General features: G+C 36.7%; 4 protein-coding genes and 2 long non-coding RNA genes across 16 annotated transcripts; 4 read left to right on the forward strand and 2 right to left on the reverse strand.

Moving 5' to 3' along the window:
• Nucleotides 1–425: 425 nt before the first annotated feature.
• LOC122576489 (Golgi integral membrane protein 4-like) lies at nt 426–14,481 on the forward strand. Of its 3 annotated transcripts, none has more exons than XM_043746873.1 (7): nt 426–676; nt 7,654–7,836; nt 7,953–8,428; nt 8,607–8,726; nt 12,211–12,635; nt 12,849–12,970; nt 13,053–14,481. In XM_043746873.1, exons 2-7 carry the CDS (start codon nt 7,656–7,658, stop codon nt 13,106–13,108), a joined length of 1,380 nt encoding a protein of 459 aa, XP_043602808.1. In that variant the 5' UTR covers nt 426–676; nt 7,654–7,655; the 3' UTR covers nt 13,109–14,481. The 3 variants fall into 3 exon arrangements, with proteins under 3 accessions (XP_043602808.1, XP_043602806.1, XP_043602807.1); XM_043746871.1 differs by having other exon boundaries at nt 427–676; nt 12,849–12,976; XM_043746872.1 differs by lacking the exon at nt 426–676 and adding an exon at nt 1,878–1,994 and having other exon boundaries at nt 12,849–12,976.
• A 4,331-nt stretch (nt 14,482–18,812) lies between these two features.
• Nucleotides 18,813–23,204, forward strand: LOC122576699 (chitinase-like protein Idgf4). Of its 5 annotated transcripts, none has more exons than XM_043747368.1 (6): nt 18,813–18,920; nt 19,678–19,813; nt 20,365–20,618; nt 20,957–21,260; nt 21,944–22,106; nt 22,414–23,204. In XM_043747368.1, exons 2-6 carry the CDS (start codon nt 19,693–19,695, stop codon nt 22,892–22,894), a joined length of 1,323 nt encoding a protein of 440 aa, XP_043603303.1. In that variant the 5' UTR covers nt 18,813–18,920; nt 19,678–19,692; the 3' UTR covers nt 22,895–23,204. The 5 variants fall into 5 exon arrangements, with proteins under 5 accessions (XP_043603303.1, XP_043603302.1, XP_043603301.1 ...); XM_043747367.1 differs by having other exon boundaries at nt 18,917–19,056; XM_043747366.1 differs by lacking the exon at nt 18,813–18,920 and adding an exon at nt 19,280–19,321.
• LOC122576686 lies at nt 22,965–27,976 on the reverse strand (the record flags this gene model as incomplete). The annotated part of the gene is made up of 2 exons (XM_043747346.1): nt 22,965–23,905; nt 27,261–27,976. Coding segments are annotated over 2 exons (864 nt in total), but the record flags the coding sequence as incomplete, so codon positions are not given.
• Nucleotides 27,835–103,633, reverse strand: LOC122576697. 4 transcript variants are annotated; one of them, XM_043747360.1, is made up of 15 exons: nt 103,510–103,587; nt 103,279–103,350; nt 81,991–82,782; nt 50,215–50,471; nt 49,117–49,509; nt 48,218–48,474; nt 47,436–47,547; nt 37,538–37,692; nt 37,296–37,346; nt 36,622–36,893; nt 34,158–34,307; nt 29,442–29,618; nt 29,040–29,289; nt 28,515–28,698; nt 27,835–28,132 (listed from the first exon to the last, which is right to left on the reverse strand). In XM_043747360.1, the coding sequence occupies exons 3-15, from the start codon at nt 82,403–82,405 to the stop codon at nt 27,986–27,988; spliced, it is 2,820 nt and encodes a 939-aa protein (XP_043603295.1). In that variant the 5' UTR covers nt 82,406–82,782; nt 103,279–103,350; nt 103,510–103,587; the 3' UTR covers nt 27,835–27,985. The 4 variants fall into 4 exon arrangements, with proteins under 4 accessions (XP_043603295.1, XP_043603297.1, XP_043603296.1 ...); XM_043747362.1 differs by lacking the exon at nt 34,158–34,307 and having other exon boundaries at nt 103,279–103,633; XM_043747361.1 differs by lacking the exon at nt 37,296–37,346 and having other exon boundaries at nt 103,279–103,628.
• On the forward strand, nt 47,573–50,329 carry LOC122576701. The gene is made up of 3 exons (XR_006319861.1): nt 47,573–47,716; nt 49,860–50,056; nt 50,191–50,329. It is a non-coding gene; the product is annotated as an uncharacterized LOC122576701 (long non-coding RNA).
• Nucleotides 51,520–57,800, forward strand: LOC122576700. 2 transcript variants are annotated; one of them, XR_006319860.1, is made up of 4 exons: nt 51,520–51,561; nt 52,996–53,527; nt 53,605–54,009; nt 54,093–57,800. It is a non-coding gene; the product is annotated as an uncharacterized LOC122576700 (long non-coding RNA). The 2 variants fall into 2 exon arrangements; XR_006319859.1 differs by lacking the exon at nt 51,520–51,561 and having other exon boundaries at nt 51,908–53,527.
• Nucleotides 103,634–112,740: the final 9,107 nt, after the last annotated feature.

Raw genomic sequence — 112,740 nt, forward strand, 5'->3', positions numbered from 1 at the left:
AAACTTCGTTCTATGCAAATATTTTAATATTGTTATCTCCTCATAATACCATTATAATATTTAACAAAATACTGAATTATATTCCCGATTTTCTTTATCAACTTTAAAATAAAGAAAAATATACAGTATTATTCAATCATGATTTTGAAGGTTCGAAATTACTAACCTAGTCTCCATATTTCTAATTGTCTAATCCATAATTCTATATGTCAATTGAAAAATATTTAATTCTTCCCTCCAATAACAAAGCGAGCACTGTTGACGAGCTTCTGAATTTTTTTACCTGATTAGAGCATTTTTTAATCATAGGTTGGCAATGGCGAATCCATGCATTGGTCATCTGCCGAAGTGGCGAGGTCTGATTGGTTGGCGAACCTTTCGTTTTAATGGCGTGGCAGCCACGAACTAGTGGTGGGGGAAACCGGCTTCAGAACGTTCAACTGTATTGTCTAGAGTCTGGTTTTTCGCAAGAGTCCTAACCTGTCGGTTGTGCTTCATCTGGATCGCGGCATTTCAGCTGGAGGATAGCTCCATCGACGAGTACGTCGTGTTCGCGTCCGTGTAATCGCGTTGCGAAGTTTCTTCTTCGCGGTTGGGGCTATTAATCGCAAGATAACAGTTTGAGGACGCGGCGATGACGGAGAGCTGAGAGTACAGTTCTCTACTCGTGTATGAGGTAGGCGCAGCTTTCCATGTGTAATCTAACCAGTGTATATGGTGTTATTTCATTGCATAATAATTTGATTGATAATTTGAGATCGGTGCTGTGAGACGGATTAATCATTAAGTGCGATCGTGCCTTGTGAAGTGTTCACCTGTGAAATTAAGCGCGAATGGATGATACAGAGTTATAATGATAATACACAATTAAACGTCGGATGATTATGATTGGGTCATTTCAGATCTCAGTATATTTTAGTATATTTTATATTATATTATTTCAGTATATTTTAGTTCAGTATATTTTAAATTTCAAGGATTCCAGCAATTTTACGTATATTCTATTATTTCAAGGACTCCAACAGTTTTACGTATATTTTATTATTTCAAGGACACTGGCAGTTTTACGTATATTTTAATATTTCAAGGAAAAGGACGCGTTAACACGTTTTATGTTGCATCAATTTCATGTAATGGGTCTTAAGTGACTGGTACAGCATGTTTATTGCATTTGGTAAATAAATTGCCTTATTATAGTTACAAAATCAAAAACATTGTTACTGTAGTAAATTTACAGTAATAGTACTGACAACAAAATAGATAATCTGGACTTGCTATTCTCATTTAACAATGGAAGAAGAACAAAATAATGATACAAACGTAGTTTAGAAGGCATCCGAATCAGAAATGACCTAATTATTCCGAGTTTAAAGTTTGTGAAAAAGAGAAAATATTGTAAATACAGACATCCATAACGATTCGATATACGTATCCTGTGAATTGCAAACATTTGATGAGAGAAAACTCAACACAAATTGTGGGAATCATTTTTCGTAGATGTAAATTTGCATTAGGAAAACTTTGTAAAAAAAGAAATTATTTATGTAATAATTTACCTTTTAAATATACATAAATTTATTTGCGTACCCTGATAAGTGTATTTTTTCAACGTGATGGATATGATTAATGTACATAAAGAGAACTACTGATAAAATAGTGTGAAATTAATCGTACGTATTATTTGATAAAAATTATTATTTAACGAGCAAATATTTATTCATCTTTTATCTCTTTTTTCTCTGTATAATGATCAATCATACCATGAACTTTTGCATAGTGTTAAAATCTACAATCAAATCTTGTAGTAATCTCCCGTATAAATTACATTACATAACTGATAATTCAAAATTTGTGGTGGGTGAAGTTGACATGCTTTTGTTTAGTGCTGTTATGGTGAAGATTCAACGAGGATAAATACTATCGTTTAATGTGTGGCAATCTGCAGCTGGTGAATAAGGTTAACGATGCATTTACATGTGAGGTTATAAATATATGTATGTATATGTCGTATACATGTGAAACACTTAAATTTCGAGGTGCGACCTCGAAAATTAGGCGGTATATGTACTTTTTATAACTACATAATTCTAAGCTCTTAAATAAAAGCTACATGAAAGCGCAAATGCAGTTAAAAGAAAACTTTCAGTCGCAGTAAAGTTCTTCGTTACGCTTTTCGATTTTTTATAGCTTACGGCTTATTCTCTCTTATTTTAATGAGTAAAAATATATGTAATATTTTAAGAAAAATTTTAGTGTAAAATTGATATAAGAAATTAAAAATAATATTAAAAATAATTTTTCCATATTTTTAATTTTTAATTTTAACTTATTCTTTAGTCTTTATTCTTGAAAATCTTATTCTTTCTCAAGTATTCAATTACGTATTCTTAAATAATTTTCACAGACTTAACAAATTTTTTAATAATAGAAAGACATCAGACAGTGGATGGAAAATGACCCGTAAGGCACAAAGTTAAGTCGGTATAGCACTATTCTTTATAAATTTTCTTCCGCGTTAGAAAGCGTATAAAAATTGTGAAAGCCGCTCTTTATATAGAGCTCGATAAAATATTAGCTTCGCCTTGAATGTTTAAACGTTTGAATGTAACTCTATCTAAGTTTGAAAGTTTGAATTTAGAGTTTGATTGTTGGATTTCTCCTATCAGAAATACAATTAGCCTTTTTCTAGTTCTATTTTGGGTATGTCTTTAATTCATTGTTTGTAAACAAGTATGATTTATCATACATATAGTAAACTAAAAATTATTCGACTTCTTTTTAAAGAAATTTCACATGACTTGTATTAAAACTGTTTTCATTTCAAATTAAACTGGTCATTGCGATACAGTTTTTAATTGCTCGTTGAATTTCCAACGCGGCAAATAGAATCTTCGAAAAGCCGCATTTATATTCTCACACCACGTCGCGCCATTAACTAGAAACCGGTTTCTCAGCGGTCTTCCGAGAATTCTATTAAATCGACCGTAAACCTTATAATCTTTTTTTAATATTTTATGAACGCGATTGAAAATGCAGCTAGATCGCGAATGGAAACTACGTCACCGGGTAAATAAACAGCCGTCTTAAAAACGTATCAAATCAATAATTGAGTTATAATTATTCAAAATTATTTACATCCTATCGCACCAATCGCTGAAGAATCTCTCCGATAATTAAATAAAATTTGAGTACGCTAACCTTAACGCTGTTAAAATAATTCCAGACACATGGACGTGCGTTACACATATGTAAACGCGTGAAAGCAGGATCTATCGCGCGTGCTCGAAAGTGTCAGTGAACTCGGAATTCAGCCGCTAGGTAGCCTGCACTCCACCCTTCGTGCATTTTTCCCACCACATTTATATATACATGCACAATTGCACACGTATACGAGGTATCGTCTCTTTGGACGGTATCGCAAATATCCTCGATAATTCGCGCGGCCAGCAAGGACGAGCAAACCGTGGATGAGCCATGCGAGACGGATGTAATTTCCGTTCTCGCAGAGCCGGTCGAAGTGCAACGATAAAAGCAGACTATCGTAATTACCGGTGTCCAATTTCAGACGTTTGCCTCTGCTCACGTTACGTTACATTGTACGTACGCCGATCAAAAGTTGCCGTGGCGGACCCTCCCCGTTTGTTTTGTATAGGTTATGGTGGTTGAGGATGCAACGATAAACCATCGATAAACCGCTTTCGAATTTTAAGTTACACGTAGCAGGTGAATAATTTATTCGAAAAGCTATACGATTATATCAGTTTTGGTTTAATTTTATTAGTCGACATATTGCATTCAAAATATATAGTTGGGAAATTGATATATGGTCATATGACAATTAATATTTGGAGAATAATTGAAAGACGATGAATGGTCTGACGATTTTTATGCATTTTTGAGGAAATTTAAAGATGCAAAGTGTACATAATAAGCAAAAATATATAAAATATTAAAAGTGCACGTCTTGCTTTGGTATTGTACTCATAAAAATATAAATTTACACAAATACTTGCAGTCTATTCATAAAAGAAATTAGATAAATATTGTTAGGAGTTAATGTATATGAATTCTTTATGTTAGGTTATATGTTCTTAAGACTTCTTTCATTTTTTGTAATTGAATAATCGATTTAGTCGTTTTTATAGCTGTGCGTCTACCATGACATATAGCATGACAGAATACTATGGACATATACTATATACAACAATATTAATGCACAATGTTTCAAGAATTGATATGACTTCTTCCGCAATAAATTGTACATTAATTGTTACGAACAACTTCAGTTTTCTGGTGAAAGCTGAATGTTGCCACGATCATAAATATGTACATGTCCATGGCATTCTGTACATATTCAAATTCATTAGGCACTGTACGATTGATTACTACTAAATGGCATCAGTTCTGCTTAATGAATAGCTTTGTATCAATAATTATCTTGTTTTGGCATGCAATATTTCAATAAAGAGACCATTACTCATTTCAGGGAATTTAGAATATATCTACGTCATCATTTTATTTGCATTAGCATTCTAAATATTTTTACAATCAGTTTCTTGAATGCAGCTTCCCATAGGAATAATCGAAGACTGACTCGAAGCAGAAAGAACATGAAATTTAATCCATTTGCAGGTTAAACTCGCTTCTAAGCCCGCGTGCACATTAACTTCTACGGTTTTGTCGTCCAATTCATATTTAAATACTAAGATTATTCTTCTTTGACCTAATTTCAAACAATATTCCTTCTAACTGACACATGAAGAAGTTCTTTCCTTAAAAAAGAACTAAATATATCCATTTTAGTATCGCGCAAGTTTTTATAACCTAACTTTAAATTCGTATTGTTGGAGAACAAACCGGTGCTCGCTATTTCGTTAATTGGATCAATTTTTTAGCGAAACAAAGCGCAGCTTCGTGATAAACGATTTTATTTCATTTGACAGAACTAAATAACTTGACGCATTTTATTATTTCGCGCCGGGACGGTATTAAATTATCTATGTTTTTTGCTTTCGTATAAAAGCAGCAATTTTTGCCTCGTCGAAATGTATGAAAGCCGGACTGTATATATGCACTACATTAAAAGACACGCGTGGAAATCTCATTCTTTGAATCATTAAACGAGATTAAATTTGGTTTTATACCGCCGAATAATAATCAATCGATTTAACGCCTTATTATTACGTACATATATTGGAAGACAGAAATACGCGATTTATTTAATAATTGAAATGGCTGTATTATATTTTTAAGCTTAAGTTTTTACTATATTCTCATTGGATTATTTAATACACTGTATTAATCGTAATTGCATTTAACTTACAAAGTTAGTTTGAAATGTAAACATGATATTATTAGATACATAATATACTGGAATATAACATACATAATATAACTTATTGTATTACCTATTTTATGGAAAAATACCAAACAATTTTTTTACGTGAATCGATCTTAATCTGTATTTGTTTGTCCTTGTAATCCATCCACGGTGTATTCATTTAACCACAAGTAATGCGGTGTATTTAGTTTCCAAGAATAAAAAAGCTAAGACCTACTTAGGGATGCGAGACGTATCGGGGAATATTTTTCAGACTGGTTAAACTCGAGATAAAATTGTATTTGTATCGAATCTCTTCTCATTGTCGTTGAGAAACAACAGAAATCGCGATTCATGGAAACGCGGTCACTTTGTAATAGTTAATACAGGAGAATAAGAATTTGTCATAGTCATTAGGGAAATTTTATTTAAATGATAAGAATTTATCATAGTTACTACATGAAGAACTTTGCAATATAAAAGAATAGATACTAGGAAAATTTTTCTTAAAAAAATAAGTCTTGTATCTATCAATGTTAGGTTAAGTTTCAACGAGGTTAGTTCAGTCGTTGCACTGTTTCTCTTTCCAATGAATGAAAACATAAATAAAGGTTTTAATAGCTGATCTTAATACGGCATTCTAATTCATGGTATAAAATAGCAGTAGAACGAGCAAACGTGCAATTACGATTTTCCACGAACCGGTAGTTGTGTATCTTGCAGCTTTATAAGGGGATGAGAGATATAATTAAGAGGGATTAAAAGGAGGGGAAGATAAACGGTCTATGTGTATTCTCCAGCTCTATGGCGTCCCGCTTTATATAGTTTCTTCGAGATATAGGAAATGAAAGCGTGTCACGCGACCATCCACCCTTCCTTTTGCAAACATGTATGCGCTTAACGTTTAGATTAATACCTACCCGTCAACATGTGTTTACTGGAAATTACGTTATCGTTTTTCGATCGATAAAGCAGATCACGATAATCTATTCTGATTTGTAATTGCACAATTCGTAATGAATATTATTCAATTATTGCTGTACTTCTATTATTTGTTATTAATATACGTAAAAATGATAAGTTAAAAATGGTAAGTCCATTACAAAACGGATTGTCCTCCTTTTTTACTGTTAGTGCCGGATCAGATACTGTCGCCAGATACTTCATTTCGACAAAACTCTCCAGGTACTAAATCTCGTGTTTCATAATATTATTCTTTCTCTAATCTTTCATAATATTTAGATTATAGTAATTATGAGTTTCAATATTTAATATTCTTAAATTATTGAGTCACGTGGTACTGTATGAAAATGGCGCCAAAAATAAAATGAAAGAAAAATTAAAAAACCTGTCTTTCAATATATTAAACATATATTGTTTAATTTCTCATATTGAATTTATGTAATAAAATTATTTAACAAAAATCCTATAAGTTACTTTTAACTCTTTCTGTAAAGATAAATTTAAAGTGACGATCGAGGAAAAGTCTCGAGCAGAAAATATAATACATGACAGTTCTAATTAGGACGAGATGTAGTTCACTGTCTTGTTCAGTTACAAATTTCACTATCTTATTTCTCACTCGTTAAAAGTGTCTGTCAATTGCATCTATCATGCACAATCTCAGATTTGAACGTTCGTAGAAATTTCTCGATTTTTTAGTACGTCTTCCAAGATGAGCCATTATGCAAGAGGATATCGCCGGATAAAAGTTATTACAGTCGCAATCATCGACTTTCACTTGCATTGAACGTCGCACTGGGGCCAACGCTGGCGTAAATTATGCTCTCATGCTTGAGCTTCTCTCACCCCTTGACCTTATTTCTCGTTTTCACTTCTGCGGGATAAAAGAAGTTTCGAGTTGATCAAATTGATGTCACATGCGCCGTAAAAATTAAGATTCATTTGTCAGCAATTTATTTAATAATAAACAGAATATTGAAGTAGTGGAATAATTAAAAAGTTGCAAAGTAGGAAGTGAAAATAGTGAGAATGTAGCTTGTAACTCAGATTGCATTAATAGATCTTGTATTTATGATAATAACGCTGTTTGTTTTATTTTTTTGGGAGGATGGTTACAAGATAATTTTTTTTAATTTTTTTTCTTTTGTTTGGACGTTTAAAATAATAAATAAATAATAAACAATAACACAAAAATTTAATTAGTGCATTATACTTCAAATAGAAGAAAATTGGTATTATTTTGAAAAACATTAAAAAAAAAAGAAATTTGACCGCATTTTGATCAACTGTATGTATGCATACCCCAAGAATATGCAACTCACTTTCATGATTACTATATTATAATCTTGTGATATGTATTTTGTTTGCAGAGATGAGTGGTTCTAGACTTGGCAGAGGCCGAGTCGGCCGCCTGGCCGTGTACGGGGGTTGCGGGGTGGTGGGTCTTCTTCTAGTGTTCCTCTACCGCGCCGCCACCTCAGAGATGGCCAGGCTTCGGGAACTTCACATTCAATGTGCTCATCAACAGGAGGCTCTGGCTGCTCAGCTTCAAGGTATGGATTACTAGATATGCACCATAAGGAATCTGATTCAATTTGAGAAAATTGCATTTATTCCCAGATAAATTTGTAAGCAGCTGTATTGAAAAATTATTTCTGTTCATTTCTAGTGATATTCGAGTACAAAGTGAGGCTGGAAAGATCCTTGGCTGAGGAAAAGAGTTCAAATGCAGCAGTGAAACAAGAACTGCAACAGCGTGCATCTAGAGAAAAGTCCCTAAGAGACAAGGATAGCATAGAGGCAATGCAGAGATTCAACTCTTTGCAACAAACTTACAAGCTGCTGCAGACAGAGCACCAGGATTTGCAAGAAGAATGTAAGAAGCGTGATCAACAAGCTCTAGAAGACACTAGTAAACTGGAGACAACGCTCAGAGAACTTCGTAGTCGTATCAGACAAGCAAGAGAGGACAAAGAGAAAGCCTTGGAACATTTAAAGAATAAGTTTCTGGAACTGGACACCCAGAAGAATGAACTGGAACAAAAGTACAATGATATGTTAAAGAGCAATGGGGATACTGATAGCACTATTGAACATCTCAGGAAGGAAGTGTTTCAGTTGAAGCATGAACTGGAAGAAGCCAGGGTATGATTCCTTTTTTATACTAATAGTCTTATTTAATTGAAGATTTTTCAAATTTCTAATCTATCCATTTCAAAATATTGATCCGTGATTCTTAATTTTTCTTTGAAGACTCTTCACATTGATAGATTATTTATTTAAGAGAATTGGTCTGTAACCTTCTGTTTTTTATCTCCAATAGAAAACATCACGCAAAACTACTTCTCCAGAGCCAAACGTAGCCAATCCGCACCCTTCACAAGCGAAATCCGCAGACGCAGAAAACGCAGGACAGCTTGTTAATCGGATACAGCAGCAACAGGTAAGTCCACCGACAAATGACAATAAAAATCCGCAGCCCCTGTATGCACCAGTCGCTCAGCAAACGATTGAGGATCCTCTGCAATCGAATGAACAACGGGTGAACGAGATGAACAACGTTAGATTCGCTCAGAAGAATGGCAACATCGTCCCAGTGGGTCCAAACGAGTTAAAGGAAGCAGAAGTTTTACCATTGCCCTACGATTTTCAAGAGAAACATCAGAAAAAGGAGGGTGGTCAATCTGTGAATGATGAAATTCAGATTGAGATCAATAAAGAGCCAAAACAAGTTATCCCACCGCCCAACCAGATTAATGACAAGTTCAATGACAAACACTCTTCTACCAATTTACCAGGTATAGCTCAGACAATTAACATGAATTTTGCTGTGAAGAAGCATACCACAGTCTCAGTGGTAAGGGAAAAAGAACATTCTGCTGTCATTGATGAAAAAAATTCTCCAGTCCAACAGACTTCTGAGAAGGTAGAGAAGAAGTTGGAAAAAGCTCAAAACAATGTAGATGGAATCATAAATCAAATTTTGAGAATGATCTGACGAATAAGATTGATCAAAACTTGTAATGCCTTGTCAGATATATTTTTGTTACAAATATTATGGATAATTGTATTTAGTATGCCATAATGGCTGTTCTTGGAGAAACATGTTTGTTTATTTTTTGTATAAAGATTTTATGATTTGATTTAAGATTTTATGATATTGCAGCTAATTTCTTGACGATTAAGTGTAGCTCCTGACTTTAGTTCAGGCTTCGGTTGTGATTCTCTTTACTATAAAAGTCCTTAAAGCGTTTTAGATATATTATTAATCAAAGTAATTGTGAGTATAGTTGGAAAGATTAAAGTTAATATATGAGTAGTGACACTCTGACTGTGCTCACCTTAGTTACTACTTAACACATTCGCTACCAGAACTTAATTTAGATGTAATTTTAATATCATGCTTGGTGTTTGGTAAAAAAAGGGAAATCAAAACTCAAACGGTTCATGTCTATAATAAAAGTATATTGTATTATTAAATATATTGTACAGAAATACAGAAAGATGTTGTAGAGAATGTGTTAACATTTCTTGCAAGAACAAATTATTGCCATTCAAAATACAAAATGAATTGGAAGAGAATAGCTAAACTATAGAAGTAGTCATGATAAGCTAGAAAGCTGACTTTCCTAGCTTATGGAAGTTCAAAGAAGTGCCTTTAAATGGTTGATTGTTGGGGAACTGAATTCTTCTTAGCATAATCTATCTGGTAATGTTTACACATGCACGTAATTTGCATGGTTTGTACTTGGTGCTGTAGATAGACAATTTCTTTAGTTGACTCAAAGGACTCGAGATCAGTCCACAGAATTATTCTTTCCTGTATCATCGGCAAATCAAGTGTAGATTAAACAGTATGATGATGGTTTGAGAGGAAACATGATAGAAAATATGAAAAATCTGTTGCATGATGGGATGACCTATTAATTAATATTATCTCGAAGATTATTTAGTAGTTTTATCTATCTTCTTTTACAATTAATTTATATTATCAGTATCAGTATTAACTGGTATTAAATACTTATTATAACTATATCATAATAGAGTATTGTAATTCTAAAAAAGAAATCAATATCGCTTCTAAGCTATCATAAATATTTGAGAAATAAAGTTCTCTATGTACTATCTAGGGCAAACTGTGATTTTCCAGAAGAGTAATTTTTTTTCTCGAATCTTGAACAAATATAAATAACTTGGAAAAATATAAATAACCAAATAAGCAGTTTAAAAAATCCACTAACTCAATCCTACTTACTATTTCCATGTAGATTTTTTAATATAAATTTTTCAAGTGCAATATCACAAGAATAATGTTTGAATTCTGCAGAAGACAAAATGTTTTAACAATTGTGTAAGTGTTGAGTACCCTTTTTTTTTAATTTGTATTGTTATATTTAGCAATCTTTACATGTAAATTAGAACACATTAGGCTGTCAACACATTATACATTCAGTTTCAATTGCGTACAATTATAATTGGTATCTCATAATTCAATTATAAAAGTTCTTCTTACTCAAGGTATAATTTTTTTATCGATTGACAGCCTAATGCAAAGGAAAGATGAACGATTCTTTTGAATAGTTAAAAAAGAAACCAGTCATATACATGTAGCTTGCAAGCTGTATTGAATGTGCCTGTATGTCCGTGTTAATCAATGCATTAATAAATTGTTATTATTTTGATCTGCTTGCATTTTTTATGGCACCCTCGCAGAAACCTAACTAAACTGATCTGCTTCCTTGTTATTACTAGTTTGCTGCAAATTTAAAAAGAAAGATAGAGAAAGATCTAATTAAATATCAGAAATAAGAATCTTTGGCGAGATGGTTTAAATTTCTTTTTTAATAGATCCCTTTATTTCTTTCTTTTAAATAAAACAATAGTCTCATTAGAAGGTGAAAGCATTTAATATTTTCTTCTCAAAATTATTTCTCTTGTTCATGCGAAAGATATTTTTAATTAATTTTCTCGAAAGTTTTATTAATTGATTTTCACGTTCTTTGCAATAATATTTCTGATTTCACCAAATAATATCTTGGTGTAGAACTTTTATAATTGGATGATAAATATTTTTAATTAATTGATTTTTCACGCTTGAGCTTCTTCTTTGGTTAAGTTTTTAATATTGCTTCATTGGAACTTGCTCTATGATATTTTGCTGTTGCCTTCAATTTCTTTTTAGTGTGATTAAAACTGTCTTTTCAATAAAATTCAAGTTACAAAACAAAGTTGACATATCAATCCATTTAATTTAAAAATGGAGAAGAAGCTTCTAATTTTCAAAATTAAAGAAAAATTTTTAGTGACATTTTCTCTTTTTATCAGGTGATTTTTCTTTAAAAAAGAGCATGCTTTATGCAATATTTGTTTATTCACATGCTTTCGTAGCTTTGAAGAAAAAGAAACAACTATTCCTCTTTGCCAATAGAAACTGAAGCAGGTAAGTTAATTTTTACAAAATGTATCTGAAAATGTTTCTTCATCCACATCTGTAGTCTACTATTTTCCAAAACACTCGCTTGCTTATCTATATTTTAAGGGCATAGAATTATTGCAACTAGAATCCTTCTTTTTATACAAAAAAGAAATATAAATTTATAAAGTGAAGAATGAATATTTTGTGAATAATTAATTTGTTTCCTTAGAGTGCATGTGTATGTGAGAGAACAGAATACTTAGTCCTAGTAAAAATAAATTGCACTTTGCATTATGATAGTAATGAAGAAATGAAAGTTAGATTTAGTTCTCAGTATGTAAGTAAATAAATAAATAAATTATTGAAATTTACGTTCCACGAATAGCAATACTCCAAGTATAAAATAAGAATAAATGTATCAAAAATAAAATAAAAATAATGTTTCGAAATGCTTTAAAATTTAATATAATAAATGAAGCAAACAGAGAAGATTGCAAAATTATTTTTCCAGAGCACAGTGGCCACGAGTTCGATGAAGTCGATCCCAGCCGTGAAGCTGGAGACTTCAACGCCAGCAACTAGCGGCAATCCAGTGTCCATATCCGTGGATAAGGCGCTTCCGGTTCCGAAACCGGTCCCGAAGTCCAAGCTTCCTGTTGGCGTGCCACCCATTCCGATTATGATCGATCAAAAATTGGAAAATCGCGAGGAGAAACAAGACGAAGTAGCCAGGAAGAAGGAAGAGCCCAAACAGAAGATTAATGTCAACAGTAAAGAGCAAGAAGGTGAAAATGGAAATCTAGATCCTCCATTTCCAGCTGTTCCAGCTAGAAGAGCCGATGACCAAGTTCCAGATAGAAGAGGAAATGGTTGGTTCAATGTTGGGCCTGGCATACAGGAGATTGGAGATGAATTGAATCACATTCGTCTTGCTGGGTATGTTTCATTGAAGGATAATTTAATATTTCTTGTATTCAGCCAATTTTATACCAAATTCAGTTCTCAATTTTGTACGGATATTTTAGAAATCTTAGATAATTACAAAAATTTAGTTGGTTTTAACAGTCTACGTTGACATTAATTCATACAATATTATAGGTTTTTTGTTTGTAATCCAATAATAAGATTTATTTTTTAATGGAACTTCAGCCTTGATGCTGGTGCTGAACGAATAGCTGATATTGGAGATGATCAGTACGAAGGAGTTGAATATGATAAAGAACCCCAGCAGAAGGACAGTGATTTAAGATTAGTTGAAGGTGAAGATGAAGGTGAAGGTAACTAAATCAATAAGATATATTCATTATGTAACTCAGTTTTATATATTGTTCAATCTTTTGTTCATCATTTTAGATGAGGATGATCAAATAGACTATCCTCACAATTTAAAGCAAGAGAAAAGGGAGTGAAGGATCTTTTTTTAGTAAAGATGCCGTAAAGTGGACTGGTTTGGCAGATTTGAACAAACAGTTCTTATTCAAGAGTCTTATTTAAGAGAAAATCAATTATTGTCTACTAATTAACATCTACTATCAGTCTACTCTTCATCTTGCCATTACTTAATGAACTGACTTAGCTGCTAACCATCATTTATCATAAAGAAGAGAGAAAGAAGATGGAGCAAGGATTCTCAATGATAGATGCACCATTTTACTTTTTTATCTACACGTTTTTTTGGGGGAAACCTCTTATGGGGATCTAGCCAAAAAGATTTAGATAGTCTATACTCTATACAGATGCTATTTAATAGCCACTGCCCAACCAACATGAGTAGATTGTATTTTTATTCATAAGCTCGTTGTTTGGTTCGAGCAGTGTGTGAATAGAAAAAAAAACAGACTGTATTTTTCTAGAGCTAATTCTAAGGTAAAAAAGACGCGAGTTATATAAAGTTTCCATGGAAAGAAAAGCCTCTTTCAGAGATTCACTCTTTCATTGGCAGGGGAAGAAATACTTTGTTCATTTAATTATACAGTGTTTATGTATTTAACAAACAGTACAATTTTGTGATAAATGTCACAGTAGTATTAGAATGATTACTGTATTGATTTATAAGTATTTGTTGAGGCATTTCTTTAGGAAAATTCCTTGTCTATTAAATCTAATCTATTCAACAGACTCCATAAAGTTAGAGTCTTCTAATATAGTGAATTCATTTATTTTGCAATTAATCTGTGTTAACAAAAACTTAATTCAGAAGAAAATGTTCTGTCCTGTATCATGTGTTTAAGTATGTAGGATGTAGGTAACTAATTAACAACTTAGAGTGTTAAATGTTCTTACACACTTATGGAATTCTAAGAGAATACTTCCTACTTGTTCCTTTCTAAAGTGGTATATCAATCACTCGATTATCAGATTTTCGTGGAGCATGAGCGATTGGTAAGAAGCTTAAAAGATGAAATATTCTGCCAGTGAAAGAGTCCATGATTTCTTTCAACAATCCGCCAAGGTGGAGTTGTGACTTAAATGCACTTATTACTTAAGCCGTCTTGTTGGATATTTTTTAAATAGAATTCAGCAATTCAATCAGCCGACTGTTCTTATTGAAACCGTGCAATACGATCGGTACAAGGGTACACGTGATTTATTTATTGCCTATCAGTCGTCATTCTGGCGCTAACAATCAAGACTTAACAGAGTGAAAGGAACTACTTTAAGGAATTTATTAAAGATATAGATTAATATTTGTTATGATCGTAGATATCTACTTATACACTGACACAGAGAAAAGTGATCCATATGTACATAAGAGTTTTTTCATAATAAAAGATTGAAAAACTTTTTGCATTTTCCTTTTAACACTTGATGCTTCATGACCTAATATTTGAATAATGTGAAAGCAATTCTTTTTCGTTTTCAATGTCTTTAAAACATATAAAGCTTTTTCTTTAAAAAATAATACATATTATCATGTTGAGCTCTTCGGGTTACATAAAAATAAATTACTGAATATTTTACATTTAGAATGTATAGTATTTATGATAATGCAGAAGTGTCTGCAGAAAATAAAATATTGCAGAATAATCTGTACTGTCCCAATGACCTTTAACTGATACTTGCATCTGCAAGACAAAGAAGAAAAATCTTCTTTTTTAACAGCCTCTATTTATCAATGATTTATAGGTCGTTATTAATTTAAACTCTTTGTTCATATGCTATATCAAATATATGGAAAGTAAATTAACTATCATCTACAAGAATATTCAATCAGTATTCCTTTTAAATCTCATAACTTAATCTTATATCTTTGATTTTAAACAGAATAGCTTCTTTTTTCTTTCTGGATATGTAGATTATAAATCAAATACCAAGGTTAACATAATACTTGCAGTTATAAAAAACTACAGTTTCTATGTTCTATAATGCAAGTAGAGTTTCTAAGATGATAATATTACTTGTTTGCTTCAATGTTTCCATAAACTCACTGTGAAAGTTCCATGATGAATCAGACTTTAACTAAATGCTATTTAATTAAATATATTGGTCGATCAGATAACAAGTTCCTTATACACGCGTTATCCATGTTTTTACAGCAAACCGTTTCAGATATTTCAGATTACCATTTTATCATATTTTCTTTTCTTAGGCGTCCAAATAACATAGATTAACTGTTGTTATCATTCATTTTCAATTTGTAGGTTCGTTATGAATTTCAATTGTATTTTCAATTAATGCAAATTTATGTTATCAGTCGTATTTTGCATATCGAGCATCAGATATTATGCAGAACAGTCGATTTTATTAAACCGTGTGGAACATGCTCGTGATTTTATTTGCCAATGAGTCAGATGCACATGTATACACTATATTCGTCTTACGCAAGCCTGGAATACGATATACAGAACGATCGCGGTTCCCAGAACCGATTTGCATTGCGTCTAATCGCCTTTAAACATCCAGTCACGAATCTGTGACTGCGTTCGGGTTTCTTGTCACTGTTTCCTGCAATATGTAGATTAATTTTTTTTTAGTATCTTACAGGAAAACAGTTAAGTGTTTTTGTATCCTCTTTTCTTTTATGGAAGACTTGTAAGAATGATTACTTTTACATGTAAGAATCATAGCTATAGAAATTATAATTTTTAAAGAATTATAAATGGATGAAGATGTATTAAACTACAAACATTATTAAATAAGAGTTTATATAATCTGCCTGTACAATACACAGCTGTGTCAAGAAAGAAGGATATATAAGTGATCTATTGTTATTAGTGAAGACTGTACGTAATGCCAGTTGTTCCGCTAAACTCATCTAAATTATGAGACACTAATGAAATTTAAATTTTCTGTACATACATAGCTCTGATAATCAAAAAATTTGCTTCAAATTATTTAAACACAAAGAATATAACCTAACAAACACGAAGATGGTACCCCGCTGGGGGTAGCCACCCACACGATAATCAAACAGCTAAAAAATTTCACCAAATGTCCAAATTGTACAAATTGTGAATGTAAATTATTAAATAAAAAAAAATTATTTAAGAATACATTTATATACATTTAATACATTTATATACATAAAAATTATTTATATAAATTTATATATATTATATATTTATATTTTATTATGTTATATTCTATTATTTGTATTTTATAATTACATGTATATCTATATTGCATGTGTTTTAACTCAGAATTAATAATACAAAGAGATCTGTTAAAAAAAATGTTTCTTCTTTTTAAATTCCCTTAAAACATTTGCTCTCGTTTGCACGATAACGCAAATGTCATAAAACTATCATAAAACGTATCGATTCGTAATTATCAAACGTCTCAAGGTTTGTTGTGAAGCCGTCAAACGCCTGTAATTCGACTTCCTTCGCATTAATCGAATACGACCTACACGAGAAGCGTCATGATGCATGATCTCATCTCGAAAACGTATCACACAATCATCTTCAATTACTTCGTCAGGAGTCGACTCGCGTATTCGACAATTCACGTGCGAATAACCTTCGAGAACCAGCGAGTGACACGACAGAAGTTGTTTTCCTTGTTTTTTCTTTTCGCCTTTTGAATTTTTCACGTCTGAATTATCCTTCACGAATCTTCGCAAGAATACTTCGTCAATTTATGGAGGTTAGACATTCCTTGGGAGAGGATAGCCTTTCGTCTTTTTGTGAAAAGGGAACTACGGATTGTTATCGAGTGTCTCCATATGTTTTTTTTTTTTTTACAGAAATGAATTTTTTTATCGAGCAGTTCTACATATTTTTAATTTCCTGTCTTTGTATCTTCTTGTTATAACATCCCATAAGAGATCTTTTTCGTTATTATTATCACATTAACCAGATCAAGATGAGAATGATTATTGAAAATATTTAATTAAATAATAAATAACGATACTTCATCTTCGCTATGAGTAATCATCGTTATTTGTTAAATTACTCCTTTTTATTTTTTCTCTTCTTGCCTTCCTTTTAAATCATGTTTCCTATTATTTGCAGTATCCTGTGTTACCAGGAAGGAATTATTTTCAAAATAGTAGTTTTTAATTAACTAGTCTACGACTGGCACTGTTAGTAGACACTGCTAGAACATAGAAACGCAAGTATTTAGAGTAAACGAGATACACGTTAACACGATAACCCCGGTGAAAGGTTGCGACACCGCTACATGTGAGATTCAGTAAATTAACGGGCTGTTACTCATTTCAACAGATAGTTCGTGCTTGGTAAAATAACACATTAGATAATACGATAAACAACGAAGAAGGGAAATTATAATTTACTTCTTATAATCTGTTTACTTATTTGAGAATATCCATGCCCCATTAAAAATATCTCATCGTGATTTTCCATCGTATAAATTGTTCCAATTTGTTTTCATTTTGCTCCTCGTTTTTAACTATTATATTTTTATTTGTTAGGTAGCAACTAGTTATAATCGGAAATAAATGAAAAATAAGAAGTTTGCAACATTGGTTCTTTTAATTTTATTTTTGAAATTAGCTCATTTCTTCTTGTATTTTTACAACTGAATTTTCAGAAACGATTAAATGCTTGTATAGAAGCTATTTAGTATAGAAGAAACATTAAATGTTCGTTTTCTCTCAACATGTCAAATTTAATGTGTGAAAATTTCTTCAGTTTATATCCCTCTTTTTTTCTTTCCTTTTCTTTCTTCCCCTTTTCACTAAACAAATTTCTATACATCCTAAATTTCTATACATAGTCCATAAAATAATTGAAAACGCTAAAAACAAGATTTGTTATCAAAATATTTTTAATATCAACATTCTTCCTGAATCAGTCAATGTTGCAACAAAATGTTATTAATGTAAACTGTCAATTTATGTAACATCACTTCCTTCTTTTATCGCTTCTCTCTTCCTTTTTCTTTTTAAACGAGACTAGTAAATAAGAACAACTCAAAACTCACAAACAAACTTAAAGAAAATTAAAGATGAACACTTAAAGACGGTAAATTTGGCATCCAAAAATCTCTAAAATTCCAACTCCCTCTCTAAGTCAATCAAAACCAAAACAAAATTTGTTCACTTATATCTAAACCAACAATTTACAGCAAATAATATGTGTAAAATATTTTCATAATAAAAATCCTCTGTCTTACAGAAATATAGCAAAGAAAATATCGAGAAATATATAAAAAATTCAGATTTCTCCTAAAACCAATTTAAATTAAAATTTCGTCTTTTATCTATTAATGCCCTACTCTATCAATTCCTAATCTATTAACCTCCAAATACATCAAATTACCGAACGAAAATCTTCTCCTCTTTAATCACATTTTTCATTTTTATTTCACTATTGTAGAAGTGAAAATAAAAAAGAATTTTCTTATTGCTAACGATTGAAAAACAAAGTCACTGAATAACAATCTATATACCGAGTGATCAAAAAGACCCTATAAAAGTTCCCTAATTCCTCAAAATTAAAATAAATAAAAAATTGCTTCTGATCTAACAACAAACCCGCGAGATCATGCCACCAATTCTTCGAATCCTCGAATCGATCCGATTATCTGGTGCGCATTCACTACCGAAGTTCCAAGAAACATTTTGGTCCCCTCCATGGCCTTGATTTCTCGACTGAACGAATATGTCAACACTCATGAAGAAACGGTTTCTGAAAGATCGTTTCGCTGACGTAAGAGATCCAATATCCCCACTACCTCAGTCAATGGAACTATCCAAGGTATCAAAGTCCGTGACGAAGAAATCGCCACGGCAGTTCGTTTCTTCCTTTCGAAAAGGTAAGACGTCTTTCATTTAGCCTTTTAAGTTTCTACAGACAGTTTTTGTTTTATCTTTTTGTTGGAGAAAAGTACGTCCGTCCTTGGAGTCTTTATTGGGGTCACCTTTAATTTTATACGCTGGCAATTTCTTCAGGTTTCGTCCTTAAAAGTGAAACTTTAGATTGTGCGATTGAAAATTATGTGACTTTTATTCGTGTATTTTCGGTATTAGTTGAGAATATATCGATTGTCAATGTGTAATATGTGTATATTCTTTATATTTGTAACCTAAAGTTTTAAACTACTGTCAGATAGTTTTCAATCGTCTCTTTGGAAGGATAATAAGCGTATTTGATTTTATGGTTGCTGACGCGTAGTATGGCATATAGGAAATGCAATGGCTAAGAAAAGGAGAATCTGTTAATAGAAATTATAATAGACATTTTTCTTTTCGTAATTTCACTGCTTTGTTTAAGTAGATTTTTCCTTTCAATTTGTGTAAATGTTTGATATACGTAGTTGCTGTTTCGTTTTTCAATTTTCATGGAGAGCTGTAATTTAATATTTTTTAATAATTTCTTCTTCAACTTTTTATCTGCTTTATTGCAAACATAATGTTATCATTCATTTATATTAAACCTTTATGGGATACTTCTTAAACATAGAAATATAGAAATATAATACTAAACTATAAATATAGAAATATAATGCAATATTTCTTGGGAGCAGATCTTATTTTCAATATGCTAATTTTACTCTGTGTTAATTTCCATAGAACCAGTCTGTGAAAATGAAAGTGCTAATCTTCGCCGCTATTGCGGTATTCTGCGCCCAGCCGGCGCTCAGTGTTGACACACACGAGCACAACAAAGTTGTGTGCTATTGGAACAGCACGGCTTTCAACCGACAGGGTAAAATTTGTTTCGTTATTCCATTAAACAACCTATTAATTTGCTCGATTAATTAAAATCTGAAATTATAATCTGAGAAATATGAAGTTTGCCTATTGAAATGTTGAAATTGATTAGTAGTTTTCTTGTTGAATATTTCAACGTTTTAACGTTATATCTGAACAAGGAAAAAACTAAAAATATCAACAATTATTATAATCCAATTAAACGTTCTATGATGCTAGAGCAATCATTATTGTTCTATTTAATATAACTGATTTATTTTTAATGATGATTAATATCATTACTGTTAATCGTTTATTGATTTTAGTAATCATTCAATTAGTAATTATAGATTAGAAATTAATGATTATTAATCCGTAGATTAGATAATGTAATAGAAAGATTATCAATTATTATTCATTCACCTAATGCTTATTAAATGAATAACGATTTATATATTATATTAATTATTTTGATCATTGTCAATTAATTCAAAATAATCCTAATCTTTCATACCATCAATAGTTGTGTTTTTGATACTTATTGTAATTTATTGGGATATATTTCAGGACCAGGAAAGTTCCAGTTGGATGATGTTCGATCAGCCCTATCCCTTTGCACACATTTGATCTATGGGTTTGCAGGAATTAATACAGAGACATTAGAAGTTGTTCCTTTGAATCCATCTTTGGACACTGGAGTTGGATATTCTTACTACAAACTTGCCACACAATTGAAGAAAGGCTTCCCAGATCTGAAGATCTACCTTAGCATTGGTGGTAATGCTGATCCTGAAGATGACACTCACAAGTATCTTGTTGTTGTAAGTATTATTTTGTTGGTCACTCAATTCTATACATAGATTCCAATTCAGGATTGATTGACTTCAAGGAGCTGTACCATCCTTTATTGTAATTTTTTCCTATAAATATCTTAGATCTAGACTATGTTGACAAACAATGTAAGTTTCTTTATAGTATTAAATACAATTTCATTTGGAAATTGAAAATTAAATAATATTGAAATTATTATTAAACATTGCATATTTTTCTTTTCTGCTATAAGATGGCACAAAGTTCTAAATACTCCAGATTTGATTTTCATTACAACTCAAACTGAATCTAAGTTAAAAAGATAACTTAACATCCTCAATTGCTGTAGACTGAGACGGCAGAATCAAGGTCCAAGTTCATTAACTCAATCAACCGTCTTCTCAATGATTATGACTTTGATGGAATTGACCTGGCTTGGCAATTCCCACCTGTGAAAGTCAAGAAAGAACGTGGTACATTTGGATCAATCTGGCATGGCTTGAAGAAGACCTTTGGTTATGGTAAATTCAAAGATGACAAGGAGCAGGAGCATCGTGATGGCTTTACCATCTTGGTCCGTGACCTGAAAGCTCAACTTAGACCAAGAATGAAGGCCCTAACTATTGCTGTAATTCCTCATGTTAACAGTAGTAGTAAGTTCATTTTCACTTCTTTACTCTGTTACTTCTTTAACTTCTTAAAATCTCTCATAACATGGGATTGTTATGGACGAATTTTCTTAATCAAAAGTGGCGATATAGCGAGTTTGCAATCAGATGAGATTAAAGATTTGGATGATAGGTATATTGGATATGATATTAGTATCCAGATGTGACGAGGAAATAGGGACGAAAAATTAATAGAAATCATGTAGTCTGTTTGCTTCGAAATTAAGAACGTGCTGCCGCGACCAATCTTGCCTTATCTGTGGCTGTGCGTGTAACTGGCGAGCGTCACGTTCTCTAAATATTGAACCTAGGGAATCTGGTAACTTGTAGGACCTGTAACGTGTTTACATACACTTCTGTGTTGGTAAAATTGATTGCAAATAACATACACTGCTGGTCATAATTATTGGACACCTACTCGTTACATTTATCAGAAAATTTCAACTAATTTTAATTCTTATGTAGGCAATCAAATTGCTGCAGTTATCAAACACGTGTTTGAATAAGTTCGAAGTTTTAATATTTTATAATTTTGTGCATAAATTTTCACGTAAAAATAAGCACTAAATTTGGATCTTTCAAAATAAGGAAATATTTTTTAGTTCTGTAATATTCTTGTGAATTTTTGTTCTTGTGGATTCTATCTTATTATATTTAATATCTTGCAGTTTACTATGACGCGAGATTGCTGGCACCCAATATCGATGCCGTGCATCTGTTCACTTTCGACCAAAAAACGCCAGAACGTAATCCGCAAGAAGGGGATTATCCAGCACCCATTTATGAGAGTTATGGACGTGTCCCTCAGGACAACGTTGATGCCACAACCAGGTGAGGAACTTCTGTAAGCTATGCTTATCCTCTGCCGTCAACTATTAAAAATCCCAAATCGTCAGAAATTTATGGTACCATTAATTTAATCAAAAATCAATCTTCCTTTAGTTCAAAAGGACTTCCTGGTTGCTGGTCTCATTAGTTTCTGAAAATCCTAAATTACTAAGAATTTGTTTATTGTACTATTGATTTAATTACCCCTATTCCTTCAATTCAAGGGGACTCCCTGGTTTTCAAGCATTCCAATCCCCAAAATGCTCTAGAATCTCCATTTACGTAACACAATTTAAAAATATCCGTAAAGTATTGATTCTGTTGCAAGGTACTGGCTCGAGAACGGTACTCCAGGCTCGAAAATAGTCGTGGGAATCCCAACATACGCTAGGACATGGAAGCTCACGTCTGACAGTCAAATATCAGGGGTACCACCTATAGTCACCGATGGTCCGGGAGCCGAAGGACCTCACACAAACACGCCAGGACTTCTTTCGTACGCTGAGGTGTGCTCCAGGCTGACAGAATCCGCTGTGGGTCGTTTGAGACGTGTTGGTGATCCATCTAAGAAATATGGCAGCTATGCCTTCCAATCTTACAATGAGAACACTGGAAATGACGGAATCTGGGTCGGTTATGAGGATCCTGACACGGCTGGCAATAAGGCTGCCTACGCCAAGGCGAAAGGTTTGGGTGGTGTTCTTATCTATGATTTGTCCCTGGACGACTTCCGTGGTGTCTGCACTGGAGACAAGTACCCTATTATCAGGGGCGCCAAATACAAGCTGTAAGAAGTTATTAAAGACTATTCGATGGACACTAAGAGTCGGAGGTGACCAATTTTGGCACAGCTGAAGTATAAGTTGTGTTAGATCTATTTTTTAATTAAGGCCGCGCCTAAAAAATGTATTTCTCAATCTTTTTGAAATTTCGATCCTAAATGACTACTTGGTTTTCACGCATTTGCTTCGTGTTTTTTATATTTTTCACGTAGCTCTAGTTTTTCGTATGTGCTATCTTTCGTGATATGTTAAGTATTTGAAAAAAGTGCTGTATCAGAAGTGTTGTATCGAGAATAAAGATGAAATAGTTTGGTGATTAGTTCTTCCTTTCGTCAAATTCTTTGCTGCCACATTAACACCATGAGAACTGACTAGTTTTGAGCTAATCTTTATTAGTGATCGGCTATTTTCGCTAGGAATGAACCAAATGTAGTTTATGTTTATAGAAAAGTTCGGTAACTTCAAACTTCTTAGCTTCACACAGTAGGTTGCAAGGAATTTCCATAAATCTATAGGAGGACTGATTTATATTAACATTCACATGGCGCCATTCATAGTTACTGATTACCGTAGTGCTAGAAACCAACACAACATCTTGATCGGTCGACAAGGTAGAGATTTATGAAACACGCATGTATATATAGATATAATATATATATTTCGTGCAGTCTATGAATTCGGATAAACACATTTGCTCGGGTGTGTACGAAAGGTTTCATTGTAAATGGACTAGACTCGATAAATATATCAAATGTTAGGAGTTATGGCACACGAGACACAGCTAATTCGTAGCCACTCTCATACGTAGAAACGAAACGTTCCTGAAATCTCTTGTACATTCGTAGTTTTGCATCCTCCATATTAGCTCGACGTTATTGTCGAACGGAAATCATATTCGTGCTTCGTTCGAACCCACAGCGCTTCACCAAAAACATTCGTGCAGAAACGGTTGGTACAGTGAACGCGGTGTCGTAGACATCTTTGTTCCATTTGGTTCCTGCGATCCAGTTTGTCGTTCCGCTAAATCGAGATAATTTCATTAATACCAAGGTTGACAAGGGAACAATTTACTTCATAATAATTTTTGTGACTTCTTTAACAACACACAAGGCAAAGTATATATTTTTGTTAATATAAAATGTGTAATTATCATTTTTGTAAAATTATATCTTTCTTTTTGGGGTTATGGAAAATCGCTTTAAAGGAACGACAAATCAGAAGCAGTTGTTGCAACAACACGAACACATCCTGCAGCATAATCGTAATACTTAGAAAATACTGGGCGTGGTAGTTGGAATAGCTTACACTCTATGGTACAGTTAATAATTCGATATACGGTTTAACAGGGTTAGGGCACTCGTTACATTACGGCATATAATATAATGAAATATAATATACGTAGCGTTACAACGTACAATAACACAACGGTTATCCCTGATACTTAATCCTAATCTACTCTGACTTCGGTCCCCGTGAAGTGTTAATTCGAGCCCGTACGTAAGATTAGAAAATCCTTTTTCAAAATTGGAATTTGAAATTAATATGGAATTATTAAATTAATATGAAAATAACATAATTGATATAGGTAAAGTGGACAAAAACGAAGTTAGTATGTAAAGATCTTGGTAGTGCAATGGGTAGTGTATTAGACTACAACCCCTTGAGCTCTCAGATCGAATCCTAGAAATTTCCAGATTTCAGTATCTCGCAGATTTTCCCTGGATTTTGATCATCTGAAAATTTCGGGGAGGAAAATTGTTATTTAAAATGAAATGAAAAAAGTAAAAGATTCCTAACTTCATGAAAATCTAAGATATATCTGGGGAAAAGATAGAAAAAACTGAAAATTTCTGGAACTCACGAATTTTTCAGATCAAATAAAATTTGTAGCCATCAATAATTCACTTTAAAGTGATTTTCGTTGTCTTCTCAACGAGCTCGACGTGATCGAGGACAGTCGAGAAGGATTCTCTAAGCAGGAACCAGGGCACACTCGACGAGATTACGTTGCTGAAAGCATATCTGTGACTAGATCCAGCAGCTCACCATGAGGTCGGATAGTGAAAAAATAAGTACGCGGAACTCTCTGACATAACTTTCTTCTATGCGTGAATACTGTGTGAAACGTTTGTTATCCAAAATGCTCTTTGGTGCTTCGATATTCTTCGAAAAAATTATTTCTTGGAAATGCAACTTTTGTGTTTGTGTCATTAAGAAACTAAGAAGCAGCAACAAGAAGACTCGTCACATTCTATTCCTTACGTTTTATTATACCGGGGATGATGTATCTGTTGATTTCTTTTTTCAACTGATCGATGATAACCTCACAAATTTCGCGAAATTTTTTCTTCTTTTTATCAGAAATTAATTTTCATTTATTTGTTAAATATCCTTTTCAGTGTTTCATTTATGAATAGTGGAATGAAAATCTTTAACGTTCATATATTTCTTAGACTCAACGATATTGTTCTACAGATAACGATATTGCCTCTGAAGATACATTATTAGTTAACGAAATGGCGCCATGCTGTCTCTCGAAAGTTTCCAAATTTGTTCAGTATTCTACTTTGAAACCTTTAACTATGATCTGTGTCATTTTACTTAAATTTTGTTAATGTCAGATAAAATTAAATTTTTTAATTTAAATTTTATTCAAATTCTGCTTCTATTATTTATTCACATTCAAGGCGCGTTACGTATCTTCTGAAACAACCTGTAATAATAAATGCATATCAAGTAAATGCAGATCACGCAATTGGTCAACTCTTTGGATAAAATATCGCATTATTAAATACAGTGACGAATGTCGATAACATTTCCCTGCATAATAATCTCTCTCAAACGTTCCATAAATTTAATCAGTTAGTATTCTACTGTTTTTACAATTTCAACAAAATAATTATCAACGATTTTTATCGATCGATATCGTTGCCATAGAAAGAAAAGGGGGAGGTGTGAATTATTTTTTAGAATTTCACGCAAGTATAGAATAAATAAAATCCAGAATTTTTATCAGTTTGAATGTTTCTTGGGGACGGAATTAGTCGTAAAGTACAAGCGTGTAGATGTTAGAATTTTCGATTGCGATTTTTAATTCGGCTCAATGGTGTAGTGAGATTGTTCCATAAATCATAAAATATAAAAATTAATAAAACTTCATTCATCTATAAAATACTTCTCTAAACTGGATTCTTTTTAAATGGCATAAACAATCTACATTAAGCAAAGAAAATTTTCTTTGTCTATAGATTAGATAAAAAAAATATTTTCTCTTCACGTATTCTGTTTAATGACCATGATAAAGAATTTAACAAAGAATTTTTATTATGATGCAGAAGATGAAATTTGGGAATTTTTGCGACCAGCTACCGAAAAGGGGCCCCTATTGGTTCTAGAAGTTTCACACTCTGCGAGTTACTTGATTTCCAATGATATTCGATTTTTCTTGAATTTTTTCAAATATTAATTAATCAAGCGTTTCTGTTACGATTCCACTTATCAACAATATATTTCTTCAGCAGCTAATTTCTTACTTAAATATATTTCTTGATTATCATAACTATTGCACGATATGCGAAGCTCTCTAAAAATATCCATCACGTTAGAAATATTTAACCGAACAGAAATCTCACCAAGATAAAAAAGACAACGAACAATTTAAACACGTTAGTGCAAAATTAGTAAAAAAGAAAAAAAAAACAAAACAATAACAACGATAATGAAAGAAAACGACACGTGATATAAATGCATAAATAAATGATTACAATCATCTTTGTAGGGAGAAGACCGATCATAGTTCTCGAATATCATTTTTTTTTTTTTCATTATGCTTATGCGAACTGTCTACATTAAAAACGATATAAATACCGATCTCCCCGATTTTCGGTTATTTTATCAAACTCAACAAGCGATTAATAGTACTAAGACACGAGTCACACTGAACGAAGAACTTTCTTATTATTAGCGAAATACATATCACGTGACTGGTCACGCATCTGCGTGGCCATCATCTTGGAAATCGAACCGAGCTTCGATATTAAACCCGTGCTCGGGAGGAGAGCCTATCTCTTTCAAATAAATGTCAATTGTCTATTCATTATACGACGATTGTTTATTCATCGAAAACCAACCAAACGCTCCGAATGTTTTAAAATTATCAATTAATTTTGCCCTACCTAGCGGAGCCTTCCTATATCGAAAAAAAAAAAAAAAAAAGAAAGAACGGTCCAGATCGTGTTGCAGGACCTTTTCTCCTCATAACTGTGGGGCTCCATCTTCTAGAAACCTCCTCCAACAAGCACCAATCTCTTCAACTTCATTCCAACAATCCTTTAACGCGTGTCTCTACATGACAGAACACCGTGTGACATTGTACCTAGTATCTTGGTCCACATTGTTCACGCTGAGTACGCGCAGCAGCCTCTCCGTGTCTTTGCACGCATGTCTACTGGTCTGCTGCTGCTTCATCAGCATCATCGGCGTCTTCTTCTTCGGCCTCTTCTTGGTCTGCGGCAAAGTCAGCTCGAGCATCTGCTCGAGTCTCAGCCGGATAGGCCAGCCGGTCTCCTTGTAGTCGTCCTCTTCGTACGTGGACTCGCTGGCCTTCTGTAAGGTCTGGAAGGCATAGTTCATAGGCAACAGCTTTCTGGGTTGAGCGAATGAGTCGTGAACTCGGACTGGACGAGCCAGGGAAGATCTCTTCTTGGCTGGGGTCAGAGGCAACGGCTGGGTCTTCGTCGACCTGGCTAAATTGCTGGTTTTGGTGTTTTTGAGAACTCTGGTCTCGTCCAAACAAGCCAATATCTTAGCGTTCTCCTTCAGTGATGAAGAGTTTATGGAATTGGTCACTCGATAGTTGCCCATAGTGCTTTTTGCGACCAGGCTGTTGTTCTTCGTGCTTTTCACTAGTTTTAGGTTATTGTTGTTGATCGCAGTGATGCTGGGATTGTTGTTGTTGGCAACAGTGGTCACGTGGCGACACTGTTCGGCACACTGTAGGCAATCGTAGTATTTCTCGACCGCGTTACGTCGTGCTGAAGCGGAGAATCGCTCGCGAAGGTTCGCGCGATTCTGGCGCTCGCCTGGTTGGCGAGGCTGTTGTCACACCTCCTGAAGATACTTTAAGGGGCATAAAGTTTCCCTGTACAGCACCTCGCCCTCTTTGCCCGTGTGGTCCGCCGATCTCACGTCCGCGGCGCAACGAACCATCGCGACGCCATCTACCTCCTCGCCAACCTGAATCACGATCTAGGGAAAAGTCGCATAAATAGATTGCGTTGATGATACAGTATTGCGGTGGATTATCAAGTGCATGTGTTTAACATAGGATACACCATTATGATAAAGGTAAGATTCTTCTCAATTAATGAACGAATAAAATTCTAGGATTTGACTTGAAAAGCATGACGTGTATATGCATAATAGGAGGAGGACCCTAGACTTCGAAATACCTAGGGCTATCGTAGTACATGTAGTATTGCAGTTGCTAAAAGGGATCTTGACCCGGATTTGGTTCGTTCTCATTGAAGCAGGAGTATTCAAAGGATTGACAATTAAATAATAAGGATTACAAAAATGTGAAGATCATTTTGTGCATGACTGTGTGCCTTATGATATATAAAAGGAATACCTGGTCACGTAGTAGGGTAATCTGGTCAGTTAATTGTAAGTTACGAGTGACCTGAAGTGTCTTCTGTCCAGACTCCACTCGCATAACGTATGCACTGGGGAAGTAACCCACTCGGCCGCCCAAACACTTCCCTTTCCACCAGTCCTTCTCTGATTTATCAATTACCGTCACTTTGTAGCCAGCTCTGCGAAACGATTAGATTTCAAATATTAGTAGAGACGTCAAAGAGGCCTATTCCTCTCCCAGTTCAATTTGCTATCCTCCCATCTTATGGGACGAATAGACAACAGATTGAACAATCCTAGTTACTTTTATGTATCCTAACTCAGGTCTCGCCCAAACTATTTTAATTTTTTTAATTCTCATTCTATGTAATTCTTATTTAACTTTTAAACAATCTTCAATTATATAAGGTATACAAAGTATAGTACTCGTGATGATATTTAGTAGGCGAAATTCTCCAATGCATAGAAACGTATAAATAGTTGCGGTCTATTAACTGAGTGATTATCATTGAATGATTACTTCAAGTCCAACTCGTCCCGATGTCGCGCCTCGAAGTTGTACAGCACCACGTATAAATTATTAGGGGGCAGAACACGTTTTCCAGGTGGATTCACGTGATTCTGATTGTTAGTGTGCGGCGAGGGGCAAGGAGAGGTGCTCGCCGATGAGTACGATTTTTCATTTTCATCTGGGAGCTCCATGCTGGACATCCTGATGGCCCCCCTAATGTGCTTGTGGACGCTGTGGCTCTGGCCTGGACTACATGGCGCTGCAATCGAGTCGTTCAAACCATGAATGGTATTTTTAATCTTTTCGAGACTAATTATCTCCAGCTCTGCGCTACACTTTCAAGTCTGACTAATTTCATGATCTCGCTATGTCTCTTTTATCGAGGAAATCCAGTAATTGATTAATACTCACATAATCTGTTGATGCTTCCACTGTCAGAATGTCTGGGTGGCGTGGACTCTCTTTGGCCGCCGGTATAGTAATCACGTGGACGATGTCGAACATGAGCGGTGCCCTCCGGAGAATCCAAGCTGAGACTCTTCATCCTTAGGTTCAATCTCTCGCGTCTACGTTGTGGACTATGCGGCGCTTCATGTTCCATAATGAGCGATCATAGCAAGTTAGCCTTTGAGGTTAGCTCGTAGCTCGACATTGACGCCATTTTACAAAGCAGTGTTACTTTTTCATTCTGTTTCTCGGTTCTTTTTTCTAGTTTATAAGCGGATAGTTAGAATAGAGAGAAGTTAGAGAGAGTTTGCTTGCAGGAAGAAACACGAACATCTTGTCAGCAAGATGTACCTACCTACCCTTCTCGTTTTTTGAGGTTATATCTGTCATTGAAGCTTGCTGTAATGATGTACCGTTACAGCGAAAAGCTCCCGGCTTTTTCTCTTAAATTAAACGGAGTTTAGGTAGAGATAGAGCAAGCTTGACAAGTTTCTACGATTCAGAGACAATCTCTTTTTCTCACGAAAGTATAATTTCGGAAAAATAATAAAAGGCAAAGTAAAGTAAACCAAGGCGAAAGAAAATGATAAAAAAAGAAGAAAGAAATTTCAAAATCTCAGATTTTTTAAGGAAATTCAGTTAGCAGTATAGAACGAAAAAGTGGAGAGTACACGATTTTTAACAAAATTCGAATCCACACGTCGATATATGCGTGCAAGAAAATTGCAATATGCACACGTACACATAGATATGCAAGTGGAGGCTCGTAATTTTTAATCAATTCCCAATAGAGACAACAGGTTTCCATTCATTTTCATTCTGACAAAAGTACTCATTTGGCGTCAACGTCGAGACCGGAAATCAACACATACAACGAGACAGGAACACCATATAGATATACGGTAACATTACGAATGCACACAAAGAAAGTATTTCTCTCACCAGGCGATAAACTTAAGTAGTATACGAAACTTTTTAACACAGAAAATAATTTTATATAAAAAATAAAACAAAAATGGTAAAAAAAGGAAAAAAAAGTCAAAAAAAATGGGACACGACTCGCGCATCAAGAAGTGAAAGCATAGGAAATCGCAGGAGAGAACATTTTTATTTACAATATTTACATGATTTCTCCCTTGTACTAATTTTTCTTCCTTTTCATTGACCTCGAGTTCGTTTTTCGCGCAATACTTTCTACTTCATGTCCGTTCTTCCCCTACTTTTGTGTACATTTTCACCATAATTTTAAGATTCGTACTTTTCGATTCTTTCTTTGGAGAGGTAATTTCTTAGCGAAAGAAAGCTGGGAAATTAAAATGCGAGATAATGTTTAATAACTTAGATTCGAATAATTATACATTTTTTTTCGTTGAATTTTTTTTTTTTCTTTGAATTTCCTGACAAAACAATCCCAGATTCGACAATCGTGTTAATCATTTTGATCTTCAAAGGAAACTAGGCTAACTGAGATAATAGTTACTTAAGTGATTGGAAATTGCTCTGAAGTAATCTTATAGTGAGTCCTTACCTTTACGGCGCGGTCTTTTTTGACACAACCTGTACGTAAACGATAAAAATTCTGCGAATAATTGGTGCCAATATAGGGATTTTTCTGCTATTTAATCATGCTGAATTTAGAAACAAATATCTTACATACTTAAACTGGATGAAAATAAAAAGTTTGTAAGTTTCTATAACGAAAAAATTAAACAATACCATTAAGCAATTCAAAATATTTCTCATTTACAACTACTTTTTCAACAATACTCAAATAAAAAATTGTTCACTATTGAATTGGGAAAATTTGCATTAGCAATTCCACCTTTCCAATCTCGCAATTCCACGGAAAAGAGCAACAGGGTGGGTTCGCAGAAATAAATGATCAAATCCTCTGTCAAATGCTGGTTGAATGGATGAACAATAAATTTACAATTTTATACTCTACATATTGTCAATTCCAAGCGTCGTTCCAGTCCTTACATGAAGAAAATTTAGGCGCAAACAAGTTGTACAAGTTAAATGAAGAGAACTTTGTATGCAATTCCAATGTTCGTTCACTTTAGCGCAATTCCAGCGAACTTCTTGGATTCGTGCGTAAACAAGGGTATTCGGAAAAACAGAATTGTGTACATAAAAGTTGATCGATATTCGCTTTCCTTGAAGCAGGATCGAGCAATTTCACTTTCGATTCCTCGACAATTTCAAGTTGTCTCTCTAATTTCACATAAAACTGTCACCGACCGATTTATACTTCGAAGTTGTATATTACAATGTCGCGCAACTTCAGCAATTCCAGCGAGTAACACGTACACGTATCACCTCACAATATATAAACGAAGACCGTACACATCAATTTTCCCCATTGGATTTTCACAATCGCAATTCCATCGCTATGCCCTAGCAATTCCACGTTTTCAGCCCACTCACGAGCGTTTCACCATCTAAAACCTATCCCACAGTCCACAACTAGTAATTATAGATCACGAGTCGCTAGATTTCAGTTCCTAGAAGCTTTAAATCCATTTTTTTTTCGAAACGCAGATCGCTTAAGCGACGCGCGTCCAGTTCAAAGGTCATCGTTTTCTGTTGGAGCCATGGTAAGAACGTTCGGGCGTCTTTTGCGAAGAGGTCGAAGGTTTCTCTTGGGTCATCAACACCAGTGGCTGCCCGAATGGTCTGGTTCCCGACATTGATCCACCGCTGCCCCGTCCTGGTCAATGCAATTGCAACGATTCCGAGATGATTTCGTCTTGATATGTTTTTTCACGCGCTTTCCACTCCAACAGTAGCTCTTTCTCTCTTAGTACAAGCACTGTTTAATTTAGTCTCACTTTTGAGGCTGGTTTTAGTCGTTAGTAGGTGCAATTCCGTGGGATTTCCCCGTCCAGCGCTAGTGGCGCCGTTATCGGTGCTCTCCCTATCTGTTACCGCGATATTTGAAGATTTCACCTCTTTCTCCCTTAGATAATTTGTTTGTTTCGCCATGGAATCGATTGGAATTGCGCGTTTAGGCTCCATGATGAAATTGGTTAGTCTTTTTTAACATTGACGCTAAAGTCGATTATTACGTTACGTTTGCGATTTCGGAGACTAGGGAATTGGCGATAAATGACTGCTGTTTCTTTGGGAACATTTCAAGCGATTTGGGACTTTTGATCGGATTAGTTATGTTTTGTTTTTATTTTTTAATGGAACTGTCAAAGTTACTCGTTCAAGAATCGAAAATTGTCTGTTTGTGATTTCTTCGTTACTTGAAGTTGGGGGGACAGAAAGCGGGCAAACGTTTCTCTCTTCGTCCGTGGGAGGCCTCGTGGTGAAACTTATATTTCCCGCCTTATCGAGAACTCTTAAAGCGATGATCCTTCTTTCCCCAAACTTTTTCCAAGATAAACAATCGACGAAAATTCACGTAGGACACATTGCACGATGATAAAATAACAAAAATATTTGCGAAAAATTCTTTCACGTTTATAGAAAATGATAAATTTTTAAAAAATATTCACACTATAATTATCATTGAGGTAACACCAACAGCAATTTGTCCATTTTAAAAGTTTTCACGATTTTTACAAAATTCCAGAAATATTTCAGTTAAAAAATCTAGAGATTGAAAAATCCGTAACGCAAAGTCGATGATCTCGGGAAAGTGATGACGATGGGCTAGATCCATCAGTGCATGCGGGAAATCCCGTATAGTACGATAAAAACAGTACAGATGGCGCGCGTGTTAAGAGGAAGAATGAAGATGAAGTAGGGGAAGAAGTAGAAAGAGAGACAGAGAAAATACTGGATAGATAAAAAGAAAAAAGAGGCAAAAGTTACGAGTCATGTCCCTAAAGAAGAGTATATTTCTGTTGATTAAAAGAATAAAAAGAGAGAACAGGGTAAAGTGCCACCTTGAAGCAGAGATTGCTCTAGCAGATGCATAAACTTGATGAAGTCGCTTCAGGTTGCATCTTACTCTTCTTAATCATCTAATGCTTTCATATAAAATATATTTGCTGAACTTTAACTGAAATCAATAGCTTTCCTCATGTTCGAAGTACTTTTAATACATTTTTCTCTTGGCTCAGGTGCCAAGTTTTACTTCAGATCTTCTCTCAGAGGAAGCAGCATGTATTTGACATTTAACAAATACCTCAAGAAGGAAGAAACCTTTATAAGACTCTCTTAAGTGAAATGGATTGAACTGAAGGGTATAATTCTTAGCAGAATATTGTACTGAACTGAAAGGAATTTTGTTTCTTTTCTATTTTTAAACATCTTTTCCATTTCAGTTTGAAATAAATTAAGCATGATATGAAATAGAATAACTTTAGTCTAACATACAATGATTTCTCTAATATACTTTATAGCACAAAACTACATCAACTACTCTAACAAGTAAAATAAATGTTCTAAATGGGAGTATTTACTTCTTTCAGCAATCTGACTCATTTCTAACTCCTACGCTCTCACACATCCATAAATTTCCTCTACGTTACCAGAAACTTTCAGAATCTACAATTCAGTGGGTCCACCAAGCTTCAACAACTTGAGTAATTTGTCAGCAATTATCTTTGTACAATAGAATGCACCTGAAGAGCACTCCAGTCACAGATTTCAAGAAACAGAGGAATTATACTTTTCCTATAGGGAGGCTCTGCTTCAAGGTCAAGAGGAATTGGTGCTGTGCCTTACCAGAGGTGGACGAGGAACAAGGGTGGGAGGAAGCCCTCGCTGACGAAGGTGCTGGAGGATGATCTGCTGTGGGAGGCGTAGGTGGTGAGTTTGTCGAGTTTCCACGGATCTCGCCTGCCTGCTTCAGCACCTGGTATATGGCGTCCACGTCTGCTCACACGAGATAGACAGGTAGCAATGCAAAAGCAGAGAGACATCACACGAGGTGCTTTCTTTTCTTTCTTTTCAGTACTTTTATTTTTTTTTGCTTGGTTCACTTTTCTTTCCTTTCCTTTCCTTTGCCTTCAACTTTATGACTCGAAGCAGACGCCCATTGGGCAACAAGTGTCTTTAGTTGGTCCTTCATAACTTATTAATTAGTTGTAATTTAATCTATTATATTTATTTACCTGCTGTATGAATAGTTTCGCTTATTAATATATAATGAAGTTTGTTGTATTTGTTTGGATATTTAGTAAAATCCAAAGAGTATCTTTTTGACATTGGTCAATTTTAAAGACACCTGTTCATGGTAGCCATACTTCTCATCAATAGTTGAACTTTATTATTGTACACTGATAGTGTGTCTTAGTGCCATTTGTTCAGAGCCACCGACCAGATTCGTCTGGTTTCATGTACCGAACAATAAAAAGCCCATTATCGAAGAAGAAATTTACACTTAGAAATTCCAAAAGTATTCAATGGAGATCGTAGGAAATTCGAGATTTAAAGGGGAGCCAGAATCTATCTCCATCGGTGGCATAATTCAGGTTGAAATCATTCAAAGTCAATTTGCAACATTACTGGCTGCACAGCGGATAACAAAATTGGCATCGATCGTTCGGAGGATGGGTTGACAGTGACGTCAATTGAAGTAAATCAGGTTGAAAGGATTAAGAGCACGTAACAAGCGATCGCTTAACAGGAGATTAAGCCAGGGAATCTCCCAATAATTTTTGACACCTTTCGAACAAATCCATCGTTTCAACGCTACTCGCAGTGTTCTTCATATCAAGAATTAAAAAATACGGTTTTTCTTATATTTATAGGAAGCTTCAGTGACTCTGAATATTTGATAAACAAAACGAGTAATAAATATACATATGATAATAAATAATAAATAATTGAACAGACTAATGTTATGTACACCAATAGTTGACATATATGGCGCTAGTGTCGCATCATCATTTGTCATATTGTTTAAGATAAAACAACGTAACTAAAGATATTATTCCTATCTAAAATTATATGCGAGCCCTTGAGAAGCAATTCCTACCAAATTTAAATAATAAATAACAACTACCTAACTAACTGACTGCATTAACAAATAAATATGTATATTGTGTGTACTAGTAATTGACACTAACATGGCGCTAGTGTCGCCTCTCCAGTTGTCACAGTGTTAAGAAGGAAATTAATTTAAACAAATATATCATTTACATCTGAAAAACCTACCAGAACCTTCCCTAATTCTTTTTTAAGACTACTACTCTAACCTGAAAGCTTTCATCTTAGCTGGGAGCTAATGGAACTTAAAGAGTCTCCGAGCGATCGACTTTTCAGCTTCAGTGACTCTGAACGACACCGAGCCACACGAAACACCGAGTTACACCATAGAGAAAGAGTTTTTCCTTTTTCTTGTAGCCTGTTCAGGCGATCGAGGGACGCGAAGAGGAAAAAAGAAGGTTGAAGGGTGAATGATCCGATTAATTTGTTAATCGCGATGGGCTGTGATGCATACCATGATCTCTGACCCTTTCCGTGCCTTGCATGTCGATGAATCGCGTTCAGGGAATTCGATCAAGGTGAGAAGATGAGGAGCAGAGCTTCGTGAAAAATTTGATCCTTCGTTTCCTTTCGCATCTTTTTCTTTGTTTCAGTTTATGGATCGATCGATACTCTTATCTAATGAAACTGTCCATGCACAAACTATTCTGACCCTGGTACTTTGGATCCAGTAATTTATTTTAGCAATTAGAATCCCAAAGTGAGAAACTAAACTTTCGAACAAGCTGGAATGTTGAACTGCAGCACCGAGATTGATCCAGAATTAAATTCCAGGCCATCAGGCTTAAATTTCAGTATAGTGATTCATCAATTTCACGCAATCTGTTTCATCCGGCTGGCTCCAATCCCGGATCGATCATCTCCCTCATCCCTGCAGTGCAATTTTCTTTCCCCCTGCAAACCTTTCGCCATAATACAAAGGAATCTGCCTCAAATTTTCAGTATGAAAATGACGAACCACAGTGAATAGACTTGGTATCATAGCGAGATTGTCATCAAATCGGTCGAAGATAAACTTGGTACTTTTGAGGGTGTCAAAGATTCGGTTAAGAATAGATTCGTCTCATTTCTTAGAGCATCGATCATCCGCGACAACGAGAGAGAAAGAAAGAAAGAGAGAGAGAGAGAGAGAGAGAGAGAAAGGGGATAAGAAAATCAATTTTGACACAATCACATTCCCAAACTGGCGAGTACTTACTGTACTCTGCGGCCGCGGTGTCGTCCACTTGAGTCTGAGTCTTCTGTCGACGAAGAAGGGGAATCCCTCCGCTCTTTTTAGGCGCCAGGCTGGGACACATGACGGGCTGCACCATATTGATGCAGTCGGTGTGAGCGTTTGCTTTGCAGCCACGACACCTGACACCCTGGCGACTATGGCCACGTAACACCTGGCCACACGCATCGCAGGGAGTGATTTTTCGATAAGTGTACTCGCGCCAAGAGTGGCCTCCCTCGGACTCCAAACTTTTCCTGGAACAAGTTGTACTTTGTAATTGCTTCTTCAACCTTCTTCTTCTGTTTTGCATATTTAATGTGTCATATATTTAATATAGCGTGTTTATTTTGTTAATGGTATCTTCAGGGAAAATTTGTCAGACGCGTAGAAATATAAGAAGGTTTTAGCAGATTTCTGGAATTTTGTAGAGTACCATGGTTTAAAAGAATGGACAAAATGGTGTATTTCATTATCACTAAATAAAGGAATATATCTTCGATACAATTTCTTCGTAAAATTGTAAAAAATTGTATTGCTAATACATTATAAGATATACATATATTAACGAAAGAGCAGGAAACAAATTTACCTCGTTGTCAAATTAATCATTAACCAAGTTGAACGAATATCTAGTGACTTTCTAGTGACAAACTCACCTAGACATGGCGACAACTGTAGAAACAGCATGGTACATCGCCTGTTTCCCTCTGTGTTAGTGAAGCATTGACAAAACAACAATTTTGGTTATTCAAACACAACCAACACACTTTAACAAAACATCTTATCTAAAAAAAAAAAAAAAGAAACCAATGGAGACAAAAAATAAAATAGGAGAGAAGGAAGAAGATATTTGAAGCATTCATCGCTTAAAGTCCATTTTCATCGAATAGTTACTGACTTGTCGGTTGATGGCGGAGTCGTCGGGGAGCTGGTTTTCAAACTCTTGAACGCTTTCAACCATTTGTGCTTGGTACTTCCGGTCGAGCCATTCGACATCTTCCGGCTGCTCACCCCATCCGGTTGGCCGGCTTCTCCAGCCCCGAACAGCTCCTTCTGCAAATTGAAATGAACGTCACATATAATATTTGCTCTGGCAGACTTGGACAATTTTTTAATAGAATCCAATTTTCTCCTAGTACTTGAAAATTCCCTAACGATCTCCCTTTACCTCTTTTGCAATTATTTTTGAAATGATCATCGACGCCATTATGGAATTAGTAGTAATTACACTAATTAACTTCCATTAACGAATTAGGTACCTTTTCAGAATGGGAAATGATATAATCAAACGAAGAAAGAAAATGGTCACAGTATATGCTTTGATACTTGAATGGAAAAATTGATCCCTGCGTTTCTCAGTTGTATTTCTTGAGACTTTCTAGCTTCTTTTTAAATTATAGTAATGAAAAGTATGCGTTTCTAAGTATTCTTGAAAAATATCTTAAAATTAAAAATATGTGGACAGAGATAATTTTTGCATCTTTTATACCTTGAGGAATATTTTTTAGAACCTGAAAATAGATAAATTTTTGTAAAATTCATCTTTCCAATCTTTCATTTTTAAATAACAAAATAAGTAAAAAATTATATTTCTTTAATCTGATTTATGACTTTCAGAATCTTTTTTAAATTCTTGCAATGGCTCGTTGGATAACATACAAAATGTTTTCCAATAAATCAAACTAATATTTTCTAAATTCCAAATATAATACATTCAGTCAATTTTGTTCTTCAAATTTTTCCCATTAATTCAGTGGACAGTTATTTTCTATACTAACAAACATAGTAACGAAATAATAGAAAATTGTGTTTCTTTAAACCAACTTTTTCCAATTTACCTCTACCGCTATTCGTTTCAAACCTGTGGCAATAATGAAAGATATAAACTGAACGATAGAAGTCTTGTTATTGTGCCATTGAACACAGGGATATCGGAAAACTTTTCAGAAAGTTCTGTTTCCTATGGTATGACAGTGCGATGACAATGGAAATAGTCGAGTTTCTGCACGAGTCGGCAAACAACTCGTGCACGACCGTCTGGTAAATAGATATCCAACGAAAGAGGAAGCCAGAACCGTTTTAATGCAACGGCTCGGCCAGCTATTAATTGGATTCTATCGAGGACACCTGATTGCTTATCGTAACACACATGTAGCAACTTATTTTCCAATTATTATCACCATTTCACAAAACTATTTCAATTGTATCATTCGATTTTAATGTTCTATTATTTTAATGATATTTCATTATTAATTAAATAAATTGGAAATTTTTATGGATTTATGTGAAAATTGAAAGATACAAAAATGCACAGGATGTATGAATATAGAAAACAACATGCATATTCAGGGTATGTTCATTAATATGCAAAATGTAAAATATCTAAATATTCAGAAATATATAAGAGATCAAAAGCATGGCAAACTAATGTTTATTCTAGCTGGAGGGTAGCTTCTGCTTCCAATTATAAAAATTGCAATTTTTAATGAACAGTTTCTTAATAAATATAAACTAATATTATTGCTCTTCCATTAATCAATTGACGTATCCTTTAAAAGTGAAATAGCGTTGGTTATAATTATTGGACATTTAATTTCCAACAACAGTGTCCAACAGTGGTTAATATTTCATAATTAACAGATTTGCTAATTTGAGGCAAGGTCTGCCGGAAATGATTGTTAATTAAAATTAGGCCATCGATAGTACAATATTACGGCAACCGAGATTCCTATCGACCCCAACAGACCATTGTACCTATCGCTATATCGTGCACCGAGTATACTGTAGGGGCTTCATTCATAAAGACACTGAAGGAGCATCGACCATCAAGTCAAACTGTACTCTGCATTATTCCGCGATACGTTACTCAATAGTCCGCAATCTACGACTGGACAGCACGAAAATAATACAAAAAGTAAATAATGAAAGAAGCAAAATCAGGGACATTTACAAAAGTCAAGGCACTAGATATTTAACACGTTCGCTATTAACAAGTACAGATATTTCTATCTATGGAATTATAACATTTGGCAAGAAACGAAGGCAAGATTGACACATGAAATATCCAAGTGGCAGAGTTAAATAATATCTCAACGCATTTCCTATAGTCGCCTCTCTTTTCTTCTTCTAAAAATATTTTATTCAAACGTGTACAGATATAGACGCAACAGTTGCGTCTATGCTACTGTGCATTTATCAGAGAACAAACGTTACGCAACGTCAGCAGCACTACATCTCATCAGGCAATACAATTTCAACGTGCAACGACGCATGATTTTTCCAGCAACTTTTTAATACACGCGAAAGTGTTAAATACTGGGCAATCTAATTTGACAAAACAACAGTAAAAGCCATCGCATAAACAATTTTTCCTAATCAATTCCCGATTACTCTGTACACACTTGCGAATACCCGCAAAGCCCCGGTATCGACATCAAAATACGCCACGAAGAGTCCATTCTGTCAAGCAAGGAACGACACTCCCCTAACGAAAATCATTCGACCACGTTTAATCCCGAGCACGTGCGGCGAAAAGTGTCCCCCACGTGTGTGTCCTGATCACAGACACGCGTCTCGACGCCTGCAAATATCGTGTGTCACGTGTCAAAACACCATGCACCAGCTGCTCCTACCAGCAGCTGACCTAACTCTCTCATAGACCTCCGTTTGTCGCTAATGTTCGTAGAACCATCATTCAGACACACATTCACGTCAAATACCACTAGACACAATGTGTACAGACTTTGTGAGGTAAGAAGAACCGGAAGCGACCGCAGTGGAGCCGCATAGCAACGGATGCGAGCTATCTGGAGTCAGGAACGCGAGGATTCACCAGCGCGAAAGCACACTGCGGCACGAATAATGGCTTGATCACTGTCTGGCTGCACGGATCTGATGTCTGTGACCTGGATTCGCGATAGAAAGCGAAAGGGGCCAGGTGTCTCGTCCAGGTGTTTCAAGGGGGATACTAACGACTTGTGTGCGCAGCGTTGTCCAGCCCATTTTCGCGAGGACTAGTCAGGCTCCTCCTGCCACCCTGACCTAGGAGAGCGAACTCGAGGCCAGGAATGGATTTTCAGACGGCGGCTGTCGGATGGTGACCCAGTTGTGAGGGCGCATGTCGCGCGATTGCGCGCCCCTATTTATTCGGGCGACGCGTTAGGCAACGCAGCGCGTGTCTGTTTACGCGTATCCGGTTTTCCTTCCCTATCTGCCAACTGTTCTTTGGAACCTGTTTCGTCTGCAGCCCATCGCCACGTGTAATTTGCAATCTGTCTACCTTTGTACCTACAATATTTTATTTTACATTATATTCTACTCAGTTCATTGTATTCAGTTATCGGTATTTTGTGCCGGTTTATGGCAATTTGGAGCGCGTCAGTTTACGCGTGTCCAGATTTCATTTTCCATTTGAGAATTTTTCTTTGCTATCTGTTATCAGCTTCTCTTTATGCCGGTTTATTACAGTTTGACACGCGTTTGTTTACGCATGTCAGGTTTTCCTATCTGACAATTGTTCTTTCGAGTTTGTTTGCTTTTCCATTACGAGTTGTATGTCGGGTGTATGATTGTATGAGAGTTGCAAGTTATCTACGTTTTATATCTGTACGTTTCTATCGATAGCCTTTCTTTCTATGATTTATATTTTTCGGATTTTATTTCATTTAGTCATCAGCGTTTCGCCATGGTTTATTGCAGTTTGACATGCGTATATTCGGTTTTTATTTTCTATACGTGAACTGTTCTATGAAATTTGCTTCTCAGCTGGATCTTTTAAATTTTATTTTATTTAGTCGCTGATAGACCGCGGACGTTAGTGCAAATTCATACTTTTGCGAATGTAATTTAAGAAACGAAATCCCAGCACAGTTGATTTATCCAATAAACGTTACAACAAGCATTTTGCTTTCGATATTTCGTATGTTCCACTTACAGAGAATTCGTCGGTTTGTAGGAAGCATTTTAGACGAATTGGATAAATTCTGATAATTAGGGAGATCAATTTCGATTCCTTCTAACTTCTCGAATACTTTGGACTCGTTAAAACAGTTTTTAAAAATTCCGTACAAGTCCCAAGTTGTTATGGTTCTTAATTACTCAGGTAAAATCTTTAGTTCAAGTGTTTGGAAGGTCTTGGCTTGACTCCATTAACTGAGGTACCACTTTCTCATCTTTCACACAACTTTTTGATTTTTTAATTGAGGCAATTTCTCAACATTTCAGGGGAATGTTGATAATTATACAAGCTTGAATAAGTCGATGGAATTGAATGGAATAGGATTTTTGAATATCTGCAAGCACTCACAGTAATCCTCTTAATAGTAAAATATCATTAAATTAATCTAAAAAGAAAATAAATTAATTAATTAATCTGTTAAATTAATCTAAAAATTAATTCTCTTAAAATATTATTATTTTGATTCTTTCATTGATAACAATTTGGAATCTTTTAATTGGAACAGTTTCTGCACATTTCAAAAGGACTCCGCCTATTATAGAACTTTTAACTAATCTGCAGAACTGGATAAGATAGGAGTTTCGAGTGTCCAAAGCCACTTGGAATGATGTTGCCAGTTGAAGAAGCATTTTTTGATCTCATTGTTGACAAAGGTTTCTCAACTTTGGATCAGCACAATTTCTCAATTTCTAGAAGAATTTTGAGTGTTTGAGAGTTAGAGAAAGTTAGTCGGTTCAGAGCAATGAACAATTCTCATGATTTGCCCTTCCAGATAAAAAATATTTAAAAAATATTTTAGCTTCCACTTTAACTAATCAAGATAATTGGCAGGTCTTTCTTTGATTGCTACGATTGAAGCGATCTTCTTTGATTCTTCTTCTTTGATACCAAGTAATTTTCTCACTCCATTGGGATTTCGATATAACTACTCGTTACATATTCGAGAAATTGTTAGGAATCGAAATATCTTTGAATATTTTAACCTACAGAAGTGCAGGCTAAATTGAATCGTTTTCAAAGAACTGCAGCAACTTCTATCGTTTAATCGCAGCTCCATATCAATCGGCCATACTTTTTGGATATTTGAAGGACCATTTCTGATTCAACGTTGCACTAGAAAACAAAGAAAAGAGAAACATGAAGAAGAAAATGGAAAAGGAAAATATACCATCCCGCTAGATGTATTAATCTAAAAATTTATTTTAAAATCATTTTGTACAGAGCACAATTTCCTGTAAAATTCACTCTACGTGGCTAGTAAAGTTCAAATTCTGTCGCTCAGATAAGAAATCTAAATTTAAGTACCTTTTCTTCTTCTTTATCGCTCTCTTTCATGCAACATCTTCTTTAAATTAGCCTCTAAATCTCTGATAGATAAAAAAACACAAGCTTCCTTCATCGTCTTGACAAAATGATCGAGGCTAGGGTGGAAGCCTAATGCAAAGGAAATTGCTAGGATGGATCGAAGAGGGCAATTATCGATATCTAGCCTGTTCCATAGACACTGGTATCTGGTGGCCGCTGACAGGTCCATTAGGACGTGTCTTGCTGAAAATTTCAGCAAGACTCGGCCACGATATCGATCCCCTGGTGGTGAAAGCACCGGTTAAACGACCTTCCTTCAATCTATAATCTTCCTGACTACGTGGCCAATTCTCGTGTTCTACGAGCATGACTATAGTACCATCTTTGTTACCGAAGACGTTTACCAGCAGCTCTCATCAGCTAACAGGTCGGTAGCCTAAGTTTTACAAATTTTCTGGAATATCTTTACAAAGAATATTAATATCAGGATATTAGCAATTATCAACTACTATATCATTGATCGTCCTTTGCTATCAATATTCAGGTTGGCAGACAATTATTCAGATTCACGTGAAGCCTAAATGTTCATTGCGGCAAAAAGTTGGCAACGTCACAGAGGCTGCTATTTTAGGAGGTAATGGAGTGCGGATCATCCTACATTTAGGTATTCAGTCATCCTTGGCGTGCCAGTTGAAGGATCAGGACACGTCGTATTGTGGAATTTAGCGAATGCTCATGTGGAACGCTTGAATCAGGCCAATCTTCTCGCCGAGGACGACGAATTCGATGGAAAGATAGATGCAAAAGGGTTTCAAAGGCGTATGCAGATCAATATTATTGAATGGACTGAATGAATGAATATACTTCACGCCTCTGCCTCCCACTTATCAAGATAAAAAAAGAACAGATTTTCTCCTCCATTATGTTTCCTCTGTCTCTGTTTTCCCATTCACAAATCCTGTTTACTGTCGATCTTGAAGTTTCATAGGGACATTTAGTTGGGTCTAAAATTAGATCGAGGATTAGATACAAATACGTAAATGCAGATTATGTAGATTAACATGAGTGGGAGTTTTACTTGGATTTTTATTAGTCACGTTAGACGTAGGATGATCGTGACTTAGAGTTTAATCCGAGTTAAGACCCTACCAGACAAATTTGCATCTCGCGCCTCAACTTCCGCCATGTTTCCACGTCTGAAATAAATTTCCTCATAATTTCGTATATGGAGATAAATACAGAGATACGGAGAGAAAATAAAGGAAAGCTTCAAGTTTTTGAAACACTTAGATTTGTAGGTTAGAAACTTCTCATGTTACTGTGTTAAGTAGTTACTGTATTCCGAAAGTTACTGTCTCAGTTACGTGAGGCAACCTGTACGATTTCTATTACCTTTTACAGTAAATTTGTTTTCCTCCACCATTCTTACCTTCCATATCATTTTCGTAGCTTTTGTCATTCTTTAGCATTTTCATCATTTTTTGTCAATTTATCATTCGCCTTATTTTTCTCGATTTTGACTACTCCTCGTTCTTATCCTTCCTCCACTTCACAGTCGTATTTGTCATCGTTTGCCATACAGACGTACGTTAAAAGAGCTCCGGTTGTAATCTGATCGCAGCTCAAATATCGACAGATAGCTACACGTGTCAAAGACACCGTATATAATTTCTACTATTCACTGACGAAAATTTGTCCTTCTAAATCTGCCCCATTTTTCCCATATTTCTCATCATTTCTGACGTATCTACATTTGAAAAGTTCCGATCGTACTTCCTCGCGAATTCGAGTATTGACAGATGCGCGTCGAGGCATTCGAACTCGCTGAAGCGAGCGTTTCTAGAAGCGCGTGTGTGTTGAAGTTATTTTCACGGGAGAAGGCGATCGCAAATTTACGTCTCTTTGACTACCTCGCTCGTTTCACGACCGTTCGTTGCCTATCCCTCCATAATTCATCCCTTTTCCGGAAAATGAGTGACCGGAGAAAAGCTCGGCTCTTATGTGTAGCTACCTTCAAGATACGAGTCAGAGCGAAAATCTGTCTCACGTGTCTTCCGAGTCTCGCTCGACGACAAAGGATTCCGTGTTCCTTATCTTCTGGCACGGCTGATTTTTTAAATTTTCCTCTTGCCTCTTTTACCCTCGTATAACCTCGTTGCTATCTTCTAATTCAAACTTCGAGTCGAATGTTAGTGTTCGACGATGATGATAGTTGAGTTGATTTTGGTTAGGTTACTTAGGATAGGTTACTTTCTGTAAAAATGTGAAAATAATCGTGCTAGTTTTCTAATGGAATTATCAACGTTATGATACTTTATGAGAGAGTATTAGTAGAAGAGTAATTGGCTTGATAATTTGGCACCATCGTTAATTTAAATTTTGCAAACTGCTACAACAATATACAAATTTCGCATTTAATATCCTCTGCCTGAATATTTTAACCTCAAAATACCCGTTTAATAGCCATTAATAGTCAATAATATTGGTATTGACTAATACTCATTTCATCACAATACACATGTAGTTCCGATCACCAAATCAAACCCATTAAGAGACATCAAAACCATTTTAAAGCCGATCGATATGTATTAACTGCTGAGAAGAACACTTTTTTCTTTTATTTACTCACATCGAAGGATCAATTACCAGTTTCCAATATGGCGTCTTATTAGCGACAACCGATCTGGCGCGGATCGTACGAGAGGAGGCACGGAACTGCGGGACAGCACGTGTAGGTGAACAAACAGGGTGCATTGTACTTATTCGAGGCCCGTGGAAGGGAACAATGGGAGGCTCGTGCTAATTTTAATCGGCTCAGCCACTCGACTCGAGAACCACGAATGCTCCGCGAGAGCAGTTCTTTTTCTCGCGGTCGAGATCGACACGTTCCTTTGTCCCGGCAAGACTTCTCCGATCGACTGTGTCTGAAGACCCACTGAACAAAGTGTCACGGATTACCCCTCTTTGTCGTTCTCGTCCACTCGACCGGCTGTTTAGGTGGTTGGATTCCTGATGAGGATAATGCTTTTGCTGACAGCTGATCTGTGATACCGTCGTGCTCGCGCTCTTTCGCTGGCCGATGACAAATTGGTTCAGGTTAGGAATTCACGCCAGATGACTCTGCGTAGAATCTTCTTTGAATCACTCGAAGAATTTTCTCGGTATTTGGTTCGTTGATACGTGGTTCGATCAATTGAGTTTAGATTGAGATAAAATTTCATTCGAATAATAATATCAAATTTTATTTTTTGACAAGTAAATATTCTAGAATTTAAAGATGATGAATATTAATCGATACATGGCGAAATGAAGAAGTTTATTGGAGGTTATGTTGTTATATATTACCTGGGATTAATTGAAGGATTAAATTCGTACGATTTTGGGGTTTAAAGATATTGAATAATAGAATAGTAATTAGTGAAATTAGGAAGCTTATTAAAAATATGATCTACCGAATATGAATACCGAATTACTTTAAATTTTCAACCATGGAAGGTAACCACATTTTGTGATTGAAAAATTTCTTATGCTAATGTATGTATAACTGTAGGTAGGAGCATCAGAGGATTTCACAGTCTGAATGGAATCACCAACAAAGAAACTGCTAGATCTAAAGAAACCTTCGGTGTAAGGGAACAGCGGCGTGAAATCGGTGATTTTTCTTTTCTACGATGGATGTTTCCTCGGGGATCCATCGCAAATCCAATTTCTAGGTCGTCAAACGATTCCTGTACGCTCGAACACGCACACATACAGGACACACATATCTGATTTCTGTCATAGCAGGGACACAGAAACTTTTCTGCTACGAATGAAAAAACTTTCCGCGACCCTTGTCGCGGTTTTCTAAACAAGAAAACGACACTGGTTCGCTATGGAAGTAGCAAGTTTTTAATCCGAGTGCACGGAACTTCTGATACGGTTTCTCTCGATAGGAACTTTATGTTGGCAGCACTGAAGTGCAGCAATTTGCGAGCGAACTTTCGATAGTCACTAATAGCTCTCCGTTTTTTCTGTTATCGATCTCGCGACGGTTCATTTAAATAGTTTAGAAAAAAGAAAAGAAAACGGGAGAAAGGTTACTGAAAGTTAAAATTACTGAGCAAATGAGAAATGCGATAAGCTGAGATTCTTAAGGGAAAGTGATATAAATGTAAGGAACATTTTCACAAATATTCAAGCATTTTACATATTACATCACTCGTCGATCGAAAATATTACTTTCTAATATTTTTCTCGCCATACGAGTAGTCAAATTTCTAACGAGTAATTTTTTTCGCGAACGGAAGAATTAAAAAATTATCGTGATAAAGTTAAAGCTGAGTATCTAAACTTTGGTTGTTACATTGTCCTGAAACAGCAATGCTAGAAAAGTTACCTTACAAATGTTTGTATCTTCACTAACTTTTTTCAAAGTGAATGTTTCGTTAAAACTTCCATGCCAAAGGAACAGAGAGAACCATCGAACATAGGTTTAAAGATAATTATCAGGTTTGCCAGAGTATTTGCTACAAAATAATATCAATAGAAATACCTGTGCTTGCACGGCTGCGAGGTATAGTTGTGCCTCCCCTAGCTCGAAACGCTTCATAGAGATGTCTTCCTGGAGCTCGGCTACTTTTGTGTAAAGATTGCTTTCAGCGCTCCTGAAATTAAAGAAAGGAAACCGTTTAGCGATTCCCGGGCTTCGTGGAATTAAACCCGCGAACGTGTCGAGTGTTGTAAGCTGGAAATACCAGCACTCGAGAACCGTGGCCCTTTGTAACGTGTTTACCTTTAATAAATTGAACCAGCCACCGAAAAGCGGAACGAGAGGTAATTAGAACGAATTCTTTTGTCAGACATTAATCATTTCTATTCGCGGTTCTATATTTCACTAGTGCTCCACGTTATCGATCGTACCTTCTTCTAAATGCCAGCACCGGCAATATTGTGAAATTACTTTTCCTCAAATCCTAATTGCTAGACTGCTACAAGACCCTACATTTAACGTTTGATCGCTAAGATTTTGGGCTGCCCATTTTGCCGCTCTGTTCCTTGTAATCTTATCTATTCGTGTCATCAGGTTCACACGATTGTGGTATGGTCTATTGAATTATAAATCTCGTATTTGAATCGATAGGTTAACGTATCTACGTTGCATCTGGGAAGACCCAACGTTGAACGTCTAACCAACTAAGATTGGATCACCTACTTTGGCCCTCTACCTCTTCTAACTCATTGAAAACCGTGTCCACTTAAGCCAGGAGATTCACACATTCACAGAGTAGTTTATTAACTTCTAAATATTTGTTCTGGGTGGATAAGTTAACGCACTTTCGTTGCATGCGGATCAACGTATCCAAGGCGTCCTGGAGTCGTGTGATCTCTTGAGCTAGGCTATCGTGCTCCCGTCGTAAATCCTCCATCAGGGGCAGAGTACTGGTTCCTGTTGGTGCTAGTTCGTCCCTCAGCGACGGTATTTGACTGATTCTCTCCATGGGTATTTGTTCTGGCGGACCTGGCGCCACGAACAGCCGCCTGGAGGGCTTCTTCGATGGCGTCGCGGTGGCTGATAGGCTCCGTGCCAAAATCTAGACACAAAATTCTGGTCTTAATAGGTGGAATAACGGCTCGAAGCTATATCTGTAATAGAGTGATCATTATTCCTTGATACCTGAATCTTTTCTCTATTTCTGTGGGATAGGATGATCATGGAATAATCTACTGCAAGCTCTGCTGATAAATGATAATTACAAATCCCATCATTGCATGCTTTGCCAAATATAGACACGATCCATGTGCTCTAAATATAGACCCGATTTCTGTCCCTAGCCATCACCTTTTTCTTTCTTTTTCCTTTCTCGTATATTTATAAAAACAACAAATCCACTTCCTATATTTCTAAAAATCGCAAGCCTTAATCTTCCCAAAACTATTCCTCTTAAGAAGCAACACCAGAAACGGAATAATATCCCTACAGTTCCCTGTCATCTGAAGCTAAGAATCCTAATCTCAACCGAGCATGTAGGACTCTCACAAATAGGAGGATTTAACAGCTTTACGCCTGGCTGACTGGCAAGCTCATCACAGCCCTAATTCGGTTCTGCCGACTGACAGGATTCCCTCCCTTGCCCTCTTCATTCCGCCACTCACAGTACGCAAACAATTGAGTCAAGGCTCATAAACGAGGACAGATAAAGGAAGACTTGGGAAATATAGTCAATCTGACGTACTTGCAAATCATTTAGCGGTGTTATGACTTGGGCCTCTTTCGCTACCGCTAGATAACGTTTCGCTTGATCCCCAGCCCTCTCCGCGGCTGCCTCCGATATTCCAGCCACGCATTTGCAAGCCAATCCACATAACTCCTCGTATACTTCCGCTATTTCACCGAGCAGACCAGGCAGGCACTGTGACTGGTACCGTTCCGTGATGGCATTCGTGGCTTTCAATTGAAGAACGTACGCATTGTGCGCCTCGTAGTAGGCGCGTTTCAGTTCCTGCTCGCTCCCGCCATCTATCATTAAGAGAGAGGCGTAGGCGCGTTTGTAATCCGCGCGGGCACGCTGCAGCTTCTCCTCGGTCTTCGCCACCACCTGCTCGTAGGCCTCGCGATGAGCAAACACCTGCAATATGGAATTTCCTTGGTTTTAGAATCCTCTTTCTCTTTTAATGCTACCAGTTTTCTCCTGTAATTATGGTTTTAGGATTAGGACTAAATCTAGGTTCGGGTGGAGTAGTTTTCAGTTGGGATTTTGCCAAGCTGCAGTGGGTTTTCGATTGTAACAGGTCTCTGAAAATCGACACTGGAATTGGGTACAATCGCTTACTGGAGATTAGTAGATTCGTTAAGAATGAAAAATCTGAATCAAGTTTTGGTTAGGTTGGGGTTAGATGTAGGTTTGGTGGCATCATCCTAAAGCTTCAAATTTGTATCGCGTGCAGCTCTGGATCGATAGTAAATCTCAATTTTCAGATCCACCGAGGTCCGTTAAGGAAATGTTCAAAGCAATTGTATTGGCAACTTTTATCTGCTTGCGAAGGAAGCCCTTGATACCGCACGCGATACGACGATCACATTGAGCTGGAAGCAATCTCGAAGCAGGCAAACGACGCCCACATGCAATTTCTTTGGAAGATTCTCACGTTATCGACGTCGTCAAAGACATTCAGGTGCCTTATCTTATTTTGACTACATCGCACGACAATTTCTCTCTCAAATTTAAACCGCTTTTCGCCACATTCACAGCACATGCCATGGATTTTGAACAAAGTGTTGCCATCAAGGGTTTGTTCGATTTTCGTAGATGCAGAAATCTGAGGCGAATTACCTTCCTGGACTGGAGTTTTCGATGGAAGCTGGCCTCCAAGGTGGGTCTAGACAGCTGCTGTTGGAGAACCGCGGCCAGATCTAAGTGAGCTTCTGCATCTGATTGCACCTGGCGCAGTAAACTTTCCCAAACTCGACGCATCCCGCCGGAATCAACTCTGGTGTCTCCGGATCGGCTGCGAAACTCGTCGACAAGACGTCGTACGGTTGCCGAGTGGCTTTCCATTGCCGCGCCCAGCTCCTGCGCGAACTCTGACACTGTGGAACATAAGTTAGGTTAGGAAACATACTTAAACACATGCTTCGATTTGGCAACAGTTGTAAGATTTCTAATGACCTTGAGTTTCTAGGATCATTAAGAACTAACGTCGAGTCTGTAGAATCGCGCGTGGACCAAATGTCGAGTTTCTAGAATTGGACCCAGTTTCGAAGATCTAAAATCACCTAACCTAATATTAAAGTCCTCAATTCACTCAATACCATTATGGTTACACATAGAATGGCTGGATCTTTGAACGAGAGTACAGAGTTATCTATAACACTTGGAACAAAATGGGAAAAGTGAATAGTAAATTGATCGATAGTCTGTCTCTATATCTTCGACAGACAAATCTGTTTCGGCGAGCGACGTTTCAATCTGTTCGAAGCTACCGTTCGATTAATTAAATGGGACTTTTGTTTAAAACGTTTGGACGAGTGTGTCGAAGGCCGTGGTTGTTCGATGGTTGTTGCATGAAAGCGTAGACAGACGAGAGGGTGCGTAATGTCAGACACAGATCGGGTTCCGCGGTACAGGATACACGAAGCGTCGAGTTCTCTTCAAATATTTCAACACGTGGAGAACTGGCTGGCCGCTCTTGTATCAATAAACAATTACCAGCAGTGAGTAAATGTGGCACAAAGGATGCATTGTGCGTCAGAGATATAGTTGGGTAGAATTATTTCTTTCAACATCTTAAGCTTCAGCATCTTAACATTCAATTTTGAATTTCTCACAGAATTAAGTTTTTCATAGGTCCAAGGGGTTGGGTCCATTTTTCGAAACTGTTGAAATTTCGGTGCCAAGGCGTTTCATCGATACTCACACATTTATATCAATTTGTCTTACTTCTTGTTCTGCGCAGTTGTCAAATTTGCTATGTAAGAAGCTCGAGTATGTTTCTGAGTGAAATAATCCTTCCTCATGCCAACCGTGGTAGAGTTGTTCAAAAATAGTAGACCACGAAGAACAATTAGAGGATCGTGGGATGAATCGATCACCTCGTTAATTATAACGATAATGGTCAGTGTGTTGATTGTACGTTAACGCGAGGCTGCTTCATTAAAAATTAACGAGATCCATCAACCGGTACGTTATCGCCTATAATGGCACTAAGCGTCAATTAGACTAATGGGCTACGTGAGTTTAGGGGATTTAGAGTAGGGTTCGGTGAATTTTCGGGATCATCAGCAGGGCTAGTTGGGTCTACAGCGAATATTAGGTGAATAACAAAGCTACGCGATTTCGAGGTTTCAGTGCTAATAGCACAGAAGGTATTAGACGTTCGACCACAAAATTGGAGGTTAGTGGCAGGTTAGTATTAGGGTTCAATGTTTTTAGCTCATTAGAGATAAGCGTATTTGGAGTGAATATCACATGAATACCAATGCTAGGTAACTTCTAAGGTTTAAGATTAATGGTAGTCAAATTTGATGACTTGTAGATAAGATGGATCTAGTATTAGAGTTAGCTAAGCTCAGGGGCACATTAGGAGAATTTGTTATTACACGATATTAGTGGATGGTATTCGAAGAATTCTCGAATTCCAGAAACGACGATTTTCATGAATCCGTGATAATAAAAAAGGCATTTCGCGTGCATCGACTAAATATTTACGCGTGCAATGATCGCGTGGCTCGTTGACGTATGACGGCCACTTTTAGCCGGATATACAGGCTGTTTCATGATGCACGAAATCCGAAAATAAATACGCATTTCGCGTGGTCAAATCCTCGACGTAACTTAGACGCAACTTGGCCAAGGGAATTGGCAGAGTTTCCTGTCTCTGACGTAAAATCGATCGAAATTTTTATCTTTCTGTCGGACTTGATGGAACATCGGATGTCGTGGTACTTTTACACAGCAGATATTTATAAACGAATTACTAAATTAGAATTTTTTAGATATCAGCTAATTTAGGAAACAAAGCAACTATAGTATTCTATTGTCAAATAGCTGAAAATTAGTCATACTTTGTACTTTATGTAGAAAATAGAGTCAAAGATGGCGATTTTTAGGTTATGTCAGATTGTACAATTACGTAATTGAAACATCTGATCGTTAAACCGTTCAATTACCACGGTTACATGTTACGTAGCTAACGATTAGATTCCACACAAGTGGTATACGTCCACTTTCCCTAAAAATCTATTTTAACATTTCATCGACTTGCGATCGTGGCAGATGTCAATCGAATTTCGATACTTTAATATCGAAATCTTCGATATCATTGCTGACATTACATTTGTTTTAACTGCACCTGCGAAATATTTCGACAATAATACTTCGTTCTGACGTGTCTCATGTTATCTCACATATCACATATTGCGTGATGTACTCTCGTTGTTTTTCTTTTTTTTTTTTTTTATTAATGTTCGCCCTTGTATGTCCCATCCAACGACTATGTTGCAAATCGGCTCTCATTGATCCTCTTAAGATTTTCCATTGTGCTCGATTTGATATCAATTTTATTCGTCTTTGTTTCGTTGTGTAACAAGCAATCCATCCATTTTAATTTCATAGAAATCGAGCTTCACGTTGGAGAAACGGAGGCGCTTAAAGAAGATTTTAAGGTAATTCACAAAGGGAGAAATTATGATAAGTGAAGCGGAATTCCATTGGTGAAAAAAGGAGCAAACATCTTTGATTCTTTGTGCTATGAACCAATTCGTGCATTCTGCTTGACACGTGTCTCTCCCTTCAATATTCGATTATCGGTTGTAACAGTAAAATAATGTTTTATAGAAATGAAATAGAATTCTTGAAATAGAACAGAGTAATTTATTTTCGCGTATGTTCGTCATAGAGAGACACGTGCCTGCGTTTTTCAGCGGATCTGTAATTACTTTATTATTTGAGTTTGCAAGGTTGGAGAAGTTTTAAATTACAATCACACGGGAAAGAAAGTCCCTAGAGAAAAACTCAATTATTACCACTGACGTTCCCCGAAACAGTGTTGCCAACGACGCGGCTGGTTAACGAGCACGGAATTGACATTCAATTACGCGGACGTGTTCTAAAAATAAAGGGGCGGCTCGATTAATTCCGTGACACGGTAAACTTCACACAGGTCTAACGAAATAAGCCAGCTTGAAATCTCGCCATCAGGTATTAATATTTTTCTCGTTGCAGACGAAGCTGCATTTCCTGATTAACTCGCGACAGCTACCATTGGTCCTCAATTTTGTCCGCTGAAGCAGACGAGGTTAGGAACTAAAAAAAGAAAGAAAATGTTACTATAAATAAAGTAAAAGTTACTATAGTTGAGTCATATATACACGTGTACGTAAATGAACAGAGAAGTTTGGATTAGGTTACTACATTTTTCCATACTCGATCATATTTTAAATGTTGTATTACGTACAATGAAGAACCATTAATAGAACTAATAATGGATTTCACCGTGTCGAACACGCGTAGGATGGAAATTAGAATGGAGAGTTTCAAATCTAAGTAATTTAATCGAAATTTAAGAGCAATCTAATGAAATACACATTTAACACGAAGTAAAAATTTCAGTAATTTAATTCAACAAAGGTAGGTACAAATACATAACCTAATTCAAACCTATGGCAAAGCTAATCGTACATGTATTTGTATATATGTGTTTGTCGTTTTAGGTTTGAATTAGGTTATGATCAGGTTACTTAAATCCTTAATTCACGTTAAACGTGCATTTGGAATCCGAAGTTTAATGAAAAACGGGTGACAAACGAGCATATTCACATTCGGATCACCGTGTTCAACTGATTTAGAGATGATACGACTTTGTAGCGGCAATGCCAGGACGATCAGGTTGCAAAACGAATGAAGTCATTCTTCTACAATTTCATGGATTCGGTTCAACTTCAACCTCGAGTAAGATTAAAATTAAAGTGCCCTAACCTCGGCGGCAATATTCGAGAAATTAATACGTCGTATGCTGCGACGATTAATAAACGGCCCAGTAATACCAACGTGAGAGAGAAATTATTCCTAGCAGCAATTTTTCAAAATGTTTGGATACATTTGATTCGGATTGCGTCATGCTTCGCAGAGAATACGAGACGCCGGCTATGTGGATCGTATCTGGAAACGAAAAGAACTTAGCGAACCCTCGACTCATCCCGGAAGCGATTTGTCCCAGAAAACTTCCGACGCGTTAAAGAACCCCTGAACACGGCAACCAGACATCTCCCTTGACTCCGTGTTGAAAAACGTTTCCTTCGATTTTCGCTTCTTATTTTCGTCGCAAGTTTCAAACGACAAATACCATTTTTAAGCGTCTTTCTCTTTCTTCCACGAGATTTCTTGCGTATCTGACATTTCGTGTACGAAAGAATAATTTTTAATATTAATATATTAATCCTCAATTTTTAATTCTTCGGTATTATCAGGTATCAACAATTCTGTTACGCATCATCATTCTGTACGTATAAATCATTTTTCATAATTTCACGGTGGTTTCTTTGTTTGTTCTTGGTATATATCAAACAATGGTTAATATTTATTTATACAAATATACTTTTTTTGTACGAGTACTGTGTTCCTTGTACCTGGCACAAAAATTATATTTCGGACGTAAATTAAAAGTTGATCTCTTAGCATCTTAAACTTCAATTTGCATAATAATCCTGATCGCCGGGAGGATTCCTAAAAGGAATTCAGCAGCGACTCGCCGAAATAATCTGCTTTCTGGTTGTGTTGAATATTGCAGGAAGTCATTGCAGGAAAAGAAAAGGAGAATGCTTTCTGAATCAGTGAGATTAAGATTGGTTTGCCTAATGAATAATCATAACTCGTGTCTCCCAGACACCATTCCGCTATAATTTTCAATTTTTTTCATATCGCTTCTTTTTATCATAAAGAAACGCTCAGAAGAAATTATTCAGATTTTCTCTTCTGTTTCTTCCGAATACTGCGTTATAAAAAATAGAGGAGAACATCTGTTCTGCGTCAAAGACTCGTTTCAGTCAGTCTTTCTATGCCGTACCATAAATATTTTTTGCTTAACACGAGAGGGCAAAGGAATTTCTCAAATTTCTTTTCCCACAGATTTCTTCTCTTTCTTTCCCATTCTGCTTAAATATTGCAAGAAACTGTTACATGCGAAGGAAGAAAGACAAACACATCAGAATTTCTCTTGGGCAATTCCTAAGGTCACATTTGGCCAGACAAAAAAATGATTGCAATGGTCTTCCTGAAGCTTTTTTCTATTTTTGTAAAAAGCGTAACCAGTTTCATGCTCAAGAAGGAAGCCAAAATCAACGAACATCTACTTCTATAGAACATCACAACAAATTGATAAAAACCTAACCTCTACAAAAGCCAGCTGCTAAACTTTGTTGCAAAGTTACAAGTCGTTAAATTTTCATTTTATTATACCTTCGTCAAAAATAGAAAGAATTTCGCTTGCAGAAGCTTGTCAAAATGAAAAAATTTCCCTTTTTATATTTCCATTAGGTTGTTACAACGCAGGACCCTAAAATATCATAAGCCAATATTTCACGAATACTCCTCCTAACCTACAAAACAAAGTTAAAGAAGAAAATTTCATTTACTAGGAACCTCTTCGAAAAACACATTTCTTTCCCTTATCCACTTAAACGTTGCAAGAAATCGATAAAAAAAAAAGGAAAAAAAAGAAGGAAGAGAGAAATGGCAGAAGCTCTCCTGATCCAGTTGCCAGGGTTACCTGCCGGTAACCTGAGCCGGTTTCGCGGAGACTTTTCGTTTAGGCGAGTGCTTTCATTAAGGTCGTTGTTTGAATACGTCCGTCTCTGCGATCGATGTGCACGCGTCCGTGTCACCAGGTTCCTCCAGATAACGGGAATCGATTACACGGACGAAGCGGCGTAAATAGGCTGGTTCTCCATCGCTTGTTTTACCAATGCAAATCCTCCTGTTCCTCTACCGATCGATGTTTACGCGTTCGTAGAAAAATGTGTTTCAACCCTGAGCCGCGTCCCTCGTGTCAACCTGACAAGCTTCTCCCTCTAAAACATTAAATTACTCCACCATTTGTAGAACCACTCTCCTGAAACTTGTTGACTCTGACGGCCGAACGAATTAGTATAATTAGAGAAAAATTAGTGCGAATGCGCTTGAAAGACAAAGAGGAAAATTCGCTATTTGTCCGTTCGTCTCACTGACGTTCTATCGCTTCGTCTAGAGAATTCACAAAATTGTTATAAACCTAGTGCATATATTACTGTTGTATAAGAAATCGCAGGAAAAAAATCATACAATGAAAATATCAACAAGTTCAGATTCATTGCTACAACAAACTTGTCAAGTGGAGTATTGTAAAGGTTACGAAATTTGATAATAAGATAATTTGTAAAAAGTGCAGCGAAGATGAATGAGATATATCTCTATATAAACGAAAGTGTAATTTTATTTCAGTTTATAATTGAAATTAAGCAACAGTAAATTTGCACGAAATTTCCTCAAAGTTCATCATTTTATATACATTCAGTTATAAATTAGCCATTATCTGAGTTAATACAAAAAACTATTACTTTTTTAATCACCGGTCATTTTGATTGCACACGGTAGAAATATACACGAAGTGTGGATAGGTTTAGTGTTAAGTCGCTGGGAACGAGACACGAACGAGGATGTAGAAGAATGTCTAGTATTTTTTAGTTCTATGTAGTTCTATCTAGTTCTATCTAGTTCTATCTAGTTCTTTTTTTTCTTTCTTCTTCTCAGAGATGAACATTTCACTGTTTTAGGAAATTTCACCTTTATGGTATCTTTTAAAAAAAATTTAAAAAAAATAAAATGGGAGTTTTTTGAAAAACAAGATACGATGTTCATGGTGTTTCTCTATGAACACTATGATTTTAGGTTGATGTTATCTCGCGTTATTGTCCATCTCGCTTTCTCTTCTCGCGGCTATAGTGATCACGATACGCGTATGTCGATCAATTTTGTTAAAAGTTACAATTAAATCAGATTTGATACGAGGGGGAAATTTTTGCATTCGATATTTCCTCGTTTTGTTCGAACGAGTCTGATGAACTTTGGTACTGGAATTTCGAATAATCGATTAGGTATAACAGGTTTCTAATTGCGAATAGGACCACGTCTCTAGTCAGTTTGCTATTTGACACCTTCAATTATTCACGTACGTGTCAATTCCAATGAGCAGGCAATCGATACAGCTGCGTTCGAGGCACACGAGGCACGCAGTGAATTGTCATGGATGACCGATGAATATAGAGCCATCAGGTCAATCGTAAAATAATTAGCTGTAAGCCTGATCGATAATCTGTCCACTCTTCCCGTCACAGCTTTTACTCCTCTTCCACTTTCAACTCGCGGATTTCTATTTCACCTTTTTCATCTTCGACGTTTTATTTCCAATTATTATCTAGTATTATTATTTGCAATATTTTATTTATAGTATATTATTATTATTATTATATTATCATATTATTGGTATATTATTATTATTATTATATTATCATATTATTAGTATATTATTATATTATCATATTATTAGTATATTATTATTATTATATTATATTATTATTATTATATTATATTATATTATTATTATTATTATTAGTTTATAATTATTGTTTAAAGATAAAATAAAGATCCGAAAGCCATTCTGTGTTTGCAAATTATGAATTACGGAGTTATAGAAAAATGATCGAATCCTACATCGTAAAAATAGTATGCTATGAAAAAGAAATAAAATTTCTCGCATAAGGAAATTAATATTTAATAAATAAACGTTCACCTATTTATATATTTATGCTTGTACATTTATTATTTGTTATATATTTGCGTTAAATTTCATTCAACATAATCGAGGAATAATAAAAGCTCACGGGCTTTCGCCTATATCTCAAGGTCATCCCTTTACACCCAATTCTGAGCCAGCAAGGGACCGCGAGGAAGATAAATTACATCGTTCCCTATCAAATGGTTTGTCACGCTGTAATCCTCAGCAGTTCGAAAATTTTATTGATCCGAGACAAGGAACAGCAAGAAAGCAGGAACAAAGTTTTTAGACTGCAGATAAGTGACAGTAATCCGATCACTGTCTGTCTTATTCTACTTCAGGTCAGACCATCGACCTATTCCACTAGTCTGAGCACCGCCTGTCTCCTTCTACCGATCTAATTCTACTTATCAAACTACACAGAATATAGTTAAGAACAGCAAACAGTCGACGAAATGCAATAAGATTTCACTTATCTAACACACACGTTGCCATCAGAATGAGCTACCTTTCAACAGTTGCATATGTTCTTCGTCAAAACTGGACACACGTATTGGACTAATATTTAGGCCACGGATCTTTTTGCGTTTAACTGCTTGCTATAATTTGTAATTCGTGCAATCACGTTAAAAGATATTACTTGAATTAAATCGCTCAAAACACGTGTCTATAGCAGCGGTTTGCAAACATTTTTCATCTCATGGCACGTATAAAGCGATTGTTGAGATTCTCAGCAACACCAATGAATATAAATATTTGCCCCGAGACGCGGTATTCACAGAGCTGTTATCATTTTTCTTTGACGATCTAAGGGATGAAAGATGGTGCCTCTGAGTGAATAATTTAAAAATTGTTGCGTTACAACGAAAAAAGAAGGAAGAAATCCTGGATTTATAGGAACGAGCGTGTTGAAGGTTCGGATTCAAGGCACCAAAAGACGAGCGGGTTCTTAACTATTGAACACTCTAACGAGGGTAATTCCTAATCCCTGGCAAATAGACATCAAGCTTATTTGCATCGCCAGAGGCGATATCGATCGCCCCGTCTCATGAAAATTGACGTGACAGGGTTAATTGAAAGGGCGGGAGACGTTAGCCCGCGGGGGTTCGACTATCGAATTCCAAAGAACTGTTAATTATGCCCGTAGCGAATAACGAAGATGATAAACGCGAGACGTCGTCTCAAGTTTCCTGGATTTCACGTTTATCGTACCTCTGTCACGCCAATTAAGACCGAGGCTTATATTTGATTATATTTAAACGCGTTTTCAATGGATGAATACCGTGGCTCATATATGGCCACGAAGCTGGTCAAGAAATCGCTTCGTCATATCTCTTGCCTCGCATTAAAATCGTGGCAATATGAAAGAACGTTTCCTCTTTTCAAGATCAAATTTCGTCTTGGAGGAAACAGAGTTTGATCATGTTTGATCGTGTTTGATCAAGTGTCAGCTACGCATGTACTTAATGGCCATGAAGAAGGCCAAGAAATTTCTTCGTATGCTTCGCATTAAAATTGTGGCAATATGGAAGAACGTTTTCTATTTTTAAGACCAAGTTTCGTCTTGGAGGAGACAGAGTTTGATCGTGTTTGATCATGTTTGATCAAGTGTCAGCTACGCATGTATTCAGTGGCCATGAAGAAGGCCAAGAAATCTCTTCGTATACTTCGCATTAAAATTGTGGCAATATGGAAGAACCTTTTCTCTTTTCAAGACCAAATTTCGTTTTGCAGGAAACAGAGTTTGATCGTGTTTGATCATGTTTGATCAAGCGTCAGCTACGTATGTACTTAATAGAATTTATAACTCCATTTTCTAAAAGAGCTCTTCAACTGCAATGTAGCCTCCAACTTTAATCCAACGTAGAAAGGAAATGGAAAAAGCAACTGTCTGCAACCGGTTGAAAGATCGCCTGAAAAAATGTGCAATTTGAACTGGACTAGCGCACATTTTTGGGCACACGGGAGCAGCAACGTAGCCAGGACGATTTATCGTATCGCAGTTCGTCCCGTCTGCTCGGATATCGTGAGGAATTACAACCGTGTAACGTATCGCCGAGATACGTGGACCATGGGGCGATCATTTCTAGGGAATGTGTGGTGACGCGTGGCTTACGTGGATCAACAGTGAAATATGATGGATGACTGGTCGATTAATGTGGCCGGGATCAAGTAATCCGAACCCGATCTCCCTCGATCTCCGACTTTTCATGGCGCTGTGAATTATCGCGCGGACACATGAAACCTGTTAACGCCACCGGCAAAGCTTTGTCTTCGATTCTTTCCAGCTTGTTGTACTCGGAGAATGTTCGAGGATAAAGAATATCCCAAGAAGCTTCTTCTACTTGAGTCTTCAAAGCCTGGTCTTCTCTGGTTTCGGATGATTTTGTTGCAAATGTAACTATTTAAAAGGCAAATTTACAACGCAGAGTTGTGTGTCCTCGCTGTTAGGTCAGGAATTAAAAAATATCCCTGGCAAGTAGATCGATTACGCGATCTATTCTTCTGTAAACCTGAAGATAAGACGACCTTCGAAGGTAGACCTGATCCACGTGCTCAAAAATCTAAGCTACGCGACCAGCCACGAGTTTTTCAAAGTTCCTCGCTACATAAAGTCAGAGCTGTAATCTATTTTCGGTGCACGTGTAGTGACAACAACTTGGGGGAATGCAAACGTCCCATGGTCAGGAAGTGCAACAGTCGCGCGACAGTTGATCCGCAGCCAAAATTTCGCTAATCGTCGAGCGAGGCACCAGTGGCCATGAATCGTTTATGGCAGCTGTGCAACGGTTGACTGAACTGACATAGAATCTGTTAAACAAAACGTTAATCAAAACGTTACCCACGCGATTTCATATAAATGGCCCTTTAAATCGCACCATTTAACTCAGGCAAGTGCGTCACTGATGAAAAATCATCGAGGACACGTAACGAGTGAAAATCAGAGATTCAGCTGTATCCAAAATACATGCAGCATAACCTCGAGTATTCTGTGTCCCAATTCTCATCGGGATCAAAGGATTTCTTTCAACGTTCACCCTAAATTGCGAATCATCCTGTGGGATCAGTGAAATTGGGGATGAGATGAGGTGGATAGCACGTGCATTAAAACGGTATTAAAAGTCGTTCAGTAGCTTTAGAGGTCACTAGGACCTCGCGAAAATATGAAACAATTACGCGAGACTGGAGGGCACAGAGGACAACAAAGGATTCAATTTGTCAGGTAGAACGCGAAATAGATAAAGGAAAATAGCATTGTTAGCCTGATTCTCCAGCCAGTTTGCAGTTTCAACTGTTTCAGTCGAGGCAGACAGAGTTGATTAGGCGAGCACCGTGGGTTTTACCACTAGGAGATTTAATCCAGGATCAAACTTCGCTCAACGAAAAATTAAGAATCGTTGAACGAAGCAGCAGGACCAGGAAATAAAATTGAAACGTCCTGGATTCGGATATAGGATCAAACTCTGTTAAAGTTTATTGGATCGATCGTGAGTTTGGAAAATGTGAAACCAGATTACACTGCAATAGACAAAGATAAGTCATCATTGGTGTAATTCATTCATTTGTTTTTGAATTTTTATATGAACCAATGGATTAAATTAGGATTAATTTTGGATCAGAGAAGAATTAAATACATAGAAGTATAATAAGTTTACGATAGTACAGTAATCAAAGTTTATCAGATCAATCATAAGAAATTAGGTCAGACAAAGCGTATATGAAGACAGATCAGTTCCTCCAACTTTTACAATTTAAAATGGACTTTAAATAAATTCGCGTCACGTCTAATGAGGTTTATTAATGGATACATTAGTTCAGTTCAAGATAGGAGTTGATAAATCCAAAGAAGAGTTAAAAACTAGAAAGCTTGAAAGGGTCAGATCTAGTTTTGATGACAGAATCAAATTCTGTCCAGCTGATCATAAGATACCAAAGAATATAGGTTAGGGTAAACAAGGCCAAAATATGGGGCAACCTAGCCAGCTTAGTCAAACAAAATAGTATATTAAGATAGATCTGTGTCGATGATGCAATTTTCCCACTTTTCATATTACACAACGTAGTCCAGTTTAGTCCCTGACAAATACCATTGGATTTCCTAGGGATTATTTACTAGAGATTAATCTAGAATCAATCCAGCATCAGGGAACCCGAAAATAAATCTGTCAATAAGCTTGAAATAAGTTCCTCAAATCAGATATAACAGGAGTTTCGACAAGACTCTATCAGATGGATTATAAGACACCAAAGGTTAGGCTAGAAGAGATCAGAACTAAATTTGGCCACCCAGTTAGCCCAATTAAACATCAGAATGTACGTTGTTTGAATCGGTTTCCATACTACACAGGGGAATCCAATTCAGTCCATGTCGAATATTATTAAGCCTACCACTAGATAAATTAACCTAGAACCAATCTAGACTCAGAAAAGAACTAAACCATCGATCACCAGAGGCAAACAGAGAACCACTCGATAAACCTGAAGATTTTATATATTACATACTTCCGATAATAGCATCGGATTTATCAGATCATATTGCAGAGGATACAGGTTAGGTCAAACAAGGCCACAATATGAGGCAATCTCCGAAAAGATAAATCAGTTATAAATAATACAGTTATAGCACAAAGTCCAATTCAGTTTATGCCAAATACTATTGGTCTGGCCACTAAACGGATTACCCTATAACCAATCTGGGGTTAGAAAAAAAGCCAAACACGTTAGACCCTAGAAATAACCTGTCAATAACCCTAGAGGTTCCTAAGATTAGGTATATTTTGTGCGACGGAGAGAGAAGCAGGAGATGTCGTATTAGTTGCCAGGTGATAAAGGCGAGGCTTCCTGTCAGTAATGGCTACGAAGGATTAAACTTCTGACATGGTTGGATCGCCACAGATAAAGAAAAGCGAAACTTGGCTAGATTACATGCGGAAGGTCCAACTTCCGTGGATTACAGCCCAAGGCCTCGACTCTCCAGGAGTTCTCGGTCTCCTCGGTTCTCGGTTTCCTAGAGGCTTGGCTAGAGCGCGCGGTAATTGCCCCGATAATTTTAGCCGAAATCTCTTGAGTCTCATCCTTGATATCTGGCGTCATGAAGGCGACTGTAATTATAGAAGGAATGACGAAATTCCCATCGGCCCAGCGATGCACCCGGAAAAGTAGGCGATCCGTCCTTCGGCCGGACGTCGTCTACTTTGGCCCAATTGAATCACCGCTACGCCTGGAATCCGGGACCCTTTGCGACTGAGACATAGCACTTCCAGTAGTATTTGACATAAGGTGAAACTGGACTACATCGTGTAATATGAAATGTACAAGAACAGCATCAATTACCCTTGTTCTATCCTGGTATACTGCTTTGTTTAATTAAACTGACTACTGGGTTGCCCTATATTCTGGTCTCATCGCACTAAATCTCTCATGACTATCATAGAAGATTAATTCCCATGGGGGGAGCAAAGAGTCGTATAGCGATATTTTTGGATGCTGCTGATCTAGAAAAGATCGTTGTGAAATTGACGTAGAGAACAGGGACAGTTGGATGAGAGGATCCTCGAACGTTCAAGCAGTTCAGTTTCAACGTTCGAGTGCAATCCTTTAGGTCAAGTGCTGTCAGCTTCGTAGAATTCGAGTGTATCAACCGATGGTTCGAATTACAGACATTTTATTGGGTTTATTTTATATTGCTTAACCTGGATTTGATATTTCCATTGTTTCAGGACTAGATGGTCTGATTTTGTTGCGATGCTAGAAATTGTGTACAGGATGTGACAGGAGGAGATCACTCCGTAGACAGAATTTAGTTGAAAATGTCCTGAATATTTTGCGCATTCCAGCAATTTGAATAAGGAAGACTTCTAATAAAGTAATTATTGAAAAACTCATTGTTTCCTTGCATTATCTTCTTTCCTGTATATTTTTCATTCTCCTTTCTTCCGTCCGAGTTTTATTAAATTCTCAATACCTTCAACGTCAAAGTTCTGCTTGCGCTCGTTCGAAATTTTCATATCTAATTCAAATGGACAAGCAACTTCATTTCCAAGATACCTCGACCCAGATTCCTGTAATTTTTCCTAAAACTTCCAAGTGAACATGATTGGCAAAATTGGTTTACCGATACCGGCAGGTTTTATCAAAGATTCGAAAGCAGCAATTCCCTACTCTTGGACATATCCTCAAGCAGAGTGAGCCAGGGAAAGGTCAACCGTCTATTTAAACTGTGCATTATTATAAAGCTTAATGGAGCTCCATTAATGCAGCTGCTAGCGAGGATGGAGCAAGTAATTACAGTGGCATGAAACTTCCGTACAATTTACTCAGTTTCCTCCTCTCTTGTTCGTTCGTGTTAGCTCGCCATCAGAACCATGTCACTTAACAAATTAGTATTTGCGATACTGTGTAATCATCATTCGATAGGTATCACCGTGTCGATATGTTTCACCGTACTCTTGAATCCCTGGATCGATTCTCTGGGATTGAAATGATGCTCGCAGAAACGAACACACACGTCTCGTTCGGTAACACATTATGTTGGATAATGGGAGAGCAAACGATGCTTTGGAATACCATTCGATCTAGCCAAGTGCATGGGAATATTGTACTGATCAAGCCTGACCAATTTGGGCTGTGGTATCACGTATAGCCACGATAGCCAATATAGTCGTGAATTAAAGCAACGACTATCGGATAATGTTTTGAAAAGGCAGTTTATCGAAGATACTGCGGTTTCAGTGAAATTTGCATGGGAGATGAATTGATGGTGAATATTCGTTGGCAATGATCCACGCTGAAAACGAAATAGTCTTCAGGCCTAACGTCAACCAAATAGAAGCTAGCTAAATGGTTAGCAATTTAAACACTTTGAACCTAACCTAACTCTAAGAATATCCACTAGGAAGCAGGCACAACCGCATTGAGACGAAACACAAGTTAATACTAACTCGTGCCAAATGGACCGAAAGTGTGATCTAAACTGAATCCTAACCTGCAAATAATCTACATCAATCTGGTTTAACCTAATTTAACTTACCTCATCTAAAACTAATTTCTGTTTAAACGACCAATCCAGTGATATATCTGCTCCAAACCCACTATAACTATTGTTCTAATTCAGAATCAGATTTTCGTTGCTTCGTCCGTAATTTGCTTTGCTAAATCGAATTAATAGCACGTACGAGATCAATTTTATACGAATTTCATGAAACGTGACGCGGTTATGTTTAAATTAGATCTGAATTACAAGGCCGAGTTTAGATTGAGTTTAGATTAAATTTCGCTTTCTTTTGCAGTATGTTTCGATTATATAGGTTAGGATTTATTGTGTTGGCAACTAAGTGACTGCGGGTGTTGTCATTAGGCGGTATTGACAAAATCCGCAATCACTTAGTTGCCAACCCAATATTTGAGGTTAGGTTTACATTAGATTTGCAGTTGATTTCTGGGTGTCTTTGATCTACTTCAATAGTAATCAGGTCAAGTTTTGATTACATGTAGCTTACGTTAGAAGCCAACTTTCCCTCTGAATCTTCAATCGAATCTTCTACAACTCATGCCAGTGTTTCGTATTATACGACGAAACACGAGCAGCCTGGCATTCAAATTCCCGATTAGAACGTCCGAAAACGAAGTTTCTGCCGGGAATCTAATAAGATTGTACGCTACGCCCTATCAATTATCGTTACAGATCGATTGATTTATCAGCAGACCATGGCTGACCATAATGGCATTATTTAACGACGTTATTTCGTCCTGTCGTTTAATCGAGTTTCCATGTAAGCTGAAACCTCGCCACGGCTTCTGCCTACGTTTTCATTTTTAGAAGCCATCCTAAATTTTATTATCTGCCTAATGGCCCCGCTACGTTTGGCTTCGTTGTTTACCGTTTCGAAAGAGTTCGCAGGTTTCGTGGAATTCTTCTTTTTATCGTTTTTACAAACAGTATCGTTCGTTTTATTGTTGCGGTATGTCGTAAGTGTTTCCAACGTATTGCAGAGATCATTTTTCACATTCTTTCACAGGCAATCTGGATCTTTTATTCTTCGGCCTATTTTTTCTTCTTCTTCTTTTTTTACTGTTCTAGGTTTTCGTGCGAGATAAAAATATAAAAAAATTCTCTGCTACTTATCGACGTTTTTATCGTAATAGACGTAATTTAAGTGAAACGGTTGATATCTTCTTTCAATAAAAATAGAAGAAAAAAAAGGGAGATGTAAGAAAGTCCAAGTTTGATTATGATGGGTTAAGTTGGAGCATGAGTTATGGATGAGGGGATGGTGTTACATGATATTCGACTCTTAAATGAACAAGAACAAACTTAGGTATTCACTAAGGGTTTCTACCCTTTTTATTCTTCATAACTTTTTTCTCTTCCCAACTTTCTGTTTCTTTCCATCTCTTCTTTTCATTTTCTTCCTCCACTCTCTCTCTCTCTCTTTCATCCTTCCACTCTCCTCTTTCTTTATTTTTCTTCCCCTTTTCTCTACATTATTTCTATTATTTTTATTACTTTACTGTATCTTCTCAGAGATATAGAGATTTCTCATATTTACACAAGACGTTTTCCATTCTACACTGAGAAAATACTAAAATCTCTATTGCACCAAATCCTTTTCACATTAAACTCTCTTACGTAACGCGGATTCTCTATGGAAAGGTCTTGAGAGACCTTAAAATTGTCGTCTTTATCCCATATGAAATACCTCACCTTTACCATTCGGGTGAATACATATTTTTCGAGGGCACATAGTACTCCAGCGATCCAAATCCACGTTAACCACATTATTTTTTTTTCTCACGAAAAAGAGAAAAAGAAAAAAAGTTCTGCCAGAATAATGGCCAGCTTCACGGAGAGGAATCAAGCATGTACAGATTTTGAAACTGGTCGACATTAATTCATTTAATTGCGGTCCCACGATACCCTGTTGAACCTTTCGAACGCTCCAATAATTTCATAATATATTTTACGAACCGATGGACTTGCCGAAGCGGATGAAATCGATCGGGAAAAACATCTGGACGAATGTGTCTCAGCGAATGAATTTCGCTTTAATTGCTGTCAGCGAGCTACGCTTATCGTGGTTGAGGCGCTGAACATTTACCACCCTCTTCGTGTCTCTTATCGCGATCAAGACACGTGCAACTTTGAATCGTTCAACTATTGAATCAGGAGTGGAAATGACAATGGGATTTCGTGGTTTCCTGGTGTGTTTCTCTCACTATCACCGTGTAGTTATTTTATACAGGGCGATTCATGTAACGAGACGCGATTACATTTTACATACAATTTACATACAGCCGTCGAATAATATCTTTGAGTTATAGTCGAGCATAGTAATTTACGTTGCATTAGTAAAATTATTATATGGTTAATTTTAACAAATTCAATTACTGAAACTTGTAGAGTTTAATTAAACTTTGTATTGTGTATTCCACTTGCACAGTAATTGCCCCGAAAGCGGGAAAGCCAAGTGGAACAAATTCATAAAAACAACGGAAAACTCGCGAAAAATTCTCTGAAAATTCTCTTCTACAGGTGACACAGATTCAAACATATATCAAACATTAAACACCACATGAGTCCACGTGAAATAGCTGAGGACGAGCTTGGTCAAAGAAGCTCCACTTGCGGCGCAATTGCCTGGAAAGGAGAAAAAAGCCACTCCAAACAGCCTGCGGAGACCAAGTGCTAAAAACCAGTCTAAGAAAGTTAAATGAAGCAGGTGAACCAAGAATACCTGCAAAGCTAAAAAAAGCTACCTGCAAACGCTTATCTCGTATCCTTAATCGACACCCGATTCTTATCTCAGTCCAGGCGATTCGACAGAGTCTTCTCTCACACGGTGATGTCGTACGAGATGTGTCCGGAAGGTATCCGATCTATTAGGTTGTCCGAAAAGTTTCTTTCGTTTTATAAGGAAACAATAGACGCACTAATAGAATTAGAATAAATACCTAATTCAATAAAATAATATAAAACAGAAATTGTCGTTCATCTATTATCATCCTTATGAAACGAACGAAACTTTCCGGACAACCTAATATATTCCATTCCCTTCCTATCTGGTTGTGCTATTGTGTAAACCAAGGGGACCTATATCAATGGCCCTACCGAGTGGCAAGACCCTCCCTATCTTCAGTCAAAAGTCGCGATAGCAAGGTATATCCACAGGTCAGGCATTTGCCTGATACAGCACTCCTGTACTCGCTTGGGTATGTGACACGTTCTCTCCCGATACACGCGCGTATCTTTGCAATTGCGTCGTCTATCAAACATAAGCAATCAGACCTGCCAGCATCCCCTCGTCTAATCGTCTTCTCCCCTCTGCCTCGTATCCCATCATCAGATACGTATCGCATATACCTGCCACGACACGTCTAGCTTCGTACGACCGCGTGAAAGAGCTGCTGGAACGAGGATCCGGGAGCAAACAGCGGGCCTAGCTAGGCAGGCAGTCGTGAGTCCCTCGGCTTCCCTATCAAGATGGACTACATCCATAATGCATAGCAGTCGCGTGTCTCGCGCTTGGAATTGATAGGAACGAGGCGAGGGACGAGGAGCAGAGGACTGTTCGAAGGTCGGGGGAGAGATCCAACGGTGGTAGGCTTGCGGGAACGCAACGGAAACGGACCGGTGCCTCTTCGTCGATGTAACACAGCCAGAAGGTGTTGGAGTCAGGGGTTGACCTGAATTCAGGTGGGCTGAATCAATACCGCGCTCGTTCACCTCGCAGTTACCGTGGCAACCAGACTCCTTTATTAAATATAACCTGCACCGACCTTTGCTGTACGAACCCGTTAACCTTCCGGGTTACACCTGGACACAGTCGACGACCTGCGGACGCTAGAGGGAGAGGGCCTTGACGGAGGACAACGAACGATGCTCCGTCTTTTGTACTTGGCTCTTTCTCTCTCATTGGCGAGTTACGATCGGCCCGACCTTGGCACCCGTGAACCCAAGTCGGTGCCAGCTTTCAGGAAGTACATACTCTGTCTCTGTCTGACTGTGACGCGCGCGCGCTACCTGTTCGTGTTATGGCTCAGTTTAGACGGGATTAGAGGAGCGTGTAACGCGATTTCGTGCCTTAACTCGAAACAAGGAATTGCAGGGTAGGCACTGTTCTGACGGTCGGTGTCTATTGGACTTGGAGTTTGGAGATCATCAGATACGTAACTTCGGATGGTATCTGTTTTACGAACACGTGTTTTTGGGTGCTGTTGGTATCTGTATTGGTTCCTGGAAATAGATTTCTCGTAGGACACCGTTCTCCATTGGGATGGCAAGCAATTTGTTTTATTGTCTGATCTTAACCGTTAATGAATAATACATTGGGTTAATTAATGTATCATTTTTGGCTGCATAGCTAGAAAGTGTGGTTTAGGGGCTACATTAGGTGATTTGGATTTTGTAACATATTTCCCAATAATTGTCGCATTTAGACCTTCTGTCGTGAGTGAGAAAATCCGTCTAAAGACTTGGCCGCAGCCTTTCTCGTTTAGAAAACGGACTCCTTTTACAAAAACCTTGTTACACGTTTCTCGAAGCTTACATTGTGGCCTTTGCTTAAACGTCTGCTTCAAAAGAGGCGAGCACTGAGATTCTGTTGAGAGCCAATCTTCACAATAACAAGTCCTTCAACAATTTCTATTAGAAAAAGCTTGTTGTACAAAGGATTAATGTGAAATAATATGAACGAGTCTCTCCTCGTTGCTCTTTAAACAGTGGAGCAAGAGCTTCTGACAGGAGTGTCTAGTCAAGTGGCTAGCCAATTAACAGGTTAATGATGTCCTGATATGTAAATTTATATCTATTCTACGTTGTTCTACTTGCAAACTCCGCTGGTCTACTTGGTCCACTTGGTCTACTCAAAGGTATACTCGAAGCTTCCTCAAGTGGCTACCCTTAGTTACCAGGAATCAGTTCACTCCGTGATCCCTTGACTTGTAGCTTCGCTTCTTGACCTACTGCGTCTACTTTTCTTTCACTCCACTTTCCACATTCTACCGATTCACTTACTTTGCTTAGAGATTTATGAAACAGTTGCCAAAATGTCAGGGGTTACCGATCACGAGACATGAACTTGCCGTTGGACCATTCGTGGGATTAAAGATTCTAGCTTTCTCTAGAATTCCGACTAATTTCAAGCGTAACTTCCGTTAGCTATTTGTCGTATAAATCAGAGGATTTTATTGAATTCCTCGGACAAAGAAAAAATCGTAGAGGAATGCAGAATTTTATGTGGAAATTAAATATCCTCTATTGTTCGAGAGTTAGACATAGTTGAAAGACTATGGCTCGATGCCCAATTTCGAAAGTTTGTCAGGATCCAAAAAGAGAATCGATTTACATGGAACTCTACGTTCCATGAAATTCCATTAGCCAACGTCCGGAATAATAACGACATCCGTATGGTCGGTAAAACGCTTCAGCGGATCCGATTTGAATGAAATTACATCGGGATGAGCAATAAAAATTGCCTGACACTGTACCTTCGATTTTACGTGCATCGTCCAATGAACACGGATTGATCGTTGGTCACTAGTTTCGAAACCGAGTGCTCTAGGATTTCAGGGATTCCGAAGCAGATCAGTAGAGTCCAAGAGACTCTAAAAGTTGTCGCGAATGATGCTGAGAAGTTCCAACAGGTCTGAAGGTTCTCTGAGAGACCACAAATGGTAATAAAATACCGCAAGATGTCCCCAAATGGCTACGAGAGTCTTCAAAAGACCCCAAATATGTCTGCAAAGTTCTGAAAGACGATAAAAGATCTCAGGAGATCTATATTTACCATACGTCCCTGCGTTGCATGTATTTGTTTTAACTTTCTGCAATATTCTATGATCCATTTAATCGAAGAGAACTTTATAATAATAACCTTGAATGGTATTATTTACATCGAGCCTCGTTACCTACTGTAGGTAATGTAGTTGATAACTGTTTTCGCTAATTTCGCATACACGCGCCGTTTCCCGTGGAATAATTAGAAGGAAAGCAGCCCAGTGCTGGGGAAAACGATTTTGAGAAACTTACGATACGAGTAAATTGTTTATGATCTTGTAAATGTTTCGCTCGAGTGGAAATTAATCTTGGTCACGTGGCTGCAATTTGGTTGAAACCAACGACCGTGTATTTGGTTGCAGATGGCAAGAAAATGAATTTCCAGATAGATTCTCTGGCTAATCCACGTCATTCATTCGGAAATTTGACGAATGTTTTCGAGTACAGGACGATTCACAAGACTGAGAGAAATTGCACTTTTAGAAAAATTCAATATACAGAAGGATTTGATCTTAAAAAAAAATTATATTTTACGAGATGCTGGCACCTTTCGTAAGAAATAAAGGATTAAATTGAATAGAATAGAGAAAATTATACCGGGTGTTCTACAAACTTTAATGTCAATGTAATACAAATTTAAATGTTAGAAACTGATTGAAATGTTAGAAAGTTATATAAAAATTACATCTAATTCTCAAGCTATTTTCGTATTTTCCAAAGACGAAAAAAGACTGCGATGATTAGCACGCACAAAAGTTTGCAATTCTATATGAAAGCAGCGAGATTACATGTGCCATTTGCAAATGGAAATTTCCATTTGAATGAACGCAATGTATAAAAGTGCGCAACATTAACGTGGACACATCTATCATTTCACACCATTCATGGAATTTCTTTCTATATCTAACTGATTTCAAAAATGAAGTTTGAAACGCCCTGTATAAGCTCTGATTCGTATCTCATCCAACGTATTATGTCACTTCAGGTCCTCGGAACGAGAGTTCTCAATTATGAATGTTGCGTTCATAAAATCGTTCCTAAATTTTCAGCCTTCCATTTTGTAGCACACCATGGAAATATGCTCGCCAGTCGGCGAAATTATGATCCAGCCTGGCTCTCGTTGCAAATCTACGGTCTCAAGCGACCCAATGAATTTTCTAATATCGAAAGCAATAAACATCGAGTGCTGGTTTCAGGATAGGGTAATACTACGCGTCCTTATAAAGAATTCAAGTTACATTACGACACCTTGGAATTTCACGGTGGACCAGTAACGCATTCGTGATTTACGGTATTGATTTTGTTTATCAATTTATTGGTGTGGCAGAAGACGAGGTTTCGACCGAAACCACGAAACTGGCAATGTCGTTGGTATTGGTGGAAATAAGTGAAACTTGATTGGAATTCGATATAGTCAGACATTGTATTAGGTCGAATTTGGATTGAGGTTAGGTCTAACAAAGTGATGACAAGAACTGTAAAATCTCGAATAAGTTGTTTGTGTGTGCATTCGATGCTTTAGGTTAATGTACTTTATAAATTCCATTAATGTTAATATCATGTCTTTTTTAATGTTTAACTTTTACAACTTTTTGTAAATTTCCTTTACTGTGAACATAATTGTGAAATAATTTTTGTTAGACACCACCCCAATTTCGGTGAAATTATTCGAGAAAGAGTTAATCCACTCTAATCCTAACCTAATCTATTGGGATCAAACCATTTACATCACATGACAGAGATTAAGCGATCGGGATCAAATTTCTGTCACTCGAATATCAAATCCATCCATCACGGTCATAGTCAAAATTTTCATCCAAGCTCCAGATTTCCCGAAACTGGATATCAAGTTGACAGTTTCTGTCAAGTTTTCACCTCTTGACAGATCGACTGTCGGGATGGCCATTGGCGACCCCCGTTACTACCAAATTTTTTAGAATGATTAAACTAAGGCAAACTGCATAGACTAAAAAATGTCCAACAATGTGAACGATTAAGCTACCATTGTCAGAGAAAAAGTACGCGCGTACAATATATGGTAGTTTGCAAAAATTAAATGTAACAGTGTAGTATATTTCAACCTATCGCGATTCCTAGAGCAAAATACACAAAACTCTTGTAACAGTAAACTAAATGTGCTAAGTTACGAAGACTTCTACTATCTCTCGTACAGTTGATGCTGAAGAACGAAAGGAAGAGGAAATAGGTACACCCCTGGTGCAACCGATGAAAGCAACAACCCGGCGCCAATGATCTGAATAAGCATCCAGGTCAGCACACGTGACAGACCGAAGATTGTTTGGACCCGTCGCGGCCGCCACTCTACGCGGCTGTTAAACTGAATCCACGCCAGCAGGAAGGCTCTATTTATACCACGGTAACGAGGTCTTGGATGTAATCTTGCGAAATACTCCGAGGAGAATTCGTTTCCACGAGGAAGTCACCAGATAAACCAACTACCATCACTAGTGCCCTGTCCTCGCGGAAAAACGACATCTGCTCGCTTCATTTCCGCTTTCTCCTAAGTGAACCGACGAAATCGGTCATGTCGGTCCGAAATTCGATTACCGGCTACGATTCGTTCAAAGGGTGATTCGGTTGACGAATCTCGACACATTTCGCCACAACGGATTCGAGAGGTAAAATTGGATTCCTGATGGACGATCGTTCGATGTGGTTTGTAATCATTCAATTTCATACCTATTGAGACCAGTCTGCCCTCTGTGTGCTCCATATTCGATGTCCACCGCGATCGTCGCGCCATCATCGGGTTTTCCCCGTACAAACGTTTATGGCTGATGGGATGGTAAGTCCCATGTATGTTGGCGATGAGATTGGGATGGTACGATGTTCATTCTTGAGATGCAGATGGGTCGAAAGTTAGGATATGCTTTTACAGAGTAAAATATACAAAAGGAAGTGGAACGTTGCCAAGCGTTTGCGGATTTTCAGGGCAATTTCGCAAATAGGCATCTGCAGCGACGTTTATACCTTTTTCGGTTATTTGTAATTGTGATTTAAATTTCTACAGTAAATTATAAGTATGATATTCGCTTAAATTGTATGATAGAAAAAATATTATGATACTTATGATACAAATGACTCTTTTTATTTTTTTATGATAAGTCCAAGTGTTTAAAAACATATAGAATTAAATATAGATCTTACTTCGTTTTTCATCATTTTGCTACATTGTTAAATATAATGGCATTATTTAGAAACTTTTGGTCCACTCGGTGTATGGAAATCATGGCTTGAAAAATATTACTATAAGCGTAAATTAAGTACTGATAAGTGTGAGAAAGTAATTTTCTAAAACAGGTACTATGCTATGCTTTTCTTTAATCATCCTGTCAAATGTTAATCGTTTTATTCTTTAAGCTGCCTTTAGGAGAAACATTAAAATGCTTTTAACAAATTTCGCGATGGAATTATAAAGGCGTATCGTAAAACGTGCAAAACAAGTTTTCATTCGTTAATGTATCAAATTGCCAGTTTTTGTGCAACACAAGAGTCACGTCATTTTCCTATTTATCGTTTTTATAAAAATTTAAATGCCAGCTTTTGTCCACTAGATAATTATAGACTTATATCTGCAAAGAACAGTTTTTATATGGAAATTCACGCTCCTTGGGATCTTCCACTTTTTTCATAAGTTTTTTTATCTTGTTCCTTTTCGTATTTGCTAAATAATTATTTATATTAAATCATGTCCAAAAAAAATCTTTTTATGTGAAGATTTGATTTTATTTCTACCACGAAACCGGCAGAAATCAATAAAGCGTCAATTAAACAGACAAGAATGAGATAATTAAATAACATTGTATACTGTACTTATTACATGCACGAGCAAATCTCACGAAGAATCTGTACTTGCATATTTACATTCAAAAGAATTATTTACGATGCAATTCTACAATTTCACTTTGATGCGTTTATTGCTACATTTACGACGAGTGGCACAGACAGCTAATTTATTGTCTAACAGAAACGTTTTGATGCTTCCGGCATAATTTTCCAATGTTTGACTTTTTACATTATTTGTGTATCTATTTAGATTGGACTACATTGGCAACAAATATTTTTACGATACATTTGGTATTTTGAAGTACATTTTACTTTACAAAATTAAAATGTTTTTATATTTAAATTAGATATTATCTGTGTAATAATACTACGTTCGATATTTCTGTATATATCAATAATAAAATAAAACCAGTTATATTTTATATTTGAAATGCAAATAATTTCTGATGATTCGAAATATATCAAAAAAAAAAAGAAAAAAATTATACCAACATTTTTTACAATACTCATTGCAGGAAGCAATTATAATAAATTTAACAAAATTCTTTTTTCAATTTTTGTTTTCCAGAGAAAGTGCAATTTTTAATGTTTCCACTATTATTTGCGTATTTCTTTGTTCGACGTGTCGGATGATCTCAATTTACGAAATGCCAATTGTTCCGGGCGCAGCCAATCAACTAACAGCCCTACTTGCATCATCGAGCAAGAAAAAAAAAGATCGTTACAAAACGAAGCGAACCCGCACGCCGAGAAGGAAGAGAAAGAGAGTAGGAAAAAAACCAGCGCGATAACAGCGACTACTCGAGGAAAGTGGACTGTCGGTCGCGTGACGCGACATTTGTGTCAGCAGAACATCGTGACACGTCGTTTATATCGCGGATAATTATTGTTACTGTTTTGCAGCCACGGTTTTAAAAGACACGGAAGGATACGCATAAAAATACATATAATGCTATAATAAAAAGTTCATTCCGTTTGATTGCAATAAAAGATACGATGTACCACATGTAAACTAACCTGTACTAAACGTGCCAGATAACCTGTATAATAACTGAGAGGTTATACACACAGGCTCGCGAAAGTATTCGAACAGCTGCAGAAACATTTGCAAAAATAAATCTTTAACTAATCATTTAGTAAATCTTTTTGCCAATTTTTAATAAATCTCTGTAACAAATCTATATATATATGTATTTTTTATGAATATGAATACAATTATTTAAATATAGGGTGGTTCCTACTAAACTTCATCAGAAAAAAGTTAAATTCAAAAAGTTAGGTATTTAATATATAGCTTTATTGAAAAGTGGGAATGAAATTAAAGAAGAATTGGAATGGAAATAAACTTGTTATTTTCACGACACAAGATAACGACAAATTGATAATGGATGTTATTATTGTTAAAATACACCTTGTTGTTTCAAAATGCTTGTATGTCAATAAAAAATCGACAGGGCGAAGTAAACTGGATTTATTACTCTGCAAAGTTTGATTTGATTTCGTCCCACTTCATCCGAAGGAAGAATCAATCATCAACTCTTTATATCAGTTTACGATTTTTTCTTTCAGAGCTTCTGGGATATAAAAGAAGAATAGCGTAAGCTCGCACGATATTGGAAACAAGAATATGGTTCTTTTCGTATTTCATTGCCAGAACTTTTTAATAAATCTTCAAACGATAAGTTCGTGCGAATTTATTTCTTGTAATTTCATCAGAACCTAACCTAAACCTAATTAAAATTGTAATAACGTATAACTATGACAAAACCAAATAAATCTTAATGTTCTAATTGTTAGAAAATCTAAGATCTTAAAAAGACAATCAAACCAAAAAAAGAAAAGGAAAAAATCATGAAATGATTTTTAAATTTACCATCTCACATTAGAAAATCTAACCTCAATGTAATCCACGTTTTGTAGAACGACCTCATTCAGCAGTACTAACTAAATGTTAATACTTGAATTTTCCTCCAAAGACAAGAAAGATTCATGAGAATGTATTGTTTTCCAACTTCTCATTACAAACTAAGTAACTTAATCTCAACTGAATCTAAACTTTGTAGTAACCTATAACTATACAGTGACATCTAACCTTAACAATTCCAAATTTCTTCTAAAGACAAGAAAATATAATATTTTTAAAGATTCATCATCCCAAAATGAAAAACTATTTATCAAAGGATCTTTTCTTCTCTCCAAATGGAGTTTTAAAAAGTTGACAAATTTATTATCCCCTCACTGGATCAGCTAGATGGTCGGCATCGCGTGGACAAAGGTTAATCAGATCGTACGGCCTGTGAGCGTAGTTTTCGAGGCTGGAGCGCGATAAAATCGCGCGTGACAGAGACCGATGACAGGAGGACTTCCTAATAGAAGCGACAACCCCTGGCTTTGGCTCGATATAATTAATCTTCGCCTCGTGCCGGCGTGATTGGCCCCAAAGGTAACAAGCTAACCGTGAAAAAGTGCGCCACCAACGAATCGGGTAAAATTCGCACCCTCTAATGCTATCCACGAGCGAAGAGGGTGAAAAAATCCAGTTTTGTTGCATTTTTGTTGGAGGCCAGTTCGATGGCCGTCCACTTGGAATTGCTTGCTTGACCTGCCTCCATGAATAATGAATTCTTCGCTTCCTCGTTCAACGCGCGCGCTTCCACTCTTGGGAACTTGGCTTTTTATTATCTCACGACAGTGTAAACGTTCCTCACGCTGTTGTTGGACCTGATATTTGTGAAATGCATAGTATAATTTATTTTGCATGACGAGTTACGTATACGTAGGCGAGGTTAAGTTAGGTTCATTTTTAATTTAATCGAATTCCGCAGGTTAGAATCGATTTCTTGGCTTGCAATTGACTCTGCTTGCTTTTTAAGATTGTTATTAACGTAGTTAAGTTTTGTAGCGTTCAGACGATCAAGATTAGGTTAATTGCCACTGACAATTGGTTCTTTTCTTTTATTGATATTCCATCGGATTAGGTTAGGTTCGCTTTCAATAGAATCAAATAATTTTAAATTAGCTGATTTCGTAGAAAGGCTGATACTTACAATTGACTTAGCAATTAGACACGGTTGGTTTTCAATATCGTTACACGTATACTTAATTCTTATGTTAATTTTAGATCATCTAGGTTATATCCAGTTACATTCTCCTTCCATTTAATTTAATTCCCTAAATTAGAATCAATATTTTCTCTCCATTCAATTTGCTTCAATTTCAATTTAAAAAAAAATCTCTTTTTTTGTCTTTCTATGCATTTTCATTTTCTTGACTAATCCCAGTACTGCATTTTCATTTTATCTACTCTTATTTTCTTTTTAATCACCTTAACCTTTTCCCAAGGCTTTTTATCCGTTTAATTCTTCTTTCATTTTATAAAAGTGCTTTTGACACAGTTACTTAACCTAACATTTGCGAAGAGAACGGTAGATGTCACTTTTTATAATATGGTTGAGCAGTAACTTGATGGCGTGTGTTCACAAATTTCGTTAATAAGCTTCCCAGGCTGGACCAGACGGAGATCAGACGATCCTGATTGCTTGTATCCATCACGTGCCACCCACATGTTAGAAAAAGACGCGAAAGAGAGACGAAGAACAGCATCGTTCGCCGTAACAGTGACAGGTCAATTATAAATGGGGGGACTCACCAACCCATTCAGCGTGTCGTTTCACGAAGCACGTGTACGTCGTTTTATGGTAGCAATAACTTACAATTATGTCATCGTGTCGAGTTATTTTTATGCGGCACACGCTTCCTCAGTTCGACCCTGTATGCCTCCGAAATTCATTTTTTTTGTTTTTTTTTTTTTTGGTTCTCTCCATCTCGCTCTCTGCTCACTCCACAGCAGTTCCATTTGTACTTTTTCTCTCGGCGGGAACCGAGGAACCGAGCTGGAGCAAAGGGAAACCCTTTTCTGTCGAAATTTCGTGATTTTTCCTTTGTGAAGCGTGCTCCGTGTCTGGGTCTGGTGAAAAATTGAGAGAGAAAGCCGAACATTCCCGGAAAACATTGTCAGAGCTCGGGAAATTATTCCAGTTTTTGAATTATGGATGATGGATAGAATCTGCTTTTTTTACGTAAAATAGGTTCTACGCTTTAATATGATTATAGTTTGATCTAATGTAATCGTTATTTTAATATAATCATGGAAATCTGATAAACCCAGACCTTTGTGTTAATTCCACATTTATAGATTGTAATCTAACCTGCAAAATTTGGAAATCCTTTCATTCCATAATCTTTTTCCATCATTTTTTTTTTTTGCTGTCCTATACAATAAAATCCATGTTTTACATAGAATACTTCCTTTTATTGTAATTGTAGATATAGAAGAAATAATTCTATAATTTGTTATTTATGCAAAATAATTACAAACACGAAACCTTTTTTGTATTTCTAATTATTTCTCTGTATACTTGTAATTGCATTAAAATATAGCAAAATATTTTACGTAAAATCATATTACATATAACCTATAAATATATTAGTAGAGAGAATTGTACACTTTATAAGTTAGGTTATAACCTATTACTATCAAACTAGGGAGTTGGATTTATGAAATATTCAATTTTTGTTGAGTTCAGAATATCTTTCGCGTGTTCCATATTTCATGTCTGCTTTATCCAGCTTTGCTGGAAAGACACCAATTCAACGAACTCTGATCTCGGAGACGCCACGATGACGACAGTTTCCATGCCAACGAATTTTCCATGAAATTCCTTTGCTTCATTCTAGCGCTCGTTTTCCCGTGTATTTATCGTTTACAGCGTTGCCGTAAGTTACAGGCGACAAGACCAATGAAAAAAGTTGGATATCACTATATAGGGATGGTCTGGATAAACGGGGAGAATAGTTTAGGGGAACCTGTGCCAAAATGTCTGCCTTTCCGGTTAAGATTTCCGTCTATCTCGTTGATATCGCAGAATCTTATATTTCTAGCGGTAGTTAAAATGGCTGTCGTCGATCATGCCACAATTTTGGCAACACTGAACGCACAAAACATATTCTGTGTATAATGATTGAAAGCATTTTGGGAATGAAATAACGATCAAGCAAATTATCGATTGTAAATTAATCATATTTAATTTATTCCAAAAAGTAATACCGAGGAAATTGAAAAATCGGAAAAAGATTTGGTAGGTCATGAATCAGGATTTGATAGGGAATTAGTCAAGCTTATATTTGCCTCGAGTCTAGGGAAAAGGAAGAATGCTGGAAAGAAATTACGAAAGCACGAAAAGATTTGGTAAATTGGTCATAAATCTAGGGAGTTAGCTAAAATTATAAGTTTATGCTTGGAGATTAGCCCTCCCTCATTTTGTACAGGCAATCCACCTCCGAAAAGACCTGTTTAGGACAACTCTAAGGTGACTTACGATCCCTAAGCATGAAATCTAGATACGTATCATGGGCTCTATGGTGCATTACTCCCTAGCACGACTATGCCATAACGAACGATGTCAAGTCCTAAACGTACAACTCTGTTATACTACTAAATACGAAGGAAAATAGCTTCGAACACGGAAAGCTGTGTACATGAGTATATGGGGGACCTTTGATCGTGGCACGTGTAATCATGTTACTCACGTTTGAATAACAAGATAATGGAATGCTTATATGACAGTTTTATAACACAAGGAGAGGGTTAAGTTTGTTACTTAGTAGAGACAATTTGCTAAACGCAGTTATTTTGTTTTAGTAATATGTTTACTAATTGAGTTTGATTAAAGTAACTAGGGCGGTTGGATTTGTACCCTGGAGAATTCTATGAAAGAATTTTATTTATAAGCTTGACTAAAGCAACTAGGACTAATTGAAATTTTATCCAGGCAAACTTTAGGAGAATTTCGCCTAGAATAAATTATCAAACGTAAATAAAAGTTACTATTATTATCTTTTCATACAACTTTGGCTTACAACAATGGTGCTATCTGTAGCATAAATAATTACGGACAGAGACTATATTAAAATCCGAATCAATATTTTCAAATTTATAAAGCAGCTACTTTCCAACCTTAAAACGAAAAAGACTTTGATATTTCTCTTTGAGGTTAAGTACCGTGTAGCAAAATTATGAATACATGTTCACGTTAGGAAATATTGCGGTACAGGTAACTTACTTCTGTGAATATCGCTGAGAAGTATTTCGTGTCACGAGCTCGACTACGGAACCTAATATTCTAAATTACGAAACAACAGAATAGTTCAGGAAGAAAGCGCATTCTTGCATAGTGCGCGTCTGCAGTAGCTGAATACATAATCCATCATTTCCATTTGTAATCTATTGTAAACATATTAGATATAATTTTATTAGGTCTAATTAACTTCCGAAACTTTAATTAACCTCTCTACATTTACTTCGTTGCAATAAAGTCGTACGAAAGATCAAAAGTAATAATTGCAAATTTGGCGTCAGAACGAATTGAGGTTAGGAAGAAATTAAGATCAGGGTCGTAAGTAATATTATTCATTATTGGCTATCATACTTATACAATATACTAATGTACTGATGCTGGCCTTGAAGCAAGTTCGAATGCATATATATACCGACGAATACATTTTCTTCGATATTAATAATTCACGATACGCAATCTACCTCTTTTGTATTCTTATCACGTAGCGATCAGAGAAAATAACCAAGTTCCACACGAGAATTGCGGAAAAATGATTATGCTTAGCCAGTAAAAATTCGAAATTATGTTATATTGGAACTGAATAGGATTATATTAGAGTTATGGTAAAATTAAAGAATTTTAAACAGAATTATCTCTAACATAAATGTAATTTATCCAATCCTAGATGATCCTAGGTATATATTCTAACTATATAATTCGCAACTATAATGTTACACTTTAAAAATTTTTTACTACCTTTTTAGCACTTCGTCTTACTAATGGAAATCCTAGGCTGAGCTATTAACCAGGCTGAATAAACTTTTTATTCTGTTTTCACAGAGAATATACGCGAATCCCGCCTTCAAATTTTTTTAAATTTCCTAACCTATAAAGCATCGCGTAAACCACTGTAGGCTCTATAGGTAATATAATCTAACCCATAAAATTACATAATTGAGCGTATAAATTCACAGTCAATCTACCCCAACTCTCCAGTATTCGCGTCCTCAAATAGCCACGAGCCATAATTCCGTAAGATCCCATTAAAACCCCATAAAAGAAGAAAAACGCGAAGAAACTGGCGATAGAACTAAAGCACTCACCGGTCTGCACGAGCTTGAGCGCGGCGGCATTGTGCTGCTTGAGCGGCTCGCTGAGCCCCGGTTGTGTGAGATCCTTGAAAGGATTGGCGGCATCCTCGCCGGCGCCAACGCGACTGTTTTGCATAGTCCTGGCGTGTTGTTCGCGACGAGTACCCTTCGCGACCTCGTGGCTACGTGGAGCCTCGTTACGGCTCGCTTTTCTTCTACGTGTCTGTCCTCGTTCCTTTCTCCTTTCCTTCCACTTCTTCGAGCTATCCAGCCAACTTTGTGCTAGTGAGCGGTCGTTTCTCTTGTTAACAGCGACCACGGTCACCTGACAACTCGGCCGACGATCTCCGGTCAACACTGGACTAGGATCACGGTCTGGGTTCTCATAGATACGCAACAGCTCGTCTGCCGGGTAGATGACGTACATGCCCAGCCGATGGTGTGCCGTTCGCCCGATCGCGCGTCCAATCTGCCGGTTCGCTGGCTGCCGTGGCTGCTGCCTCCTCCGCTGCTGCTCCTGCTGCTGCCGCGTTTCTCGGCTGAGCCAACATCGCTGCCCGCCAATTCATCGTTTATGAGTCCGCCGCGAGTCACGCTGCCAGGCCACGCGAACAGTCGCATCTTCTTGGCACGCGAGCCACCCTCGATGTCTCTACGGCCGTTACGTTTCTTTGCAGCTTCGTGACGACGTGGCAGCAGTTTCCCTCCAACCTGGTGAATCGGTGCTTCAACGCGTATTTATGAGAGTGTGGTGCGCTGGAGATTCGGCTGCTAGATGGCCATCGGTAGATCTTGGTTGTTGGTCTGTAGCAAAGAAGACAACTCGTTAATGGGTTTCAAGAGACTGCGATGTGATCTACGCAGTGACCATACTGAGGATGGGAGGTGATTCTTTGCTTGAAGTGGTTGGTTGGAAACTCTGAAAATATTTTGGGCCCCTATTTGAAGATGTACTTGGTGTTTATGCTCGTAATATTGAAAGTGGAAAGTAATTTCTGACTTTGAATGGGGAGGATTGGAAGCTTTGTGAATACCTTGAAGTCTAATTTGTAGTTGCACCTAATGTGTGCACCAATCATTGCAGATATGATGAAGACTAGGCTCTATATGAGATGGAAAATAATGCCAGCTCTGGAAATTTGCATTCTAATGGAATTGGTGGTACTGTTCTTCTACCGTGTATTACTGTGATAATTTGTGTGTTGACTGTATGGGAGATCTGAATGTGAATAATCCTATATCACAGTAGTTGGTATATTGTATATATAAGAGACTGGGTATGGGGTCAGTCAGTTTTCTCATTTTTTCACAGATGAATTATAGTCTTACTTATATCATAAAGAATGTAATCAACTGAATATTTAGGCTTTTATGATAACAGTGAACATTTTCAGAGTTGGGTATTTACTGTGACAAAGTATTAAAGATTCATGAAAGAGACCCTGTAAATGGATGATCATTTCTGGTCTAGAGTACAAAAGAGTGGTTTGCTACCAACATGACTGGCTTCATAATTAATACTGTAATATCAATGAATGTTAATAGAATTGGTCAATTAATTTGGCAGGGACATAGCAGTAATCCACTTATGGAACGTTATAGTTCATCACCAGTAAATTTGGATTAACAATCATTACTAGGTCAGAATCCTTCCCTCCCAACTCAAACAATGTCAACTATTTGGAGTCGCCTATTACTGGCTCGACTACCTCATTCCTTAGTCATACCGTGTCCCTATATAACATTCTAAATCCTGGTACAGCTAATGGCTGCACTGTACTTTGCTTTAATGTTGCTTATTCCAATCTTCCATCTAGCTGTCTTTGGTTTTAAAAGAGCATAGATAGGATTTTGGAGAAATTAGCATTTAGCGGATTTTATAGCATTATTTGTACAATTCTCAATGCAAGTTTCTATGTTGTTTCTATGTTCTATTGTTTTATATGTATTGTTTCAGTTTACCGTGATTCCTCAGATTAAAAGCCTGTTTTCGGTCGTAAAATATGTAAAACCTCTTTAAACATTCGACGATATTTTCATTGACGTTTTCCAGGCTGCGATCTAATTCAGTATTTATTTAAGTAATCGCTGCGCCACGCGGTAACGGTTCATGAATTATTAACGAACACCCGTTTTAACTTTGTTAAGGCTCAGCCGTTTGTTCCACGGAACGAGGAGCGCTCTGTTTACAAGGTAAACGACTTATTCAGTGTGTCTGAATAAAGACGGGACACATCTTCTTATTTCAACTCGAGGGGACACGGACGTCGTGATGTAAATGGTCCCTGGTGATTTAAATCTAATTTCAATGTGTCTTTTCCTGGAGGATGGAATACGTTGAATTCATTCAGATTGCAGTCTCGTTTAATTGCATACTCGACTTCGTTCGAAGGCTACCGCCACCCATTTACGGTCGGAAAATTTCATTTTTATATCACGACCACGTATTTTCATCTTCTGTCCATATTTCACTTTTCCACAGTGCAATGACCATAGTTTCGTGATATAAAAATACAATACATCTTTTGTGAATGGTAGACAAAATTTTCTTCTTATCCTTCGAAAATATATTTCCATCTCCATGTGCATCCACCTAATCTAAACGTAAGGACGTTTCTCTGTGATTAAATATGACTAATATTAAATTTCCCATTAAAGCATTTACGCACAGTCTCTAGGGAAACTTGTCCATCTGTCTGTATAAAAAATTCGTAGCACCACAGAAAAGTTGAATCTATCGATTAATCTAACGTTCTGATGTTCCTTCTTTATTTTGGTGGATTATGTAACTAACATAATCTGTCCCATGACTGCGCAGTCACAGAAACGCCATAAATCGCGCTGAATTTCGAACTTTCTTATATATTCGTCTCCAGGGCTATAAATAAATAAGTTTACGAGATATTATGTCAGTTTTTCTTACTTGTTTCCTTACTTTTCTATACTATCAGAATATGGTCAATTTGCAATTTTTCACAAAACCTTTATAGATTTACAATGTTACATTTTTGAAGATTTGAATAATTTTTTTGTAAAATATATAGATAAAGTTATGTTACTTTCCATTCTTGTTTCTTCGATATGCATTTTATTTCTAGCCGTCTGTAATTTTTCCTTGAAACCTAACCTGACTCAAGGAAAGAGATTCAGACCTAACATAACCAACTACTTCGATTATTTACAGAAATAACATAAATCACGTTTAACTTTAAATGTTTCGCATAGACTGAACAGTACAGTGCACCTAGATCACACTCACCGTATCTGGTTTTCCTCATTTCCGTATAGTACACCGAGATACTTGTTGCTGAGATCTAACCTAACCTAACCTAACTGAGTGATTTCGACATTCCATTTCCAGATGAAAAGTTTTTATCGGTCGTCCTACGGATGTTCTTCGAACCTCAGAGGATTAATAATACTGTCGTTGGATTAAGATGGTCGAGCTAATTCCCTTTAAAAGATTATTTTCCTGGGCGGTGAAAAAGCTGCACGTATTAAATTCCAGCAGATAAGCTCGACTCCTTTTAAGTAATTGAACCCAATCCTGGAGTAAGTGTGAACGCTGATTATTCCTTTTTCCACGACATTCTTCGCCGAGAGCTATGCAAATTGCGATAAGCTATTTTGTGCAATTAACACGCCCCATCTCGAACACGCTTTTCAGTCGGAACAAATTATGGACTTCGATGAGGGAACTTCTAAGAGAGTTTCCGACAGCTAGGCTCTCTTTGTTCCTGGTTTTCAATGGTTTTAGACCTGTTTGGAGCTCTGAGTGTGAGAGAATCTACATGAATCCGATTCGTGTAATTATAAGTTCTGACGGATATGGAGATTGTTTTTAACATATTTATATTTCTTCTCAATTTGCACGGAGAATAAACCAAAGTTATATTATTTGATATTATTAGTACATTCACGTTACTATTTATACTTATATTTATATTAAAATTTATATTTGCTTCAAAATCATTATTGTAGGTTAAAATCACGTTATTAAGAATTATTTTATAAGTATAGTCTGTGTGCATAACAGGTGTGCAAACAATAGAATGATACTGATTCTTATGATCTCGCAAAAAATTACTATTTTTCCTACTAAATTAAGATACTAATTAAAATACTTATTCGAGTCTAATTACTATAACAAGCCAGCATTGAAAGACAAATAGGTTAGGAAATACTTGCTAGATCTTAACCTAAATTAACCAAATTAAGTTAGGTTAGATTAGATTAAAATGCCTTTTCTCTTATCTAGAGGCGAAGTATAAAATCACTTTAATTATATTAAGACATAAAATTGTTCTTATTTGTTGATGGAATCCATCCAGTATAATAAGGTTTGCTAAGGTTATTAACCCTTGATCTCTTGAGAAAGGATCCATCTTCTTAGAAATCTCGTTGTTCGAGGATGATAAATTCTTTCGCGACGAGTATTACGATTCTGCGTCTTCGTCTTTGATACCAATAGATACAGCCAGGTCAGGCTTTCAGAGTCTCGTGATTTTTCTATACCGCCTTTATAAAGAAACGCTCTCAGACTCGATAAACCAGTGATACCTTCATCCTGCCTCTCCTTTGTAGTCGCTTTTCTTCCTAGAATCGTTCTTGCTACGATGATAGAGCCAAAGGATTCATCTCGTTTCCTGTTAATTGCTGACTTTACCGTCTCACGATGGCTTCCTTCCACTATTTCCCTTTATTCCCTAAGATTTTAAAAGGTTTATTCAAATACAACTTCTGGTGTGTATGTTTCCACTGTAACCCCACTCTTATATCCGGTACAATTTTAATAAAAATTTATTTTCTCATAATGCTTCTCCTTTGAAGGCTGTGTTAAAAACGATTCTTTTTAAAGAATCATAAGGGGTCCATAGAATAATAACTGGAGACCCTTTCTTGATAGACAACTTGATTCAACCCAGAGTTTCCATTTGCATCTAGTTAAATTTCAAAGATTGCTTGAGAATTCACTTTCTCGCAATGACCCGTGGATGCTACGATAATGTTAATTTTCTCATTAAAATTTTGAGCAATTTACAGAATGATGCTCGGAGGCCATTTATTGATACTTTACCTGGTTCAGTTTTCAGCTTTTTTAATACTACATACATAGATGGTTAAACTTCAAGGACCGCTCGAAAAAATATAATGTAATTCACTAGCCGGCAATGCAATACGCGGTTGAAATCAGACAGGACTTTAACGCGCCTCGAGACTTCAGAAATCGCGTTACTATATCGAATTAAAAAGCAGCCAGCCGACGTTTTATTCGATGACCGAATAATTGGAGCACTCGCTCTCAATTATCCCGCGCTTTTATCCTGCTGCCCCCCTCCCTCATTCTCAGCTTTAGCGTCCAGAAATCCCCAATTGCTTTCTCCGATAAGCGTTACCAACTATCGTCCGTCGACTGTCACCAATTTAAGACGGAAGTGATAAGTAGTCTAGAGATATTAAATAAAATCCCTAAATAATGTTCTACCACTTAAATGTTTTCAAAAAAATTCTGTATGCGGAAATAAATTCCTACAAACTTCCCTAAGATTTCAAAAATGTCATTTCTAGAATGTCAAGAATTTAGAACACTGATAAATTCATGGTTCTGTGAATTTTACATATTTGAGAAGCAATGGTTCCAGAAATTCCCCTAGAATTTTATTTGCATATAAAATACTGTTATTGGTAGATGCTTAATTGCAATGATTTTCATTCAAAAAATTACAAATCACTTTCAGTAGACGTAAAATAACTTTCATAGAAAAGTGAAAAGATTTTTCGTCCAAGAAAATAATTCTATAAAAGCGAAGATCGGAAAGAATCTTTTCGATCAGTTAATTAATTACAATTAATTTTTAACCAACTGTAACAACACTATACTACAATTTTGATATTATGACAACAGTCGCAAAAGGGTAGAAACGTAATAATATAGAAAACTAGAAAATTTTTACGAACCTTTTGATCATAACCTCTGTTTCATTCAACGTAAAATAATATCGTGCCGCGCAGTGAATAAAAATCCTGTTGCACAATAGAAATCCAAAACACAATACACTCGGAATTTAATTTCGCGAACCAGATTGTAGGAATCACGAAACACTCTTTTTTTTAAACGTGTTCTCGTTTATTTAACGCGACGATCCGAACCGAACGAAGAGAGCAAAAGAACTAATAAAACAGTCTTGATCGAACCGTGCGAATTATGAAATTGGCGGTAAGAGGTCGAAAATATAAGATCAAATCTTTCCCTCATAGGAATTTGTCGACCTAGACAAAGGGAATCTTTCCACGCTGACATAATTCTAATTTCAATCATTGACAACTGGGACAACGTAGAACAGGAAACGAAAACGATAACCGGAGACAGTAAATATCGATGAATATCGATCGAACTTCCATTATGCGAGCTATGGCGGGATTCTGTTACAAATTACATCAGCGGAAGAAAGGTTGATCTGGAAGTATCCCATGAAATGAAGAGGGTTTGAATATCACATCAATCTTTTATTCATTTTTAATAATGTACTATTCTTGGATCATTTATTTATGTTTAAATGTAGTTTAGAAATGAAATTAATAATATGTAGATAATAGAATGAAATAAATGTTTGCAGAGATTTTTTTCATGTAGAACATAATTAAAAATTATGCACTATCTATTAGCTATATTATTATCTAGACAATTTATATAACCTAACACAGTTTGTCGAATTATATTCTATACAAGAAAAATGATCTACAAAAATTTGTTTACAATCAAAAAACAACATCGTTAATATGAAAAAGACATGCGTTCCAATCTTTTGTTGCAGTAATAAAATTTATTATTCTTATAAGATATTCGGATAAAAATGTTTCACTGAAATCCTCCACAGCAATTACCATTGCTAATAAAACTCCACAGAACATAATTAATTATACAGAGAAGTTGGAAATGCAAATAATCTTGTTTTATACTTTTATACATTATAAAACTATTTATCAACCGTTGCAATTAATTTCGGCTAAATGGTAATCCAGATCTATTTATTATTCAGAATATTATTAAACTCTGCCTCAGGAAGTTGTTGGCACAAAACAGGGAACAAATTGAGCAACAGCTCGACAGTATGCTATTAAAAAGCCGATACCGATCCCACTTCCGATCCAAACCGACACGTGTAATGGTTTTAGACTTCCCTCAACTAATTAAACTTCCCGCTCAGTACCCGAATTATCCTTTGTTCGTGTCACGTGACAAAAACTTGCCATCACAAAGGCTACGAGCTTTCGATCCGTTTAACAACTCTGTTTAACGTACATCGATATACCGATATAGAATCGTGATTACTCGAAATTTGCTTGTTCATCAGCTAAAGGTGTTTCTGTGGTGATTTTGCATGGTGGTACGAACAGAGAATTGAAGGCTGCGGTAAGTCTAAAATACTTTTTCTAGAAATGATAATTTTCGTGCGTTCTCGACACGTTTGCGTGATCTATGCAAACTTTTATTCATTGAATTTGTTATTTTCTTTGGTTTTTTAAAGCAGATGTAAATGTGAAATGTCTTTATATTTTAGTCATTCATATTAGCTCGTTGCTTTTTTGGCTAATTAATTAGAGTAATTAATCATGCTAATGATATGGCGTGGCAGGTTTAACCTATATACATACATAATTTCATGTTGTCTTCCTTCTACAAGGGTTTAGTCTTTTTTAAGATAGACAGATCTCATTCTTTTAATTTAAATATAAAGATTCTTAAAATATATTTAAATGTTTTCATTGTTTAAAAGTGTAGAACTTGTTAATATGAAATTTAATATGAAGTTCTTAGGGAACAAAATTCTTTGAAAGTATTATATGGTGTCTTCTAGAATATTTAAATATCAAAGAAAGAAATATTCTTTGGGATAAGTTGGCATGGTTTTAAATTAAAATTTACATTTAAATTTTCAAGTTCAACTATTATAAATTCTTACTTTAATGATATCTTTTTATATCATCTCTTATAAAACCAAAAGTGAAGAATCCATCTATAATAATGGCTATATATTTTTTTTACATGTCTTATAGGGTAAGAAAAGTTAATGAGCAGTGATAAGAATAGAAATATAGTACAATGAGATTGAAATACCATTTTATAAAAGAACATAATTTACTGATAATTTAGATGATTTAAGTGAAAATAGAGAATATCTCTGGTCAGTTATTAAAAGTAAATCAATGGGACACAATCTAAGACTGGTTTTGGAAATGAAACTCTATTATAACTGCATGAGTAAAAGCAAACTTGTAGAACATGATTAATAGAACCAGGCCAACAGAAACTGACAAGTTGAAATGTACAAGTATAATTTGATTAACAGAATTTCATTAGAAATTTTGATCAGAAAATTATATTCAGCTAGAGTAGATTAATAAAACATGGGGTTTGACGTGCACCGCTGTCTATTTACATAATGGCAATTAATCATTGTAGTTTAATCAATAACAATTAATCAACTACCACTTGAATTAAATTAACAAAACATATGAAATTGAATTATCATTAATTCCCACAGTGACATTTGTTTAATAAGCGTATGCACGTAGTTACAATATTTGCAAGAGTTTATTTAGTAAATTTTTAACTATATTGTCAGATAAAGTTAACTATGATGTCAGATAAAGATTAAATGATATAAAAATAGATTGAATGATATAAAAATAGATTAAATGAAATGATATAAAGCTAATATTCTAACATTTCAAGCGTTTATCGTTTCGTGTATCGATAAGAATTGCCAGATAACAAGGGTGACGGTCTTTGAGGTGAAAAGTTGGACGGCCTGTATCGATTCGAAATTTGAAATGCTAATTTTCTCGTGCGGACGCCGATAATTTTATCGAAGTACGAAATAAACGATAGTAAACAGAACACTGAAAATTACATTGTACGAAATATTGTAATATTTTATGCGAACTTGGGTATACTTTTAAAACAATATTATCGATCGCCTTTTTACTAAAAACAAATATTAAGCCTCAATAATTCATGTTATAAGTAATATTTTTATTTGAAATATTTCTCTCTTACGTTTTCTTGTCCCTTCTCAAAAAATATGGTAAGATACACAGGTTTGAACATTATTAAAAATATGATAAGTTAGGAGAAGACAGAAGGGTAAAACAAGGCTATTGAGGATCAAAGTTAATTTTACACATGCAGTCGGCCCTGTAATGGCGACCTTCGTCGCCTCGTTGCCGCGTGTAATGCCAACCTTTCTGTGCCAAAAGCGACACATAGGATAAGATTCTTTTGCCTTCGTCGGCCACGTGAACTCATCGTTCAAGATTTTATGCCTGCTTGATGAAAACCTGTCCTTTGCAACAAATTATATCCTATCAAACATTCTTGAAATTATGTAGAACCTTTTGGTGTGCTACGTCCTATGTTGGCAGCAATTCAACTACGTTTTCGGCCATCTTTGGTTCGACGGAAAGAATCATCGTTAAACCTGAAATTAAATAGATGTTTTCCATCTATTGGATGTATATTTTTATCAACAATTTTTTTAATCGAGGAGAACCAAATTATAATTTTAAAAAGTCACTCTTATTTTTAGATTTGGATGAGTTGATACAGAGACAAGGTGATATTACTACAATGTTAGTGAAGCATCAAAATGTTTCCTGCAACACGTATAATATATTCATAAAAGGTTTCTAAAAATGTTCGACTACTTCCACGAGCTATCCAAGTTTGGCTGTATTTTTATTTGCTATTTTTATGCCATTGTTGGAGATCGGTATCATCACGTAAAGGGGGTACGGTTCGACATTATAAATAATGACCGTCGAAATCGATAAACACAGGGATCGGCTGGAAAGTTCATGGTAGTAGATTCTTCGGGAACAATTGAGAAACAATTGTCTGTCCTAAAAGAAGAAGAAAAAAACTAGGATCAATATTTCGTTTGAAAGAAAATAGGTTTACTGCCATCATAAATTTCGATAGCGCCCTCGAGATACACCCTCGATCCCATCTCCGATTCTAAGTCGAAATTGTTCCCAGAAAATAGTCGAGAAACCACCGACTATTAGTTCTTCCAAGCAATTGTTGGCTAAGAAAAGTTTCAGCCGTTTGATCCCTACAGGATGTTTCAAAATTTCGTTGAACTTATTTATATGAATTTCGGAGAATAATTGTAAAGAAATATAGAAATATAGAAAATTTTAAAGTGAGTCTAAAGAAGTAACTAATTATTCATTGTACCAACATTTTATTATTATGAGAATCTTAAAGGTACAGCCATTTCGTGAGAAACAATTTTTCAGGTTTGAAAAGAAAATTAAGAAGGCAGCAAGTCCTTCGACAGATAATTGTCAGGGTCCTACTAATTAAATATGATTAAATTAATATTCATTCTACCAAGGTGTTCCTCTAAGAAGAATTTTTATTCAACTTAATTACTCACTTGAAACTTAACTACTTGACAAGAAAAAATTTGTCAAGTGTGAAAAGAAGTGACTAAGATACAGGAAAGTTTTTAGTGGAAAACTGGTTGCCTCTCTAACATCCACTTACTTATTTTGATTAATTATTCATCCTACGACTATAATGTATTATTACTAGGGCAAAATTTGTCAAGTTGGAGAAAAACGAAGGTCCTTTAATAAGACGATCATCTAACGTACCAGCATTTGCCTATTTATACGAACAAAGTGGATCTGATCTAACGAAACTCTACAAATTTCCATGGGAGAAGAATATTTTTTAGGAGGAAAAGAATATCCCGTTAACATCAGGTGCACTGCTCTATACGTGTGTATTAACCAAGTGAAACTTTCTAAAACTCAGTATGAAAGGAATATCCTTGAAAAAAAGACCGCAACAAAAATGCAAGGAAGGAAAGCCATAAATGACAAAAACTTGAGATTAAAAAGCCCTGTAGAGGAAATACACGTCCGATGTTTGTCATTTGTCAACGAATTTCATGCTTTATTAAGTTCGTCAAGCATCGCACCAAAGCGTAGTCCAGCCACTGACGCAAGCAGACCTCAAAATTTCGTGCTCGTCAAGCTATACAGAGTAGCTAAAGCTAGCGCCTAGAAGTTTTCCGGTTGGCAGAACTGGAAGGCCTAGCATTAACTCGCATTCGTTCCTTTACAATGCTAATCCTAATTTGCAAGTGAAACGGTCGCAAATCGGCTATTTCTGTGGTTTTACCCTCATCTCATACCCTCGTTTCAAGAAATTTCGTTAATTCTTCATAGGAAAAATCCCCCCCCCCCCATCAGAGAGATGCTTTAGTATCCTTTTCAAGGATTCTATCCAAGAAAAGTAGGACAGGGATTGAAACTTCGTAAAGAAACCCCTTTTCAGCCTTTTCTGAGACGTGCCAAGGAATTTCAGCTGTAGTTGTCGGTCGATTATTCGTTTCTCACCGCGAAAAATGCCGTGTCTTCCGTTACTTCTTACTTTATATGTATTTTTAGAAAATGTTTAGTCGAATTGGTTAGCGAGTGTTTGGTGAAATTCGCGATTCACACGTGTCTCAATGGAAACTTGAAATTTATCGATTAATTGTACCGATCTGTGTAGAAAATATCAGTCCTAACCTTAAAATGATCATCTTTGATCTAGCAAAGGGGCGTTCCTTTCCTCCGATTCTAAAATCCCTTATGATTCACCTTCTAAATTCTACAATCTGCGATTTAAAAATAAATAGTTGCAAAAGTGAGTACGTTGGCAGCTACCCTGCCTCTGTTAATTGAATAACGTGTCAGTGTCCTAACCTCCAAATCTCCAATAACCTCCAATTTAGAGATAAACAGCTCGAACGATAAAAATGTTGTCAATTGTTTCGTATCTTTTAATCGCGCGTCATCCTAACCTAGAAATAGAATTCCAGAGAGCGGCTGTTCACGTCAATTGGGATCGAACGTGGATCGCGGAATAATTTTATTATGGACTCGCGAGTGATTTGCACGGTTCCATTCGGTCGATTTTACGAGAGAATCCGAGAAACGGTGAGCATCGAATGCCAAAATGGCTGAAATTTGGAACAGATTCAGGGTGAACGATGAAAAGGTCAGTACGACCTCCTCCGTCCGACGTCTAGTAATATCGTTCCGGCTTATTCGCTTGGTTTTAATTTATCGGTATATTTACAGGAGTTGCTTTTGCACGCGTCGTTCCATGCTTGCCATTGTTTGCGCACGTTCCCAGATTTATTAATACTATATATCTCGTCGAATGATCCGGCTCGGAAAGTTAAATAAAAATTGGCTCCTCTGGTCGAAAACTGGAAATTGAGCCGGATATCTACACCATTTGGGTATCCTTTATTGGCTGAAATATTTTTTGCCGTTTCGTAAACACAATCAAATCGCGAATTACTGCTCGTACAGTTTCAAACTTCATCGATATCGGCCAATTTTACATATTCATGTTTCAACTTCAATCTTCGAATTTAATGCCGAATTAAATGGAATCTAAATGGACAAGCTGAATGTTCGAGCATTTATGGAAAATTTAAACGTACAAAATGTATAGGACACGCAAAGACGTACGAAGTATGCGTAAACAGATACAGCCAGTTGCAGAAGTTTACGCGTGTCCGTTAAATTTGAAATATCGTTGCGAACAGTTTATTTCTGGTTATATTTTTGGCATGGAATTTTATATTGGTTGGGCTTAGACGCATGTTTTAAAACGCAACGCGATTTGTTCTACTAAATATAAATATAAATATATTAAAGAGAAGTGCAAAGTACAATTTCATAAAAGCGTTCAGGCTCTTGTCGTATTTTCATGAAATCGTAAAAAGTTAGATTTAACATCATATTAATTATTTTATGGACCTAAAATGTTTCTCTGGTATCGACGAAATTAAAAGTTTCGTGATTTCGTGCTAAGACTCTCGCGAGTTGGATCTTTTATAATCAAAAAAATTTTCAAATACAAAAATTTTTAAGCGTTGAACGCTTAATATGTAAGCATTTTTAGTTTCTCCAGATAAAAAGAGTTAAAATGTACGTAAACTTTCGCAACGAATTGTACTTCGTACGATAAAATAAATGTCCACTTAGCTTCTATTTATTTAATTACATTCATAAAGCTACCAATCTGCTTGAGCACAATCCTGCTTCAAAAGAATAAATATTCATCGAATACAGTAGATTCATGTTTTTATTAATCACAGTCGATAGGTGTGGAAATTTATTACGTTATCGAAAAATCGAGAATATAGGTTATGACAAGAACCTACGTTCGACGTACTCTCACCTAATTCCAACCGGGAATAATAAAAAGCCCTTTAATTAGAAACATGTTGCTTTCAAAGTTTATTGCTTTCCTTTTTCCTGTTTCCTGTCGAACCATTTTGTGACTTAATTAAAAGCGTTTCCAAGCTCGTAACTCCAACGTAACAGTGCAACACTGTACAGTATATAAATTGCCCAAATGTGTCTAGTGATTTTCCTAGGGATTTTTTGTCCGACCGACAAACTAGTTGAAAAAAGAATGCTCCTACGCAAGGAACGAGTTCAGTGTTGAAAGATCAGAGATCAGAGACGAGAATTGAAAAGCTTTTTCGCGGATTACACTGGTAATTTCGAAGCCATAAATCATGACACACGCGAAACACTGCGAAGATCAAACGAAACCTTTTCGATGTTGCGTGTTCGGTCGCGATTAAGCAGATAATCCTATCAAATTTCATCTGGATATTAATCTCAGAAACAGGATTCGTTCTTAATTACGTAACCGACCAGGCGCCGTGATTTATCTGGTCAACGAAATTAATGGAATCACGTGTTTACCGATGGAATTGTAGCGAGATGTGGTGGTTGAAATACGACCGTATTATCTCGAGGAAAAAGTATATATATTCCTCGATGGCGAGATATCGTGAAATCGTAAAAATTAATCAGACGCTAGGATTTACGTATTTCGAGAACCTGAAACGCTACTTTGGAAGATACATAGAGAGATAAGAGAGTCAAGGTCGTGTTCAGCACAGTATGCTATTGATTGCCAATTGTTTCTTACTTTGCAGTATAACAGTAATAGTTTTAACAAATATAGTGTAGCACTTTTTCTATACTGTTGCTATCTTTCATATATATCTTCGTCTATTTCTTCTTCATCCAATTGTCTGCTAAATGAATTGCAACAATTTCTACACTTTCTGAACAGGCATCTCTGACCTGGCTAGCGGACCTGGGATGAGAAAGAGCGAATATCTAGCAAGTCACCGAGGTACTCTGACAAACGAGGGTTAATTTCATTTCATTCTTCAGTAAATCCTCACGAGCTTGCAAGTCGAAAAAATAAGTATACCTCGACTACGTAAATTACACCACAACTTGGAATGGCTGTACGTATAAGAAACGATCTCGGACCATCAACGGACCGCTGAGAATCGGTTGAGATCGCCGGCAAAAATTTCCATTTACACGAAACTGTTGCCAAACTTGGGATTATCTTCGACCAATAAATTCCAGAGTACAAACGCGATAGTCTCGAGCATCCTGCGAATCCCTACACGTGTCCACAATCGTTTCTCGCTACAGTGAAGCTCCACGGACCTTCACTATCTGCCTGTGGCAAGGAAAAACCTGGAAATTTCGGCAAGAACCAAGGGGAAAGAGGCCGAAAGCCATTGTAGATGGAGAAAGCCGATACTGCGGGCAAAAAACAGGGCAAAGAAGGGAAAAGCGAAACACAGAAAGGCCATTCGACGGGATGTATCATTGGTAAGATCCAACTGAGGATGGAAATGGGGTCTGACGATTCGATAACCGCTTCAGCGAAATGCTGTTTATTACGCAACTAGCTGCCTGCCAAGACTGTAGCTTTCTTCTGCCCATTCGTGTTCCCACAAATGGAGAGCAAAATGCTCACTGTGGATGCTACTGCTCCTTCAGAAAGGCTCGATGATTGCCTCTTACAGGCTGCTGAAGACAGGCAATGAGGATTTTCGAGATATCCGTCGCTTATCCTCCAGCTTTTCCAGAAACAAATTGAAGACGATGAGCCTAATTTTCGTATATCAATGACTGGATCACCCAGTACCCAACATTTCAGGATGATGATGATTGGAAGATGTATTATTCAGCATCTTTGCTATTTTCGGGGGAGAAGTCGAGGATGATGACGAGGATGGTTGTTGCACGATATAGCTGGGTCGAAGAGGACCCAATATTTGAGAATTTATTAACAATATTGAATTTGTTGGTTGCCAAATATATTGAATTTTTGAAGAGGAAGAACGAGGATGATGTCGATCCTTGCAAATTGATGTCCAAGTGAGCGTAGAAACGCAGAAACTGCCATGGAAAAGAAACATAACTGACCATGATCATTCTCAATACAAGGGACACACACGCCAACGTTATTTTCTGTACAAAGATCAGCCGATCGTAGAATCTTAACATTGCGTATAATCAGAACAAAGTCTCGTCATAGATCTCGCGTCTTTTTCAAAAACAGCCTGTCCGATAAATATTTGCGTTACTGACATTAACAACGAGTAACATTTATTATTAACCCAGCTTCGTGTTTAAGGTTTCGATCGATGAAAGATTAAAGAGACGTCTGAATTTTACACGACAGCTGTAACTGGCAACGTTAAACACACTGTGCGAGCTTCGGAACGAGTGTGCCCATAAATAGCACCTGTTCTATTAGCGGAGAATCTACAGGCAGACAAACGCGTCCCGAGCATAGAGCTCGATGTGCACTGTCCTTTATAAATACGTGGACACCTCGGTCGCTTTACAACAACAATACGTGCACAATTTCTACAATTTGTATAAATGTTGTCAAGGTACACCAATTAATGGCGAACCGAGATCAGAACCAGTGCTCGCTATCTTTTCTGCAATCCACTCGTGCGTATCGTGTGAAATACAAATTGTCTGTTTCAAATTCATTCATATTAGTATCTAAAATTAGTTAGCATTACTATTAGGTTGGCAACTAAGTGATTGCGGGTTTTGTCATTGCCACCTAATGACAACCAGCCATTTTAGAAGTAAATTTTATCGAGTCGCTGGAATGGAAGAGATCCCGAGTCGTTGCATTTGTAACGTTGAAATAACAATGTTTGTGTCAACGGGAACCAAATGACTACACACTTTTGAACAGTAGTGTACAGAGGGAATAGACAAATAACCGAGGTAGACACCGATCGAATCGTCAAGAACAAAGACCACTGTGGCTGCGTCCTGTCTAGAACTGCAGAAGCGGAAAAAGTTTCAACTTCCAATGGAATTAGATTTCACAACTTGAAAACAGTCTGAGACTGTGTCGACCGATGGGAATCGCGGCAACTCGACTTTGATCGAGCGTATAACGCCCAAGAAGAAAAAGGAAACACAGTGAATATCGCAGGGTTACAGGAAAACCTGGCGACTCGGTTCTTCTCGGGTTTCCAAGTTGTAGAAACTTGGTCAATCGACACAGGTCGAAGTGGTTAAATGTCTGTTTTACGATCTCAGGCGACGTGCAAAATGAGTTTCGAAAATTGAAACGACACATTTTCAAAAATTATGTCAGCTAGAAAAATATTAAAAATCTCATGGAAATCGATTGACACAGAGACAAGCAACATGGAGAAATGGACAAAAACGTGGACTTGTCACGGTTGTGGGCCGAAAGTCGTAGAAAATCGTGGTTTTTATCGCTTTCAACAGTTTGTAGCTCGTAGCAACGTTAGCCGATTTCGATGAAATTTTCACTACAAACCCGGATGGGAAAATTGGAAAAAGTAACCTTTACTCTCCTCTTCGCGACTGACAGGTATTGCATTTGTTTCGGAATTTTGTTTGCGCCTCATCTAGTCAACGATCCTTGCAGCCTCTCGAAAAAAAATTGTCATCGTTTGGTGCAATTTTTTGAAAACGTTATTTCAAAGGGCTTTTCAATGCTTTGGTCAGCCACTCTGTATATCATCAAAGGTAGAATACACGTTATAGATTTTTAGTAGACGAAACAAATCTCTGTTTAATCGTTTCGATGGAAATATTGGGTTATTGGCAACTAAGTGATTGCGGGTTTTGTCAATATCACCTAATGACAAAACCCGCAATCACTTAGTTGCCAACCCAACATAACCTATATCTTTCTCCATGTTTCGCTTCGCCAAATTAATTTGCCAGATAAGCGGCTTGTTTGTAGCAATGATTTTTAATAATTGTTTTTCAGCAATGCGAGAATGGAATAAGCATACTGAGAAATTGTCGAGCCTAAATACCATTAATAGTTTGGATTAATTGAGAGATGATTGAGGTGATCGCTACGCTCGGCTGGCTGCATTCTTCGCGAGTTTGCATTCCAGTTTCTCATAACTTCTCCGTCAATTTCGAGGGACAGCTAACGTTCGAGGGAAACTACGTTTGACCCACGGCGTGGCTATTTTTTTTTTTTTTTTGAGGCCTCAGAGTACTTAGACCGTACGATGGTAAAATTTAATTTTTTCAAGAACAACGTTTTTCCATACCATAGAAATTTCCAAATTTCCTGCAACACAAGGCTTCCGACGAAAAACTTTACATTCTGGATTTTCAATTTCTTTTTCGATCTACAGTAACTTTCTGTCGATCTTGTAACAGCGTTCGCGAGTGGAACCAAGGATTAGCCAAATTCACGCGCAACTGACAAGTTTCCCAAGTCGACGAGACAAGTTTTCGCAGAAACGAGGTTCTAAACGAGCAAATTTTATTTCTTCTGTTGTTCAATTATATTTGGTTGGCAACTAAGTGATTGCGGATTTTGTCATTAGGTGATATTGGCAAAACCCGCAATCACTTAGTTGCCAACCCAATATCATTCTTCTTCACTCGTGTCTTATTTATTTGTCAAAAAAACACGTTCCAAAATGAAGAAATTATCATCCACCTACTTATTATTCTACCTTCTGACGTACTCGTCATCGCTAAGCAGAAACCTAAATTAACCAAAGGGAAAATGTGCGACAGCAGATTTGCGAGACTGAAAACACTTGTCGGTCTTCCTGACCGCTCCACTTCGAAATATTAATTTATCCCGGCTGCCAACAACTCCAGAGAAGCCTTCTACGTACCGATTATCACGTAGATCAGCTTTGACCGCGATCTAACCCGCTGGCGGAATTCATCGATTCAGCGGAACAGGCGGTTTTTTTAGCGGCTATGCCGCTGTTTAATTGGATACGGTCCAAACAGGTGGAATTAAAATGGCTAGCCAAAGGAATCTCTCTATTTTCCAGATAATAGGGAAAGTAAAGGACGGAGAGTCGCGTTTTCATTGATTAATCTCTAGCCCCGGAGTACTAGTTCTCTTTTTTTTTTTTTTCTTTTTTTTAGTTGGAACGCCCTGTCTACCATTTCGAAATATCGCGAAAAATTGAAGCTGTATATTATCTTTGTTTTCCTTCGGTCGATTTAAAAAATATTTCATTGTTATTTATGTAACAGTCTGTACAGGGTGTCTTGGTAAGCGTGATATACTCGACACAGAGGTGATGCTGCGTGAAAAAGCCAGTAGAAAACGTAGAATAAAATCTGTTCATACGACGTTACGTTTTTGAGACGATCGAGTTTCAAAAATTTGACAAATGTACCTCGAATTGACCAATTCCGAATCAATCGGCAGCGGATAAAAACCAACGGAGAATTATTCTACTTGTAAAAACAAGTAAAAAGTGTAGAATACAATTTTTTCAGAAGACACTTCGTTTCGGAGAAAATGAAATTTGCAAATTGTTCGGTACACCTTCAACTTAAGATGGAAAAGTTGTATTCTACGTTTTTCACTTATTTTCACACGTACAATAATCCCCTGCATGAATAGATAACATACTCATTCGTAGCCGGTCGATAATTCGTACATACCCGAGAAATTTCCAAGTTCAATTACGTCAAACATCGTCAAACCTCGTGCGAACGAACTTTTTCTTTCACGTACGATCATTCCCTTGACGATAGAACCACGATTACTATACCGTCGTTAATATCGATCGTGTCTAGTCTCAAGAAGTTTGAACCGGTTTGACAACGTTTCTATCAAAATTGTACCATCGATATTGTCATTAGGTGGTATTGATAAAATGCGCAATCACTTAGTTGCCAACCTAATATTATTCACCGATCCCTTACAGCTCATTTTCATCGAAGGATCGAGGTTTCTTCACGTCGCAGAGAACCGTCTAGGCAGGTAGAATTTGATAAAAAAGAAACAATGGAACGAGGTTCGGTATCTGCTGCGGATAATGGCAAGTGGTTTTTTCACTCGAGGTTAATCTAAAGAGACGAGGCTGCGCCCGTGTTTGATCTAGTTGTATGGCTCGTTTCAAGAAACCTTGGCGTTTACGATCAAGGCAACCAATATGAGATTATCCCCATGCCATGTTCGTGGGAAACTGGTGTTTGCGTATGTTTGTGTACCGTGTACTTTTTACACGCAGATCTTCCAACAAGATTTTCCCTTTCCTACGATATATTTTGAATTTCAAGAGAAATCTGTTTATCGACGTGCAAAGCAGATATTTTTCATCGAACGAGCTTGAAGTATTCGTTCGAGGCAAACATTATGCTTGTGTGCTATTAACTAGCTAAAAGTGGTTGCTTTGATCGTAACAGAAATGATATGGAAGCTGAAGATGTTTTCGGCTATTAGCAGGGAAGTTTCAATGGGGCTGGCGTTGTTCGAACGAGTTGAGAGAAGTTTGAGAAGCAAGTTGCGTATTGTATGGAAGAAAATGCAGATGTCGTTAGCAGGCCGTGGATATTTACGTATATCGAACGTGTGGGAAATATACATTTATGCAAGTAAAGTATGGAAACACGCGCGATAAATATTATCAGGGATATTTGATATGCAGCGAGTCGTGAAACATTGAAATAAAAAGAGTTGCTTTCGTGCGAAATTAATCTTGAAAATAAATTTACTATGTGGGTCGCAGCTGTTTCTTCCTAGCAAATGATTAGTTCATCCGATGGATTAAAACTAACAATTGTAACATTGTCATTTGTTGAGAAACACGCGGGAAAAAATTATTCCGCTAATACGACTATAATATGTTAGATATAAAATTACCAAAGTGTTCTCATGTTATAAGTCTGATGGTCGATGATTGTGAAGATAAAAGACACGTATGTGTATGAAAATTAAATACTTCTGGGAAATGGCGATCAGAAAACAACAGAGAGAGCATGTTGATTTTCGAAAAGCGGAAAGAGGATTTTCATGTAACGTGAAATTGAACGACAACGATACTTGCAGCGATAGAAGAGACGAGAAGATTTCTCAATCCTCAAGTAAATTTCCCTAAATTTACGTTTGGCTGAACGCGGATCTGATCGGAAGAGACCCGTAAAAGAATAATTGATAGCGACCAGGTAATCGTTGGAGGATGTCCAATTGCCTGATTGTATTTGTCAATGTCAGGCGGCTAGCTGGCCAGAAATTGTAGCAGGCCACGATAGCCAGAACAACAAGCAGAGGAAGCTGGCCTGCGTTTAGGAAACGCGCAAACAAATATCGAATTCGTCGAAAGTCAAATGACGAGCGAAATGCTTTCGTTTGACCAAAATCAAATTTTCTCTGCGGCTGAATGGTTGGATGAGAACTTCTCTTCTAAGCACTTTGTTTGCCACGGTCCAGTGACTGCGAGAAAATATTTTGCTCAATCTCAAAGTACCGTAGAATATTTTATTAATACAGCGAATCGAATCCAAACGAATCGAATAAAAATGAAACTAGGAGGAAGTGAAAAATACATGGAATAAAAAGGAAAATATATTCACTATGGTGGGTGAGCATTATTTTTGACGAGAACAGAATCATTCTATGGTATTTATTGCAGTAATCTAATATGATCGTTGCTACGATTGCTTTAAGACTTCTGACCACCGGATGATCCTTTAAGACACTGCTAATCTCTGAAGATCCTCAGATAAGAAACTGACGTTCGCTAGGAACTGGTTTCAGCTGTAGCATATTCGTCTGCGGTGTTGTCAGTGACCATCTTCTGGTTTATTTTCAAAATGGGATAAATAAGAAACCGACGAGTAGGTCAAAAATGACCATTTTCTCAGTTTAATAATACAAAGGTAAAAGGGAAACTTCCAGTCGATTATAAACAGTGTTATACGTAAAGAGATAAAATCATGGAAATAAATATGATGTTCGAGCTACTTGTAGCTCACTTTTACATTGCAAGGTGATAAATTACCTAGGTTGCTCATTAGCGTGTTAGAACACGCCCAATGGGACGAATATTTTAAGTACAACTAATTTTAACTTCGTCTAAACATTCTACTAAATCACGATTAAAAAGTTCTTACCCGTCGCCAAATGAAGAAACGTTGCCAATCTTGCTCCAACTCTTCCCAACAAGCTCGAGAACACCAGCGAAACTAAATGAAAATTAAAAAAAAAGATAACAAAATTAGTCCAGCAGCACGTGGAAGGATAGACCAAGTCCGATTATCGAGGAACAGTCGAGATGAAATTAGTTTTTCTGTTATTACACGCACTCACACGAGGTAAACGAACGAGCACGCGCGTTTACGCACCGGAAATACCAACATAGCGCACGTCCTCGCGCCGCGAAGGCCCGCGCACCACTGACTCACTGCTCTCGTGTCGACGCCACGCGTAACATAGCCCGCGGCCAACGAGTGGGGGTGAACGCACACTGGTGGGGATACGGATATTTCCACTAGTGTGTATTCTCGAACGCGAGTGGTGGAACTGTTTGAGCGCGTATTCTTTACGAATATCCGTTTCAGTATGAGAAAAAGAAACTAGATGTCTGATAGTAGCGCGCGCGAGTGGATAATAGTCACGCGCATGCGCGACGAGCAAGTGGCGGATTCGTACGTGTCGCGAGGATTTAGGCATCCTGTTTCTTCAAGTATCGGCATGATATTTCGCTTCTTTAAAGACTTGCGGGTATTTTAAGACCGTCTTAACGCTTAAATGTTTCCGTATTTGAAGAGGTTTGAGTTGGTTTGAGAAGATTTAAACGTGTGGAGAATTTTGAATTAATAGGTCTCATGTAGAGTGGCAAGTTCAAGGTTATTATTAATTGTAACGAAGTATATATTGGAGGACAAATTCTTGGTTTCTTGAAATTCTTCGCTAGAAGCTCCCCTAGAACTTGCTAGATCTCGCGGTCCTGCATTTGGATTAGTTTTAGCAAGTTTGAAAGTCCAGACAATTTTGCATGATGGTTTCCGCGTAAAATACGAAGCTCGGGGAATTGCTAGCTATCGTGAAGTACATTAGAGAACAAATTTGTTCCAGTATATATAATAGCAGTCTCTCTCTACTTCTCTATTTTCTCCACTTCTACTACCTAATCCTATGCGCATAAATTTTCATATTTTCCAGTTTACGTATCTGATTGTTGCATTTCTGAATTCGCACAAAACCATGAAATTCACCAACGACAGCAGCGTGTAATCCATAGCAAACTTCCAAGTTTTCACTGGCGTTCTATTGGAGGACAAGGTGAATTCTCTACACTTGAGCGATGAATAGATAGAAAGAAATGAACGGTAAGGGGCTACCCTCGCGTCTCGGACGACGGTCCAGCGAAACTTGGCTCGGAACCCCTCGACAGGTCGAGTGGGGTCTACACGAGAGTCAGCCCTGTCCTAGCGTGTATTCGAGTAGAGAAGAAAACTGCACGCCAGCGACGAGCAACCCTCTTCTCCCTTCCTTCAAAGGGCTGTTCTCTAGCCTTTGTTCATTCCCAGGGCGACGTTGTCGTTCAGAATACAAGATGACCTGAAAGTGTTTGACCAGATCGTGCTGGTATACTTACAACTATAGTTTAGCCTTGCTACAACTCACCTGTGACTTTAGTTTGGACGTGTTTGCGATAGTTTGAAGTGTTCTAGGTCAGAAATTAATCTGATCCATGTTTACTCTGTTTCAATTGGTTTACGTTTAATACACTATTTTTCATAAACAATCATTATATTTATTGTAAATTAGAAATTGTCGCAAATAACGTGAATATTAAATTGATATAAAATAACGTAGATATATTTTTACATATTTCTACAAGGATTCGGATCATTTGATTTATTAATTGATATTTGTTATTTGATTTTTTATTACATTATTTGTTGCAATTACAGGTATTTTTAATTAGTTTAAATATATCTTATAGATCTAAATGTATGTAATGAAAATTAAGTCTAAACTTTATCACACTAATTGAATCTCTGGAAAGTAGCCCTTAAAATAGACATGATATACTAACATCGGTGCAAATTCCTGTATCTCGTAAAATCTCAATTAATTGAAAATACATAACAATACGAAGGTAACGATCCAAATTTCCCTTCATTTGGCCAAAACGGACCGTTGACAAGCCATTGTTCATTACAAAAGACCAATCGATCGATAAAGCGTTAATATTCATCAGCTTAGTGTCTGATTATAAGTAGACGGCGGATTTTTACCAATTTAGAGGACATTTAAAATTTCAAAAATGCATAAAATGTACGCAATATTGAAAAATGTACGAAATATCCAAACTATTGTATTATTATAATAATAATCAGTGGATGAAATAAATTTTTACATAGGTTGAGGTTAGGTTGGGATTAGGTTGAGGTTAGGTTGGGCTCATCAGTGGATGAAATTTCCATTGATGTATGTCCATTTGTTTAACGCTATAATTACCGACAATTCGGACACAAACCTTGTGCAAGAGAAAATGAAACGTGTGCAGGAAGATACGTATCGATTAAAATCTAAAAAATTATTATGAAAAATCGCAAATTGGCCATTTTGTCCGCTCTGCTGCTTCTAGTAGCAATTAAGTTGGTGAAAACAGCAATTTGAATAAAAACTCCGCAGTTCACTCATCATCAATTTTTAATCTTTTTCATTGATCATTAGACCATAAATTTTTACGAATTTATACAAAATCGAAAAAGGCAAAATTTCGCCGCACGCGCTAACAAAAAACATATCAAGTATCCAAAGGTTTCCGTGATACTTGAGAGGTAAAATATAATTTCCTACCGAGTCTGTGCTTTTTTCCCACATCACATTTTCAAAGATTCGAATTTGCATGACACTCCGCAGTCCACCCATCACCGACGTATACGTAAAAGTACAGGCCTTCTGTCTCTTAACCTTCTTTTGCCTCGCAATTATTTTGAGGCGAGGAACGTGTGGCGCGATCGATAAAACCGCCGGGACACGTGTGTGACGATCCAGTAGTACGAATAATGCATGAACTGTTTCGCGAGATTGCAACGTAACCGGAATCGAAAGCTGCCATGGTTACCTTTGAACGTTATCATCGATACGATTTCCAGGTAACACAAGCACAGTCTGGATTTAACGACGCAACCTTTCTATTAGGTAGATCTTCAGGGATAACGAGGTTCGTGTTGCTCCGTGATTTACACTTTGGAATTAACGCAAATCCGATGGATCGATACAACGTTTCCTTCGGATGTGTGTCACAGCTTCGAAGTGTTTCGACGCGTGTACACGCGTGGTGTGCGCTGTATTTAGCTTTTTCCGAAACTCGAGCAGATGGAAAGATTCGGTGCTCGATAAGCAGAGTAGCAGTCAGAGGTTCCAGTCAGGTTGAAAATATTTATAGTTTATGAAGGAACTAATTGCATGGGAAAAACAAATAACGCAACGCAGTCCAGTTCTGGTTCTTGTTAGATGCCAGCTGCGAGCTTAAATGGTCATATTACGTTGTCCGAAAAGTTTCTTTCTCTTCATAAGGTGATAATAGATGAACAACAATTTATGTTTTATTTATTTTATTGTATTGGGTATGATCCATTTCGTTATATTTCTATTATTATGTTTGTGCATAAATTAATAAATTGATATGAAACAAGAAACATTGCGCGTCTATTATTTCCTTATAAAACGAAAGAAACATTTCGGACAACCTAATATTTTGTGGGAAATAATCGAATAGCGATCGAAAGTTGGAATTATTGAGAAATATTTATAATTTATGAAAGAGAACTAAACGAATAGTAGATAATATAGCACGTATGCTGCTATATGGGTTCTTATTAGAGTTGGGCTGTCCATTTAAATGGCCACAATCTGGACGAACATGTTTGTGGGCGATATTTAAATAACGAACCTTTGGAACCACTGATGTTAACTGTCCATAATTTATGAAATAGCTAGGTGGAGAGTAAATGATTGCAAATAATCATTGAAACAACTAACTAAACGTGGTTGGTCTAGTTTTGGATTTTGTTAGATTCCGCTGTATTGTAGCGTTGAGCTGTTCCATTTAAATGGTCATAGTCTGGAACGATGGTGTTGTTTGTGGGAAATATGCAAATAATTTCTGAAAAATCATTTATGAAATAGAAGTAAATGAAGAATAAATGACATGGTATAGTCTAGTTCTGATTTTTATTACGTTTGGTTGCGCTGTGGTAGAATATTGTCCACTTAAATGGCCATAGTCTGGAATGATGGTGTTTGTGGGAAATATGAAAATAATTTCTGAAAAATCATTTATGAAATAGAAGTAAATGAAGAATAAATGACATGGTATAGTCTAGTTCTGATTATTATTACGTTTGGCTGCGTTACAGTAGAATATTGCCCACTTAAATGGCCATAGTCTGGAATGATGGTGTTTGTGGGAAATATGGAAATAGTTCCTCAAAAATCACTTATGAAAGAGGAGTATATGAAGAATAAATGACATGGTATAGTCTAATTCTAATTTTTATTACGTTTGGCTGCGTTACATTAGAATATTGCCCACTTAAATGGCTATAGTCTGGAATGATGGTGTTTGTGGGAAGTATGCAAATAGTTTCTGAGTAATCAGTTATGAAAGAGAACTAAATGTAGAATAAATGACATGATATAGTCTAGTTCTAGTTTTTATCGCATCTGGCTGCGTTACAGTAGAATATTGTCCACTTAAATGGCCACAATTTGGACCAAGCATATTCATGGAGAAGGTCCAATATATATAGCAGCGTTCAAAAAGTTTCTGATTGCTATATATTCTGTATATATTTAGAATTCATGGAAGAAAAGGAAATTGACGAAAAAGGCGCGCTACAGCCTAATTATGGCCTTTGCCAGTAGTATTTTAGTGCAGCGCTGCTCGCTTAAAAGGCCACAAATAATCTCAAACTTCCGGACGACGATGTAGCTTGTGCTACCTCTGTTCTAAAAAAAAAAAAAAAAAAAAGAACTAACAAGAAGAAAGTTGAAACTTTTTTCCATAAATAATTTGATACTGTGTACCATTATCTTGTGCCATTATTTATAAATTTCTGGCAGGTACGGAAGAGACGTTTTCCATGCACAGAGCTGCATTTCCACGAAGTCGAGAACTATCATGTGGAAAAAGGCTAACAAATATTGACACGCACCAGGGAATCCTTTTTCTAGCTGCGATTCCTCATTCTCCTCTTTATACGGGGAAAAGACATCCAAGCCAGATGTCAGTTTGCTTGGCCGTGTTTCCAGCTATGCAGACTACCTCCTCGTCCCAGACGATCCGAATCGATCGAATTATTCTCCTCCAACATATCAAACTTCCCATACAATTTCTCGTAATTCGCAGAAGAATAAATACACGTTGTATCAGAAAAATAACCGAATATCTGTTTCGTTGAATGTTGTTTCAAGCTGTATTTTTAGCTAGTGATAGAAATAATGAATAGGAATAGAGGTAGTTTATGTGCTTACACGTCGCATAAATTATTACAGTCGGTGTAAACGAAAGATTTCTTCTTCCAGCATTTTTTCGCTTTTCGCAAGTCGTATCTTACATTATCTGTCGATTCGTGTTAAATAATCGCATAAATATTATGATTCTGGTATTTTTCGCATAATTATTCCTGTCATTTGGTATACATTACAGGCGATCAACGATCTCAATTACAATAAACGACCATTAGAAACTTGATAAATGATATTTAGTCAAATTTGGGTCATCTACGATATTTTTGCCTTCTCCTTACCCAAAACTCACATAAAAGATTTGATCGATATTCAGATCCTAATGTACCTCATAAATTTTATTCACATTCCATATGTCAAATTCTTCTTCTTTTTCTTCTTTGCCACGGTGTCCTATGACCATCGAATCCTTTTTCAACTTTAAGTTTACATAAAATATCCAGGGGTATTTTACTTTGAATGTTACTGTTATAGATTTTATCAAAAACCATTCTTCGCTGTAGTCGACGAGAGCGAACAATAATACAAACTTAATGGGCGACGTTCGCTGAAATTTATATCTTCCGCAACTTCCTTAGCCTATCCTCAGTCTACAACTCGCATAGAGGATTCATGATTTTCACTTCAGTGATATTATTCAATTTTATTGAAGCCCATATACACGTGTATTACATTGAATTCGTCTTTGCTGTAGCTGACGAAGCTATGGAGTAATTGAATAATTCAATCAAGAACTTGAAGAGCAATGCTCACCCAAATTCATATCTTCCACGACTCCTTCGTCCTATTTGCAGCCTGGTACTCGCATACCTAAAAGATTCAGGTTACTTCTAATATTCCCCTCGTATATTTTACTGGCATTCTCGAATTTTATCGATATTCATGTACACGAGTATTATTGAACTGGCAACTAAGTAGTTGCGGATTTTGCCATTGCCACCTAATGGTGAAATCCGCAACCTCTTAGTTGCCGACCTAATACATTAAATTTGTCCTTCTCATAGCTGACAAGACGAAGAACAATACAAACTTGATGAGTCGTGTTCACCCAAATCCATATCTTCCACAACTCCTTCCCATTTGCAGCCTGGCACTCGCATAGGACAAATTTGGTGCATTGGGTTGGCAACTAAGTAGTTGCGGATTTTGTCATTGCCACCTAATGGTGGAATCCGCAACCTCTTAGTTGCCAACCTAATATATCAGATTTGTCCTCATAGCTGACAAGATGAAGGAAAATACAAACTTGATGAGTGGTGTTCACCCAAATTCATATTTTCCACAACTCCTTCCCATTTGCAGCCTGGCACTCGCATATGACAAATTTGGTGTATTGGATTGGCAACTAAGTGGTTGCGGATTTTGTCATTGCCACCTAATGGTGGAATCCGCAACCTCTTAGTTGCCAACCTAATATATCAGATTTGTCCTCATAGCTGACGAGATGAAGAACAATACAAACTTGATGAGTCGTGTTCACCCATATCCATATCTTCCACAACTCCTTCCTATTTGCAGCCTAGCACTCGCATAGGACAAATTTGGTGTATTGGCTTGGCAACTAAGTGGTTGCAGATTTTGTCATTACCACCTAATGGTGAAATCCGCAACCTCTTAGTTGCCAACCTAATACATCAGATTTGTCCTCATAGCTGACAAGAATAAAGAACAGTACAAATTTGATGAGTGGTGTTCACCCAAATTCATATCTTCCACAACTCCTTCCTATTTGCAGCCTGGCACTCGCATAGGACAAATTTGGTGTATTGGGTTGGCAACTAAATATGTCAAATTTGTCCTTCTCATAGCTGACAAGATGAAGAACAATAAAAATTTGATGAGTGGTGTTCACACAAATTCATATCTTCCACTACTCCTTCCCATTTGCAGCCTGGCACTCGCATAGGACAAATTTGGTGTGTTGGATTGGCAACTAAGTGGTTGCGGATTTTGTCATTGCCACCTAATGGTGAAATCCGCAACCTCTTAGTTGCCAACCTAATACATCAGATTTGTCCTCATAGCTGACAAGATGAAGAACAATACAAACTTTATGAGTCGTGTTCACCCAAATCCATATCTTCCACAACTCCTTCCTATTTGCAGCCTGGCACTCGCATAGGACAAATTTGGTGTATTGGGTTGGCAACTAAATATGTCAAATTTGTCCTTCTCATAGCTGACAAGATGAAGAACAATACAAACTTGATGAGTCGTGTTCACCCAAATCCATATCTTTCACAACTCCTTCTTCCTATTTGCAGCCTGGCACTCGCATACCTAAAAGATTCAGGTTACTTCTAATATTTCCCTCATATATTTCACTGACATCTTCGAATTTTGTCGATGCCCATATACACGAGTATTACATGAAATTTGTGCTTTTTATAGTTGACAAGAATAAATAACAATAGAATCTTGATGAGTGGTGTTCACCCAAATTCATATCTTCCATAAGTTGGTCTTATTCCTAGTGTCAAACTTGCTTAAAAGATTCGAACGAGTATCTAACTTGTAACATCCTTCGCATAAATTTGATCGACGCTTCTAAGCTTTATACACGAGCTCATGTGCACGTGTATCATGTTAAACATCTTACGCGACATAATTGATGGTAACCGTATTAGACACGGAGCTCTAATGAAGAAGAAGACTATAAAGCTGTCAGCGCGTTCCATAAGCTTCAAGCAAACGAATTCCAATCGTCAAAGCGACTCGAAGAAGAAATAATCAAGCAAACGGTGCTTAAATAAAAATATTAAACGAGCACAAGTGTCGGGCGTCTTTTAATAGTTTGCCTAACCCAGTTTCTTGCTGAAACTACCGGTGCCATATTTTCGCGTCTCATCTCGTTGAGACTCGCCATTCCCAACCGGTTCATTAACGTTCCGACCCTCCAAATACAAAAATCCTCGAATCTTTTGGTTTCCTATTTAACGAAGCCAGACCAATGCCCATTTAAAATTCATTTCTTGTTCAGTTGTACTGTACAGTGTTGGCAAGTGTTAGGACACTTGATGGTTCTGTGTCAGAGACGAGCAGGTGACGATTGGTGCAGAGTTTCGAAGAATTTCTGCAATTGTAAAAATTTGCTTATTTGTTTCGTAAGAAGAATTGCGAAATTTGTACCATGTCGCTGGGAAATACCGTTCATTATTTCTCGCGAAAGGATCTGAATACTTGTGAGCAGGGACGCTGGCAAATGTCACGCCTCCTTGCGCCAAAAATATGAACCCTTCGTTATGGAACAATCAGGAATTAATTGAGCCGTGCAACTTAACGAGTTCCAACCTGGAGAATCGAGATGTCGATCGATAAAGTTCGTTTGTACGTTTCTGATCTTGCGATGGTAATTGCTCGCGTCTTCAAAATTCAGTTTTAATGACTTCAGGCTGGCGACTTAATAATGACAGATACGGTAACAGCCGAGGTTTGATATTTTTGATACGGCGCACAAATGCGTTGAAATGAATTTTTCATCCGCGATGTAAGTAAATTTCCTCGAAAAATCGAACTGAAAACAAAGTTTCAACTCGCTGCGATTAGGAGAATTTTAACGATCAGTTCGAAAGTTCCTCAAAGTGGGGATTCATCGATTTATCATCGCTTGGCTACCAGATGTCGCTGCATACAAATGCATTATTAATTGAGAAATCCAAGAACTGGGAAATCCATACGTTAAAATGTCCAACAATTGAAGAACCGCGAAACTGAACGGAAAATTGAAATATTCCAAAACTGACAAATCCGGCAATCGAAAAATTCGAACGCTGAAAAATACAGGAATCGAATAATGTGTCGAAATAGTTCGAAAAATGACTAGTACGAGAATGGGAAATTTGCAGGGTTGAGAAGTCCGATAGTTGAGAAAATCCGAAATTGGCGAGATTCAAAAATTCATAGATCTAGATATCGAAGGTTCGAGGAATTAAAAAATCCACATACTGTTTTTATTTCCTGATATTTTGCTATTATTAGCTTACCCATTTCACCGATATTCACATAATATAAAAATATGTAAATTCACATAATAAAAAATATTCCAACCACTATCGATCCACTGTCAAACGAACGAGGATGAACGT

The sequence above is a fragment of the Bombus pyrosoma genome, linkage group LG16 (genome assembly GCF_014825855.1).
Source record: "Bombus pyrosoma isolate SC7728 linkage group LG16, ASM1482585v1, whole genome shotgun sequence".
Classification (NCBI taxonomy): domain Eukaryota; kingdom Metazoa; phylum Arthropoda; class Insecta; order Hymenoptera; family Apidae; genus Bombus; species Bombus pyrosoma.

What these genes read in the sequence shown, in the direction of transcription:
- LOC122576489 (XM_043746871.1), top strand. Translation starts at nt 7,656, where the DNA reads ATGAGTGGTTCTAGACTTGGCAGAGGCCGAGTCGGCCGCCTGGCCGTG. An exon ending in TCTGGCTGCTCAGCTTCAAG is followed by an intron (nt 7,837 to 7,952) that starts GTATGGATTACT and finishes GTTCATTTCTAG; the next exon opens with TGATATTCGAGTACAAAGTG. An exon ending in AGGTGAAGATGAAGGTGAAG is followed by an intron (nt 12,977 to 13,052) that starts GTAACTAAATCA and finishes TCATCATTTTAG; the next exon opens with ATGAGGATGATCAAATAGAC.
- LOC122576699 (XM_043747364.1), top strand. Translation starts at nt 19,405, where the DNA reads ATGTTTGATATACGTAGTTGCTGTTTCGTTTTTCAATTTTCATGGAGA. An exon ending in CACGGCTTTCAACCGACAGG is followed by an intron (nt 19,814 to 20,364) that starts GTAAAATTTGTT and finishes GATATATTTCAG; the next exon opens with GACCAGGAAAGTTCCAGTTG. An exon ending in CTCACAAGTATCTTGTTGTT is followed by an intron (nt 20,619 to 20,956) that starts GTAAGTATTATT and finishes CAATTGCTGTAG; the next exon opens with ACTGAGACGGCAGAATCAAG.
- LOC122576697 (XM_043747360.1), bottom strand. Translation starts at nt 82,405, where the DNA reads ATGTACGTCATCTACCCGGCAGACGAGCTGTTGCGTATCTATGAGAAC. An exon ending in TGGAAGCATCAACAGATTAT is followed by an intron (nt 29,290 to 29,441) that starts GTGAGTATTAAT and finishes ACTCGATTGCAG; the next exon opens with CGCCATGTAGTCCAGGCCAG. An exon ending in CGGGACGAGTTGGACTTGAA is followed by an intron (nt 28,699 to 29,039) that starts GTAATCATTCAA and finishes ATCGTTTCGCAG; the next exon opens with AGCTGGCTACAAAGTGACGG.